This window comes from Rhinoderma darwinii, chromosome 5 (genome assembly GCF_050947455.1).
Source record: "Rhinoderma darwinii isolate aRhiDar2 chromosome 5, aRhiDar2.hap1, whole genome shotgun sequence".
NCBI classification, from domain to species: Eukaryota; Metazoa; Chordata; class Amphibia; order Anura; family Rhinodermatidae; genus Rhinoderma; species Rhinoderma darwinii.
Window position 1 is genome coordinate 311,841,837 of NC_134691.1, and position 111,014 is coordinate 311,952,850.

Below are 111,014 nucleotides of genomic sequence, written 5' to 3' on the forward strand. Positions count from 1 at the left end.
TATCCTGTAGAGAGGGGATAACATTTAATCTTGGGATAACCCCTTTAAGACCTGAACATGCAGTGAATTGTTTTCAGATTATATTACTGGCTCGATGATTACATTCATTCCTAGTCTGGTCTGTGCAGTTTCGGTTTACAAATATTACGGATTGGTAGTACAGATCCAACAGACGTGGACAGAAAAAGTGCAGCATGCGTTACTATACTGACTGTAAAGTACAGCGTGCGTTACTATACTGACTGTAAAGTGTAGCGTGCGTTACTATACTGACTGTAAAGTGCCGCATGTGTTACTATACTGACTGTAAAGTGCCGCATGTGTTACTATACTGACTCTAAAGTGCAGCGTGCGTTACTATACTGACTGTAAAGTGCAGCATGCGTTACTATACTGACTGTAAAGTGCAGCGTGCGTTACTATACTGACTGTAAAGTGCAGCGTGCGTTACTATACTGACTGTAAAGAGCAGCATGCGTTACTATACTGACTGTAAAGTGCCGCATGTCTTACTATACTGACTGTAAAGTGCCGCATGTCTTACTATACTGTAAAGTGCAGCGTGTGTTACTATACTGACTGTAAAGTGCCGCATGCGTTACTATACTGACTGTAAAGTGCAGCATGTGTTACTATACTGACTGTAAAGAGCAGCATGTGTTACTATACTGACTGTAAAGTGCAGCATGCGTTACTATACTGACTGTAAAGTGCAGCGTGCGTTACTATACTGACTGTAAAGAGCAGCATGTGTTACTATACTGACTGTAAAGTGCAGCAGGCGTTACTATACTGACTGTAAAGTGCAGCGTGTGTTACTATACTGACTGTAAAGAGCAGCATGTGTTACTATACTGACTGTAAAGAGCAGCGTGTGTTACTATACTGACTGTAAAGAGCCGCATGTGTTACTATACTGACTGTAAAGTGCAGCGTGTGTTACTATACTGACTGTAAAGAGCCGCATGTGTTACTATACTGACTGTAAAGTGCAGCAGGCGTTACTATACTGACTGTAAAGAGCAGCATGTGTTACTATACTGACTGTAAAGAGCAGCATGTGTTACTATACTGACTGTAAAGTGCCGCATGTGTTACTATACTGACTGTAAAGTGCCGCATGTGTTACTATACTGACTGTAAAGTGCCGCATGTGTTACTATACTGACTCTAAAGTGCAGCGTGCGTTACTATACTGACTGTAAAGTGCAGCATGCGTTACTATACTGACTGTAAAGTGCAGCGTGCGTTACTATACTGACTGTAAAGTGCAGCATGCGTTACTATACTGACTGTAAAGAGCAGCATGCGTTACTATACTGACTGTAAAGTGCCGCATGTCTTACTATACTGACTGTAAAGTGCCGCATGTGTTACTATACTGTAAAGTGCAGCGTGTGTTACTATACTGACTGTAAAGTGCCGCATGCGTTACTATACTGACTGTAAAGTGCAGCATGTGTTACTATACTGACTGTAAAGAGCAGCATGTGTTACTATACTGACTGTAAAGTGCAGCATGCGTTACTATACTGACTGTAAAGTGCAGCGTGCGTTACTATACTGACTGTAAAGAGCAGCATGTGTTACTATACTGACTGTAAAGTGCAGCAGGCGTTACTATACTGACTGTAAAGTGCAGCGTGTGTTACTATACTGACTGTAAAGAGCAGCATGTGTTACTATACTGACTGTAAAGAGCAGCGTGTGTTACTATACTGACTGTAAAGAGCCGCATGTGTTACTATACTGACTGTAAAGTGCAGCGTGTGTTACTATACTGACTGTAAAGAGCCGCATGTGTTACTATACTGACTGTAAAGTGCAGCAGGCGTTACTATACTGACTGTAAAGAGCAGCATGTGTTACTATACTGACTGTAAAGAGCAGCATGTGTTACTATACTGACTGTAAAGTGCAGCGTGCGTTACTATACTGACTGTAAAGTGCCGCGTGCGTTACTATACTGACTGTAAAGTGCCGCATGTGTTACTATACTGACTGTAAAGTGCAGCATGTGTTACTATACTGACTGTAAAGTGCCGCATGTGTTACTATACTGACTGTAAAGTGCCGCATGTGTTACTATACTGACTGTAAAGTGCAGCGTGCGTTACTATACTGACTGTAAAGAGCAGCATGTGTTACTATACTGACTGTAAAGTGCAGCGTGCGTTACTATACTGACTGTAAAGAGCAGCATGTGTTACTATACTGACTGTAAAGAGCAGCATGTGTTACTATACTGACTGTAAAGAGCAGCATGTGTTACTATACTGACTGTAAAGTGCAGCATGTGTTACTATACTGACTGTAAAGTGCCGCATGTGTTACTATACTGACTGTAAAGAGCCGCATGTGTTACTATACTGACTGTAAAGTGGCGCATGTGTTACTATACTGACTGTAAAGAGCCGCATGTGTTACTATACTGACTGTAAAGAGCCATTAAAGGAGCCCTGACACAAGTTTGAACACTGACATTGTTCTTTCATTTTTGTGTTTGAATTTTGGATACACGTTGCCCTGGTCATTTTACTAGTATTTATAGCTGGGGCAATATAGGGATATTTACTACACAATTGCCTGTAGCATTATGAGACCTTGCAGTTTATAACAATGATGTTCAATAAGGGCCTGTTCACATCACCGTTCGATTCCGTTCCGTAGTCGACTCCGCTATTGATTCCGTCGGAAAACCGGAAACCACTGGAATGGTGACGAACGGAAGCCATTAGCGATGTTTCCATCAACATTGAGATCAATGGTGACTGAAACGGAAGCTGTGCTGTCACTTTCACTTTCCGTTGCGGGGTTCACCCGACAGAACCTCGGAACGGAAGCGAACGGTGATGTAAACAGGCCCTAATGTATTTTTTTGTTCACACAGCTTTAATTTTTGTGTTTCGTTTTACAAGTTGTTTCTTACTTCCAATTTTTTTTTATTTATTTTTTTGTCTAGGGGGGGGGGGGGGGGGCGCCATTTCCATTTTCGCCTCAGGCAGCAGAAAAGCTAGAATCGGCCCTGCCGACCAAAGACAGATCTCTGTGGAATAGTTGATCTAGCGCGTTGTTTTTTGTTCGGTGGTTCTCAGATACAATTGTTGGAAAGTCAATAAAAAGTTACTATAGTAACTCGGGCCGCGGGACCCTGTTACTATAGTAACTGACAGTACTTACCTTCCTGGTTTCCGGAGCGCAGCAGAGGTCCTGACGTCACAACGCTGTGTGCAGCGCATGACATCACAACACTATTCGCAGCGCACAACATCGTGATCCCGGATAGAGTCAGGACGTCTGCTGCGGCTGAAAAGGATGTAAGATTAATATCCCTGTCTTCTGAAGCTGATTGGCAGGGTCCGACTCCCGGGAGCCGGCCAATCAGCTGTTTTGAAGGGGCCGCAGCACTCGTACGAGAGCTGCTTCCCCTTCATTCCGGTCACACTGTGAATCTGTGTCAGCGATTCACAGTGTGAGCGAGTAAGGGAAATGAAGGGGAAGCAGCTGTCGTACGAGTGCTGCGGCCCCTTCAAAACAGCTGATTGGTCGGCTCCCGGGAGACGGACCCCGACACATCAGCTATTAATGGCCTATCCCGAGGATGCACGCTCTGAGGAAGTCACGTGGTGACGAAACGCGTCAGCGTAGTGTCTGTGTCCTGACGTCACATGCTGGGAGTACGTGGAGTGATCCAGCACACTGCTTGAATACAAGCGCGGTCTGAGCGAGGCTGCATATGCTGTACCCTGCTATGCTCCATATGATCTAAGTCTGCTAGTCAGCTGGCTGTTGCTGGGGCTCCTATTACACTCCCTCTACAAGCTGGAGAAGGAGACATTGGACTAGGACGAATGACCCCTATTTCAACTATACAGCTGAACTTTGCCGGTGAAAAACGACACACTTGACAGCGATAAGTATATGCTGCCGTTAAAACTTCTCCACATACCATTGAAGTGATGAATATATGCTGCAACTTAATTTCTTCCACATGTTACTGAGGCTACACCACAACAACCAGTGCCTCTCTGTGGTTAATCTTTGATGTCTGTCAGTGTCGATCTGTCTGAGTGTTTACCGCCTGAGCTGTACGTACATTCACTATACAGCCATAGCCAATCTGTGCTTATGTGATATATGCCAGCTGGATCATTACCTTCTGCCTTTTCCCTTCTTTGTATGGGGATCATATTCAGTCCCACACTTGCATGAGTTATATGTGCTTAACTAATTTTTTACCAAGTATTTTTGCACGACTACACTTTGTGTTCTAAACTTGGTTGCAATTGCACTTTGAGCATAATCTATATGCTCCTATATGTGGGCTAATTTACTGGTGACCCGGCCGGGTATGTGACGTCCTTTATGTTTGTATATTTATGTATGTGTTTGTTTTTTGTGTTGTTTCATTTTTGCTGTTTATACAAGGAATTGCAATTTGTGCTCCCTTGTTTCTTTTAATTAATTTTGGTAATAAATTGATATTTTTTTCTATACTTGTGCTGAGCCGAGTGCCTGTTTCTCCCAGAGGTTATTCTCACCTTTTTCTTTCTGTCTTTCTTTTCTTTCATATTTATATCCTTTTTTCTTTTTTCTTGACTGTTTTTTTCATTTCTTGAATATATTAGTTTACTTCCCTGGTTGGCACCGTACTGACTGTACTGAGCTCATGCTTGTTTTATTTGGATCTGGAACTCCTCTTTATTCCATAGGCCATTAATGTTTAGGGACTGGACAACCCCTTTAAGCCTACGATGTAGCAGGCTTAGAGGGCCCATAAGACAGGATCACAGATTGTGTGATGCTGTCTGCTGGGCCCTGTATCTAAGCCAATCACATGGTAGGCTTAGATACATGGCCCATGTGTGATCCTGTGTGATGGGCCCTGTATTTAAGCCTACCACACAGTAGGTTTAGATACAGGGCCCCAGCACACAGTAATCTTATACTGTATAAGATTACTGTCTGCTGGACCCTGTATCTAAGCCTACCTTGTGGTAGGCTTAGATACAGGGTCCCACAGACAGTATCACACATGGGCCCTGTATCTAAGCCTAACACATGTGTTACTACTAATCGTTTTTTTGTGTTTTCTTACAGGTTCGGTCGTTGGACTACAGGACTACTTCGATGACGTTTTTTTTTATTATCAATAAAATGGATAACGAGGGTTGTGTGTTTTTTTTTTATTTCAATAAAATATTTTTTTATGTCTTTGTGTTTTTTTTAAACTATATTACTACCACCTTAGTAATGGCCGCCGGTGGATTGACAGCGTCCATTGCTAAGGCGGGGCTTAGTGGTATCCGGTGCAGAGGCTAACACTAACCCCCATTATTACCCCGATACCCACCGCCACCAGGGTTGCTGGGAAGAGCCGGGTACGATCCAGTACTTGACCATCTGTAGTGATGGTCGGGCAACGGGGCGGCCGCAGGCTGGTAGTATTAAGAAGGGAAAGGCCAGAAACAGTGGCCCTTCCCATCCTGGTAATGCTGCCTGCTGCTGCTTTATTGTATCTGGCTGGTTATGAAAAATGGGGGGGGACCCCACCTCATTTAAAAAAAATAATTGGAAAGAACGATGTGGGGTCCCCCCCCCATTTTCATAACCAGCCAGATACAACACAGCAGCAGCAGGCAGCATTACCAGGGTGGGAAGGGCCACTGGTTTTGGCCTATCCCAGCCTACTACTACCAGCCTGTGGCCGCCCCGGTGCCTGACCATCACTACAGATGGTCGGGTGCTGGTTCGTACCCGGAACTTCCCAGTACTCCTGGTGGCGGTGGGTGCCGGGGTAATAATGGGGGTTAGTGAATGCTTCTGCACCTGCTAACATTAAGCCCCGCCTTAGAAATGGAGGTTGTCAATCAGCCAGCGGCCATTACTAAGGCGGTAATAATAAAGTTTAAAAAAATACAAGCACTGTTAAGGATCTTCCAGGCACAGCTTCTGTATCCACTCCCATAGTTAATCAGTCTGCACCTATGTCTGTGAGACTGACTCCATCTTCCAGCACTCAGGATGGCAGGCTTAGGAGTGGGAGAGCCTATCACAGCCTGGCCAGACGGAGCTAGCTCCCACCCTCTGTCTATTTATACCTGCCTTTCCTGTTCCTCATTGCTTGTGATTCTTCTCTGTTGGTTTCCTGGCCCTGCTGCAGCTTCTTGAACTACTTGTCCCTGCTTCGTATTGACCCTGGCTTACTGACTACTCTTCTGCTCTGCGTTTGGTACCTCGTACACTCCTGGTTTGACTCGGCTTGTTCACTACTCTCCTGCTCTGCGTTTGGCACCTCGTACTCTCCTGGTTTGACTCGGCTCGTTTACTACTCTTGTTGCTCATGGTGTTGCCGTGGGCAACTGCCCAGTTTCCCTTTGTTCTGTGTTTCCTTGTCTGGTTGTCTGTCGTGCACTTACTGAGTGTAGGGACCGTCGCCCAGTTGTACCTCGTCGCCTAGGGCGGGTCGTTGCAAGTAGGCAGGGACTGAGTGGCGGGTAGATTAGGTGTGATGGCAGGAAGGAGGTGAAGGGAAAGTGAGCCCTAATCTACCCACCGCCCTGTCCCTGCCTACTTGCAACGACCCGCCCTAGGCGACGAGGTACAACTGGGCGGCGGTCCCTACGCTGTCTAAGTGCACAGGAAAACAAACAGGGAACACGCAAGGGAAGGGGCAGTAGCCACGGAACGCCACGAGGAAACGGAGCGGCGAACGAACAGTCAGGACCAGGACGAAGTGAGTAACCCGAGCGGGCACGGAGACAGAAGCAAGCCAGGGGCAAAGCAAAGCAAGACAAGGGGAACTGCAGCAAGGCAGAAGCACGGCAGAAGCAGGCTGGAGCAAGCAGCAGTGGGGCCAGGAATCCAAAAGAATAACAAGCAATGAGGAAGAGAAAACTGCAGGTATAAATGGACAGGGGGCGGAGCTAACTCTGACTGACCAGGCCGCGATAGGCTCTCCCACTCCTGAGCCTGCCACCCTGATTGGTGGGAGCCGGTGTCAGTCTAAGAGGTCTGGCCTCAGGTGTCGACTGATTAACCCTGGGAGTCTCCACAGACGTAGTGCCTGGCAGATCCATTACAGTACTCCCCCTTTTATGAGGGGCCACCGGACCCTTACTAAGAGGACCCGGTTTAGTGGGGAAGAGAAGGTGGAACCTCCTGACCAATACCCCAGCGTGAACATCTCGAGCAGGTACCCAAGTCCTCTCCTCCGGCCCGTATCCTCTCCAATGGACCAGGTACTGGAGGGAGCCCTGGATCATCCTACTGTCCACAATCTTGGCCACCTCGAATTCCACCCCCTCAGGGGTGAGAACGGGAACAGGAGGTTTCCTAGAGGGGGACCAGGACGGGGAGCAGCGTTTAAGGAGGGAGGCATGAAAGACGTCGTGTATGCGGAAGGATGGGGGCAGCTCCAGACGGAAGGATACAGGGTTGAGGACTTCAATGACCTTATAAGGCCCAATAAATCGGGGAGCAAACTTCCTGGACGAGACCTTAAGGCGCAAGTTCCTGGACGACAACCAGACCAAATCCCCGACGACAAACCGGGGGTTAGCAGAACGTCTACTATCTGCCTGAATCTTTTGTGCGCTCTGGGACGCCTCTAGGTTCTTCTGAACCTGGGCCCAGACAGTGCACAGTTCCCGATGAACATCCTCTACCTCAGGATTATTGGAACAACCAGGGGAGACGGAGGAGAACCTTGGGTTAAACCCGAAATTACAGAAAAACGGGGAGACCCCTGACGAGTTACTGACCCGGTTATTCAGGGAGAATTCAGCAAGGGGAAGGAATGAGACCCAATCGAATTGACAGTCAGAGATGAAACACCTTAAATATTGTTCCAGGGATTGGTTGGTCCTTTCCGTTTGGCCGTTAGTTTCGGGATGGAAGGCGGAGGAGAAGGACAGATCAATCTCCAACTTTTTACAAAAGGCTCTCCAAAATAAGGAAACAAATTGTACCCCTCTGTCCGAAACGATATTGACTGGGGCCCCATGGAGACGCAGGATGTGTTTCACAAACAAAGAAGCTAACGTCTTGGCGTTAGGTAGCTTCTTAAGGGGCACAAAGTGGCACATCTTGCTGAAGCGGTCGACTACCACCCACACCACCGACTTGCCCTGAGATGGAGGCAAATCGGTGATAAAATCCATGGAGATATGGGTCCAAGGTCTCTGGGGAATGGGCAAGGGACGTAGTAGGCCCGCAGGTCGGGACCTAGGGGTTTTGGACCTAGCGCAAACCTCACAAGCGGCGACGTAAGCCCTAACATCTTTAGGCAACCCAGGCCACCAATAGTTTCTGGTAATGAGGTGTTTGGTGCCCAAGATGCCAGGATGACCAGATAGAGCGGAGTCATGGTTTTCCCTGAGTACCCTCAGCCGGTATTGCAGGGGAACAAACAGTTTGTCCCCAGGGGCGTTCCCGGGAGCTGCACCCTGATCAGCCGCGATATCAGAAGCTAAATCAGAATCCGTGGCAGAGACGATTATACCAGGGGGTAAAATACAAGCGGGATCCTTCTCGGAAGGAGGATTGGCCATGAAACTACGTGACAGAGCATCAGCCTTAATATTCTTGGACCCAGCCCTATAGGTAACCAAGAAATTAAATCTGGTAAAGAATAGTGCCCACCGAGCTTGTCTAGGATTAAGCCTCCGGGCCGATTCTAGGAAAACCAGATTCTTGTGATCCGTAAGGACCGTTACCTGGTGTCTGGCCCCCTCCAGGAAGTGCCGCCACTCCTCAAAAGCCCATTTAATGGCTAGAAGTTCGCGGTTGCCAATATCATAGTTACTCTCCGTGGGCGAAAACTTCCTAGAGAAGTAAGCACAGGGGCGGAGATGGGTGAGGGAGCTGGTACCCTGGGACAAGACGGCCCCCACTCCCACCTCGGAAGCGTCAACCTCCACAATAAATGGCTCCTCTTGGTTGGGCTGAATCAGCACGGGGGCCGAGATAAAGCACTTCTTGAGAGTCTCAAAGGCCTGGACGGCCTCAGGGGGCCAATGGAGGACATCAGCACCCTTGCGGGTAAGGTCCGTAAGAGGCTTAGCGACGACCGAGAAGTTGGCAATAAATCTCCTGTAATAGTTGGCGAACCCTAAAAAACACTGTAACGCCTTAAGGGAGGCAGGTTGGACCCATTCCGCCACAGCTTGAACCTTGGCAGGGTCCATGCGGAATTCATGAGGAGTGAGGATTTGCCCTAAAAATGGTATCTCCTGTACCCCAAAGACACATTTTTCAGTCTTAGCAAACAGATTATTCTCCCGAAGGACCTGGAGCACCTTCCTGACATGCTCCACGTGAGAGGACCAGTCCTTGGAAAACACCAGTATGTCATCAAGGTACACAACAAGAAAATTACCCAGGTACTCTCTCAGGATTTCATTAATAAAATTCTGGAAGACAGCAGGGGCGTTACACAACCCAAAGGGCATGACCAGGTATTCGAAATGACCCTCGGGTGTGTTGAACGCAGTTTTCCACTCATCCCCCTCTTTGATGCGGATAAGGTTATATGCCCCCCGTAGATCGAACTTAGAAAACCATTGGGCTCCCTGAACCTGATTAAAAAGATCCGGAATCAAAGGAAGTGGGTACTGGTTCCTTACAGTGACCTTATTCAGGTTACGATAATCAATGCACGGCCTAAGACCACCATCCTTCTTCCCCACGAAGAAGAAGCCAGCACCTACAGGAGAAGTCGAGGGGCGAATGAAACCCTTGGCCAGGCATTCTTGGATATACACCCTCATGGCTTCACGTTCAGGACATGAAAGATTAAATATCCTACCCTTAGGAAGCTTGGCACCAGGCACCAAATCGATAGCGCAATCGTAATCTCTATGGGGGGGCAACACCTCGGAGGCCTCCTTAGAAAACACATCGGCGAAGTCCTGAACAAACTCAGGAAGCGTGTTTACCTCCTCCCGGGGAGAAATAGAGTTAACAGAGAGACATGACGTAAGACATTCATTACCCCATTTGGTGAGATCCCCAGTATTCCAATCAAACGTGGGATTATGCAACTGCAACCAGGGAAGACCTAATACCAGATCAGACGATAATCCCTGCATCACCAGTACAGAGCACTGCTCCAAATGCATGGAGCCAACAAGGAGTTCAAAAACAGGAGTATGCTGAGTAAAATAACCATTAGCAAGGGGAGTCGAGTCGATACCTACTACAGGGATAGGATAAGGTAAATCAATACAAGGCATCTTTAGAGACATAGCAAATTCCACAGACATGATATTAGCAGATGAACCAGAATCCACGAAAGCACTGCCCGTGGCAGACCGGCCAGCAAACGAGACCTGAAAGGGAAGCAAAATTTTATTGCGTTTCACATTAACGGGAAATACCTGTGCGCCCAAGTGACCTCCCCGATGATCACTTAGGCGCGGAAGGTTTTCCGGCTTCTTATTCTTGCGCCTGGGACAGGTGTTCAGTAGATGCTTGTCGTCCCCACAGTAGAAGCAGAGACCGTTCATTCTGCGAAACTCCCTACGTTGTCGAGGGGACATGGAGGCCCCGAGTTGCATGGGTACCTCCGAGTCCTCCGTGGAGGGGCGAGGAGGCGGGACCTCGGGGGGGATCGCAGAAAAGTCAGAGGGGAGCACACTGAAGCGTTCTAGCTGACGTTCCCTGAGACGTCGGTCAAGTCGTACTGCTAGGGCCATAACCTGGTCAAGGGAGTCAGACGAGGGGTAGCTAACCAGCAGATCCTTCAGGGCGTCAGATAATCCTAACCTAAACTGGCACCTTAGGGCCGGATCGTTCCACTGAGAAGCTACGCACCACTTCCTAAAATCAGAACAGTATTCCTCAACCGGTCTCCTACCCTGACGTAAGGTCACCAGCTGACTCTCGGCTAAAGCAGTCCTGTCAGTCTCGTCGTAAATGAGTCCGAGGGCAGAGAAAAAACGATCAACAGAGGAAAGTTCAGGGGCGTCAGGAGCCAAGGAGAAGGCCCACTCTTGGGGCCCTTCCTGGAGTCGGGATATGATGATACCCACCCGCTGGTTCTCGGAACCTGAGGAGTGGGGCTTAAGGCGGAAATATAGTCTGCAACTCTCCCGGAAGGAGAGAAACGTCTTACGGTCCCCTGAAAACCGGTCAGGTAACTTGAGGTCGGGTTCTAGAGGTGAGGTGGTGCGCCCAACCCCTTGGGCCAGGGCCTGGACCTGTAGGGAGAGGCCCTGCATCTGCTGGGTCAGGGTCTCAAGGGGGTCCATGATAGCGACAGCGTAGGAGAAATGGTAGACTAGGTAAGGGCTTGTTATTCTGTGATGGCAGGAAGGAGGTGAAGGGAAAGTGAGCCCTAATCTACCCACCGCCCTGTCCCTGCCTACTTGCAACGACCCGCCCTAGGCGACGAGGTACAACTGGGCGGCGGTCCCTACGCTGTCTAAGTGCACAGGAAAACAAACAGGGAACACGCAAGGGAAGGGGCAGTAGCCACGGAACGCCACGAGGAAACGGAGCGGCGAACGAACAGTCAGGACCAGGACGAAGTGAGTAACCCGAGCGGGCACGGAGACAGAAGCAAGCCAGGGGCAAAGCAAAGCAAGACAAGGGGAACTGCAGCAAGGCAGAAGCACGGCAGAAGCAGGCTGGAGCAAGCAGCAGTGGGGCCAGGAATCCAAAAGAATAACAAGCAATGAGGAAGAGAAAACTGCAGGTATAAATGGACAGGGGGCGGAGCTAACTCTGACTGACCAGGCCGCGATAGGCTCTCCCACTCCTGAGCCTGCCACCCTGATTGGTGGGAGCCGGTGTCAGTCTAAGAGGTCTGGCCTCAGGTGTCGACTGATTAACCCTGGGAGTCTCCACAGACGTAGTGCCTGGCAGATCCATTACATTAGGGCTCACTTGTCTGTTTCCCTATCCCTGTCATTACAAGCACATAGAAAAAATATTTTATTGAAATAAAAATACAACCCCCATTAACCATTTTATTGAGAATAAAAAAACGCTGTCATTGAAGTCCTCGAATCCGAAGTAGTCCAACAACCGAACTTGTAAAAAAACACAAACACACAAAAATAATTAGTAACACATAAAGAAGCAAAACAATTATTATTCTTATCTTTCCTGGGTCCAGCGCTGGAGCCACAATGTTAGCGAGCTGGGCCCTATATCTAATCCAATCATGTGTGATACTGCCTGCTGAGCCACTGTATCTAATCCTATCATGTGTGATACTCTATTGCTGAACCACTGTATCTAATCCTATCATGTGTGATACTGTCTGCTGAGCTGTGTATCTAATCCTATCATGTGTGATACGGTCTGCTGAGCCGCTGTATCTAATCCTATCCATAGTTTATAGGGTCGTAGTGCTATAGATAGGTTGTCTCCTATACACACATACATTTTTTTGGGCGGACACATATGTATTGGGGCTATTTCCCGACATTTTAAGTCCTTAGTGACGCCCCCGGCTGCTAGTGCTGCATTGTTGGGTCACTTAGGAGACCCAGCGATGCAGCTGAAAGCTGCGGGCCGTCGGCCATGAGAAGTTTGAGGTGGGGGGGGCAATAAGAACTTTTGCATCGGGGCCCGTGAGCCTTTAGCTACGCCCCTGGGCACTGCTGAGGTGTTCTGGAAGCCCAGGTTGCTTTGATAGTGGCCTTCAGCTCGTCTGCATTGTTGGGTCTGGTGTCTCATCTTCCTCTTGACAATACCCCATAGATTCTCTATGGGGTTTAGGTCAGGCGAGTTTGCTGGCCAATCAAGCTCAGTGATAGTGTGGTTATTACACCAGGTATTGGTACTTTTGGCAGTGTGGGCAGGTGCCAAGTCCTGCTGGAAAATGATATCAGCATCTCCATAAAGCTTGTCAGCAGAGGGAAGCATGAAGTGCCCTAAAATGTCCTGCTAGACGCTGCGCTGACTCTGGACTTGATATAACACAGTGGACCGACACCAGCAAGCAACTTGGATTGATGCCTCTCCACTCTTCCTCCAGACTCTGGGACCGAGATTTCCCAGTGAAATGCAAAATTTACTTTCATCAGAAAACAGGACTTTGGACACTGAGCAACAGTGTTGGGCCACTGTCCATATGTGCAGCACGTACGTAGACACACCACATAAATAAACACCACATATATACACATACAATCACATCAAATAGCACACACGCGCGCGCGCACACACACACACACACACATAGACCACATATATACATAAACCACATATATACATACGTTATACATACACCACATATATAAATGCAACATATATACACAAATCCCATAAATTCAAACAGTGCACATACTTATATACACAAACCACAGCTATACACACACACACCACAGATAAACAAACACTAACTCATATATATGTATATATATATATATATATATATATATATATATATTGGCTGCGTGAACGCATAATAAAATGATAGGTTGTCTTCCTACATGATATAACTGTACATATATGGGTTGATCATTGGGGGTAGTGGCACCTTTTGTTTAAAGTGTACACACTATACGAATATATTTTATGCCACATTCTTTCCTGCTGTATCTTTTTGGCTCTTTGCCGTCTTATATCTAACGATATGGATGGCGATCTCCTGTTTCCCACACCTAATATGGCGATTTTGACACAGTCAGTGCGACCGCGCATGCGCGGTCATGCGTAATGGGATGATACACTTCTGACATTTTATTTCCCGGACAAGCGCAGTAGCGCACGAGGGGTGCCGTGATTAGCGTGGCAGCATTTGAAACATTATGGCCGGTATCATTATGGTGAGTGTTTTCCTTATGTAATCATGTACTGTTTTCACAGGTGATGTTTGTAACTAATCATGTATAATCACGAAGATTCACTGAATACCACTGTGCTGTTTTTTAATCGAAATCTGCATATATGCAGGTCATAACATTACATGTGTCTTTTGTAACTCTTTTTTTATGGTAAATTACCATTTAATGCAAGCACCTCATTCTTAATTGCATTTCCCCTATATATATATGCTGTTGGAGTATGTGTTCACTATCTTGAGAAACGCTCTACTGAAGAGCTGAAACGTTTGCTATTTGGATTGATGGAATAAAGCACCTTTTCTATTTTTGCCATAACTTCTGGAGTGCTGCCTGTTTTTTTTTTAGAAAAAAAAAATAATTGTGTATATATATATATATATATATATATATATATATATACACATATATATATACACACACACACACACACTAGATATACCACACCACAGATACACACACACACACCTCCCAACTTTCACAATGTGGGACAACCGATGCGGCGCAAGTAGTAGCCAATTTTTTCCCTATTAAGCCATGCCTCTAACCCTGCCCAATCCCCACCCATACACACCCAGTTCAGCCGACACTGTATCATGCTCCAATAGTGCCTCTCACCGTATTATGCCCCCAGAGAACCCCCCACACAGTATAATGAGCCCATAGCTGCCCCCACACGGTATAATGCCCCAATAGTGCCCTCACACAGTATAATGCCCACCACACAGTATAATGAGCCCATAGTGCCCCCACACAGTATAATGTCCCATAATGCCCACCACACAGTATAATGCTCCTCCACTATGTGCTATGACTGGCCCAGAGCAGACACTCGTCACTGAATCGTGCCGGTCTGCCGAGCCGCTCACGGTCGGCTCTACATAGCAAATGGTGAAGCAGGGAGGTCTTCAGTTGTCCAGTAGTGGAAAACCCATTTAAGCGGAATGGAACGTATTTTCAGTCGCAGAAATATCTGCAGAGAAATGTGGCGCATGTTACTGTACCCTAAGGAAACGGTGGTGAAGAGACTAAAACAAAATTCGAACAAGACGTTTTATACATTCACAGTTCTCACAGGAAAAAAGTCTTGTCGCCTCCAGAGACTTTTCTTATAACTCAGATAGTCCATATGAAAGTGGTCACATATGGATAGGGGGGGCACCCCTTTAACTGAGCAACAGTATATTGTAAAATACATAGACGGCCATAGGTTCGTAAAATAAAAATTATTAAGTATTTCTAGATAAGAATTTGTAAAGAATAAAAGTCTGCTTACCCTGTCAAAAAAATCCCTACTGGTGCTACAGTTATTTTGTTGGCCCTACAAATTGTGACTATCCTATCGAATGTGGGCAACTGATGCTGTCCACTTTGCACATGTAGTACTTCACTACATCAGCAGATGGAGCTAGGACTATCAAGGAGAGACGGCAGTATTGAGCCATTGCTATATACATAGTTTACCTTCCCTCTGTAAACGAATCAGTGTGCCTGCAATGAGATCGCAGGGGGCCAATGGATTGCCATGGCAGTTGGGGGGATACAATGGCTTGCAGGACTGTCATGTCCGAGGCCATGCTGTGGGTTGTTACTTCCAGTGCTTATTTGACCATAAGCTTGTAGACCATTATATACTCCATAGCTTTAACAACAAATAGCCTGTTGCACACGCAAACTCCAATACAGAAACTCTGTAGAAGGTGGACCCCTTTTTATTTTTCTACATGTGTACCTTCTAGACACTGTTCTCAAAGGCTTAAAATGTTACATTTGTTTTTGTTTCTGATGGGAGTTATTAATGTTTCATATTTTCTATTAGGCTCTGTTCACATCTCCGTCGCAGATTCCTTCATTTTGCTGGATAAAATAGCACAGCATTTAAGTCAATGTGTTCAGTCGGGCACCTTTGGTTTCCGTCATGCAACGGTTTTGCCGCTACCGATATTCTCGTTGTTATGCTTCTATGACGAAGCGGAACGGAAAACGAAACACACATGTGAAAGGAACCTTAAAAGGGGTTTTCCAGGTTGTTAGAATTTGACAGCCTATCCTCAGGACAGGCTATCAATATTAAAATCGGTGGGTGTCCGACTGTCTGCACCAACGTTGATGAGCTGTTTGAAGGGGCCGCGGCGCTCGTGCGAGCGCATCAGCTTCTTCATTGTTTACATGGTTCCTCTTTCTGTTCATATTTGCAAGCGCCGATAAATTTGTAGCGGCCGTTCAAGGTATTGAACCAGTGTCCCATTCACTTGAATACACCGTGTTCCAAATTATTATGCACATTGGATTTAAGTGTCCTAAACATTTAATTATTCGTTTTTCAATTAAACTCATCGATGGTATTATGTCTAAGGCTGGGTTCACACGACCATGTTACGTCCGTAATGGACGGAACGTATTTCGGCCGGAAATCTCGGACCGAACATAGTGCAGGGAGCCGGGCTCCTAGCATCATAGTTATGTACGATGCTAGGAGTTCCTGCCTCTCCGTGGAACTACTGTCCCGTACTGAAAACATGATTACAGTACGGGACAGTTGTCCTGCAGCGAGGCAGGAACTCCTAGCATCGTACATAACTATGATGCTAGGAGCCCGGCTCCCTGCACTGTGTTCGGTCCGGGACTTGCGGCCGAAATACATTCCGTCCATTACGGACCGAACATGCTCGTGTGAACCCAGCCTTAGGGTTCTTTGGATCATTGTAATCAAGCTCAGACACCTGTGATAATTAGTTTGCCAGGTGTGCCCAATCAAAGGAAAACTACTTAAGAAGGACGTTCCACATTATTAAGCAGGCCACAGGTTTCAAGCAATATGGGAAAGAAAAAGGATCTCTCTGCTGCCGAAAAGCGTGAAATAGTGCAATACCTTGGACAAGGTATGAAAACATTGGATATTTCAAGAAAACTTAAGTGTGATCATCGTACTGTGAAAAGATTTGTGGCTGATTCAGAGCACAGACGGGTTAGTTCAGATAAAGGCATAATGAGGAAGGTTTCTGCCAGACAAATTAATGGGATTAGGAGAGCAGCTGCTAAAATGCCATTGCAAAGCAGAAAACAGGTATTTGAAGCCTCTGGAGTCCCGCGAACCTCAAGGTGTAGGATCCGCCAGAGGTTTGCAAGTGTGCATAAAGCTATTATTCGGCCACCCCTAAACAATGCTCACAAGCAGAAACGGTTGCAGTGGGCTCAGAAATACATGAAGACTAATTTTCAAACCGTGTTGTTTACTGATGAGTGCCGTGCAACCCTGGATGGTCCAGATGGATGGAGTAGTGGATGGTTGGTGAATGGCCACCATGTCCCAACAAGGCTGCGATGTCAGCAAGGAGGTGGCGGAGTCATGTTTTGGGCTGGAATCATGGGGAGAGAGCTGGTAGGCCCCTTTAGGGTCCCTGACGGTGTGAAAATGACCTCTGCAAAGTACGTAGAGTTTGACTGACCACTTTCTTCCGTGGTACAAAAAGAACCGTGCCTTCCGTAGCAAAATTATCTTCATGCATGACAATGTACCATCTCATGCTGCAAAGAATACCTCGGTGTCATTGGCTGCTATGGGCATAAAAGGAGAGAAACTCATGGTGTGGCCCCCATGTTCCCCTGACCTCAACCCTATTGAGAACCTTTGGAGCATCCTCAAGCAAATTATCTATGAGGGTGGGAGGCAGTTCACACCAAAACAGAAGCTCTGGAAGGCTATTCTGACATCCTGCAAAGATATTCAAGCAGAAACTGTCCAAATACTCACAAATTCAATGAATGCAAGAATTGTGAAGGTGATATCAAAGAAGGGGTCCTATGTTAACATGTAACTTGGCCTGCTAAGTTTTTTTCGATTGAAAGAGCTTTTGATTTCTGTAAATATGACCTCCTGATGCTGCAAATTCAACAAATTACCATTTTAGTTCTCTTTACAACCTTTAAAATGTTTTGATCTCTGTTGTGCATAATAATTTGAAACAGTGCATTTTGAGTTTTTTACTTCTAAAAAAAAATCTGTTATCATTAGGAGATTTGTTCAATAAAATTCACATTATACTCCAACGGTTGATGGCTTGAAGATTATACTGACTGTCATTTGCATCGACTATTTAGGAAAATCAGCGAAAAATAACATTTGCATAATAATTTGGAACACAATGTAGTCCTAAAATGTGAGAAAACTAATTTTGCCATATACGCTTCCTTACCATCCTACACCGGAGTATTGTGATGTGCCATCCAAACGGTACAAAAGAAAATGGCGACAGCACTCTGAGAACACCAATGCCACCTAAAACAGTATTTATAAATAAATATGCATTACTGCTGAATTTACTTACAATAGTGAGGTTCTTAGTGCACATTTTGATCAAATTGTGTGAGCCCATCTGCCACAACAAGACAACCTGTATAAGGTGGGTCCCTACGCTGCTCATACACCCAGAACTGGGACTAAGCCTACATATACTTGGGGATATTAGGAACCAGCAATAAACAAATTAAAATCACCCAGGGCAGAATGGGAGGAGTGCAAGATCAATTCAAGGTGGGCTCAGACAATTTGACCAAAATGTGCATTAAGAACCTCACTATTGTAAGTAGATTCAGCAGCAATGCATATTTATTTATATATATAGTGTTTTAGGTGGCATTGGTGTTCTCAGGGTGCTGTCACCATTTTCTTGTGTACTATATTGTTTTGCAGTCAGAAGACTTTCACCTGTATACACATTTTGTTTTATTTTGCTGGAATCTGCTGATCAAATTTTCTTGTCTCTTATGTGTCATCCAAACGGACGTCACTGCGTAGGGGAAAGAAGAGAAAATGGCAAAGTTTGTTATTTTTCTATTTTAGAATGTTAGATAATAATTTATGATCAAATCCCATCGGGAAAATTCACTAATGTTATATAACTGACAGATAATTAGATACATATCCATGCAGCTATTTGCATCTATTTGGCTCCACCTCCTGTTTGCTTTGTGTAATAACATTCCGTGAATAAATCTTACAATGTATTTGAACAACGAATACCAAGTTCACCGAACCAATAAAACAAACTCCTAACTCCTTTTCTTTTGAATCATAAAATATAAAAATCATTTGAAACTAAAAACGTGGAAAAAGGTAAAATATCAGAAGGTTGGGTGTCTGTGGCATTTTAAGAAAAATATCAAAACAAAATGTGTCCTCCCGGCCATCTTTATGCCCACTTCTATACACCCCACAAAAAACAACAACAACCCAATTACTTTTTTACTCTTCATAGAAGAAACATAGAAATAATGAAGATGTACTCTGTAATAAATAGTTCCCCTTTAACCCCTTAGGGACCAGCCTATTTTAGGCCCTAATGACCAAGCTATTCTTTCATTTTTCTATATTCGCATTAAAAGAGCTATAACTTTATTTTTCCGTTGACATAGCTGTATGAGGACTTTTATTTGTACTTTTTAATGGCACCATGGGAATAGAAAAAAACATGAAATTTCGTCATTGTTCTATGCGTTTTTAATGGACGCAGTTCACTGTGCAGCGTAAATAACACGTTACCTTTATTCTATGGGTCGTATTATTACGATAATACCACATATGTATACGTTTTTTATGTTTTATGACTTTTGCAGAATAAAAACACTTTTGAACTAAAATTATTTATTTTTGCATCGTCGCTTTCCAAGAGGCGTAATTTTTTTATTTTTCCATCAATGTAGTGATTTTTTGGGTTTGTTTTTTGCGGGACGAGACGTAGTTTTGATTGTTACTGTTTTGGGGTGCATGGGACTTATTGATTAACTTTTATTATGACTTTTTGGGGGCAATGGAAAAAAATAGCAATTTTGCCATTGTTTTTTGCCTTTTTTTGTACGGTGTTCACATTGCGGTTTAAATTACATATTAACTTTATTGTTTGAGTCATTACGGTCGCATTGATACCATATATGTGTACTTTTATTTTTTTTACACTTTTACTAAATAAAACCACTTTTTATGGGAAAAAAATGGATTTATTTTTTACTGTAATTTTTATTAATAATTTTTATTTCACATTAATTATTTATTTTATTAGTCCCACTAGGGGACTTTTCTTTGCGATATTTAGATCGATGCTATAATACTTTGGTATACTTAGTATACCAGAGCATTATTGCCTATAAGTGTAAATCTGATAGGCAATCTGCCTCTGGCACGTCCTAAAAGGCATATGCCGAGGGCAGACCTGGGGGCTTTTATCAGGCCCCCAGCTGCCATGGCACCCCATTGGAGGACCGCAATTGCATTTGCGGGCCGCCGATGGGTGAGAGGTAGCTCCCCCGTCTGTAAACAAGTTAAATGCTCGTTGGAGCAGGAGCCCGGCTGTCATCAGACAACCTAGCCCCGGCTCCAGCCTGCACGGGTAACCCGTGCAGGACTTAGACTGGGCCGCCGTGAAAAAGCGACGGCCTAGCCTAAGGCCTCTTAGTGACCTCCGTGAAAAGGCCTAATAGTGGTCACTAAGTGGTTACGTTTTGCACTGTATGTCTTCTGGAATTTCTTCACCTCACCTTTTTCTGGACACACTTGTCATTTGCGGGAGATATTTTGATGCTAGGAGAGTGCAGTGAACGTTGGGTGCATTCCTGGAAGGTTTCAACATCAGTAATGATTGTAATACACACATGAAAAAAAATTGTTACGCAATTTCCTCTTCTAAATGGGAGGGCTGGTCCACAAGCTTGGTTTTCTGTAAGAAAGTCTTTTGTCACATTTATAGAATAGTCAAAAGTTCTCCCAGGTCCCATAAATGACCTTATTAAAGACTATGTAAGCCTTTGAAATAGTTTTTGTGATTGGTGCAACTTTCAAAATACTTTTTATTAAAAATTATTTTTACTTTTTGAGATATAGGTGCTTTTGTATTTTGGATACAGAGCTCCTATATTCAAGCACTGAGACCTGAATCGGTCAGGTCAGCGGGACTGACGGGTTCAGTGTCAGCGGGTCCTGTGTGCCTCTGACACGCACGATCCAACTTTAATCGGTCACATCTAAGTTAAGAACTTAGATGTGGTCGATAACAGGTGTATCCTGCAGGACCTGCTGACACTGAACCCGTCAGTGTTGCTGACCTGACGAATACAGGATTCAGTGCCCCTAAGGCCTTATTCACACGAACGTGTCCGTTTTGTGCGCACAAAAAACGCTGCGTTTTGTGCGCGCAAAAGTTCAGTGTGACATGTGTATATGGTGCGTGGCTGCGTGATTTTCGCGCAGCCGGCATCATTATGACACTCCCTTTTTATGTGACGACACAGTAAAGAAGGAGGGGATTTTGTTTCCCTTCTCTTCTTTACCAGCTGTAGCGCGAATGACGCGCGTCACCCGGAAGTGCTTCCGTGTGCAGTGCGCGATTTGCACGATTTGACTTCAATGGGTCCGTGCAACGCGCGTGAAAATCACGTGCGTATCATGTATATAATTTCCCTTATGGTTCTACATCATTTTCTAAAAGAAAATAATACATTTAGTGCCATTAACTTACACGCGATATTGCGGCACAAACGCTCCCCTACTTCCGGGACTTTGTGATACAGCTTGCGCTGATAAACTACATATCCCATAATGCTTTTCTTACCTGACTGCAGCCTATTCCCCACCAATTCCTTGCCTCTGCTAGGCTGTGCATGCGGCTGGGACTAAGGAGGGGGCTGGCTTAAGGGTAGGAAGACACACAACGTAAACACTGCGGATTTTACGCAACGGATTAATTGCGGAAAATCCACAGCGTATTACAGTAGCAGCAGTGTGGGTGAGATTTCAACAAATCTCGTCCCCACACTGCGGTAAATATCCGCTGAAATGTCCGCACATAAATTGAACTGTGGTGCGGTTACTTCAACCGCAGCATGTCAATTAATTCTGCGGATACGCAACTCTTCTTTTGCGGGTTTACCCTTTGAATTCAATGGGCTGCTTAAACCTGCAACAAAGCAGTGTGTGTTGCAATATTTGCGGCGGAATCACTGCGAAGCGACGCAAAATTCACAAGTACGAGAAAAAAATAAATATAAATATATACTTACCCAGAGTTCCCTGCTTCTTCTCCAGTCCGGCCTCCCTGGATGATGTTGCGGGCCATGTGACCGCAGCAGCCAATCACAGGCTGCAGCGTCACATGGCCCACAACGTAATCCTAGGAGGCCGGACTATGTGCCGAGAAGAGGGAGGGGGTGAGTATGAACGTTTGCAGCGGAAATTCCGCATTTATGGATGGCATTCCCTGCGGTGTTTAGGGCTGATACGCTGCGCAGCTTAACGCAGTGAATCAGCACTTAATACGTTGTGTGTGTTCCTACCCTAAGAGAGCAGCAGTCACATTGCCAGCCCCTCTAGGTCACCTGATTGATGATGTGCCGACACCAACAATACGAGAAGAGAAGGCAGAAGTCACGTGGGGCTGTGTCAGCGCGTCATCGCGTAGAAGGAAACTACAGAGCTTCACATGACCGGGCTTTCAGGCGTTGTTTCTACACAGAATTGAAAATATTAGTATATTGGTTAAGTTACTTGGATTCCTATTCTAGAAATAACAGTGGGCAGTTTTAGGTCACCAAATAACCCCGTTAATGAATTTGACCTAATTCCTTGGAGACCACCAAGTTTTTTTGTTACTTTTCAAATTTGACAAGTGTACAGAAAAGTTCACAAAAAATTAGGCAAATTTGCTGTTTGTTCTGGCTGTCACTAGGTGATATAAACACAAAGTAGAGGAAAAAAAGAGGACCACAATGGCGCTGCTATTTAAAAGAAACTAAATGGTTAGTTTAATAATTAATATTTAAATAGATATAAAGGTCGACAGGCTAGGCGTTTCAACACCGGACTGGCGTCTTCATCAGGCTAAAATTATGACAAAAGACAGCATTTATATACACAACACGATACACTTAATTTCAGAAAAAAAGGGGGTGGAATCACCGCCAAAAAAGACGGGTCAAAGATCAGTGATTCAAATTTTTTTAATTACAATATAAAATGTTAGAAAAATTAAAACCTTCAAAAACTATGCAGATACAAATGATTAAAATGTTAAAAACAATAATACCGCACAGAACAGTACATAATAAAAGATTTTATATCTTAACCCCTTCCCTCTTTAGCCACTTTTGACCTTCCTGACAGAGCCTCATGTAATGTCCGTGGCTGCGGGCTGTCAGCTCCAACCTCCTGCTGACAGCCGCAGCCACGAGTCGGCAAGCGCTGGCCCCAGCCTCCTCCTCAGGAGACGCCAGCGCTCGCATCCACTCACCTCTGCCGGATCCCGTAGTGTGCGCGCGCACGCTCGTCCCCGCTCTTAAAGGGGACGACGACCGCTCCGGACCTCATGGGCGACCTTTGACCCGTGAGTACCCTGGACTATAAGAGGGGTCCAGCCCCCTAGTTCTATGCCTGAGCGTTGTTGTGTATACCTTAGTCTGTCAATGCAAATTGGTCCCCTTGTGTTTCCTGCTCCCAGTGTTTCCTGTATCCCGCTCTAGTGTCGTGCTTGCTATAGTCGTACTGTGCTGGATACCACGCTTGACTGACTACCCACGCCTGTCGTCCCCCTGCTGCCTAGTTCCTGCCAAGCTGCTGTCCGTGCTGCCACAGGTATCCTATATACCATAGACTCAGACCTGCGCCCTGTTGCCCAGCTGCCCTACCGCCAAGGCGGTACGGCCCAGTGGGTCCACAGACCCTTCGTGACACCTCATTTTTCAAATCTGACATGTTTCAATTTATGTGGTAATAACTTCGGAATGCTTTAACCTATCCAAGAGATTCTGAGATTCTTTTCTCGTGACACATTGGACTTTATGTTACTGGCAAAATTTGCTCGATACATTCAGTATTTAAATGTGAAAAACACCAACATTTAGCGAAAAATTGCAAAAATTTGCATTTTTCTCAATTTTAATTTATCTGCTTATACGACAGGCAGTTATACCACACAAAATAGTCGCTAATTAACATCCCCCATATGTCTACATTAGATTGACATCGTTATTTGAACACTCTTTTATTTTTCTATGATGTTACAAGGCTTAGAACTTTAGCAACAATTTCTCACATTTTCAAGAAAATTTCATAAGGCTATTTTTACAGGGGCCAGTTCAGTTGTGAAGTGGCTTTTAGGGCCTTATATATTGGAAACCCCCAATAAGTCACCCCATTTTAAAAACTTCACCTCTCAAAGTATTCAAAACAGCATTTAGAAAGTTTCTTAACCCTTTAGACGTTTCACAGGAATTAAACCAAAATAGAGGTGAAATTTACATATAAAATTTTTTTGTTGTTGCAGAAATTAATTTGTAACAAATTTTTTTAGAACACAAAGTTTTACCAGAGAAACACAACTCAATATTTATTGCCCAGGTTCTGCAGTTTTAGGAAATATCCCACATGGGGCTCTAGTGTGGTACTGGACTGAAGCACAGGCCTCAGAACCAAAGGAGCACCTAGTGGATTTTGGACACTCCTTTCTATTAGAATATATTTTAGGCACCATGTCAGCTTTGAAGAGGTCTTGCGGTACCAAAACCGTGGAAACCCCCCAAAAGTGACCCCATTTGGGAAACTACACCCCTCGAGGAATTTATTTAGGAGTATAGTAAGCATTTTGACCAGACAGTTTTTGCAGAAATTTTTGGAAGTAGGCCATGAAAATAAAAATCTACATTCTTTCAAATAAAATGTAGGTTTAGCTAATTTTTTTTAATTTCCAAAAGGACTAAAGGAAAAAAAAGCACCACAACATTTGTAGAGCAATTTCTCCCGAGTAAGGCCTCATGCACACGACCGTATTTTTTCCCACCCGTAAATACTGCCGTAAATACGGGTCCGGTGTCACACGTATTCGACCCGTTTTGCACCAGTATTTACGGACCCGTGCCCGTAAAAACGGTTTCCGGAATCACCCGTATTCCACCCGTATTTACAGGCACGTTTTCGATGCAAAATTGCACTGCACTAATCGGCAGCCCCTTCTCTCTATCAGTGCAGGATAGAGAGAAGGGGCAGCCCTTTCTGAGGTAAAAGTAAAAGAAATTCATACTTACCCGGCCGTTGTCTTGGTGACGCGTCCCTCTCTTCACATCCAGCCCGACATCCCTGGATGACGCGGCAGTCCATGTGACCGCTGCAACATGTGATTCGCCTGTGATTGGCTGCAGCGGTCAGTGGGCTGAAACGTCATCCAGGGATGTCGGGCCGGATGTTGAGAAGGACGCGTCACCAAGGCAACGGCCGGGAGACCGGACTGGAGGAAGCAGGAAGTTCTCGGTAAGTATGAACGTCTTTTTTTTTTTTTTTTTTTTTTTACAGGTTGCTCTATATTCTGATCGGAATTCACTGTTCAGGGTGCTGAAAGAGTTACTGCCGATCAGTTAACTCTTTCAGCACCCTGGACAGTGACTATTTACTGACGTCGCCTAGCAACGCTGCCGTAATGACGGGTGCACACACGTAGCGACCCGTCATTACGGGAGCTCCATAGACTTCTATGGGCTGTCCGTGCCGTTATTACGGCCTGAAATAGGACATGTTCTATCTTTTTCAACGCCACGGGCACCTTCCCGTAAGAAAACGGGAAGGTACCCGTGGCCAATAGAAGTCTATGAGCCCGTTATTATGGGTCGTAATTACGACCCGTAATAACGGAAGTTTTTACAGTCGTGTGCATGAGGCCCTAAACAATACCCCACATGTAGTCATAAATGGCTGTTTGGACACACGGCAGGGCTTAGAAGGGAAAGAGCGCCATTTGGCTTTTGGAGCTCAAATTTATCAGGAATGGTTTTCGGAGGCCATGTCACATTTGCAAAGCCCCTGAGGGACCAAAACAGTGGAAACCCCCCCACAAGTGGCCCCATTTTCAAAACTGCACCCCTTGAGGAAATTATCTAGGGGTATAGTTAGTATTTAGACGCCGCAGGTTTTTTGCAGAAATTATTGGAAGTAGGCCGTGAAAATGAAAATCTACATTGTTTCAAAGAAAATCTAGGTTTAGCTAAGTTTTTCTCATTTCCACAAGGACTAAAGGAGAAAAAGCACGTCAACATTTGTAAAGCAATTTCTCCTGAGTAAAATAGTACCCCATATGTGGTAATAAACGGCTGTTTGGGCACACGGCAGGGCTGAGAAGGGAAAGAGCGCTATTTGGATTTTGGATCTCAAATTTAGCAGGAATGGTTTGTGGATTTTTCAATAGATATGCCAATATGTGGTGCCCAGCATGTGCCACCATAACAAGACAGCTCTCTAATTATTATGCTGTGTTTCCCGGTTTTAGAATCACCCTACATGGGGCACTAATCTTTTGCCTGGACATTTGACTGGGCTCTGGAGTGAGAGAGTACCATGAGAAATTGAGGCCTAATTTGGCGATTTACACAGAATTGGTTCACAATTGCAGAGGCTCAGATGGGAAATAATAAAAGAAACCCCCAGAAGTGACCCCATTTTAGAAACTACACCCCTCAAGGCCTTTATTAAGGGGTGTAGTGAGCATTTTCACCCCACAGGTCTTTTCCATAAATAAATGCGCTGCATATGGTGAAAAGTAAAAATTAAAATGTTTCCCCAGAATTGCCAATTCAGTGGCAAGTATGTCGTGCCCAGCTTATGCCACTGTAGACACACTCCCCAAAAATTGTTAAAAGGGTTCTCCCGGGTATGACGGTGCCATATATGTGGAAGTAAACTGCTGTTTGGGCACACTGTAGGGCTCAGATGGGTGGGAGCGCCATTTGGCTTTTGAAGCGTAGATTTTGCATGGTAGTAGTTTTGTTTGAGTATTACTGGTGTTTCCGTTTATAATGTGGGGGTACATGTAAGCTGGGCAGAGTACATCAGGGGCATAGTCAGGGGGTATAATAATGGGGCAAACAATAAAATAATCCATAGATGTGTGAAAAAGGGCTATTATATATATATATATATATATATATATATATATATATATATATGCGCTACACACACACACGTGTGTAAAAGGGCTGGTAAAATGGTGGGTTTCACCTACTTGTGTCCCCCACTATTACTACCTCCTTTATAATCAGGGTCACTAGGGTTATGCCTAGTTCTCCTACCTTTTCCTTACACTAACGTCTACTTGCTTTGCTTCTACTCAACGGAATAAGACCGTACAATAAATACAATTGTATAGTAAATAAAGGGTAATATTTATTACTAACAATAATCACACTTACATATAAAATACACCAAACACAGAACACAGCAACCGATCACCGTATAGTATCAGTATACTCCAATACATATAACACGTTAGTATATACTGAGTATACTCACACTATACGAAGTACAGTATAAACACGGTATCACAATCCTAATTATACCGCCACCCACTTACCTGAACATACATATGAATACAGTTAAGTTACAATACAATACACGCTCACTATTTCTGTGCCACTCCTTCCTAGCACTAACTATCCCTGTACAGTAAGGGTTACCAGGGGATAGCAGGTAAATGGTGGGAAAGGGTTAACCAGGGGATAACAGGTAAATGGTGGGAAAGGGTTAAACAGGTATGCAGGTAAAGGGTTGAAGTAAGGAGGTGGAAGAGCATAATGTGTAGCTGCTGCTACACATGGATACTTAGCGGTCCATGTGGTAGTTGGTGTGTCTTCAGGTAGGCAGGAAAAGAGAGCAGACCATGAGGGAAGTGGAGCCCGTTGGGATCAGGGAAATAAGAGACAGAGTGCGAGGCCGTTGACCCTCTTATACCTTGTCCGTACACATCTGTGTGACATCACAGCTCATGAATGTGAAAAGGGGGGGCCTGGGCCTCATGGCTACCTCATGGAATACCATTATCTAGTAGGGGGATGGAAGGGTAGTTGGAACTTCCTGCTTCCTGGATTAGTTCACTGTTTATGGTTTCCATCCCCCAGGATGTCTGATTACCTGGTAGGGAGATGAATATACACCTTTCTGGATATAAAAACACTTCCCTTTACAATCCCCCTGTTGTCGGGAACACGACAATGAAATTTGTGGAAGTGTTTGTTCTGTATTACCCCCTCAACCTTGTTGCTGGTAATGGTCGTAGATGGAATGAAGTATACTATTGGACCTAGATACGTGACATCAGCTATCTCCTCAAGGAGACCTTGCCGCCAGTCCTCAGACTCTGGAGTCGTGTCGAAATAAAATGTGTGTTACGCTGTGAAGCAATCATTTCTGCACAGGCCGGTGTCGCACTGATAAACTGTGTCTTTACTTATCCCCTTTTTGGTCCACACTCCGCACCTTTGCAGTTTGTGGAATTTTGCTAGGAAGTGTTGTCCAGGTATAATACGGGCACCCTCGCTTCTAGCAGATATGTTTTGCCCCCGCCTTCCTGGTTCCCTAATTTTAGGGCCACGATAAATAGCCCCTTGAAACAGACAAAATGTTCCCATCTGATCTGCACAACCGCAAATTTTTTATTTCCTGACTTATGGAAGCCTTAACTAATTTTATTCTTTCATAGACTTAGTGGTACGAGGGCTGTTTTTTTTGCGGGACGACCTGTAGTTATTATTGGTACCATTTTGTGGTACATGCGACTTTTTGATCACTATTTATCCTATTTTTTGAGAGGCAAGGTGACCAAAAAACTGCAATTCTGCCATAGTTTTTTAGGGGTTTTTTAATACAGTGTTCACCACGCTTTATAAATTACATGTTAACTTTATTCTGCGGGTCCGTACGATTCCGGTGATCTCTAACTTATAGCACTTTTTTATGTTTTACAACTTTTTGCACAATAAAATTACTTTTGTAAAAAGAATGTATTTTTTCTGTTGCCATGTTGTGAGAACCATAACTTTTTAATTTTTTCGTCGACGGAGCTGTAGGACGGCTTGTTTTTTGTGAGACGAGCTATAGTTTTATAGGCACCATTTTTGGATACATGCGACTTTTTGATCACTTTTTATTTCAATTTTTGTAGGGCAAAGTGACCAAAAAACAGAAATTCGGGCATTATTTTTTACGTTTTTTTTACGCCGTTCAACGCGTGGAATAAATAACATAATATTTTTATCGTTTAGGCCGTTACGGTTGCCGCGATACCAAGTATGTATGGTTTATTTTTTTCAATAATAAAGGACTTTATAATGGAAAAAGGGCGATTGTGTTTTATTTTATTACTTAAAACTTTTATTAGATATTTTACAACTTTTTTTTCAAATTTTTTTTTCACACTTTACTTTAGTCCCACTAGGGGACTTGAAGGTCCAACTGTCAGGTAGTGCAATGTATTAGAAAAAAAATCTATGTAGTGCAATGTATTAGATCTGTCAGTCATTCACTGACAGCAAGCCGATTAGGCTTCGCCTCCGAGTGGGGCCTAATCGGCTTCCGTAATGGCAAACAGAAGGCCATTGTTAGGTCTCCTGGTGTCATAATAGCAGTTGGCAGTCGTGCGATTGCAGGGCACAGCTGCCGATCTGCTAGCAACCACAAAGATGCAGCGATCGCATCCAATCGCTGCATCTGAGGGATTAATGGCAGGGATCGGAGCTAGCTCCGGTTCCTGCCGTTACAAGTGGATGTCAGCTGTAACATACAGCTGATGTCCACCGCTGATGACGCCGGCTCATCTCCTGAGGCGGCGCCATCTTGCCGGCGGCTACGGAAGCCTTTAAGGCCCCGCCTCCGGGCCAGGGCTGGAAGTTTTCCATGCTAGGCACACCGGGAGGCCAGTATTGGGCCTCCGGTTGCCATTGCAGCCGACACCCCGGAGATTTCATTGCTGGGGTGTCGATGAGCTGCAAACACCTTAAATGTAGCGATCGCTTTTAACGGCTGCATTTAAGGGGTTAATGGCGGGGATCGAAGCTAACTTCGGTCCCCGCTGTCAGATACAGCTGACATCCGGGGATGATGGCACCGACTCAGCTTCTGAGCCGGTGCCAAGCATTTGGCGTAAGTATACAACATTTTGCGGGAAGCACTGGCTTTCCATGTCGTATACTTACGACAAATGACGCGAAGGGTTAAATTGCAGTGTAAACATTGCATTATAGATCAAATCAAAATGTGTAGACAAATAGTTTAATGTTCTAAACTCGCCCCTTGATGTGAGGAATAAGCGCTGTGCCGGAAAAAGGATATATGTGCAAGATCCAAAATGAAAAAGATAAAACACAGGCGGCGCTAACAAAGCGTCTCTGGCGTCTAGGCAACAGTGTGTCAACGTTGGCTGAGGAAGACCAAAAAGAGAACCATGGTCTTTTAGCCCACGATGTCTTCTTTCCCGTTAACCCATGCGAGTAATGTCCTTTGTACTATCCGTTTGCTTGCTGCTGTGTGGCTCTTGCAGGGCGCATTCCTTGTTCTCTCTTTTTGCATGTCGCGGTGCGGTTCATGGTACTCTTTTTGGTCTTCCTCGGTCACCGTGACACACGGTGGCCTAGACGCCAGGGACACTTTGTTAGCGCCGCCTGTGTTTTATCTTTTTCATTTTGGATCTTGCGCATATATCCTTTTTCCGGCACGACGCCTATTCCTCACATCAAGGGGTGAGTTTAGAAAATTTTATTATTCGTCTACACATTTTGATTTGATCTGTAATGTAATGTTTACACGCAATTTAAGATATAAAATCTTTTATTATTTACTGTTCTGTGCGGTATTATTGTTTTTAACATTTTAAACATTTGTATCTGCATAGTTTTGAAGGTTTTGATTTTTCAAACATTATCTATTGTAATTCAAAATTTTCTTTTGAAGTCAAGTGTTGATGTTTGTCTTTAGGTGATACGTTTGTGACGTAATCACTGATCTTTGACCCATCTTTTTTGGTGGTGATTCATCCCCCTTTTTTTTCTGAAATTAAGTTTATCGTGTTGTGTATGTAAATGCTGTCTTTTGTCATAATTTTTCAGCCTGATGAAGACGCCAGTCCGGCGTTGAAACGCGTAGCCTGTCGACCTGTATATCTATTTAAATATTAATTATTAAACAAAACATTTTGTTTCTTTTAAATAGCAGCTCCATTGTGTGTAAAGGATCTGCCAGACACAGCTCCTGTGTCGACGTCCGTGGTTAATCAGTCTGCATCTGCTCCTAGGTCTGATAGAGTGACTATCTGCTACCACTCAGGCTGGTAGGCTGAGGAGTGGGAGAACCTATCACAGCCTGGCCAGACGGTTCTAGCTCCCGCCCTCGGTCTATGTATACCTTCATTTGCTTCTTGTCTTTGCCTGGGATTCTCTCGTTTCCTGGCTCTGCTGTTCCAGCTGTTACTATTGACCTCAGCTTCATTTTGACCCTGGCTTTACTGACTACGCTCCTGCTCTGTGTTTGGTACCTCGTACACTCCTGGTTTGACTCGGCTCGTTCACTACTCTTGTTGCTCACGGTGTTGCAGTGGGCAACTGCCCCATTTCCCTTAGCTTCTGTGTACCCTTGTCTGTTTGTCTCTCGTGCACGTATTGAGCGTAGGGACAGTCGCCCAGTTGTATGCGGTTGCCTAGGACGGGTCGTGCATGTAGGCAGGGACTGAGTGGCGGGTAGATTAGGGCTCACCTGTCTGTCTCCTTACCCCGTCCTTACATAATCACAGGCCCATATACCTTTTCTACCCTGGTTCCTACTACAATGGACCCCCTTGAGACCCTGGCTCAGCAAATGCAGGGTCTCTCCCTACAGGTCCAAGCCCTGGCTCAGAGGTGCGACCAGCGTGACGCTAACCAGCTAGTGCCCTCCACCTCACCTCTTGAACCCCATCTCAAGTTGCCTGACCGGTTCTCAGGGGACCGGAAGACTTTTTTCTCCTTTGGGGAGAGTTGTAGACTCTATTTCCGTCTAAGGCCCCACTCCTCAGGTTCTGACAGCCTGCGAGTGGGTATAATTGTCTCCCGGCTCCAGGACGGCCCCCAAGAATGGGCCTTCTCCTTGGCTCCTGACGCCCCTGAACTTTCCTCTGTTGACCTTTTTTTTACGCTCTCGGGCTCATCTATGACGAGACTGACAAGACTGCCTTTGCCGAGAGTCAGCTGGTGACCTTACGTCAGGGTAAGAGACCTGTTGAGGAGTATTGCTCTGACTTTAGGAAGTGGTGTGTAGCTTCTCGCTGGAATGACCCTGCCTTGAGGTGCCAGATTACATTGGGTCTGTCAAACGCCCTGAAAGACCTGTTAGTTAGCTATCACTCTTCTGACTCTCTAGATCAGGTTATGGCTTTAGCGGTACGTCTTGACCAACGTCTCAGGGAACGACGACTTGAACGTTTTTGTGCCTTCTCCTCTGACTCCCCCATGATGGCTCCTGAGTTTCTGTTGCTTCGTTCTTCCACGGAAAACTCGGATGAATCAATGCAACTCGGGGCCTCCGTGTTTCCTCAACAACGTAGAGAGAGCTCCGCAGGAAGAATGGTCTCTGCTTCTACTGTGGGGATGACAAGCATCAAGTGAACAACTGTCCTAGGTGTAAGAATAAGCAGCCGGAAAACTTCCGCGCCTAAGTGACCATCGGGGAGGTCGCTTGGGCGCACAGGTATTTCCCGTAAATATGAAACATAATAAGATCTTGCTTCCCTTTCAGGTCTCTTTTGAGGGTACGTCTGCCACCGGCAGTGCCTTCGTGGATTCAGGGTCTTCTGCTAATATTATGTCTGTGGAATTTGCTATGTCTCTAGCTATGCCATTGATTGATTTTCCTAAACCTGTCCCGGTAGTGGGTATCGACTCCACTCCACTTGCTAATGGTTATTTAACGCAGCATACCCCTGTTTTTGAACTCATTGTTGGCTCCATTCATTTGGAGCAGTGTTCTGTACTGGTGATACAGGGATTATCGTCCGATTTGGTCTTATGCCTTCCCTGGTTGCAGATGCATAATCCCACGTTTAACAGGAGTACTGGGGATCTTACTAAATGGGGTAATGAATGCAGTACGTCCTGTTTTTCTGTTAATTTTATTTCTCTCCCTGAGGTGAACACTCTACCTAAGTTTATTCAGGACTTCGCTGATGTTTTTTCTAAAAAGGCTTCCGAAGTGTTACCTCCTCATAGAGAATACGATTGCGCAATCGATTTGGTACCAGGAGCTAAGCTCCCTAAGGGTAGGATATTTAATCGCTCTTGTCCCGAATGTGAGGCCATGAGAGAATATATCCAGGAAAGCCTGGCCAAGGGTTATATTCGCCCCTCTACTTCTCCGGTAGGTGCTGGCTTCTTCTTCGTAGGGAGGAAGGATGGTGGTCTTAGGCCGTCCATGGATTACCGAAACTTGAATAAGGTCACTGTAAGGAACCAGTATCCCCTTCCTTTGATTCCTGATCTCTTCAATCAGGTTCAGGGGGCCCAATGTTTCTCTAAGTTTGATCTTCGGGGGGCTTATAACCTTATCCAAGTCAGAGAAGGGGATGAGTGGAAGACTGCATTTAACACGACCGAAGGTCATTTCGAATACCTAGTCATGCCCTTTGGGTTGTGTAATGCTCCCGCGGTCTTCCAGAATTTCATAAATGAGATTTTAAGAGACTACCTGGGGGTATTTCTTGTAGTGTACCTTGATGACATACTTGTGTTTTCCAAGGACTGGTCCTCCCACATTGAGCATGTCAGGAATGTGCTCCAGGCCCTTCGGGAAAACAAACTCTTTGCTAAATCCGAAAAATGTGTGTTTGGGGTTCAGGAGATACAATTTTTGGGTCAAATCCTCACTCCTAATGAATTCCGCATGGACCCTGCCAAGGTTCAGGCTGTGGCTGAATGGGTCCAACCTGCCTCCTTGAAGGTGTTACAGTGCTTCCTGGGGTTTGCTAAATATTACAGGAGATTCATTGCTAACTTCTCGGTCATCGCTAAGCCTCTTACGGATCTTACTCGCAAAGGTGCTGATCTCCTCCACTGGCCTCCGGAGGCGGTCCAGGCTTTTGAGATCCTTAAGAAGTGCTTTATCTCTGCCCCAGTGCTGATTCAGCCTAACCAAATGGAGCCATTCATTGTGGAGGTTGACGCCTCCGAGGTGGGAGTGGGTGCTGTCTTGTCCCAGGGTACCAGGTCCCTCACCCATCTCCGTCCCTACTTCTCCAGGAAGTTCTCGCCCACTGAGAGTAACTATGACGTGGGCAACTGCAAACTCTTAGCCATTAAATGGGCATTTGAAGAGTGGCGCCACTTCTTGGAGGGGGCTAGGCACCAGGTAACGGACCTTACCGACCACAAGAATCTGGTCTTCCTAGAATCTGCCCGGAGGCTAAACCCGAGACAAGCTCAATGGGCGCTGTTTTTGACTAGATTCAACTTTGTGGTCACCTATAGGGCTGGTCGCGTAGCTTCATGGCCAGCCCTCCTTCAGAGGAAGATCCTGCTTGTGTTTTGCCCCCAGGTATAATAATATCCTCTGATTCTGACTTAGTCTCCGAAATTGTGGCTGATCAAGGTTCAGCTCCTGGGAACCTTCCTGAGAAGAAGCTGTTTGTTCCCCTGCAATTCCGGCTAAGGGTACTCAGGGAAAATCATGATTCTGCACTATCTGGCCATCCTGGCATCCTGGGTACCAAGCGCCTCATTGCTAGAAACTATTGGTGGCCTGGGTTGCCTAAAGACGTCAAGGCCTATGTTGCCGCTTTTGAAATTTGTGCTAGGTCCAAGACTCCCAGGTCCCGACCAGCGGGCTTACTATGTTCTTTGCCCATTCCCCAGAGAGCTTGGACCCATATCTCCATGGATTTTATCACCAATCTGCCTCCATCTCAAGGCAAGTCGGTGGTGTGGGTTGTAGTAGACCGCTTTAGTAAGATGTGCCACTTTGTGCCCCTCAAGAAACTACCCAATGCCAAGACGTTAGCTACCTTGTTTGTCAAACACATCCTGCGTCTCCATGGGCTTCCTGTCAATGTTGTTTCTGACAGAGGGGTACAATTTGTTTCATTGTTTTGGAGAGCTTTCTGTAAAAAGTTGTGATTGATCTGTCCTTCACCTCGGCCGTCCATCCTGAAACTAATGACCAAACTGAGAGGACTAATCAGTCTCTAGAACAATATTTAAGGTGTTTTATCTCTGACTGTCAATATGATTGGGTCTCCTTCATTCCCCTCGCCGAATTTTCCCTTACTAACCGGGTCAGTAACTCGTCAAGGGTCTCCCCCTTTATTTGTAATTTTGGGTTTAATCCACGGTTCTCCTCCATTTCACCTGGTGGTTCCAACAATCCCGAGGTAGATGTCGTTTATCGGGAACTGTGCACAGTCTGGGCCCAGGTTCAGAAGAACCTAGTGGCGTCCCAGAGCATACAAAAGACTCAGGCAGATAGAAGACATTCTGCTAACCCCTTGTTTGTGGTCGGGGATCTGGTGTGGCTGTCTTCTAAAAATTTGCGCCTTAAGGTTCCGTCCAAAAAATTTGCTCCCCGGTTTATAGGGCCGTACAAGGTCATTGAGGTCCTTAACCCTGTCTCCTTCCGGCTGGAGTTACCCCCGTCTTTTCAAATACACGACGTGTTTCATGCCTCCCTCCTAAAACGCTGCTCCCCGTCCTTGGTCACCTCGAGGAAACCTCCGGTCCCTGTTCTCACCCCTGAAGGGGTAGAATTCTAGGTGGCCAAGATTGTGGACAGCAGGATGGTCCAAGGTTCCCTCCAGTACCTGGTCCATTGGAGAGGATACGGGCCTGAGGAGAGGACTTGGGTACCTGCCCGGGAGGTTCACGCTGGGGTATTGCTCAGGAGGTTCCATCTTCGGTTCCCCAATAAGCCAGGTCCACCTAGGAAGGGTCCAGTGGCCCCTCATAAAAGGGGGGGGGTACTGTAAAGGATCTGCCAGACACAGCTTCTGTGTCGACGCCCGTGGTTAATCAGTCTGCATCTGCTCCTAGGTCTGATAGAGTGACTATCTGCTACCACTCAGGCTGGTAGGCTGAGGAGTGGGAGAACCTATCACAGCCTGGCCAGACGGTTCTAGCTCCCGCCCTCGGTCTATGTATACCTTCATTTGCTTCTTGTCTTTGCCTGGGATTCTCTCTTGTTTCCTGGCTCTGCTGTTCCAGCTATTACTATTGACCTCAGCTTCATTTTGACCCTGGCTTTACTCACTACGCTCCTGCTCTGCGTTTGGTACCTCGTACACTCCTGGTTTGACTTGGCTCGTTCACTACTCTTGTTGCTCACGGTGTTGCCGTGGGCAACTGCCCCATTTCCCTTAGCTTCTGTGTACCCTTGTCTGTTTGTCTCTCGTGCACGTATTAAGCGTAGGGACCGTCGCCCAGTTTTACACTGTCGCCTAGGACGGGTCATGCAAGTAGGCAGGGACTGAGTGGCGGGTAGATTAGGGCTCACTTGTCTGTCTCCTTACCCCGTCCTTACATTGTGGTCCTCTTGTTTCCTCTCCTTTGTGCCTATAATTGACAACATTCCTCTGGTGGTTGTGTTTTGGACCGGGCAGCAGCTTCATTTTACTGAGTGCAATTTTTTAGTGTTGTACCTGCCAGTATCAACACTCTTAGGTGAGCACCGTCTATTTCCAATTACTATTTCATATCCTTTAGGTAATATGCACCACGTGGTGCCGTATTTCTTTTTCTCTCTTTTAGCTAGGTGATATAAGGTGAACTGTTTTACTGACGTAAATAGCGATGTTTCCCTGATTCCAGCGCTGTATTTCTTTTTTTTCCTAGACCTCACCATTAGAGATATGGCCCACTGTTGTGTTGGCTCCGTATATGTTATTTGCTATAGTTAGCCAACAGGGCGTGAACTACCCTCAAGCTGCCTCATGCTGATTGGTCAGCATCAGAGGCACGGAAGATAGCTCCACCCCTTTCGCTAACTACAACAAATTAGCATAGGGAGCTAACACAGTGGGCCATATCTCTGGAATGAAGGGGTCCAGGGAAAATTCAACAGGTCATTTATACAGGTCTTTTATTATATATAGTCTTTGATTATGTTTTTTGCAACTTTTTCAAAGTCATATTTCATAAATGTTTTCAAATCCTGGGCAGGCGGTAATTGCTTCCTACTTTTTACTCTTTACAAACTTCCGTACATGGCGCAAAGGGTTAAAAAATATGTTGCACAGCAAATAAGACACTATTTTGGGGTAAAATGCTCCAAATAAAGGTTAAAATAAACAAAGGCCTGCTATGGCTGCAGGTCTTTGGCATGGCCAAATAAATTGCCTGTTCATTTATTGCTCAAGAGATCGCATTGTGAAGTCCCCTAGTGAGACTAAAAAAAATAATTTCCAGAAAAAGTGTTTTTGTTTTTCAAAATCTACCCCAAAATGCTTCTATTAAAATATCTGACTCATCCCCCAAAAAACAAGCCCACATACGTTTACATCAAAAGGAAATTTAAAAAAGTTCTTGATTTTGGAATACAGCAACATCATTTTTTTTAATGAAATTTGCCATTATTGTAAAAATAGTAACACTATACATATTTAGTACCATTGTAATCGTAGTCACCCATAGAATAAATGTAGATTTAAAATGCAAAATACAATGGCGGTATTGCTGTTATTTTCCCATCCACCCAAAAAAATAAGTTAAGTAAAGTTAAAGATGTTATCCCACGAAAAACATTTATCACCTATCCACAGGGTAGAGGATAAATGTATGATTGCTGGGGGTGCCCACTGCTGGAACCCCGCTGTAGATAGATCAATGCTTCCTGTGCTGATGGAGACAGCCGAGTATGGCGCTTGGCTGTTTCTGTCAGCCCCATAGACATGGAATGGAGTGGTAGGTCACATGCGTGACCACCGCTTTATTCAAACTCTTCCCCACTGTGGTCGTGTAATGAGGAGGAACGGGAGGCTAGGCCTCTCTTCTAGTAATCGGTACGGGCCACACCGCTTGGGCCCCCCACGATCATACATTTATCATCTATCCTATGGATAGGGGATAAAAAAAATTCGCGGGATAACCCCTTTAATCAATAATTTAAATGTGCCCAAAATTGTGCCATGGTAAAAAAATATACAACTTAGGCCGGATTCAGACGAACGTGAGCATTTTGCACACGCTAAAACCGTGGCGTTTTGCGTGCGCAAAAGGAACTTGACAGCTCCGTGTGCCCTGTTCATATGGATGCGCGGCTGCGTGCTTTTCGCGCAGCCGCCATCTTTATGACACTCCGTTTGGATGTTTGTAAACAGAAAAGTACGTGGTGCTTTTCTGTTTACATTCATTCTTTTACTGTTATTGCGCGAATAATGCTTGTCCCACGGAAGTGCTTCCGTGGGGAATGCGTGATTTTCACGCACCCATTGACTTCAATGGGTGCGTGATGCGCGAAAAACGCCTAAATATAGATCATGTCGTGAGTTTTTTTCAGCGGACTCACGCTGAGCAAAACTCACGGACTGTCTGCATGCCCCCATAGACTTGTATAGGTCCGTGCGAGCCTCGTGAAAACCACGCGGGCTGCACGGATGCAAATCACGTTCGTCTGAATCCGGCCTTATCCTGCAAAAAAACAGCACTCATACATCTACGTTGAGGAAAGAAAAGAAAGTTATTGCAGCGAGAGAAAGACATTTCTGTAGTCCTTAACGCCAAAGTAGGCTTGGTCCTTAGGGGTTAACTCAAATGAAAGCATTCCACATGTCTTTCTTCTACACATTGTAGTTACCATGCGAATGTTATTTTTACTAGAGCAGGTGGAGGTTCTCACTGGTGTGTTTTACTATAAATATTCCCGCTTTCTGCATCACTCGTTACTGTGTGATAGTCGACGTAACAATCTCAGAAGAATCTCCTTCCAGGAACAGGTTTCTCCACATTGTTTGTTGTGATGACGTGTGTGGCTATTACTATCTGCAGGTTAGGTCCTTGTTCACATCACGTTTTTGTCTATGTTTGACATATAAGTCAGGAACAATCTCCCGATGTATACATTACAGGTAAGCTGTGACAGATGTCTAACAGTGGCATCCATCACCATAGACGAAAACGGTATTCGCTAAACAGAGCTCATGACGTATCCGTTAAATGTATTCCATTATAGTCTATCGGATATTGGTATCCAGTTAACAAATATGTCATGAAAGGCTATTAAATAGGATGCTCTTTTGACCTCAGGCAGACGAATGAAGTCCTATGGACACAATTAGCATGTATGTGGGGAGCGCTGGTATAAAGGGATTTTCTTTATTAACCTTTTTTTTTTGTTACTTCGTAATATGTCATGCACCTGCCCTAGCAGCTAGCTATATTGAAGGGGTATCCCAATCACATATTTTGAACTAATTGCTCAATGTGTTGTACATGCGTTTTAAAAACGCTGAAAAAGTGTGTGTGTGTGTGTGTGTGTGTGTGTGTGTGTGTGTGTGTGTGTGTGAGAAAGAGGGCCTTTGGTCGAGTTCAGACAGCATTTTTGATGCATTTTCTATGGCGTTTTTTGCTATTTTTTTTGCTTTTGTTATAAATGCTGCAATGAGATGTTAGTTTAAAGTTTAAATTATGAGAACGCTTACATGCATAACCTTTTGCGTTTTGACGTTCAGTGGATTCTTTTTCAAACTGCAGCCTGCGCTAAGTATGACGTTTTTTTCGTATTTTTTTCCCAGGTCTTCTCTAAACTTCAGACACCCGGAAAACTGTACAAGATGTCACTTAATAAAAAAATGCCACAAAAAAAAACACCTCAGGCCATAACATTTTATTTTAAAATTTCTGGTGATTTTACAAATGTTTTTTCATGCAGTTTAAAAACGCCAGACGTAAACCCTGTGTGAAGAAAGCCTTAGGCCGGGTTCCCACGGGACGGATACGCTGCGTAAAAACCAGGCAGCGTATCAGACCTGGAACCCACATTGGTGTTTTTTGGGCAGAATTTCTGCTGTGGGAAGCAGCAGTAAAAAACGCTCATACTTACGTAGGCCATTGTTATGGCGACGCGTCCCTCCTGTGTCCCGGTCCGGACTCCCTAGATGATGCTGCAGCCCATGTGACCGCTATAGCCTGTGATTGGCTGCAGCTGTTACATGGGATGTAATGTCATCTCAGGAGGCCGGACAGGAGGAAGGAGGGGTTTCTGGGTAAGTATGTTTTTTTTTTTCTGTAGTTGCGATTTTTGCAGCGTAATCGCTGGGACTACACTGCAAAAGTCGCAACACTTTGCTTTCTGTTGCAGGTTTTACAGCCCCATTGAATTCAATGGGGAAAACCCACAACAGAAAAACGCAGCATAAATTTACATTCTTCGGAATTAAATTCCGCACCGCAGGTCAATTTATTAACGTTTACACTGCAGGTTTCTTTTCCGCAGCGTGGGCATGAGATTTTCTTAATCTCATCCACTTTGCTGCTATTGTAAATGCTGCGTAATTTCCGCACAGAATTCCATTGCGGAAATTTCACAACGTTTAAGCTTTGTGGGAACTCGGCCTGAGGGTATGTTCACACGCAGTAAGCAAAAACGGAGCTGTTTTCAGGCTAAAACAGCTCCTGATTTCCAGGCGTTTTTTTTTTAACAACTCGCGTTTTTCGCTGCGTCTTTTACGGCCATTTTTGGAGCTATTTTTCAATGGAGTCAATGAAAAACGCCTCCAAAAACGTCTCAAGAAGTGTCCTGCACTTCTTTTGACGAGCCGTCATTTTACGTGCCGTGTTTTGACAGCGACGAGTAAAATAATGGCTCGTGGGAACAGAAAATCGTAAAACCCATTGCAGGCAATTGGCAGATGTTTGTAGGCGTATTAGGGGCATTTTTTCAGGCGTAATTCGAGGTGTAAAATGCCTGAATTACGTCTGAAAATAGGCCGTGTGAACATACCCTTAGAGTATGTTCCCACGGGCTGGATATGCTGTGGATTTTCCAGAATACGCAGCATGTCAATCTATGTTGCGGAAAGGCTGCGCGTTAGATGCAGATTTTTCCCCATTGAGTTAAATGAGGAAGTCAAATTCTGCAACAAATGCGAATAGTTGCAGATTTTACTATGATTATAATGTGTATTCACAGCAAATTTCACAGGTTCCAAAACACAGCTAAAAAAGTTACTAATTTTCCCTGGTGTTCCCATAGCAAGCGGTGACTGTTCTTCGGGCTGCTCTATGTATAGCCAGCCTACTGTGATGACGTGTTATTACATGTGACCCCTGCAGCCTGGCTGCAACGGTCACATGTGATAAAACGAGAGCAGGGACACATTGCTATGGGAGTACTGGCTGTGGTGAGTATAGGTTTTTTTTCAGTCACCCTTTTTCCCACCGGTCAATGCGGTCGAATATCCACACCAATTGCTGCAAATATTCAGCCGGATATCCTTCGGGGACGTGGGAACATACTCTAAAGACAGCCCTAAGATCCTACAATGGAACGTTTACACAAACCAGAAACAAGGTTATGAAGTTGCTGAAATACTTTTCAAAAATACATTTAAGGCCGGATTTACACGAGCGTGTGCGTTTTGCGCGCGCAAAAGGTACTTAACAGCTCCGTGTGTCAGCAGCGTATGATGCGTGGCTGCGTGATATTCGCGCAGCCGCCATCATTATGACACTCTGTTTGTATGTTTGTAAACAGAAAAGCATGTGGTGCTTTTCTGTTCTCATTTATACTTTTAACTGCTGTTGCGTGAATCACGCGCATCACAAGGAAGTGCTTCCGTGTGGTGCGCGTGATTTTCACGCACCCATTGACTTCAATGGGTGCGTGATGCGCGAACAACGCACAAATATAGGACATGTTGTGAGTTTTACGCAGCAGACACACGCTGCGTAAAAATCACGGACAGTCTGCACGGCACAAATAGACTAACATAGGTCCGTGCGAGGCGCGTGAAAATCACGCGCGTTGCATGGACGTATTAGACGTTCGTCTAAATAAGCCCTTATGGTTATAGGGTATAGGTCAGTTCCCAAAAAAATAGTAAAAAAATTCAATGAAACCATTTTTTTCAGAGAAAGTGAATGGGGTATAATAATAAAAAAACAAAACACTGTTCTACTGTATATTGCTGGCGGCATTGCTGCAAAACCTGTCTGGATTTAAGTGCAGTATATCAGTAGTAGTTTAGTAATAATTTAGAACAGTTAGGGTATGTTCACACGGCCTATTTACGGACGTAATTCGGGCGTTTTAACCCCCGAATTACGTCCGAAATTACGGCTTGAAAGCGTTGACAATCATCTGCCCATTGAAAGCAATGGGCTGACGTTTGTCTGTTCACACGAGGCGTATATTTACGCGTCGCTGTCAAAAGACGGCGCGTAAATAGACGCCCGCGCCAAAGAAGTGTCATGTCACTTTTTCAGACGTAAATGGAGCCGTTTTCCATGGACAGCGTTCAAGCCGAAAAGCTGAAAACAGCCCCGTCATTTCAGCCGTTACGGACGCTGCCGTGTGAACCCTTACAGAGCCAAAAAATGTACTGCAAAAACGTGCAAGACTGAACCACATCCACTCTACTAACTCAGCCAATCCCGCAAATAAAAACATTCAATGCCCCCCCCCCCCCCCCCCCGACATGTTTCGACGTACAAATGTGTCAGGGGGGGGGGGGGGATTGAATGTTTTTAATTGCCGGATTGGCTCAGTTAGTAGAGTGGATGCGATCCGCAGACGTATCCACTAAATAATCCAAATACCTTGACTTTTTCATAGGCAATGGCCACTACATCTCGGGTCTCTGGGAAATCAAATCCAGGAACTTAGTTTAGCATTGAGCCCTCAGGCATACGTTTTTAAATGTTTTTTTTTTTTTTTTTATAAATAATGATTTGATTTTATATGTGATGATAGTTACTCTCTTTCAGTAGAGTGGGAAATAGGGTATGTTTTTGCGTTCGGGCAATCAGTTAATTCTATTATCCACAGTGATACCTGCCCCTACAAGGCTTCTCTTACACTTTTTTGTTCTAGGCCTAAAGATTCCACATGCCACTACTTTAAGGGAATTTATCACCTATATTTTTTTTTTCTAACTAATACCAGGTATACCAGGGTATTTTTTGATTGTAGATTTTTTTAATTCTATTTTTTGAACGTGATTATCTGGGCAGCCATCTTGCCTGAGCGGCTGTTCACAGCATTTAGAGATATGCTTTACAGCAGTCACATGGACCATAGGACCTGTAAACAGGAAGGAACCTATTGACTTCTATGGGAGTGTGCTAGGCACACCCGGTGACATGCGCAGAGGTCATTGTGCAGGGAGAGGGCGGAGGGGAGCGTCAATGGTGGATCCTGTGTTATCTATATATAATGTTACCTGTCAGTTTAATCCTGCCTGCGATGATAATGAGATGACTGCTGAGAAGTGATCTCTACAGAACAGGAAGGGTCAGTCTATTATGAATGGTGGATCCTCTGATATCTATATAGAGGTGTTACCTGTCCGTTCAATCCTGCCTGTGATGATAATGACACAATAGCTGAGAAGTGATGTCTACAGGATTAGGGTCAGTCCATTATGAATGGTGGAGCCTCTGCTATCTATATATAGATGTTACCTGTCAGTGAAATCCTGCCTGTGATGATAATAATGAGATGACTGCTGAGAAGTGATCTCTACAGAACAGGAGGGGTCAGTCTATTATGAATAGTAGATCCTGTATTATTTATATAGAGGTGTTACCTGTCATTGTAATCCTGCCTGTGAAGCTAATGAGATGACTGTTGAGAAGTGATCTCTACAGAACAGGAGGGGTCAGTCTATTATGAATAGTAGATCCTGTATTATTTATATAGAGGTGTTACCTGTCATTGTAATCCTTCCGGTGATGTTAATGGATGTCTGATAAGTGATCTCTACAGAACAGGAAGGGTCAGTCTATTATAAATGGTGGATCCTATGTTATCTATATATAGAGGTGTTACCTGTCATTGTAATCCTGCCTGTGATGCTAATGAGATGACTGTTGAGAAGTGATCTCTACAGAACAGGGAGGGTCAGTCTATTATGAATAACGGAGCCTGTGTTCTCTATATATAGGTTATATACAAATTTACAAGTTACTACATAGTCTTTAGGGTTAGTTGGGAAAAGGCTCTATTTTGGCAAAAGCAAATTTGTATATATGTTCTAAAGCCCGCCAACTATTATTGTCTCCCTTTCTTCTTTTTTGCATAACTCTATATATAGGTGTTACCTTTCATTGTAATCCTGACTAATGATAATTTGATGATTCCTGAGAACTTATCTCTACAGAACAGGAAGTGTCAGTCTATTATGAGGCTCAGTGGCCAGAGTTAAAAGTGCAAGATATCAGATTTTTCTTTAAATATATATAGATAATTAAAAAACAAAACACCAAAAATTCTTTAAAAAAAACATGTTTAACGTAAAAACTTGATATCGGTCATTTTCTGATTACACATTCCCATAGCCTTTGGTGTATATGTAATTCTGAGTGTAATAAAGTTAATATGTTAACAACCCCCCTTAATTAATTTCAGATTTAAACTCCGCTTTAACCTCTTAAACCGCCAGATGAACAGCGTCCAAAAAAAATAAAAAAAACAACGGCAAAATTCTCTCTTTTCTCCCATTCCCCCCATAAAAAATTAAATAAAAGTTAATCTATAAGTCCTATGTACCCCACAATAGTACTAATGAAAACTAAATATTGGCCCGCAAAAATCAAGCCCACATACGGCCACATTGACGGAAAAATAAAAAAATTACGCCTCTTTTAATGCGGCGATGCAAAAACAAGTAATTTTTTTCTAAAAGGGTTTTTATTGTGTAAACATAGGAAAACATATAAAACCTTTACATATTTGGTATCCCCGTAATCGTGCCGACCCATAGAATAAAGTTAACATGTTATTTACGCTGCATAGTAAATGGCGTAAATTTATAACGTGAAAATTAATGCTGGAATAGCTGCTTATTTTCAATTCTCTCCTAAAATAAAGTTAATAAAAGTTAATCAATATATTATAAGCATCTAAAAATGGTACAATTACAAAATACAACTCGTCCCGCAAAAAACAAGCCCTTATACAGCAATGTCGACGGAATAAAAAAAAAGTTACGACCGTGAAAAAACAAAAAATAAGCCTTGGTCTTTAACGTGCAAAATGGCCCGGTCATTAAGGGGTTAAATATTTAATACGCTTAAAACAAATAAATATATAAATAAATAAGCTTTATTTAGTGTTTAACTGAGCACAGGAGGATATTTGTCTCATCCCTGAGAGCAGATCCTGGAGAATAATTCTACAGGTGCTATGTGTCCAGCGATGTTCCCCCTAAGGCTAAGTTCACACGGAGTATTTTGCAGGCAGAATTTCTTCCTCAAAATTCAGTTTGGAAGTTTGAGGCAGAATTTCCTCTCCCTGCACGCCGATTTTCGCTGCGTTTTTCGCCCGTGGCCATTGGGCGCTGCGGGCATAAAACGCCACGAAATACGCTTTCTCTGCCTCCCATTGAAGTCAATGGGAGGTCAGAGGCAGAAACGACCGAAGATAGCGCATGTCGCTTCTTTCTCCCCCGCCTCCCATTGAAATCGACGAGAGGTATTTTCGGGCCGTTTTTGACGAGCTTCCGCGTCAAAAAACTTGTCAAAATACTCTGTGTGAACATAGCCTTAGGCTCCATGCACACGAACGTGCCCGTAATTACGACACGTAATTACGGGCACGGCCAGCAATGGACGGCCGCGGGCAGCCGGCCGTTTTTACGGGCCGTGCTCCCATTATAAAGTATAGGAGCACGGTCCGTAAAATAAGAAAATAGGACACGTCCTATTTTTTTCGGCCGGTTTCTACGGCATGGACACCTTCCCGTAGACATGCGGGAAGATGTCCGTGGGCCATAGAAATGAATGGGCCCGTAATTACAGTCGATTTTATGGTCGTGTGCATGGGGCCTAAGTCTTGGCAGCCCCTGAGCGGGACAGTTAGGGAGCAGGGCAACTCTCCATCAATGGTGGACGATCTAATGACCAAACGTAATACCTCAAATAAACGCTAACATAACGACTAAATAAGAGAATAAGAAAATTTATGTTAAATTAGTTTTAAATACTATTTTAAAAAAAACTCTTGCATTTCTGCCTCAAATAAACATAAGTAATCTTGAAGCAGATTTTTTTTGTGCGCACATACCCTTAGGCCCAGTTCACAGTTTTGTGGCGCTGATTTGGATGTGTTCTTGTTGCAGATCCATCTCTGACCTCCCATTGTAATCAATGGGAGGCAGAGAAAGCGTTTTTCAATTTTTTTTGTTGCGAAAAACGCCGCAAAAGCCATGGCACGAAAGTGCAGGCAGGTGAAAATCGGCCTCAAGATTCCTGAAGGAATTTTGAGGAAAATTTTTCTGCTTGCAAAAAAAGTCTGTGTGAACAGGACCTTCGATAGCAATTTTACCCTAAGGAAAAAGAAAAGGTAAGCAAGGTGTATGCTGGCTGGAGGTGCTGCTCCATCAAAGGCAGCGAGCAAGGTACATTCAGGGCTAGTGAGGGGTCATTAATACTGAAGGTCAGGCCCGCCAGGGAGGAGGTTCATGGCAGGTGAAAGGTCACCTTCTTGCCCACAAGGCACATCAGGGGCGCTGAAGGTGGTGTAATTACTGCCAGGTTAAGGACAGTTTTTTTTATACTGCCCATCGCTATGTGCCTTGCTGGCTCTGTCGCTGCCTTATTGCGAACCAGGCAGGGCCAACACTGCCAGCAAAGCACATGGCGACGGACGGCATGAGCAGTTCAGAGGACGAAAAATAAATTCCATTAAACAATTACAGCAAGGCATTGGGGTGCAGCAGGGAAGGTTGTGTGTTTCAAAAAAGTAAATAAATAAACATATGATCCATTATCCACCATTTTAAATTACCTGGGCCCTGAGAATCAGCACTTCTGCACACACAGAACGCAGCTCAGCTTGCAAAAAGGCGGAAAGGACTGACCCTCGCTACTAGATCCCTTAAATAGACATAGGCTAAGACTGCCCCTAACACTGCCCACCAATCCAAAATGAAATTATTCAATGAATCACCCGCCCCCACCTCCATCCCTTCCCTGCCTGTCTTCTATTGGCTGGCAGCTTATGACATGATAAGCTGCTAGCCAATAGAAAATTAACAGAGGCAGTGCTGGCAGATGCTGTGCCAGTACTCCGGAACAGTGGCCACAGTGGGAGGAGACAGAATGCATACATACAGCAGGCAGCAACCATAGTACTTATTTCAATCAGCGGCTGGTTGCCGCATACAACCAGGGCTGCCATAAGGAATTTCTGGGCCCCATACTGCCAATGAGTCTGGGCCCCCGCCCCTCTCGTTATTAGGAGGGGGGGGGGTGAAATGTAAAGGGGTGGGAGGTAGGGCACATTAAAAAGAAAACTCTTTGGAAGAGCAGGGCAGAGACAGGAGGTGGGTGTCTGAGGGCAAAGGGGAGAGACTAAGTGCCAGGGCTGGGAGAACTGAAAGTAGCAGTGGTAGCCAGGGGGGAGACGCAACCTCACAGGGGCTCTGTGGAGTGACAGGGAAGGTGTGTGTGTGTGTGTGTGTGTGTGTGTATATGTATGTATATATATATATATATATATATATATATATATATATATATATAAAATCTGTCAGGGTGTAGGAGGGCAATATAAACAAAAATCATTGCACTGAAGCCCTATACACAGGAGAGTCACTCACCAAAATGTAGTCCTTAAGATCTCCCACCGCCACGGGCATGTCTGGATGATGCTTTTGCATCCTCTTCACACGCTGCACACACGTTATCTGTGTAAAGACCACACAACAAAATTAATTCAGACACCAAACCAGAAAAAAATTCAGATCCTAGACCAGACCTGTTGGGTAATTCAGACACCTTTCCACCAGACCCCCTACCTGTGGCCAGAGTTTAGCATTTAGACTTTTATCTATAGGGGGGCTGTGTCTGGAGCGATCTACAGGGGGCAGTGTGTGGCACTATCTACAGGGGGGGGGTGGCACTATCTACAGGGGGGGGTGGCACTATCTACAGGGGGGGTGGCACTATCTACAGGGGGGGGTGGCACTATCTACAGGGGGGGGGTGGCACTATCTACAGGGGGGGGTGGCACTATCTACAGGGGGGGGTGGCACTATCTACAGGGGGGGGGTGGCACTATCTACAGGGGGGGGTGGCACTATCTACAGGGGGGGTGTGTGGCGCTATCTACAAGGGGCTGTGTGTAGCGCTATCTAAAGGGGGCTGTGTGTGGCGCTATCTGCAGGGGTGGGTGTGGCGCTATCTACAGGGGGGGGGTGTGGCGCTATCTACATGGGATTGTGTGGCGCTATCTACATGGGATTGTGTGGCGCTATCTACATGGGATTGTGTGGTGCTATCTACAGGGGGCAGTGTGTGGCACTATCTACAGGGGAGTGTGTGTGTGGCGCTATCTACAGGGGGTATGTTCGTCGCTAACTACAGGGGAGTGTGTGGCACTCTCTACAGGGGATTCCAGTCCAGGAGGAGACCCTGACCTCACGGTCCATATATGGACAGTGACCTCAGGGGCTACCTCTAGGAGAGGAATCCCCGGCCAGAGTGTCTGCAACTCTATGGCCGGGGATTCCGCTCCTGGATGGGTGAATGGCAGAGCAGGAAGCTGATACTTTCCTGCTCTGCCATAGTATTCAATTGTATCTGCATCCTGTGGACGCAGATACAATTGAATATGGCAGTGGCTGAGACACGTCTGGGACAGTAATTTGCCGGGACTGCCTCTGTAGATTCAAGACAGTCCCTGCAAATTCAGGACTGTTGCTAACTATGCCTCCGGTATAAGCTTTCTCCCCCTGCCCAGGTATACTCTCTCCTTCCTCCACCCCTCCCCATGTATAATTTCTCCCCTCCCTTCAGATATCATCACTTTTCACCCAATTATTACCCCCCCCCCCCCCATTGTATAATGTCTCCTCCAGTGGAGGGATGTCACGATACCAGAATTTGGACTTCGGTACCGATGCTTTGTGTAGTATTGCGATTTCGATAACAAAGCGATACTTTGCCAACAGTAATAAAAAAACAAAACAGTTCTTCCATTTTCTGATGTGAGGCGCGAGGTGTGATGGTAAATTTAACCTCCATGTGCCTCACATTAATAGTAATTAACCCCATCATGTTCCTCAATTATAATGGGTTAATGTGTAAGGTACATGATGGGGTTAATTACTATTAATGTGAGGCACATGGAGGTTAAATTCATCACACCTCGTGCCCCACATTATTAAGTGAAAGAAGTTTTTATTTTATTTTTTACAGCGTACACATCATAAATGACGCAAAAAAATTGTTGTGCAGGTTATTATGGCCGCGCCAATACTGAATGTGTATATTTTATGTATTGAGACTTATTTTAATGTGTTTTGTAAAAAAGGTGTATGTGTATATTGTTTTTTTTTAACATTACTTTGTTTTTACTTTATTTTTTAAACTTTAATGTACTGGTATATATCTATATACAGATAGTACACAGGCAGTTGTTAGGACAGACCTGAGTATGCCCTAACAGGAAATATGGTAGGACAGCCCTGGGGTCCTTCATTGGACCTTGGGCTGTCTGCACGTATATGGTATGTCCCGCGATCCAAGGGGCATCCCCCCTTCTTATTTTCTCCTGAATGCTGCAGTCAGCTTTGATCGCAGCATTCAGGGGAATAGCGGCGGAGATGAGAGGTTTCTTTGATCTCTGCCTTTATAGAGTGGGACTGCGGCTGTGTAATACAACCAGTGCCCCGCCCCACACGCGGTCAGCACGAGGTGATGCGGGCGGCGCTGCACTAATGAGCGGTGTTTCAGGCACTGAAGACAGAACATGTGGGGGTGTTTTGTAGTGCGCCCGCCATGTTCTGTTTTCAGTGCCGCCGCTCATTAGTGCAGCGCTGGCCGCATCACATAATCCTGGCGGCGCGCACATGTCAGGACTCCGGAGCGGGGCCATAACTGTATTACACAGCCGCAGCTCCGCTCTCATACATTCATGTATTACAATATTGAGCTGTGCGGCCGCACAGCTTAGTATTGAAATACATGAAATAACGGTATCGAACGGTTTGGGGGTGCACGGTATCGAAACCGTATCGAAGTTTGATGCATCGTGCATCCCTACTCAAGTGCCATCCTCCCTCCATTATTATCTCCTTCCCACTCTAGCATCATTTCCCTCCCTACCTAATTCCATCTCAGTGCCCCCATTAACATCTCCCTGCCCCCATTATCATCTCCCTGCCCCCGTTATCATCTCCCTGCCCCCGTTATCATCTCCCTGCCCCCGTTAACATCTCCCTGCCCCCATTATCATCTCCCTGCCCCCATTATCATCTCCCTGCCCCCATTAACATCTCCCTGCCCCCATTATCATCTCCCTGCCCCCATTATCATCTCCCTGCCCCCATTATCATCTCCCTGCCCCCATTATCAACTCCCTGCCTCCATTATCATCTCCCTGCCCCCATTAACATCTCCCTGCCCCCATTAACATCTCCCTGCCCCCATTAACATCTCCCTGCCCCCATTATCATCTCCCTGCCCCCATTAACATCTCCCTGCCCCTATTAACATCTCCCTGCCCCCATTAACATCTCCCTGCCCCCATTATCATCTCCCTGCCCCCATTAACATCTCCCTGCCCCCATTATCATCTAACTCTACCCCCTCCCCATAGAAAGCAAAAATCTTCCCCACGTCTGTATTAGTTTACACTGCAGCATAGGATTGTATCACTATCAGCTCTACAACGGCTCTTTTCTCCTGTCCTGTGTAAACAGAGGGAGAAGACAGGTTTATTGTCACATGTTACACAGGACGGGAGATAAGAGCCGTAGAGCTGATACAATCCTATGCTGCGGTGTTAACATAATACAGACGTGGGTAAGATATTTACTTTCTATGGGGGCAGGAGGAGATTTTCTCAGGAGGCTCCGGGCAGCAGCAGCCGGACACAGACATAAGTTAGTACTCACTGTGTCTGAAGAAGAAGAAGACGACGACGACTGCTGCTGCTGCTGGACGTATCCTCCGAGGCTGAGCTCATAACTCCCGGTGCTGTGATGTCTCCACCCCTTGTCTCCTCCCCACACGCTGTTGTGGAGGAGGAGGGGCGGGCATATCTCACTCTTCCGCGGGCCCTTACAGTTTTATTCTGATGTAATGAACGGGCCCCTGCTTCGTGATGGGACCTGTTCCTTTCACCGAAATGAAATCGTAAGAGCCACACTGCCGTGAGTATATTAATTCCAGCCGCAGAGTGCGGCCCCTTTTTTTAAAATTTATGCCCGGGCCCCTCACTGCAGTACCCCTAGTACCCCCCTGATGGCGGCCCTGCATACAACAGACGCCGTCTCTGATACTCCGGGCTATCTCCTCTCGCTCTCACCTTCAGGGACTTCTGATTGGGTGGCCGCTCTGTGATGGTGAGAGAGGGAGGAGATTGAGAAACTTTTTTTTCTCCAAAGATATTCGCCCGCCGCCCGTGACAGTGTGCGGCCTTTAAAGTTCAGGGAGCTGGGGAACCGTGGAAGGTGCACAGCTGCGTACCTTATAGGGAGGTCTGGGGTCCAGACTGTCCACACATTCAGTGCTCACTTCACAAAGCTTTATTTAACATTGTTCCAAAGAAAAAAAACCTTAAAGGGGTTTTCTCACGAGAGACATTTATAACAACCACAGGATATGTCATAAATGTCAGATAGATGCGGGTCCCACACCTATCTCCAGAACGGGGCCCCCTGAACCCCGTTCAGCCGCTCTGTGTTGCGGCTGAATGAGGTGAATTCCAACCATGAAAAAGATTTTATGGTCGTGAGTTACGTAAACAGAATGGTAGTTATGGAAACAGTGTAGCTCACATGCTACGCTGCTTCTGTAACCGCCATTCACTACTATGAGAGTTACGGAAACAGCGTAGCTCGCTGCTACGCTGTTTCCGTAACTCACGGCCATATAACTAGGAAGTGGTCGGGAGGCAGCGAGATCAGACAAAGCTACAACAGGGGTTTAGGGGGCACCGTTCTGGAGATAGGTGCGGGTTCCAGAGCTGGGGCCCGCATCTATCTGAAATTTATGATATATCCTGTGTACGTAACGTAACTGCTGTGGATTTTCTGTCTGGATTTGTTGGCAGATAATCAGCAGTGTATTACAGTAGCAGCTATGTGGGTTACATTTACCAAATATCACACTGCATTAAATTTTCATGAAAATTACCTGCGGTGCAGATTTTTAATTCAGAATGTCAATTTATGCTGTGGAATGATTGCACAATTGTTGCAGATCTACCCCATTGAATTCGATGGGGAAGTGAAAATCATCAAAAATTCATACTTTTTTTTTGCTGCAAAATGGCTACTAGAAAAAATACAAAAACGGTTTTCCACTTTAAGGGTATGTGCACATGTAGTGTTTTCAGCCGTTTTTCAGGGCGTAAGCGACCCAAAAAACGGCATAAAAATCGGAAGCAGAACGCATCCAAACATCTGCCCATTGATTTCAATGGGAAAAACGGCGTTCTGTTCTGACAGGGCGTTTTTTACGAGACCGTTTTTCAGAACGGCTGCGTAAAAAAACAGCCGCGAAAGAGAAGTGCATGTCACTTCTGCAGACGTTTTTGGAGCAGTTTTTCATAGGCTCTATAGAAAACAGCCGTTAAAAACGCTGTGAAAAACGCGACTTTGAATAAAAAACGTCTGAAATTCAGAAGCTGTTTTCCCTTGAAAACAGCTCTGTATTTTCAGATGGTTTTGACTTTGTGTGTGCACATACCCTAAGATAGAAAAAAAGGCCATATTCCCTTCACTGGCGCTCCCGTAGTGATGCGTTCCTCTCTCTGCAGGCGGCTTCCAGGGATGACAATTTGTCCCATATGACCACTGCAGCATCACATGGGACGAGACGTCATTCCAGGAGGCCAGCTCAGCAGAGACCAGCCGATGGAAGCAGGGACATGTCGCCGAGGAGAGTATGGTCTTTTTTTTCCCCCTTCTCTGCAATGGCAAATACAGCCAAAAATCTAGGAATTTTTCCGCTGTGTGGGGGATGAGATTTGTTGAAATCTCACCCACACTGCTGCTATTGTAATACGCTGCGGATTTTCCGCAATGATTTTCTATTGACACAATGAAAAACGGCTCAAGAAGTGATATGCACTTCTTTTTACGAAACCGCCACATAAAAAACACCATCGGAACGAAACACCGTTTTTCCCATTGAAACCCACAGGTAGATGTTTGGAGGCGTTCAGCCTCGGTTTTTCAGCCGTATTTCGGGTTGTTTACGGCCCGAAAAACGGCTGAACATTAGCTGTGTGAACCTACACTTAACAGTCAAAGAACCACGTTTATCAAAAGTGCCGTCATATTTATGTCTATGGTAAAATTCCGAACATCTTTTACATATGTTATGAGCGATTTATGGCAGCATGTAACATGTTTGATAGATCTGTCACAACATACATCGCTGCCATTAACACTCACACTGGCTAAAAAGATAGCCCTTCTTCTACGCCAGGATCCCTGTGAAGTAAAGATGCACATTTTCTTCTCAATTGTGACTTTTTTTCAAAAAATTTTTGCATTTCATAAATGTATCTAGATCCTGACCATCAGTAAGCCACACTTACTGTAACGTCTATGGCCGCAGTCCGTTGTTCTAACTTAACCCTTGACGACCCCGGCCATGGACATCCTGCTACTGTGCTGCGTTGTCCCCGTGAGGCGCTGGCACTCCCGGGTGTCGAGACTGTCTTCCGGAGGGTGCGTGCGCCCGTGCCCACTCTTAAAGGGCCAGCGCGCATGAAATCATCATCAACTCACATGATTTCCTGGACTATTAGAAGGCCCCGCCCTTCTGATCCTTGCCTGAGCGTTGTTGTCGTTTCCCAGTCTGTCTTGCAAATGGTTTCCTAAGGGTCTTCCAGCTTCCCAGTGTTCCCCGTACCTGTATCCTCTTTCCCGTAATATCTAGTACTATCCTGATCTACTGCCGTACTGAACTGTTGCCGTGCTGCATTTCCACGCCTGCTCTGCTACTCCACGCCTGACGTCTTAACTGCCGCCTGGTCCCAGCCGAGCCTGTCTTGCTACTGTCTACATTGCCTTAGGTAACCTTTTTGGACTATCGACTCTGTACCATGCCTGTTTGGCCAGCTGCCATCAAACTACGCGGTACGGCCCAGTGGGTCCACACCCCGCATCGTGACACTTTCCACTAGGCACTAAATTCTGGCACTATTTTAAGTAGAAGGCATCTAAAAAGGCGCAAATACATTGATCAATCTGAGCCAAAATGTTGAACGCACATACATAGTAACACAAAGTGACACAAACTGGCCGACTGCTCCTGTATTGTTTATTGACACCCTAAAACCAGCATTTTAGTGATGTATCTTGGAATTCATGGTAAAAGGCCATCACATCAGAAAATTGACATTTTTCCATAGATGGAGCATAGATCGGTGAAAAAATATTATTTTGATAAATTTAGAGTTTTCTCACAGCTTCCAACGGACAATATGAACCAGTATGTGACTTCAGAGTCTTCATGTGGGGGTTGCCCCTCAGACAGCAGCTTATTTCCCGGAGAAACAAAGGACCTGGCCTGTTGAAATTCAACATACATGATCCTTCTCTCCCACAGGCAGATGTCGGGGGGACAGGCGAGCTGCCCTCATACACATTCTAACGTCAGCTGATCCTGCCGAAATCCGCAAGTTTAGCCAACATTGAACTAAGGTGTATGATCATCTTAATGGAACGTCCATCCTTTTGCAGTTGCCTGAGAATCCATTACTTTCAGAATTTGCTTCTGCCATAGGGGACTATAAACCAAAGTTACAGAAAGTTGAATCGGCTCCAGTCAGTAGCCATGATGGTGACGACAGTCACACTTGTAGAAAGTAGCAGTGAAGCTGTGACATGAAAGTTAACCTTGTAGATACAGATTAGTTTAGGATGATATATGGATATTCTGGTTCCAGTTAAGAAAATAAAACCTAGGAAAGGGTCTAGTAAGTACTACCGAGGGTCGAGTCAGTGCCATGTGATGGCAAATATGTGATGGCAAATTAAATTGTTTGCTATTTATCTTGCCAGAATATGCATAAAGGGGCTGCCCAAATGTACATACTTAAAGCTTAATCATTGTAGATGAAACATTATACAGTTTTCTAATATACAAGTTTTATGCTGTCAGCGAATAGAGATTTATTTTTCCATTAAAGAGGTATTCCGATGAACGGCCACCTAACAGGAGATTGGGGGGGTCTCATGACCATTGTAGCAATAGAAACCAGATAGGACAGCAGCATAGAGGGGTAGAAGTACGATAAAGGTGACAGCAGCAGCTCTCGATTGTAGGCTATGGCACGTAAAATACAATTTTCCTTTCTTTTACCTGTTTTGTATGAATTCATCTTGAAGCTGCATGATTTCTTATGCAATGTAATCATGCTTTCTGTTACCTGATAGGAATGACCTAAAAGAAACCTGTGCAGATAAGAGAGGCAGTGTATTGTATAGCAACTAGAACTTCACCCAATGATAACAATATACCTAAAACAATCTTGTGTATAAATATTTTTCTCACCTTAAACATCCTTGAAAGCATGTTTGAAGTGCTACAAATATTTTTTCCTTTTAATGCGTAAGAATACGAAAAGCATTTTGGGTAGTGTCACATTTTAAAAAAAACATATAAAACAATAAAACAGAAAGAGGCATAGAAAATATAAAAAAAATAAAATGAGGTGCGCAGACATGGATCCCAAGAACATATTTTGAGGACATGGTTCCAAATATAAAAATAAACCAATGGTAGTAATGACAAGAATACAATAACTGGTCCATTAGTTACACATTTTCTGCAAGGTTATGGACCAACATACATGAAAAATGAGAAGTAACCTTATTATACATAGGCTTGTTCCTGAGGTACACTGTGGATTGCCAATACTTTCTGCAGTTTTAAGAAATTACTTTAAAAGTTCCTAAAAAAATAAAAATATATAATAAATTGACCATGTCACCATTCATGTTACATTATGTAAAACGTGTGGAAAAAGCTATTCATCTATATAATAACACAATATATACATATAGGCTTTACTTTTTTTTTGGGATTTTCCTATTTACTATAAAAGATATACAATAGGCCAATTTGTGACAAACTAGAGATATATTTTAGGAATGTCAGAGTAGCTGCATGAGGTTGTTCTATTCTGCGCTTTGAGAATACATATTTCTATAAGCTTCCAGCTCTTGCATCAGCTGCTTGATATGCATTTCGAGCATGGCATTATGGCTCTCCAGGCATCTTATGTACTCTTTCCTCCTGAGTCGACACGCCTTTGCTGCTTCCCTGCAAGCGGTGAAAGGCAAAATACTAAAAAAATGGTGCGTGCAATTAATTATATAAAATACAATATCTTACAAAGAAATAAAATAATTCATATTGTGATTTACACTCCTGATTTGCTGGAAACCCAAATGAATAGGACTTCTTCCCAGACTCATTACAGTCCACCCCGGAGTCCAAAATGTAACCCATATGGTCACTTCCTCTAACCAAGTCCAAAGAGTCCAAAGCCCAAAAAGTTATTCCGCTTTATGACAATATAGATCTTTGAGGGCCTTGAGTTCCTCAATCAGAGTCTTGTTTTGGTTCTCAAGTACAGCCACACGATTTTCAAGACATTTCACATATTCTTTCTTCTTTTTACGACACTCCCGAGCCGCTTCCCTAGGACCAACATAAAATACATAACTAAGGCAACAGCCACACTGGTAAATATGAGTAGCGGGCTCCAGCTTCACACTGGCCATGCAATAATATACCCATGTTATACCACGTAAACACAGTGTCAAGGACACAAGCAACGAGAGAGCACAGCATGATGAGAGCACAGCATGATGGGAGTACAACTACAGGAACATGATGACAAATAATGGCTGAAATTATATAAGAAAAATAATAAAGATATAAACGTAATAAAGATTTCCAGCCCTAGAGCACAAATGTCAGCACGAATGATCGCAACAGAGGCAAAAGGAACAGCGCAGGACAAACTGCATGCAAAGCCGAGAAGAACAAGAACGCAGGTATGAAAGGAGGTCAAGTCTAAGAAGTCACACAGGAGATTAAATAAAACCAACAAAAGAGCTCTGATGATTAAAAAAAACACCCAAGATGCCTGCAAAATAACATGCCATATAATAAAGTGAGAAGAACAAAGCCAAGATATTGTAAAAGCCGTTTCTGATAACCCGAGTCATGTTTCAAGACTTTTAAAAAAGTGTCAGACATTGCTTTACAGGATAGCCACTTTGTAAGGAAAGCTATTTTGCATACTTTTGCCAAGGAGCAGTGCCCTAAATACTCCATACCAGCTGGATTTCCACAAGGAGAATCAGAACCCTTTCACTACCTACTGGTAGGGTTGTCTCAGAATTGGCAATTGTTACCTATCCACAGGATAGGTGATAATTGTCTGATCGCTGGGAGCCCCACCGCTGAGCCTGCAACCGATCATGAGAACGGGGGTCCCAAACCCCCTGTTTCGCCTCACTGCACCCCCTGCATTGAGGAGGACATTGAATGGAGCAACAATCAAGCATGCGCGGTACTGCTCTATTCAAAGTTACTAATAATGACGGATACAGCCGAGTACAGCGCTCAGCTGTTTCCATCAGTCCCATAGACATTGAATGGAGCAGTGGGCACATACCCGACTGCCCCTTTATTTAAGCTCCTCCTCACTGCGGTCGAGCAGTGAGGCGTAACAGAGGATCGGGATACCTGTCCTTGCGATCAGTGGGGGTCCCAGCGATCAGACAATTATGACCTATCCTGTGGATAGGTGATAATAGTCAATTCTGGGACAACCCCTTTGAGCACCAGGGTTATAAAGCTCTGCAGACCACAACATTTCATCTGCCCGAACCGTGCGGGAGTGTAGATCATCTACGGTCCTCTACTAGGCCGAAGCACATGCTGGAAATGACAACCACACGATACCCCAACAGTATTTCTTATACAAACTCCTGGGTGGCTCATAATGGCACTACTCAGTCTTGATGATGTCATCGTCAGTACAGGCACAGCACAGGTAAGTAAAACTTTGGGGGCATGTAGAGCTCCACGACTCTGAACAAAAGGCATCCAACGTGTGGTTTTTCATTGTGAACGTGATGTTCATGTACATATCAATCCTAATTACCTGTTTTTCATTAGTCGCATCTCTCTCTTCCGCGTTACTTCTTCTGCAATCTGCTGAGGGATATGCAAACTCGTGGATGAAGCTGCCATAACTATTCCATGAGGCAATCCAGAGCCCGGTGTATGTATCTGGTGCGCTGGCATCTCTCCCGAGGCAGCTGCAATGTTAAAAATAAAGAAATGAATAGAGTTTGGTCATGTCTCATGTGTGGTGTGGAGCTGTCCTTCCAGAGGTCACCTTCAACCCGGTCATTATTTTATGTGTGTAAGGCCTCATTTAGACAAGCGTGTCCGTTGTGTGTCTGCAAAAAACGGGCCGTGTTTCACGCATGTGACTGTCCGTATGGTGTCAGTGCGGTTTCTGTGTGTCATCCGTTTTTCTCGTCTGTAAGCGCTTCCTGGATTTACTTTTTTTTTCTCTGCATTTCTTTAGCAACTGATGTGTGAAGTCGTCCGCGTGCTGTCTGTTGCTTTCACGCACCCATTGACTTCAGTGGGCGATGAGGTCCGCGAAAACGGACAAGAATAGCACATGCAGTGAGTTTCATGCAACGGACAGACGTTCTGTGAAAAACACGCATGTTTGAATAGCCTCATTGAATTGCATTGCTCAGTATGCTGTCCGTTATTTCAACAGACAGCGCACGGACGTGAAACACACTCGTCTTGTAAGATTTTTATCTTTTACCTATTAGTCTCTCAAATCAATATCTAGATTTAGAAAAGTGACACCAGTTGGTAGCAACCAAATACTACATAGCTATGTAATACAGCCCATCCCCCACACCCCCTGATGATGTCATATGCTGCCTACAGCCTCACGATGCAGCTGTAACAACGCTCACTCATCGGCATCAGCAGTAAATATGTGATATCATCTGTCAGGAATCGAAAAAGGACAAAACACAATAGAAAGAAAAAAAAAGAAGAGACTTAGAAGTAAAAGAATGAATGGGTTTCATCAAATAAATATTAGTTCTTATATAATGAAAAGTTCTACAATTATCCAATTTACCAATTCCTCATAGTTTTCAGGATCTCTGCTTGCAGTCATTCAATGTTTACTTCCCAAGAATGAAAATCTGTGGCTTGTCACAAGACACTGTACTGTAAAAACTGTACTGTTAGACTGAATACACGTTGCGTATTTTGCTGTGGAAGATACATAGCAAAGCCGCAGGAAACCGCAAGAAATGCCCAACAAAAAAACGCACCCTAAGGTTCGTTTTTTGATGCGGTTTTCGCTGCGTTTTTTCCGTTATGCTGTGTATATCGCTGCATTTTCATGGTGCATATTTTTCCAGAACTAGGTAGATAGATTTCGCAAGCAGAATCGCAGGATAAATCAACGCGCCCCGGTTTCGAAAATACGCACCGTTGTTCACTTTACGTCCAGAAAAATACCAAAGTGTGGACATGAGATTCCCTCAAATCTCATTGCCTATGCTGGTACTGTATTACGCTGCGGTTTGGATGCACGCAACTCAGTGCGGCAAAACCGCACGTAATACGCAACGTGTACATTCAGCCTTAGGGTGGATTAATTACGCCACGGATTTGTCTGCAGCAAGTTTGGATACGGATTTGTCACGGAATTGCTGCAGTTTTCACCCTTCACATGGCAAAGGATCAAATCCGCAGCACTCCACAACAAATCTACATGTAAAAAAAAAAAAAAAATGTGGATTTTGCGGCGGTCAAATCTGAATACACCCTTACTGTAATCAGTGCTGCACCTGGGTGGTCATCACATGACCAGCACGGATTTTCATTCATCCTAAGTAAATAATAAAGGGATTGCATGAGATCTTGAAAACCGGAAGTCATTTATACACAAAGTAAATTAGAAAACGGTATAACATTATTGTGCAATGAATAACTTTTATTTGCGGAAACCGTAAGGCTGGGTTCACACACCCTATTTACGGACGTAATTCGGGCGTTTTAGCCTCGAATTACGTCCGAAAATACGGCTTCAAAGTGTCGGCAAACATCTGCCCATTCATCTGAATGGGCTTTACGATGTTCTGTGCCGACGGTCATTTTTTTTACGCGCCACTGTCAAAAGTGCATGTCACTTCTTGAGACGTAATTGGAGCCGTTTTCCATTGACTCCTTGGAAAAACAGGTCCAATTACGTCTGTAATGGATGCAGCGAAAAACGCCTGCACTTGCCATTACGTCTGAAATTCCGGAGCCGTTTTCTCCTGAAAACAGCGCCGTAATTTCAGCCGTAATGGAGGCTGCCGTGTGAACATACCCTGTGAGTAATACAAATGATGTTATCAGAGCTCTGTTAACACCTGAGCTGTGGCTTCTGTTTACAATGGAAGTAACGACACAGTGTCGGATCTGTCGTATGACCGGTACCACCATTGTCCGATGGACGCAATTAACTTACAATGGGGTCGTTTGGTGTTCCATCGTGGTGTCCCTGTTTTGACGGGAATAATAGCCCTGCATACCAAGATACACTTAGGCCTCATGCACATGTCCTCCCATTATAAAGTATTGGAGCACGGTCCATAAATTAGCATATACAATTTTTTGTGGGTAATTTCTACGGCTCGGACACCCTCCCGTAAATATACAGGAAGGTGTCCATGGGCCATAGAAATTAATGTATCCGTATTTTTATCCGCAATTATGGATCCGTAATTGCAGATAAAAATTACGGTCGCGTTTATGGGGCCTAATGCCTTATTGACACGACAGGGTCCCGCCCGAGCCCGAGTGTCGGCCGATAAAATCGGCCGTCTTTCCCGGCCGGTTTGCATTAGTTTTGCATCCGTTCTGGGCCGGGCATATCTGGACAGTGACATCAGGGGCAACTCTTGAAGGGGAATCCCAATGTGTTCGGGGATTCCGCTTCAGGAGTTTCCCCTGATGTCACTGCCCAGATATGGACAGAGACATCAAGCGCTCTGTCCAGGAGTGGAATCCCCGAACACACAGGGATTCCACTCCTTCAGGGAGCTAAAGTGGGGCTAGCACATAGCAGAGCGGGGAGATACCTCCCCGCTCTGCTATAGTGGCGTCGCTACAGCAGTAGCAGCCGCAGCAGCGCCATCGAAGGTGTCACCGGGCCAGGGCGCTTTTAAAACAAGCAGGGGAAGGGAGCCAGCGCAGCGCTCCCTTCCACCTGCTGTACACCCCGGCCCTGCCACAGTGTATCTCTAGCGTGCAGCCATTCGTCCGAATGGCATCAACTCCTCCTCACATGCACTCTGCGCTGTGAGGAGGGAGCGAGCGACGGAATACATGGCCATCACTCGGGACACATTCCGGTGATGGCCGTGTATTACCCGGCCCCATAGACTTCTATGGGAGCTGGGCGGCCGGGTAAACGGCCGAAAATAGGACATGTCCCCTTTTTTGACGGCCAGGTTTCCCGGCCCGTCAAAAAAATCGGTCATGTGAATAGCCCCATTAGGGGTCTATTGTTCCTACTGCAGCCGGGTGACGGACGTTTTATGAACGGCCGTCACCCGGCCGGGAAACCCTGTCGTGTGAATGAGGGCTAACAGTGTAGGATAATACAATTGACGGGATATGCTGAAATTATTTTTTTTACATATACACACACACACACACACACACACACACATACATACATACATACATACATACATATATATATAGCAAACAAGAAAGCAGCAGCACTCACACGGAATCAATCGATCAGGTGCCCAGCAAAACGTCCCGATCCTCGGACGTGTATTGGTATATAAAGAAAGAAGATTTGCAGCATTCCAATGTGAAAAAAGTGGTGGTTTATTCAATCCAAGAACAACAGCAACGTTTCAATCCTACAATAGGATCTTTGATAAAGATCCTATTGTAGGATTGAAACGTTGCTGTTGTTCTTGGATTGAATAAACCACCACTTTTTTCACATTGGAGTGCTGCAAATCTTCTTTCTTTATATATATATATATATATATATATATATATAATCTCATTATGTTTTAGTGTGCGTGTGTATATGTATTGGTTTATGAATGAGGTCTTAGGCTTCATTCACAACTGATTTGGGACTCCGTTAATGGGTTCCGTCTGAGCTTTCCGTCAGGGGAACTCATAAACAGAAACCATAGGTTTCCATTTATATCACCATTGATTTCAATGGTGACGGATCCGGTGCAAATGGTTTCCATCGGTCACCGTAAGGGTTCCATCGTTTTGACGGAATCAATACAGTATTCGACTGCGCTACTCATTCCGTCAAAACGACGGAACCCTTAATCAACGGCGACAAACGGAAACCATTTGCACCGGATCCGTCACCATTGAAATTAATGGTGATGCAAACGGAAAACGATGGTTTCCGTTTGTTTCAGTTTGGATTCCGTTCATAGGTTTCCCTGACGGAAAGCTCCGACGGAACCCATGAACGGAGCTCCGACGCAGATGTGAATGAAGCCTTAGGCCTCATGCACACTTCCATCACCGTTTTCTCTGCCGTTTTTGACGGATCCGTGTGTCCGTTTTGGTATCTGTGTGGTTTCCGTGTGTACTCAGTGTCCGTTCCGTGTTTCCGTTTTATACGGAAGTTGTGCTTCCGTTTGGCTTCCGTGTTTCTGTTAAGAAAACAGAAGGTATTGAACTTGTCACATGTCCCACTCTGTGAACTTTGGCACGCCCTGCCGTTGCTAGGGCAACGGATCCGTCAAAAATGGACGGCACACGGAAGCTTTCCGTGTGCCGCCCGTTTTTTTGACTGACCCATTGACTTCTATGGGCCCCACGGTCACGGAATCACTGACCAAATTAGGACATGCTCTACTTTTGACGGAACGGAACAACGGATCAGTTAAAATAACGGAAGTGTGCATGGGCCCTTTGACGTGAATGGGTTCAGGGTGCTACCAGGGACAAAAACGGATCTCACCCTGAAGGAAAAAACTGAAGTGGGCATGAGGCGATGTCTGGAAGGAGAAAAACAAAATCTAAACAAGTCTAGGTTCTTATTATGTATTAACATAACTACATACAGATTATATATATATATATATATATATATATATATATATACACACACACACACACACACACATACACACACACACACATATATATATGTACACACACACGCATACATGTATGTACACACACACACACACATATATATGTATGTACACACACACACATGTATGTACACACACACACATATATATATGTACGTACACACACACACACACACACGTATGTACACACACACACACACACACATGTATGTACACACACACACACACGTATGTACACACACACACACATGTATGTACACACACACACACACATATGTATGTACACACACACATATGTACACACACATATATATATATATGTGTGTATGTACACACACACACACATCTCAACACTTGTTCTGTCACTTATGCGCACAATATATGTAGTAATGTGACATCCACACGTGTTATATACGCTTACTATACACGTACATTCATGCTGTATACACATATCTCTACACACACATCTTACAATATATTTGACCACTCATTTTTAGTTTAGAAGTTTCTCAGCAGAACCCACATGATCCCCGGGCGCTCCAGACAGAGCAGTCACATAGTATTCAGCGTCCAGCACTCACCCCACATGTTGTCCGGCACAGAGCGGTCTAGCAGCGGGAAGTGTACATGGGAGGCTCGGGGTGTCAGGCTGGAAGCAGCAGCATGATGACGAAGATGATGATGACGCTCCCTGTGCTGACGTCAATGTGCATCTTGTTTAGAGTGTAACATTTCCATTTCCCCGGCTGTAACCAGATTCCAGGAAATCACATGACGTCAGCGGCTCCGTCAGAGTAGGAGGGGCAGAGCAGCAGCGGACACCCCGGACTTCTCCCCCTCCGCTAACCTGGAAGTCTCCTATAGTTTATTCAGTGCCCCGTCACCTGTGCCCCGTCACCTGTGCCCCCCCCCCCCCCCACCTCTTGAGTAACTACATGACATGCTGGGAGTTGTAGTACCCAGAGACAATGGGTTACATCAAGGTGACGCTTATTTACTCTGCGCACTAGTGACGTGGACATCGGTCACTGTAGGCAGAGCATACGGAGCTCTCACGTGGCAGGACAACTACAGGAGGCGACATGCTGGGAGTTGTAGTTTATATGAAGTATATGAATGTTAATCAGAGCTCTCTTACCGTAGTCGTCTCTGGTGACTGCCATGTCCTCAGTGTGAAGCTCTGTCCGTGCTACAAGTGCTGACACCGCCTATTAATGTGTGCGGCGGATGACATCATCGTGACGTCATTGCCCTTGTACACTCATTCTTCTGAATAATGCTGGGCTGAGGTAACCCTTCCCATCACTGCTAATGTACAGACCATTGTAATCCTGATGGGAGGGTACACGAAGTACCAACGTTGTGACAGTAACAACACAGGAGCCATTGTCACACTCCAGATTACATATAATGCACATGTATAGCTGGAAACAGCCACTAGAGTACCAACGTTTGTCACAGCGACAGAAATGATGTCACTCTATTATATGACATCCATATGAATGCAGATGTTTACATCAAAATCTGTCATCCCGACCCACAAGCTACTTATATACCAATATACATCATACAGACCACTGGTCTGACCCAACACCAACATCAAGATGCATGGAGTACCAACGTTTGACACATCATCATCACCATCATCATCATCATCAATCATGTCACAGCTATTCCCCTCAAAGTAAATAAAAAGTCACTTTATCCCAACATTACTCATTAAACAGAAAACCTATAACCTGACATTACATCAGCAGCAAGAAGCATGGAGTACAGCGTGTGAGATCACACTACAGGGACAATCACAGGATCGCTGCTACCCCAACACCTATACAGGTAATATAGGGGAGTTAGATGCATGGAGTACCAACATTGACATTGTGATGAAGGAGACATAAGAGGGGCCATGACCCCTCAAGAAAAGGACGAGGGGGTAGTATAGAAGCAGGCTAAGTAGGTGGTTTTAAATGGCACTGGTCGCATGGCTGGCGGCGCCAGGCAGTCTGGAGGGGGTTGAAGGTAAAACAATAGGAATCTCACAGCAGGATGAAGCTAGGAAAGATGATTGGGAGAGGGGATTAAGCAGGTAGCAGGTTAGGGTCTAAAGGTGGTTTTACACGGCCTGACGTGGGCCGTGCATACGAGCGCCGATTAGCAAGACAGCTCGTTGATCGGCGCTCGTTCGCTCCTTTCACAAGGAACTAGTATGGGGACGAGTTCTCGTTATTCCGATCGCTTGTCCCCATACTTTTCTATCATGTCGGCAGCGCAGCTCCCTGTTTATACTGGGACATATGCTGCTGACAACCATAATATTTTCGGCATTTAAAATGATCAATCAGCTGATCATTGCCCCGGGCAATTCTCGGGAATGAGGATTCTGTGAACGCTCGTTTGCCCGATAATTGGCATGTGTAGAAGGGCCCTGAGGTTCCTATTAGAGGGGCAGATATACTTTCATAAACTAGCAATGAGCGTGTCATTTACGTTTTAAAAATGGTCTACTACACGTGAGCGCATTACACACAAAGATATTGAGCTCGTAGGAGGGTGGCAAAGGACCGATCTGATAACGACTGGAAGATTTTGGATTACACGAGGGGATGCGGCAGCGACAAACGATAATCTTTCACCCAGGTAGATGGGGCCGATCCACAGAAACCTTACGATTTATCACTCGTCGTTCGATCTTTGCACGCTATTACACATGACAATTATCTCTTACATTTGAACGATTATGGGAAAATTCATACGATAATTGCTTTGTCTAATAGGGCCTTAAGACCACACGCACACATTGTGTATTACGTACGAATTTGCTGTGCAGATTTTCCGGCCGCAAATCCGCAGTGTACTACAGTACCAGAAAACGAAATGAGATTCCAAGTAATCTCATCTACATGTTTCAAAAAATTTCTGCACGTAAATTGATCTGCGGTGCGTATTTTAAAATGTGCAGCATGTCAAGTTATCCTGTGTTTCTGTGTCACAATTGTGATTGACAAGTTTATAAAAAAAACACACCAAAATCAGCACCTGTTTCCACATCAAAAAATGTAAAATCTGCACCTAAAACTGCATAAAAAATTCAATATTAAGTGTGGATTTTATCTACGGAATTACCTGCGTTTATCTGCGTCTTTTATTCAGATTTTCAACATTAAATTCCGCAATGTGAGCATTTAACCTTAGGCCCCATGCACACGGCCGTGCACGTAATCACAGGCCGCGAATGCGGGCACGGCCAGCCCCCTACGGCCGCGGACATCCGCCTGCATTTTCGGCCCCTTCTCCCATACAAAGTATGGGAGCACGGTCCGTAAAAAGCAAAAGATAGGATATGTCCTATCTTTTGCGGTACTCTTCTATGGCCTGGACACCTTCCCGTAAATAAACGAGAAAATGTCCGTGGACAATAGAAGTTAATGGGTCTGTAATTGCGGACCGTAATTGCGGTCCTGAATTATGGACGATTTTTACGGTCGCGTGCATGGGGCCTTAGGGTTCATTCACACGTTGCAGTTGATGTGCGTTGTTTTTTTTCTGAATATGGTGCGTTTTGTTTTTTTAAACATTCTTTATTTTCGAGTATTTTTCAACACAAAGAAATCATAACATGCCAGAAATAAACAGCAATACAGAAAATATACGCATCCATCTTACATTGCAGGCCAGAAAAAACACAACGAGAGCAAAAAAAAAACAAAAAACAGGTCAAAAGAAAATAAACAGACCATATTATGCATATGACACATCCAGACGATGCAGCACAGTCCTCTGTACCGGTATTGGTTCAGAGTGCACAAGACCTATAGGAGGTGCACGAATAGGGTTGGCGTGGCTCGTTTTTGGCGCCAAAAACAAGCGGTAAGCCGCGATATGAACAGCAGCGCTCATCAGCAGGATACATCCATGCGAACAGGGTTTTAGTGCCTGACGAAGGTCTTCTTGGACCGAAACGTTGCACTCCGCCCATGGCATTTGAATACAATACAAATAAAACGAAAGAAGTTTTGAATCATATTTGTCTGTGTGCCGAATACTTCTCTACAGTCCTCTGTACCAGCAGAGGTTAGAGTAATATGATGAACAGGATACATGGGCATCGAGGAAACATAGTAATACATTACAAACGATACTGAAACTGCATCCAGGACAGTGGGCACCACGGCAGGTGGTACCAGTATCACGACATGTGATAAGGCATCAATTTCATACTCCACATCGGATAGAGGTGAAAGAAAGCAGACAGAACCAGAGGACCCGGACTCCCACTTTCAACGTCAAGGCGGATCAAGCCCAAACCCTCCCCTGCTATGTCCTATGAGGCCTACGCATAATGTAAATATTCGTCCGTCACAGAACTCTTGCCACACCTGCCAGACCAATCTCCCCACTCTCGGATTTACTTGTTGGGCCTGTGTTGCCTCCTCCATTCTCTGTAGATGTAAAATCTCCTGGAACTATTCAGTGATGGTTGGCACGATACTGGTCTTCCACAACCGTGGAATAACTGTGCGGGCTGCGATCAACAGAAAACTGATCAGGGTTTTCGAATATTTTTGATCGTCCCAGGGAGCATGGACAGAAGCAACACTTCCGGAGTATTGGGAAGTACTTGGCCCGTGATTTTCTGTATAAGGTCCACCACCGACACCCAGAATGAGTGGAGTAACGGGCACTCCCACCAAATGTGCAGCATCGTACCACCAGTTCTGCCACACCTCCAACATGTATCTGGAACCTCCGGGTAGAAGGAGTGCAGCGCGACAAGATCTTATAGTTGGTCTCCTGGGCCTTGCAGGAGATGGAAAAGCTATGACACAGGGCAAAAGCTTTAGACCAATCCACCGACAATGGAGGCGACGTAAGCTCTCTCTCCAACCCTTTCACATAGGACGGTGGAACCTTGTTATGTAACTACTGCAAACACTTATAGAGAAGGGAGATAGTCCTCTCCGGAGGGGAAGCAGCAACACATAGCTGTTCTATCGGTGTTAGATCTCTGTTCAAAGACAGCCTCACCCTACTAGCAGTATAGAAATGTTGTAACCATAAAAAATCCCAGCGCCCTACCGATGATGTCTCTGGTTCCGGGACAAGTGCCTCAAAGGACTTCAAACCCTGACCCGTCAGAACATGATGAAACGTCAGTGGCGAAGGTCTGGACGCAAAGGTCAAGAAGGAAGGCTGCTTCCCAGGCGGAAAGTCCACATTATGAGAAATCGCCACCATGGGACCATCGGGAGGAATCCCTACAGCCAGAATTCGATAACGTTTATACGTGAGTACAACCTGTCCCGAAACCAAAGGGAGCAGAGCGTTCTCCTGCCCCTTAAAGTATCTCCCCCGTAACCATGGAAGGACAGTGAGAGGGACCGGTGCCAAAATATTTTCCAGCCTCACCCACAATTTAGAGTCCGCATGATGGAACCAATCCAAGATCCTAGCACTAACCGCCGCAAAATAATAGGTCAGACAAACAGGCAATCCTAGCCCCCCTCTCCGCTTACTCTTGAACAAGGTAGTTTTCGCTATTCGCAGCAGGTCTGCCCCGTCAAACAAACCTAGGCATAAATTTGTTTAGTTGAAGGAAAAACCCCCTGGGCAAGACACACGGGACCAGCTGAAAAATATACATGAGACGCGGAGGGACATTCATCTTTATCACGTTTATACTACCCAACCACGAAAAGTCCTTGGTATCCCATTTGTCTAGGTCAGCTCTAAGACTCTGAAGAATGGGCAGAAAATTAAGAGAGTAGGAGTTCGCAAGCGTCACAGGTATCTGCACCCCTAAATATTTCAACGAGCCCGTCTGCCACAAAAAAGGATAGTTACTACGCACCTGCTGGGCTTCCTCCCCTGACAAAGATATATTCATAGCCTCGCTCTTGGACATATTCATCTTGTAGTTACTATAATAGCTATACGTTCGAATGGCTTTCATCAGAGGCGGCAATGTGAGGTGTGGACTCGTAATATAAAACAATAAATCGTCAGCAAACGCCGACACCTTAAAATGCATTTCCCCAACCTGTGCCCCCCGAATGTCAGCATTATTCCGAACTGCTATCAAAAGGTGTTCCATCACCACCGCGAACAGCAGGGGAGACAGTGGGCAGCCCTGTCTAGTCCCATTACCAATCCTAAATGGAGCAGATAGAGATCCATTAACCCTGATACGTGCCTGGGGATGATTGTAAAGGGACATTATACGCGTCAACATTAGGCGACCTACTTCCATCTGTCTCAGAGCCACCTCCAGAAACCCCCAATCCACCCGGTGAAAGGCCTTCTCCGCATCCAGCGACAACAGCATACAAGGAACGCTACTCGGCGTCACATGATGAATCAGAGAAAAGGTCTTCAGCGTGTTATCTCTGGCTTCGCGCCTTGGGACAAACCCCACTTGATCCGGGTGAATCAGGGACCCCAGAAACACGGCCAGTCTATTCGCTATCAACTTAGCATACATCTTAGCGTCTGTGTTAATGAGAGAGATTGGCCTATAGTTCGCACAATGTTGCGGATCCCTACCCCCCTTCGGGATGACCGTGATATGAGCCTGCAAAAACGAATCAGGGAACTTCACCTGTTCCGAAATGGAATTAAACGACTCTTGCAGAGGCGTCACCAATTCCTCTGCTAGGGATTTTCTTTCAAGCTCATACATTACACATTATGATCAGAGAAGTCAGCCTGGGAGAGATTCGAAAGGAGGATTCAGTAGTAGCATGCTTCTGGTTTTAATGAAGAGGGCATAGCTTGAATTAAGTGGCACAGTACAACACTGCTCTTATGGAGTTTTAAAATAGTACCAGCATACAATGGCCAAATAAGTGTGCCATACCATACCAAAATAATACTGCCATACAGTGATCTAATTAAAGTGCAACGTAGTATGAAGATAATAGCATCATATCTCCATATACACACACCATGAGTGCCCGTAGCCTTACAATTACACACAGCATATGCCTACCAAGCAGGGCTTCTATGCCATGATCTCAGAGTCTATTTAAAGGGGCTGTCTCATGAAGACAACCTGTTCTCTAAAGGCAGCACTCCCAGTGATCAGCTGATGCATACAAGTCTGGCTCCGGGACGCAGCGATCAGCTGTTATCTCCGGGGAAGCTTTGTTTGGCTATACAGGTCCCCTGCAGTGGAGTAAACATCCAACCAGAGGTCACACTTAATATTTTTCATAATATATTATATAGATTCATTATACACTGCGTGATCTATTTCCAGCATTTTTTTCTTTTAATGTTAATGATTATGGTAACAGTTCATGAAAACCCAAAATTTAGTGTCTCAGAAAATTAGAATATTAAATAAGCCCAATTTAAAAAATTATTTTTAATACCGAAATGTTGTCCTACTGAAAAGTATGTAGGGCATATGCCCTCGATACTTGGTTGGGGCTTCTTTTGCATGAATTACTGCATCAATGCGGCGTGGCATGGAGGTGATCAGCCTGTAGCACTGCTGAGGTGTTATCAATGCAGCGTGGCATGGAGGTGATCAGCCTGTAGCACTGCTGAGGTGTTATCAATGCAGCGTGGCATGGAGGCGATCAGCCTGTGGCACTGCTGAGGTGTTATCAATGCGGCGTGGCATGGAGGTGATCAGCATGTGGCACTGCTGAGGTGTTATCAATGCGGCGTGGCATGGAGGTGATCAGCCTGTAGCACTGCTGAGGTGTTATCAATGCAGCGTGGCATGGAGGTGATCAGCCTGTAGCACTGCTGAGGTGTTATCAATGCAGCGTGGCATGGAGGCGATCAGCCTGTGGCACTGCTGAGGTGTTATCAATGCGGCGTGGCATGGAGGCGATCAGCCTGTGGCACTGCTGAGGTGTTATCAATGCGGCGTGGCATGGTAGGCGATCAGCATGTAGCACTGCTGAGGTGTTATCAATGCAGCGTGGCATGGAGGCGATCAGCCTGTGGCACTGCTGAGGTGTTATCAATGTGGCGTGGCATGGAGGTGATCAGCCTGTGGCACTGCTGAGGTGTTATCAATGCAGCGTGGCATGGAGGCGATCAGCCTGTGGCACTGCTGAGGTGTTATCAATGTGGCGTGGCATGGAGGTGATCAGCCTGTGGCACTGCTGAGGTGTTATCAATGCAGCGTGGCATGGAGGCGATCAGCCTGTGGCACTGCTGAGGTGTTATCAATGCGGCGTGGCATGGGGGCAATCAGCCTGTGGCACTGCTGAGGTATTATGGAAGCCCAGGTTGCTTTGATAGTGGCCTTCAGCACGTCTGCATTGTTGGGTCTGGTGTCTCTCATCTTCCTCTTGACAATACCCCATAGATTCTCTATGGGGTTTAGGTCAGGCGAGTTTGCTGACCAATCAAGCGCAGTGATACTGTGATTATTACACCAGGTATTGGTACTTTTGGCAGTGTGGGCAGGTGCCAAGTCCTGCTGGAAAATGAAATCAGCGTCTCCATAAAGCTTGTCAGCAGAGGGAAGCATGAAGTGCTGGAGAAATTCCTGCTAGACGCTGCGCTGACTCTGGACTTGATATAACAAAGTGACCAACACCAGCAGATGACATGGCCCCCAAACCATCACTGACTGGAAACTTTACACTGGACCGCAAGACACTTGGATTGACGCCTCTCCACTCTTCCTCCAGACTCTGGGACCGAGATTCCCAAATGAAATGCAAGATTTACTTTCATCTGAAAACAGGACTTTGGCCACTAAGCAACAGTGTTGGTGCTCTGTGTTATATCAAGTCCAGAGTCAGCGCAGCGTCTAGCAGGAAATTTTCGAGCACTTCATGCTTCCCTCTGCTGACAAGCTTTACGGAGATGCTGATTTCATGCTTATATAATATTCAAATTTTCTGAGACACTAAATTTTGGGTTCTCATTAACTGTTAGACAATCATCAACAATAAAAGAAAACAATGCTGGAAATAGATCACCCTGTGTGTAATGAATAATGTATGAGTTTAACTTTTTAAATTAAATTACTGAAATAAATTAACTTTTTGATGATATTCTAATTCATTGAGGACTAGTATGTGTGTGTGTGTGTGTGTGTGTGTGTGCGCGCGTATGCAGGATGTGCCTCTGCTGTAAACACTGCGGTCGGTCCACAGTAGAGTGCACACACTGAGGTCAAACTATGGATTACGTGACCAAAGTATTTACAGAATTTTGCACATATAGTCACTAACCCCGGCACGGGAACGCTAAGTGAATTCTCTGCATGTCACACAGGCACACACATAGCACCTGACTGGCTCAATGTCGTTATATGGAGCCACGTAGCGTTTTTTTGTGCGGTTTTGTTAGCAAAAAATGCTTCATCCAGATGTTAGCTGGAAGTCGAAATATTGAACGCACTACAAACGAAGTGGGTTTTTTTATAGCGTTATTTTTCATTTTGTATTGTTGCTTTAGGGTTGGCTTGGTTTCTTTTTTTTGGTGTTTTTCTATAGGCTTCTCATCAAAAATGTGCGACAACAGAAAATGCCACCCAAGAAAAGCTTGTAAAAAACGCTTGATATTTATGGTGTTTTTTCCAACATGCCTGATCATTTGTTTACTGGGAAGGTAAGGGTATGTGCACACGGCCTATTTTCAGATGTAATTCAGGCGTTTTACGCCTCGAATTATGCCTCACAAACTACAGAAGATACTAACTAAATGATAGCACGCTGAAATCAGCATGTCCGCCACTTCTTTATGCTGCGTTCAGGCAGATCAGCAAAAATATGTGACAGATCGGCTGTAAGGAGATGATGATGGTGATGATGATTATGATGATGATAATGACGTGAGAGCTGTAGATTGTATGCGGTGATCTCAGTTGCACACGCACTAGCAAAAAGTAAAGACCCCTACAGGACGAAGCTGTGTACTGCCCAGTCTCTCTACCCAAGGAAGGGCATAGGCACCTCCACTGGTTACCAGTTGTTTACATCTCCACCGCAGTGAAGAAACTTTTCAGATTTGGAACTCATTAAGCCTCTTTTATTCTAACTTTTTAACAGAGCCCAAAGTAATAAATCACAGTGCAGCTTTCATTTTTCAAGAGCAGTTTTAACGGGTTGTCCGGGATTCGTTTTTCACTTTCCTTTTATATTTAGAGCTCTTATTTATATGCAATTATGTGTCTTAAAAAAATATCCCCATTCCTTACCTAAGGCGTCTGCTGAGGTGTATGTAAACATTGCAGCGGCGTTCAGGTCTGCACATGGGTTACCCCCAGTCCTCACTGCCTGTGCAATGTATGAGACACCATACACAGAAAAGGTGTCCCCACTCCAGACATGTCACAAACTGCTAGCATGTAACTTGGCCGCAGCAGGGGGACACTCTCTGTGTAATACAGGGCAGACATGATTTTCTGATATGATATGATATGACATATGATTTTAAGAAAAAAAAAACAAAAAACAAAAAACATAATTGCAAAGCCCTATTATTCATAAAGGCTATGTAAACCTATGTATTTTTTTTTTTTTATAAAAAGGTCAGTCAGTGTGATTAATGCAACTTTATAAATAGTTTTTATAAAAATTATTTTTACTTTTTGAGATCCAGCCGCTCTGTATTCTCTATACAGAGCAGCTGTATCATTTGCTAAATCCTGTTCCCGTCAGGTCACGGGTTCAGTGAAAGTGGGTCCTGCGTGTTTCTGCGGGTACTGTAATCTATCGACTCTAAATTCATAACTTAGATGTGATGGATTACAGGTGGATCCTGCTTGTAAGAGACACGCAGGACCCGCCAACACTAAGCCCGTCAGGTCCGCGGGACTGACGGATTCAGGTCATATCAAACGATACAGCTGCTGTGTATAAAGAATACAGAGCGGCTGTATCTCAAAAAGTAAAAATAATTTTTAATAAAAACTATTTATAAAGTTGCACTAATCACACTAACTGACCTTTTTATTAAAAAAATTGCCTTTCAGAGGTTTACATAGCCTTCAATAATGTGTCAGAGTACTGAATATAAAAAAAAGTACTTTGTTTTTATCAATGTAGACACAAAACATATCATCGATAAGGTCTAATACGTTATTTGAGAATTAGCCCATTATCGCGTCCGAGCTTGTGCCCATTGGAGATTTCTCTGGTACTCTCGTGGGACAGTCTTACCCTGAATCAGTCCCTCTACTGCCCTCTTCTATACTGTAGTAGCTTATTATAATCTTTATCATTGCTTTCTATTAAACGTTATTTTTTAGAATTTGGACAACCTGCCTTTTATTTGTTTATAGTACCAGGGTTGGCAGTCCACCAAAAAAAACGTCCAGGATTTTTTTCTCATTCTCCCGGAACGTTGCACTGCGCATGTGCCAAAATGTGCATGCCCAGTGCAAAGGGAACAGTACGCCACGGGGATATTTTCAGATTCCACTTGACTTCTGCGGAATCTGAAAATATGTAGGCCGCTGCCAAGTGACATAAGGTCAGGTGACTCAGGTCAGGTGACTGGACTGGTCCACTCCCGGGCCGGCACCGACCACACTCAGACCGCCGCCGCATGACCTGCTCCTAATTGTGAGTCACGTCATGAGCGGAGAGTAGTAGCAGTAGGCTACTGCAACCGCTCTCCGCTTTGGGGGCTGTGTAGCACTAGGTACAAGGGGGGGCTGTGAGGCACTAGGTACAAGGAGGGCTGTGTGGCGCTATCTACAGGGAGCTGTGTGTGGCGCTATCTACAGGGGGCTCAACTGGGACATTATTACTGTGTGGGGGCACGGTTACTGAGGGAGCGCTTTTATTGTTTTGAGCACTGAGGGATAATTATCATCATCTGGGGCACTGTTGATTATGAGTTTGTTTAGAGGATGGGGTATAGGTGTGGAGGATGCTGGAAAAGCGAGAAACCAACATGCCTGTGTGTCAAATTCGGCAGAGACGTGTCGTGCCTGGAATAAGTCGTCACAGTGGTCTGGGCCGGATGGAGATAAAAAGGGAAAGTGAACGTTTCTAATTAGAGTAAACATCACCTAAGGCCTCATGCACGCGACCGTAGATTTGCGGCACGGACGACCGCAGAGTGTCACCCACAGAGTGCCAGGCACATGGCCGTGTACATTAATTTCAATGAGCCTGGACCGCAAAAAGCGGCCGTAATAAGACATGTCATATGTTTTTGCGGTCCAGGCTCCCGGGCAATACACGTGGAAACCTGGGAGCCTGGAGCGCAAAAAGATAGGACATGTCTGACTACGGTCGTGTGCATGGGGCCTAGGTTAGCGGGGGAATGCTACAAGTGGAGCTGTGATTGGTGAGTCACTCCTAGCACTTTGCACAGTTCACAGGCAATCATATTGTAATGTGTCCGTAAAAATTTTGGTCTGTCCGTGATTTTTAGCTCAGTCGTCAAGAAATGACTGAAGTGGAGGTTGGCAACCCTCTATAGCACTTATAGGCAAATGCTAACCAGAAAACAGACCGTAAAAGGATCTACATTACCTGGGACAAGAACTCCATTGCCTGGAATATAAAATGTTGTACCATCTCCTGCTAGGCCTACATACGGCACCATGTCTCCGGGCTTAGGACCTCCTGGATTGGACATAGCAAAAGCTGGTAATCCCTGCATTCCATTTGGTCCTGACATGCAAGTTGGAATTACTGAAAAAGAGAAGAACAAGAATAAGTACTCACAAAACCAAAAATCAAATACTAATAGACCTGAGTGCTGTTACAGGTGCATTCTGGGTAGGTCTTCACTTTCTATATCTTCTCTTGGGCTTCACGACTTTTAGGCTTGACAGTCAGCATCAGGACAGTTTTCTTTTTTCATTCCTTCAGCAATGACCATTAATAGAGAAGTTATTTTGACTGCCTGCCAGAACGATGACCAGTGAGAGATCGCCATAAAATTTGTTGTCACCCCTTAAAGCCTGAAATAGTACTGCTGTAATTTATTCCCAGGACACCCAGCAGGTCTTCTCACCGCCCACTTCATTCTCAGATGTCAGTGAGTATGACTCAACCTATGGTATCAGCAGTATTCCTATTATCAATGATGAGCAAAGTACCGTGAATACCTTACCTCATACTCCAGTGATGTCACACGCTACTAATACATTTAAAGGCTAAATTCAGATTGCACAAAATTACTACCTGCAAGTTCACATCTAGATCTGCAGTAATAATTAAAGGCCCGGTCACACATAGCAATTACTGTAACAATTCTAACTATTCCGATCATTTGTATCAATAATTGGCCACTGTACAAAATGTTCACTGATTAAAATATAGAACTAATGATAAAAATTATCACTTTCATTTTTTTGTGACAAGAGTTGATCTACTGTACTGTATTACTAGTTTAATGTAAAAAAAATAAATGGAGGCTGTAAAAATGTACATACAACTGCAATGTTTCTGCCGGGGTTATGTGCCTTTTTGTCCCTATGGACGACTCTTTGTCACATTACATCATAAACAAGGATCGACGTGAACTGTGAAGACCGATGGTGCAGAAGCAAGTGGGAATCAATGAAGTAAGTAAAAATGTAAAGTATTATTTTTCTATTTTGGGGACATAAAAAGCTTTATTTATTTTTTGGGAAACCCCTTTAAAACAGGATATATTCTAGTTTCTTTCACATCATGTCCTGGAATTTCCCATTCATTAATTGGTCTTTGATCCAAAGTTTGTGATCCTCTAGGGCTAGATGACAACTTATGGTATTTCGAGGCTCAAGAACTGAAGCTGAACTTAGACATCAGATTTCTCTAAGCAGATCCCACTGATAATCTTATGACTCCATGTGCTGGCCGATGAAACCAGTATAGCATTAGGGGGTTTTACACATATAACGTAATAGCACGCAGCGTATCCACCCTGTGCGTCGCAGGGAATTCCGGGCAAACCCCTTGGTGGTGCAATATTTTGCCCGGAATGTTCGCTGCAGAAACTTGCCGGCCTGATAGCAGGGGAAATCACATAGGATGAAGAGTCCCCCCAGGAGGCCGGCCCTCTGACGTCATCCAGGCCGGCCTCCTGGGATGATGTTTCATTCCATGTGACCGCTGCAGCCAGTCACAGGCTGTAGCGGTCACATGGGATGAAAGATCATCCCAGGATGCCAAGGTGGAGGGAGGAACACAGACTTCTGGGTAAGTATGAGGTGTTTTTTTTTTCTTGAGTTGCGTTTTTTGTGGTGGAATCGCTGCGAACCCGCCGCAAAAAACGCAACAACTGTTATTTGCTGCCGGAAAACCTGCAACAAATAAGAAGCGTTTACGCAAATACAATTGACATGCCTCGGAATAAAATTCCGCACCGCAGGTACATTTCTGAGCGTTTTTTCCGCTTGTTATTTACGCAGCGTGTGGATGAGATTTGTTTTATCTCATCCACTTTGCTGCTACTTTATTTGCTGCGGATTTTCTGCAACTAATTCCATTGCGGAAAAACCACAGTATTTACGCAACGTGTGAACTGACCCTTTGACTCTTAACTCATATCCAATGAAGGCTTAAACATCGTATTAAAAACCACGAAGACCGGTCTCATTGACTCCACATCCGTCTAGTGAGATTTCTACCTGTTGTCAGAGGATGCCATTGTGTAGGACATGTCATCGTAGTGAGAGGGGATTGAATCCTATTCTCCTCCGTATGTTGCTGGATACTTTCTGGGAATGCAGAATCTTCAGTGGACAGTTCTTTCAATATGCTCCTGAATGACATACAGGTAGGAAGGTATTACATATTATACATAGCATCCTAACAAACTACTCATTCATGGGGCACATGTCCATGTACAGAGCTCTCAGAATGACAGGTGTACACTTATTTCTGTTACATACACAGAAGCGGGATCACGGTCCCCATGGTCACCTCATCGATCAGAACTTCTCATTCAGAAATGTCATTGTTTACTCTAGAGTGCTGGTGACATGTATGCATTAAGTACGAATAAGCGTCAGTTCACACAGAAAACGCGCCAAAAAACGGATGAAAATGCCTCCCATTGATTTCAATGGGAGGCGGAGGTGTTTTTTCCCCGCGAGCAAAAAAAATGGCTCGCGGGAAAAAGAAGGGACATGCCCTATCTTCGGGCGTCTACATCTCTTTATGACCAACCGCTACACCAACGCCTCTAATCTGTGCCAGTCACTGCACTGGTTGCCCATCCCCTTCCGAATAAAATTCAAACTTATTACTCTCACCCACAAAGCTCTCCACAGTGCTGCACCTCCTTACATCTCCTCCCTCATCTATGTCTACCACCCTACTCGGGCTCTACGTTCTGCCAACGACCTTAGATTAAAATCCTCCATAATCCGAACCTCCCACTCCCGTCTCCAGGATTTTTCTCGTGCTGCACCCGTCCTCTGGAATGTGATACCCCAGACAATCAGATTAATTCCCAATATCCACAGTTTTAAACGTGCCCTGAAAACACATCTATTTAGACAAGCCTATAACATTCCCTAATCTGACTCCTTTCCATGGCCCTCCTTTTAGATTAGTCATCAGAATAAGATTCCCTCACACTCCTTCTCTTCATGTCCATCATACACGGATACTGGCTGGTGACCGGCTCATGCAGCTTTATGTGTACCACCCCGTGTATAAAAAATGGCTGGACTATTGTACAGAACAAACACTGTTACACTTTGTGTCTCCCTTATGTCCTCATAGATTGTAAGCTCTTGCGAGCAGGGTCCTCACTCCTCCTGTCTGAATTGTAAATTAACTTTGTCACTATGTAATGTCTGATATTGTTTGTTTCATGTCCCCTCTAAATTGTAAAGTGCTGCGTAATATGTTGGCGCCATATAAATAAAGATTATTATTATTATTATTATCTCTGACCACCCATTGACATAAATGGGTGGCAGACAAAGCGTATTTCGCTGCGTTTTTTGCCCGCGGCGCTCAATGGCCGCGGGCGAAAAACTCTGCGAAAATCGGCGTGCAGCCAGAGCAAAATCTGCCTCAAAATTCCAAACTGAATTTTGAGGCAGATTTTCTGCCTGCAAAAAACTCAGTGTGAATCCAGCCTTAAAGGGGTTGTCCGAGATACCATCATATTTTTAAAAACCCCTTTAATGCATGTAATTTATAAATGTAAATACATTTGTAATATACTTACATTTTCCGAAGTGGCCCCGTTTCCAGATCCTGCCGTGGGGAACTTGACTGGTGACGTCACTCTCTGCACTGGCTCTGCCGCTTTGTTGATCTTGAATTCTTTGCCAAAAATGTGATCGGTCATGTTGGATATTTTTTGTCTGGTTGTCAGCTGAAACTATGTGTGTATGGTGTGACTGGCCACATACAGCCTACACTTTACTCTATTCCTGATCTACCAGTTCAATGTGTCATGTTCATGGTCAGATCCTACATACCATTGATTGGCCGCAATCTGTTCAATGCTAATCTTATGTGTATGGCCACCTTTAGTCAGATTCCAACAGCCCCCATGGGAGTTATAATGTCAGCTATTTTGGCTGTCGCCAGTATTTCAGAAAAAGCTATAACTAGAAAAACTCAATGGGGAGGATTTATCAACTTTTCTTCGTGTAGAAAATTTGCAAACAACTGAAAAGTCAAAAAATTTTGTCTTTTGTGCTATTTCCGCCAATGACGCCATTTTTGTCAAGTGGATGATGCTTGGCAGAATGGGGCGGGGCCATCTTCGGCCTAAAACATTTATCAAAATTTATGCCAGAAACACCAGTAAATTAAAGCGGAAATCTACGCCAGATCCTACCCAATTTAAATTTCACTCTGTAGTGCACAGACAGCCAAAGATTCAATAGATTTATTAGGAGGCGTGCATCTCTTAATAATTTGTTGCATCTTATCTCTGCGGGCTTTAAGCTAAGACTGGCTTATGAAATCTGCCAAAATTAATTAAATTTTATCGGAGATTTTTAGGAAATGCTCTTGAATGAAGAATGAAGAAAGTGTGTAGATAAACTTTCACGTGAGGTGCAAGCTAAGTTTTGAATAGTGTTTTGCACAGGGCAAATTAGATCCAATTTCCCAATTACTTTTGGCTAATAAAAATAATATACAAGTACGACAATGTCACATGACAGCTGATGAGATGGTCTCTTGCTTTTATTAGAAGACTCCTCTATATAGCTTCTGTCACTGTGGTGAATGTGGCATAGAAATCCTAATTATTAAAAAAAACAAAAAAAACCTTTGCCAAGAGATTGCAAAAACAATGACGTGAGATGAATTATTTATTTCCTTAGTTATTTATTGGGATATATCCACATATGTGTTGGGGGCTCCATCGCAGTTTGTCATACAGGACAAGAAAAAAATCCCGCCATAACGTCGGATACCACGATGGAACCCGACGGACCCCAATGTAAGTCAATGTGGTCCGTTGGGCGACAATCGTATCGGTTGTACGACAGGTCTGCCACTGCGCGCTTGTTTCCGTTATAAATAGAAACCAGGATGCCGATTGGAACAGAGCCTTAGGGTCCTATTAGACGGGCAGATATTCTTTCATGAACTAGCGACGAGCTATGATTTAGCAAGTCATTTGCTTTCGAAAGACGGTCTTTTACACGTGATAATATTTGCTAAAGATTTTCTATATTCAGTCGTTACTCTGATCGCCCATACAGCAATTATACACAAAGAGCTTGTAAGTGGAGCGCAAAGGACTGATCTGAAAACGACTGGAAGATTTCTGATTAGTAAAGAGGATGGGGCAGCGACATTTGATAATATATCACTCAGGTAAATATGGTCAACAATTTATCATTCGTTGTTCAATCGTTGCATGCTATTACGTGTGGCGATTATCTCTTACAATTGAACAAATATACGAAAATTTGTACTATAATCGCTCTGTCGAAAAGAGCCTTTAGTCCTGTATTCTGACTGATTTCGTTTTTTGTGTTCCTACTGTGTGCTGAAGAAGTTGATGTCGGTGGGTTAAGGAGAGAATTGAGAGATTGATGTATTACCAGCCATACAAGGATGTAATCTGCTTTCATGTGTGAATACGAGGACAATTATAACAAAGAAAGTTATGTTCATTACATTTGGCAAAACACCATATTCAATCAGTTCCTGGCTGACTGGTCCTCTATCCTATTCACTCCTATGTGAGAAAGAGAAGTGACAACCCTTATGGGCATCGATAATGAATGCTTACAACCATTTTCAACTTTTAGTCACCTACACATGATCCCATTATAAGGGTACAGGGACCGTACCCCAGTCATGAGGTTGCGGATGGATCCCATCACGTCTACAACTAGAAAGTTAGAAACCTAATGCAACACTGAAGCTGAAAAGGTTTGTTAATGAATTTCTGGAATTTTATTAAAAATGCGCACTAAAACAAGAAGAGGTAGCAAAAAGGTAATTAATCCAAATTCTACAAATATTCTAATTTATGTGTCATAAAATGAACTAAAAAAAAATGAAAAGTCAAGTGAAAGCGGAGCTTCACTATAAATATCATAATTCATGCTGGTGCTGTGCATTTGTACTTACTTATACGGATGACATCGTCTCTTACTTTCACCTGCCTCAGGTAATTGTAAATACTCCCAAGGTTCCACTATTTTTACCTAAAAAAAAAAAAAGGAATGTACAAATCTATGACTTTTTTTCAAGGTGTCTGTTATTAATGCGAATATGTTGTACATTTATTTACAAGGGATTTCCATCCATTGGGCCGCATCCTATCTGAATCCTCACTGCAATTACGTGTTATCCACAACACGTACCCACGACAGCCCATTGCAGACGTACATTGTGATGTTACTGCTATAGGCTACCGCGGTCACATATAGGGGACGACATGTCATGCTGATGATGTAAAGAAGTAGTGACAAAGAATCATAGGCACTGACAGTGCGGGAACAGCAGGTGTGTAAGCAGTAAGTATATTACTTTTTGTCATTTTTACCGGTTTGGAGCCTGTTGCACATGGCAGCACCGCCGCACACATCCTTACTATAGAGCCAAAGGCACACTATGTGGCACCGTATTTCTGAGTTATTCTCCCCTAGAAATACACAACTTGGAGCTTGTACTGACTGAGCCATAAAACAAGTGTTTGCATGAGCCCTGAACTGTATTCCGAAAAGATTTGAGCTGTAGTGGCATAACATTAGTACTTAAAGTATACTTGCCATCTGGGGCAGCATTTGATCAATGAAGGGATTGCTAAGACAAACATTATTTAATTTATTCCAAATTGTGGCAGTATGAATTTGCATTTACTTATGTAAATCTTCGCTAGCATCCCTGCCCACACACAGTGATTGATAGCTGTATGAGAGTGTATACAGAGGATAACGTCAGTCACTGTGGGTGGGTAGGGCATCCTGCCCTCCAGATTACCTAGTGATAAAATGCAAGTACAAGGTGCAAGTTTTGATGTACCGTGTAGAATAAGTTACATACCACATATCACATTAGGCTCTCAAAAAAAGCAGCATGAAGGGAAAATCCAGTGAAAATTATCTTCTCATGTTATAGATACATGTGAGAATACTGTGATCTTGTACCACTACTGATATCGACAATTCACTGATTGTGACTAATGAGTAAAATTTGTAAATTTGTATTAAATAACTCGCTAAAATCAAGGGTACAATTGTCAGGGATCATTACCATGTATATTGTTTGCAAACATATTATCCTTACATATATATGTATGTATATATCAGTATATTACACAAAGAGATTGGATCTATGGAACACAAAGGAGTATGCATGACGGACACGCCTATGGAGACACCGCCCCTGGAATGCAAGAGGAGTGTACAGAAGAACTTACAGCTGAATAGAGCCAATGGGGCTTAAGCACATCCCACATCTCTAGGGAGGAGTTTTGTGTTTCTTTCTTTGTTCAATAAAAAAGTTCAGTTCACTTCCTATTTGACTGAGGGAGGACGTGTACCAACTTGTCTGTCTGGTGTACTTTTTCCATGCATGCATGCTCTCAGTTTTAAATTTACAGAGGTGGTTATTCGGTGTGGAATAACAGGGAGAAGGAAGTTTTGCCCTGACACAATCACCACCGTGACAAAAGCCCACCGTGCTAAATTAATGAAAAAATATCATTCATTATTGATTCAATTGCGAACCCTACTGAATGAATATATTAATATGATATATGGGATCAAAAAATGTTTAGACATTGGTGTTACAGCGGATAGAACCCATAACAACACCGGAGTCTGCAGTTACCGCTCCTAAGAACCCCAGTGTCAGGGTAAAATATCAATGACGCTGTCACCTACGGCAATATATCCCTTCTCATGTCTGACCCTACGCATTTCTGTATAATTATGTCATCAGGGGTCTGTTCATTATAAAACTGGCTACTGCGCCAGCAATATTGAATTGTGTACAGATATTCTGTTTCAGCTACACACACGGAAGCGTGCTCGCATTGATATCAGCGGCACGCTTCACTCAGGACTCGGAGTATATATAAGTTATATTCCGCCCCTTAGGCTGAGGCCAAGCCCTTATGCTAGCCAATCAGTATCACAAGCGTAATTCGTGACGTGTGGTCATGTGACACCCGGCGCGTCAGGTGACATGCCTGGAAATTACAGCCATCGCCTAACCAAACGCGAATGCGCAGAGAGAGGCAGCGAAGTGCATGTCATTATAGCCTCTAGCTCTTTCCGTCTGGGGGAGGAGTAACCTATTGTCATGGGAAACAAGAACGCTGTCCAGCTCAAGACTGCAACCTGGCAACCAATAGTCTAACATGCCCTCCGGTCCCACACTATAGGAAGTAGATTAACGAAGCATTAATGTACAATGTAGTACAAGGTGACCCACAATACATATATAAGTGGGACACCAGTACCATTTTGGAGAATTACATTTTGTATATGACTGGACCTTAATAGATTGATATTTAAATAAAGCACGTATAATTTATCTGCTCATTCAAGCCATCATGCCAACCTATAGATCCACTGGGCCTCTTTTTCCTCAGGATCAAATTGTCCCAGTCCCCTCCTCGTTTTGGTGGACGGACCAGTTCAATCGCCTGGAAACGTAAACATTCCGCTCTTCCTTGAAGTATCTCATGTATATGTTTTGATATGGGAGTATCCCTTACATTTGTCACATCCCCTACATGTTCTCTAATTCGGCGACGAAATTGCCGGATAGTCTTACCCACATAGTTCAGTGGGCATGGACATGTAATCAGGTAAACCACCCCTGCTGTTCTGCAGTTCGCAAAATCTCGAATATCATATTCGATTTCGGTGGTGACACTTTTGAATTTCCTCCCATTCTGGGTAAAGTTGGAAGCTCTGCAACTGTTATATTTGTATGTACCCGGAATCTTCCTATCCAGCCATGTTCCCTTTTGCAGTATTGGATCAAAATAGCTGTGCATCACTCTGTCCCTTATATTCTTTCCCCTTCGGAATGTGACAGATAGTTGGTTAGTGATTCTATCCGCTAAATCCATATCTGCACTGAGAATACGCCAATATCTATTAAGTATTTTCATTACTTCTGGTTATTTAGAGTCGAAAGTGCCTATAAGTCTTGTGATCTCTTCTTTTCACTCTCTTGGGACCAAAATGAGTCTCTCGCCAACTGATAAGCCTTCTTCACTACCTCTTTGGGGAAACCTCTCTCCCTCAATTTATTTCTGATATCCAAAACTAAGGCCCCATGCACACGACAGCAAAAAACCTCAGTTTTTGCGGACCGCAATCGCGGTCCGCAAAAACGGAGCTATTCACTTTCATTGAACACTGACACCTTTCCGTAGAACTATGGAAGGGTGTCAGTGCCGTGGAAATGTTCCGGGAATTATGGAACATGTCCGTTCTTTCGCATTTTCCGGGCCGGGCCATTTTCCACTTTGTATGGGAGCACGGCCCGAAAATGTGGCTGTCAGTCAGCGGCCGGCCGTGCCCGCAATCGCGGGCCATGATTGTGGGCACGGTCGTGTGCATGGAGCCTAAGGCCTCATGCACATGACCGTATCCGCAAATACAGACCGTATATACGGTTCCGTATTGCTTTATAGTCATCAGCAAATCATCAGCAACGTACCCATTTCTGCTGAATGGTATGCGCAAATGCACACGACCGTAAAAAACCTCAGTTTTTGCGGACCATAATTGCGGTCCGCAAAAACTGACCCATTCACTTCCATTGAACGCGGACACCTTTCCGTATCGCTACGGATGAGTGTCCGTTCCGAAGAACTGTGCCGGGAATTATGGAGCATGTCCGTTCTTGGTCCGCAATTGCGGCATGGACTCCTCCATAGAAGTATATGGGGGAAGACAAAATTGCGGATGGCTACGGAGGTGCGTCCGCAAATAAGGATAGCCATCCGCAAATACAGAAGTGTTGCTAATCGACACAAAGGGGATTTCCCATCAACGAGGCCTCTTTATTTTGCGGATCCGTATATACGGATGTAATACGGATGCACTACGGACCGTATTTGCGGATACCATTCAGCAGAAATGGGTACGTTGCTGATGATTTGCTGATGACTATAAAGCAATATGGAACCGTATTTGTGGGCCGTATTTGCGGATACGGTCGTGTGCATGAGGCCTTAAAGAGGCTCTGTCACCACATTATAAGTGCCATATCTCCTACATAAGGAGATCGGCGCTATAATGTAGGGGACAGCAGTGCTTTTTATTTAAAAAAACAATCTATTTTTACCACTTTATTAGCGATTTTAGATTTATGCTAATGAGTTTCTTAATGCCCAAGTGGGCATGTTTTTTGCGCTAGACCAAGTGGGCGTTGTACAGAGGAGTGTATGACGCTGACCAATCAGCATCATGCACTCCTCTCCATTCATTTAGTCAGCACATAGGGATCCTTTTAGATCACTATGTGCTGTCTTATACTAACACATTAACAATACTGAAGTGTTTAGACAGTGAATAGACATTCCACGGGATGTCTATTCACAATCCCTGCACTTTGTTACTCTGTCTGTGGTAGTTACAGCAGAGCAAGCGTAATCTCGTTGTAACCTGTCATCTACAGTGTACTCTCACGAGATTACGCTTGCTCTGCTGTAAGTACCACAGAAACAGTAACGAAGTGCAGAGATTGTGAATAGACATCCCGTCCTGGCTGGAAGGAATGTCTATTCACTGTCTAAACACTTCAGTATCGTTAATGTGTCAGTATAAGACAGCACATAGTGAACAACTTTTCTCCCTCCCCCTCCTAATTTTTCACTCACACTGAATTTACAGCTAAATCTGTCTTGAGAGACTGATTCTGAGCTCACTGAAGGATCAGGTTACTTGCTGACCATAGTAGTCTTTGGATAGAGGAGGGTGAGGCAGGAGCAGAATGACAGAGAGAAAATCTCCTCCATGTTGCTGCTGCTTCTTATAATAATAATAATAATAATCTTTATTTATATAGCGCCAACATATTACGCAGCACTTTACAATTTAGAGGGAACATAAACAGACAATATCAGACATTACATAGTGACAAAACTAATTTACAATTCAGACACGAGTATTCAGAACCCTGCTTGCAAGAGTTTAAAATCTATGAAATTAGGGTGTGCAACAAAGATATTGGGGAGCAGGATGGTCTCTTCTCTATGTGTGCTGTGTATGGGAGACATGATAGCAGTTATGCTCCACCCACTAGATCAGAGAAAACTGTGAATTAGAAATGGAGGCTGCAGAGGGGAAAACTTCTAAAAACAAAATGCAGAATAGGAAGTCATATAATGGCTAGAAATAGTGTCACTTCTCATGTACACACATATGATGGCTGATTCTGAAAAGTCACCTGAAAAAGTTAGGTGCGCTTTTACCGGTTCTCGACCGCTGGCTGTGTATTTACGGCCAGCGGTCAGGGTCCCTACAATCCGTGCCGTAAATATAAATGGCGCGGGTTTTAGCTTGCTGCCAGAGCAATCGGGCAGCTGAATGTCGGGTCTCCGGCTTTCGCTGCTTCTATCTTCTCTGATCACTTCTATACAGCGCTCAATGAGCGCTGTGTATAAGAATAGAGACAGCGGCAAGGTCCCGGTGATTGGTCCCGGTGATTGGTCCCGGTGATCATGTGACTGGTCACATGATCGCTGGGATGCCGTTAGTGGCAGACTGCAGCTGGGTCTAACTAGACCCAGCACAGCCCTATTAGTGACAATAGTCACTATGAGAGGGCTGATTTCCCCAGTTACAGTGGAAAAACGTGGTGTAAAAGAAGTAAAAAAAAATAAAGTCCCCAAAAGGACTTTTCTGAACTTTGAGGGACAGACCATAATAATAAAAAAATAAAAGTAAAATAAAGTGTAAAAAAATTAGTAATAAATACACATAAAATACCCACCCCCAAACCCCCCCCCCCCCCCCCCGCCAATCATTGTCATATGCTAGCCCTGAGCCAATTACCCTAAAATAGACATGTAATATATTAAAATTTGCGGTAGACAATGATGATCACAAATAAAAGGTCTATTTTAGGGTGAATCTGTTATTACCAGAAAAAAATAGCTAAAAAGTAAAAATAGCTTATGTTTTTACTATTATTTTCAAACTCTAAGCCTAAGAATTCTAAAATACTAAAAAGGTTTTGAATAAAAATGATAAAAAAAATAAACCTACATTGTCTAAGGAACAACATCGCAAAAAATCACGTCGCTAGCCGAACAAATAAAACAGTTATAGCTGTTTAACTAATGCATGATAAAAATGGCTAAACGGTGTCTAGTCCTGAAGGCGCAAAATAGCCCGATCCTGAAGCGGTTAAGGGAATTGTTGGTGCAATGTGCTGGGACATACCTTATTAAGATATATACATTATGAAATGATCTGCAGATACATGGATGTAGATTTACCTTTTTCTTACTGCCAACAGGAGTCCTACTAACCACATCAATGGAATCACATTCAGAAACAGCATAAAGTTCTCCGTGTTGCTGTGAATCAGGAGATTCCATGGTCATCTGCCTGGTACAAAAAGAAACAATACAATAAAGCTATATCATAGAGTATCGTGAAGACAACCCCTTTTTAAACATCGCCTTGAGTCCAGATTCTCTAAACCGTGGAAATCATCTGTGTCTGAGTGTCTCTCCGCTGGCTCATAGCGAGGGCCGCCATTATGACAGCCATATGCTCTAAAAGGAGTTGTCATTATGAGTTGCCCGCAGACCCATTAGCATATGCAGGTTGTTTTATGGTTGTTTTATAAATGTCCTCTGGAGTCCATGGCAGATTTATTGTCTGAATGTTTGGGAGGCAACTGGCAAGGATTCTTATAACTATATTATAATAACAAATTGCTATGTATGTAATTGCCAAATAGTTATTTAAAACTGCTACTCTGAACCTTCACTTAGAGGCAATGTGTCTCCTTTTTTTATTATTATTATTATTATTATTATTATTATTAATAATTGAAAACATTACCTAAAAAAAAACCTCTTTTTTAGGCTGGGTTCACACTGAGTTTTGTGCAGGCAGAAAATCCGCCTCAAAATTCTGTTTGAAACGCCGCAAAATACGCTTTCTCTGCCTCCCATTGATGTCAATGGGACGTCAGAGGCATAAATGCCCAAAGATAGGGCATGTCCCTTCTTTTTCCCGGGAGCTGGTATCTCCGCTCGTGGGAAAAAAACGCCTCCGCCTCCCAGTGAAAGCAATGGGAGGCATTTTCGACGATTTTTGGCGCGTTTTTCGACGCGTTTCTGCGTAAAAAAACTCTGTGTGAACTGGCCCTTAATCTGTTTTTATTTTGGGCTTGTATATTTTTTATTCTGTTTCCTGTACATGATTATGGGGCAGCCATCTTTCCTGAGCTCTTTCTTTGAGCTGTGAACAGCAGTTCAGAGATTTGCTTTACAGCAGCCACATGTAACCTCAATCAGAAAATGACTTAAAGGGAATGTGTCGCTAGAAAAAAATTTTTTTTTTTTTAGTTAAACAGTTAGTGTATAGGTGATTAAACATTGTTCTAATTTTTTTAATCTTTTCACGAGTCAGGAAATATTATAAATTAGATTCTAATTTATAATATTTCCCAGCGCTGGTCACTAGATGGAGCAATTCCCAAAATTGCAGCATTGCATGTGGTAAAGCAACCACATTGCTTTATGCTGCAAAATTTGAGAAAACTCACTCGCTCTAGTGAGCTCTCAGAATCCCCCCCTCCTTTATCCTGGCTAGTGCCGGGAGAAACGAGGGGATTGAACCGTCAAACCTCCTACACTGTGTGTCGCCATTTTTTGAGCTAACACACAGTGTAGTAGGTTAACATACAGTAGTAAACACAGTAAAACACGTACATACACAGACCTAACTTACTTGCTCCTGCCGCCGCCGCTCCCTCCGGTCCGTCTGCTACCTCCGCTCCAAGTGCACAAGTCCGGAAGCCGTGACCGTAAGTAGTAATCTTACTGTCCGGCCGCGACTTCCGGTCCACAAGAAAATGGCGCCGGACGTCGCACAGTTCAATTTCCCGTCGCGCCGTTCCCACACAGACGGAGTACAGCATAGTGGATGGAACGGGCCCCGTTCGCATTCACTATGGGACTGTATGTGCCGTATTCCATGTCTGTATGTGTCGTTAATCGACACATACAGAGATGGGAAAAAAAATGGCAGCCCCCATAGGGAAGAAAAAGTGAAAAAATTAAAAAAATTAAACACACAAATAAATAAAAACATTTTTAATAAAACACTAAAAGCAAATTGATCTAAAAAAATTTTTTTTCGTGACACTGGTCCTTTAATGGCCTACATTTATTAGTATTCAATTTTAGCAGAAATTGCAAAGGTTAAAAAGTCATTTCTAAAAAATTGCAACATTTGTCTTCTCACTCTAAAAAAGAAAAAAAGCAAGTAAAGTGATCATAATAAAGCTGTAAATAAACATTTAGACTTTCCCGCTGCAGCCGATTTTCGTTTTTTTATTTTTCTCTTTTCATCCCTGCCTTTAGGCTAAGTTCACACAGAGTTTTTTTACTAGTTTTTTGACGCGGAAACCGCGCCAAAAAGCTCGTCAAAAACGGCCCGAAAATGCCTCCCGTCGATTTCAATGGGAGACGGGGGCGGTTTTCTCCCGTGAGCAGTAAAACCGGCTCGCGGGAGAAAGAAGCGACATGCCCTATCTTCGGGCGTTTCCGCCTCTCACCTCCCATTGACTTCAATGGGAGGCAGAGAAAGCGTATTTCGCGTCGTTTTATGCCCGCAGCGCCCAATGGCCGTGGGCGAAAAACACAGCGAAAATCGCAGCGAAAATCGGCGTGCAGGGAGAGGAAAATCTGCCTCAAACTTCCAAACTGAATTTTGAGGCAGAAATTCTGCCTGCAAAATACTCCGTGTGAACATAGCCTTAAAAAGCCATGCCTTTTTTTATTTTTTTGTCAATTTAGCCATATGAGGGGTTATTTTTCTCGGACGAGTTGTAGTTTTTGAAGGCACCATTTATTGTACCATAAAATGTACTGGGAAACTGAGGACAAAACATTTTGTGGGGTCAAATAGGTAAAAAACAGAGATTGTACCATTTTTTGGGGTGTTTAGTTTTTATGGCGTTCATTGTGCGGTAAAACTACCTGTTCAATTTATCCTATGGGTTGATATGATTATGGCGATACCAAATTTCTATGTTTTTTTATGTTTTCCGACTTTTATAAGTCGGAAAACAATTCAGACTTTTACGGACGTGACGATAGCAGTTATGTTAACTTTTATAATATTTTTTTTACACTTTTTAATAGTCCCCCTAGGGGACTCGAACCAGCAATCATCAGATTGCTGGTACAATACACTGCAATACTAATATATTCCAGTATATTGTCAGCTTTACAGTCTCCTGTTAAGCCATGGTTGAGCGCGTGAGCTTGCTCCATACATCACCCCCCTGCACCGTGACGTACCTGACACGTGATTTTGCAGGAAAGGATTAAAGGCAAAGGTTAAAAAAGGTGCAAATTAATGGTGCAAATGTATGACTGGTCATAGCAGGTATAAAAAGAAATTCAAACTGTCAGACAATTCCAAATGCACAGATTAATTAAGAGCCGCCTTTTAATAAATTAGGTACAATTCTCGCCAACTTCCTTTTCTAATTACACTGGCGTAAAATATGCCATTATTAAAAAATGTGGACTGTTGACTTTTATGGGGGAGTGTTCTGTGCATTAAGGTGCTCTTGCATGGCCTGATACTGGCCAGAAAAACGAGTGCTAATCAAAAATACAGCACATCGATCGCCGCTCATTAACTCCATTCACAAGGAGCAACGATCGTTAATGTATGGGGACGAACGATCATTACAGTATGGGGACGAACGATCATTGATGTATGGGGGCGAACGATCGTTGATGAATGGGGACGAACGATCATTACAGTATGGGGACGAACTATCGTTGATGTATGGGGACGAACGATCATTACAGTATGGGGACGAACGATCGTTGATGTATGGGGGCGAACGATCGTTGATGAATGGGGACGAACGATCATTACAGTATGGGGACGAACGATCGTTGATGTATGGGGACGAACGATCGTTAAAGTATGGGGATGAAGGTTTTGTTAAAATAATCATTCGTACCAATGCTGTTGCATCATGTCGGCAGCCCATCCCCTCTTTATGCAGTGAGATGTGCTGCCGACTAGTGCCCATTTTTTGGGCTGTATAAAAGATCTGATGATCCGATGAACGAGCCTTTGCTTGTTGATCTGCTGATTTTTGCCCTGTTTACACAGGGCAATTATCAGGAACGAGCATTTGTATGAACGCATGTTTGCCTGATCTTTGGCCTTTGTAACAGATCACGCTGTGCAGCGATTAAGTCCCGCAGAAACTTTACCGAAGTGTCGGGAGTGTGAATAGACATCGCGTCCTGGGTGGAGGTGATGTCTATTCACTCTCAAGACACTTCGGTAAAGTTACTGTGGGTGTATGTTACAGCACAGCGTGATCTCGCGAGATCACGCTCTGCTGTGAATATAGATGGACATGAATGGGGAGTATTGTATGACGCTGATTGGTCAGCGTCATACACTTCTCTTTACAACGCCCACTTGGTCAAAAGTAAAAAAACGCCCAGCTGGGCATTAAAGAGGCTCTGTCACCACATTATAAGTGGCCTATCTTGTACATGATGTGATCGGCGCTGTAATGTAGATTGCAGCAGTGTTTTTTATTTAGAAAAACGATCATTTTTAGTTATGACCTATTTTAGCTTTATGCTAATGACTTTCTTAATGGACAACTGGGCGTGTTTTACTTTTTGGCCAAGTGGGTGTTGTGGAGAGAAGTGTATATATTCTGTACAAGATAGGCCACTTATAATGTGGTGACAGAGCCTCTTTAAGAAACGAATTAGCATAAATCAAAAATTGCTTATAACTTGCTAAAAAATTATCGTTTTTCAAAATACAAACCACTGCTGTTCTCTACATTCCAGCGCCGATCAGATTATGTAGGAGACAGGGCACTTATAATCTGCGGACAGAGCCTCTTTAAAGAGGCTCTGTCACCAGATTTTGCAACCCCTATCTGCTATTGCAGCAGATTGGCGCTGCAATGTAGATTACAGTAACGTTTTTATTTTTAAAAAACGAGCATTTTTGGCCAAGTTATGACCATTTTTGTAGTTATGCAAATGAGGTTTGCAAAAGTCCAAGTGGGTGTGTTTAAAAGTAAAAGTCCAAGTGGGCGTGTATTATGTGCGTACATCGGGGCGTTTTTAATACTTTTACTAGCTGGGCGTTCTGATGAGAAGTATCATCCACTTCTCTTCAGAACGCCCAGCTTCTGGCAGATCACGCTGTGACGTCACTTACAGGTCCTGCATCGTGTCAGACGAGCGAGGACACATCGGCACCAGAGGCTTCAGTTGATTCTGCAGCAGCATCGGCGTTAGCAGGTAAGTCGATGTAGCTACTTACCTGCAAACGCTGATGCTGCTGCAGAATCAACTGTAGCCTCTGGTGCCGATGTGTCCTCGCTCGTCTGACACGATGCAGGACCTGTGAGTGACGTCACAGCGTGATCTGGCAGAAGCTGGGCGTTCTGAAGAGAAGTGGATGATACTTCTCATCAGAACGGCCAGCTAGTAAAAGTATTAAAAACGCCCCGATGTACGCACATAATACACGCCCAGTTGTACTTTTACTTTTCAACACGCCCAGTTGTACTTTTGCAAGCCTCATTTGCATAAATACAAAAATGGCCATAACTTGGCCAAAAATGCTCGTTTTTTAAAAATAAAAACGTTACTCTTATCTACATCGCAGCGCCGATCTGCTGCAATAGCAGATAGGGGTTGCAAAATCTGGTGACAGAGCCTCTTTAAACAATAGACCATTTTCTGATGAGAGATTCTCTTTACAGAGGACCTGTCACCTCTCCTGCATGTCTGTTTTTAGCAAATAATTGTATTCCCCATTAAATAAGAATCCTGGCGCATCTTTTCTTAGATCTGTTTATTAATAATTTGACAGCTGGGTGTTACCAGTTGGGGGTGTGTCTCTACACCGACTGATACAGTCCAATCAGTGCTGACGGAGTGAGACAGTGTAGGCACACGCCCCTTTTGACCAGAGGTATAGTAACACCGAGTAGTCAATTTATACATACATTTCAAGGAGGAATAACAGAGGAATGGCATAACGCAAAATCCTGAGAAATTATGTTCCAGAATTCTCTTTTCATGGGAAATACAATTATTTTCTAAAATAGACATGTCAGGAGAGGTGACGGGTCCTCTTTAAGAATTTGTATCACTGAGTTTACATCTTTGCATTAGGGGCCAAAAAGATGCATGCTGCTACTATGACCAAATGTAATCCAAAGAATCATAAATCAGCGCTCATCATAGTTCTAATGCAGTTCTTGCTGGGCAGATCATGAGAGTTTTATACGTTGGAGAGAGAATCAATTCTGTGCTGTGTGTGCTGCCTGGCACACAAGAATACAATCACTGTTACCATAGGAATCACAGATTTCTGGCATAAATGTATTGTAAGTATTCATTTTTACACTAGATGTACTTGTAGCATGCCAGGATACATTTATTAATATGGATCATAATAGAAGCAGGGCATTTTAAACATTCTTCTGTGTTACATGATACTTAGGCCTTATACACATGGACTTGAAATACGTCCATGTAACGGCCGTTAAAGCAACGGCCGTCACACGGACACATGTTTTTCAATGGGGCCGTTCACACGGCACCGTGTGAAGGGTCCGTTGAAAAATAGAACCTGTCCTATTTTGTTCCATTTTCACAGATTCCTCCATAGTCTCAAGTCTATGGGGACCTGTGAAAATGGGACGGAGGCACCTCGGATGTGAAAAACATCATGTTTTTCACATCCAAGTGTCCCCACGTTCGTGTCAATCTAGCCTTACAGAAATAATTTTCAGCTTCTATAGATTGTTACAAATGTATGGGAGTTAAAGAAAGTGCCGTGCAGCGCTTACGCGACTGTTTCCGTAACTTCCATTGAGCAGAATGAAGAGAGCCGTGCACATGCACGGCCCCTTCTCCACTAGCCCTACCTGGAATCGGCAGCCTGCGACGGGCGAAGCAGGGGTCAGGTGACCCTCGTTCGCGATACAGGTGCAGGTCCCAGAGCAAGAATCTGCATCTATCAGACACCCTGCGGATATGCCATAAATGTCTAAGTTGGAACTACCCCTTCAATTTTTTTTTTAATAAAAAGGTCAATCAGTGTGATTGCTGCAACTTTATAATCAGTTTTCATTAAAAAATATTTTTACTTTTTGAGATGCAGCTGTTCTGCATCCTGTAGACAGAGCAGCTGCATCGTTCGCTAAATCCTGTTCCCTTCAGGTACGCAGGACTGACGGATTCAGTGTCAGCGGGTTCTGCATGTCTCTGACACGCATGATCCACCTGTAATCCATCACATCTAAATTCATAACAGGGACACACAGGACCTGCTGACGCTGAACACCTCAGGTCCACGGGACTAAAGGATTCAAGTCTTAGCAAACGATACAGCTGCTCTGTAGATACAGCTGCTCTGTATGCAGAATACAAAGCAGCTGTATCTCAAAAAGTTAAAATAATTTTTAATAAAAACGAATTATAAAGTTGCACCAAAATCACTGACCTTTTTTTCTTAAATCTCTTTCAAAGGTTTACATAGCCTTTAAAATAATTTTTTTTTTTTCATGCGTAACGACCTTATGAAACCTGAAACAAAAGCAATTTTGTCAGAGAAAGAGGAACATTACTCATTAAAGAGATAGGAACTTCTAAAATTTGTTTTATTGCAAATATTGTGCCTGAACAGTTCTAAAATGATATGAAGAGAACCATGTTATGTGAGATCTATAAATGCTTAACGGAGGTTTTCTGTTGTTTTTGTAAATAAATCTTATCGAAAAAGTTTTGCTGCATTATAATATACTTTGGGGGGAATTTATTAACCTTTCTACGCCAGTTTTGGGGTACCTTGTCAGTGAGAGCCTGAGAAGACCCAGCAAGCCGAACTTTGCAACACATTTATTAAGATTAGTTCGCTTCTTAAAAATGTGTTGCATCTTAATCCAGCGAACTGTTTATTAAGACTGGCATATGAAACGCCAGTCTTAATAAATCTCCTCCTTTGTGTTTCAAATCAGTACTAATTTCAAGACCTCTGTTTGAATGTTACTATTCACTGACAGCAAGCAGAGTTCTTAAAAAGTATATTCAGTAAATGTAAAATAAAATACATAACACAAAGAGTAAGTTTTTAAACCAGAAAACCCCTTTAAAGGACATTCACTTGAGGATTTAATAATACTGTGACTGATTTTTAGTAGCCGTCAACTCTGCAGTCGGGTAAACTGTCATTGATTAACTACAATTGCCCTTGATATCTATGATGATTCATACACAAATATGATGTCCATGCATGTTATATATGTACACATACTATAAATAAGTATATATATAGGTGGATTACATGGTTTTACATGATTTGCGTATACAGCAGCTCACGTATTTTTTTATTAGTTTCCCTAAAAAAATGCTGCAGGTGTCAGATAGAAGCGGCTCCCCCTAGTGGAGCACAGTTGACACTGCAGCTGCCTTCTCTCCCAGTGTATGAGAAACTTACTATATACGTAACTGACTCGTCAGAGACGTCGGGCGGACCAGTCAGGGTGGACGCCCATATACGTATTCGGTCACGTTAGCAGGTGGGAGGATTTAGTAGAGAGCTTTGTGAAGCTGGTGTTGCCTTGCCGGCCCCTCAGCTCTCTAGGGCGGATGGGGATTTTCGCAGGGACAGCGGTTTCTGTTCCTTCCCTTAGGACTGACCGGTTGGGACTGGCCAAGTAACGGCCCCTGTCTGGGCATGGCGTCAGTCATTGCCATGGTTACCGGCGGGCGCGCGCATTATACGATTGCTGCTATACACATGTTTAGTGCTTGCTTTGTGACACTGCTGCGGCTGTTGGAATATAATGGGAGTTGTAGTTTCACTGAAAAGGCTGCAGTCCATTGTAATGCATAACTGCATGTGTATAGGTGCTGTAGTCCATTATTTTCTAAGGTCCGTTTGTATCATTTTGGCAAATGCCTTTTGTTTAATGAGTAACAGTAAATTTTTGATGTCATAGAGGCCTTTCAGAAGTTTTAATTGGTGGTGGTCCGGGTGGTGAGACCCTCACTGTCGCTGAAACGATGGTGCAGAAGAACACAGTGATTGGCGCTTCTTGCCAGGCTGAAAACGGCTGACATTCAACATCTACGAACCAGTCCTCAGCCTAAGGCCTTATTCACATGAACGTATTTCAGGTCCGCGTGCTGTCACCAACAGGGCACTGACCAATGCAATTCAATGGGTCTACTCGTACATCCGTGTTTTTTCTCCGAGCACGTGTTCATTGCGTGAAACTCACCACGTGTCCATTTCTGCGGATCAGACTAGCCCATTGAAGTCTGCCATGATGGATGACATCTATGTGCTGTCTGTTTATGCATCAGTCGCTTAAGAAATGCAGAGACAAAAAAAAAAAAGTAAAACCAGGAAGTGCTCGGAGAGGAGAAACATGGACGAGAAAAACGACCCACGGAAACCACGCTGACGCAATACGGACGATCGTATGCATGGAAAACGGCCCATTTTTTTGCTGATGCAAATCGGACACGCTGGTGTGACTAAGGCCTAATGAGCTCCGATCACGGCCAAAGATGCAGGACGCTCAGCTGAGTACTTCTGCACCTCCATATGAGCGGCGGTGGGGTTTCAGCCACAGGGACACCCACTGATCAAAATTTATGATCTATGTGACATATCAAAAGGTTTTTGAAAGGACAGTCACTCGTTAATACATCAAGGAAACCTTTTTGTTTATTTTTAGGCCGGATTTATGTATAGCAGTTGTGTCTGGCCAGTTGTTTTATGCCTGACCTGGACACAACTGATGACATTTTGTGCATCGCTCCGGCGTTCATAACAGGAAAAAATCAATGTCTGCGCAGAGACATGTCTGGTGTCGCAACTGATGCCAAAACGGCTGCCATAGGAAAGCATGGGATCAGTTTCCCACGCAAAACTTCGTTAATGTTCGTTAATAGTTGCATACTTTTTTTTTTGCGGTGGGCACCCGACAGACAAGAGAGGATGAAGGAGTGGTGAGTAAAGGTTTTTTGTTTTTTTGTATATGCCTGATTTTGGAGGGGGGTGATACCTGGCTCTCCACTCCGATTACGCCCCGGCATTGATGATGTATACTAGGCAACATGTACGTGTACTGGCAGAGCCAATGAGTACACAGTATGCAACTACAGTATATTTCCCCAAAACTGCACACATTCATTGAGGAGTATGGTGCAGATACTTTTGTAAATTGTATACAGTATGACTTGAAAGCTACTTCTCTTTTTTTTTTTAGGCAAAAACAAAATTTTTGGAGGTGTCGGAAAAAGTGTCGGGAGCTTGAAAATATGTTCAATATAAATTTTCCACTTTTATCAATGTCATTATGCCATGAAATAGCTTCATTGCTTTTCTAAATGTACCCCATTATCTTGACAGATGAATTATACTATGCATGCATTGGAGTATGTCATGTTTTTTTCTCACAAAGAAGAAAGCCTTTGTGTTAAATCAGAGGCACAGTATGGACTCAAAAAAGTCTATGAGTAACATCAGCCTTTACTGTTCTTGCGCTGTTGGAAAATGTTTTTGTGATCAATCAGGATCAGAACCTACCACACTGGCAAGCCACAAGAGGAGCGTCTGAATACAGGACATAGGCAGTGAGTGGCATGGTGGAGCTATCGGAGAATGAGGAATTGCCTGGTGGTGGTGAAAGAATCCGGCCTTTGCAGACATGTGGGGCTCGATGAACAGGAGTGCTAAAGGCAAAGCGGGATGGGACCTCCACTGTCAGCTCATCGTCTGGGGAACTCTGACATGGCCAGTTGTTCTAAATGGATCAATAACTGCAGCTTCTGTGCAATACTCTCATATAAATAATCTAATGAGAAGACAGGGACCTCACTGTCCTCAGATTGATCTCTGATAGTTATGATATAAAGCTTCTTTCCAGTTGAAGAGGGAACAGAACTGGCAGAAAAATAGCAGAGTGTCCACTACACACCACACACTAGACATGAAAGCACTGGAAATCCAGGATTGAACAAATGAGTCCTTGACATTTGGGTCACTATGAACATGACACTCTCCCACATAGACACCAGGGTAGGACTAATGCAGATTAAAGGGGTTGTCCACTATCGGACAACTGATGACCTATCCACCGAATAGGTCATCAGTATATAATCTATGGGGGTCCGACACCCGAACCCTGCACCAATCAGCTGCTCCGGTGGCCTTTGTGAACCGGATGTCATTGCACAGTATGCAATGTACGGAGACAGAAGCAGTTGGCTCCGTACATTACATAGCGGCCGTGTTGCAGAACTGCAGCTCTGCCGCTATTCTGTGACCGGAGCCAACTGCTTTCCTCATAGACGTCCGGCGGCCACCGGAACAGCTGATCGGTGTGGGGTCCGGGTGTCGGACCCCCACAGATCATATACTGATGACCTATCCTGTGGATAGGTCATCAGTTGTCCGGTAGTGGACAACCCCTTTAAGTTAACTGAAATTATTCCACTGAGTAACCAAGAGAGTCTACTATGTCGCTGGGCCACCAGGTATAGAATGCTATTTTACTTGCTTACCCCATGCAGTCTAAAGCCCTAACAGTCCATGAAGACTAAATCCTTTTGCTCTATCACCAAAGACTTTATTAAATTAATAGTGAATTCAAAGGGGCTTTCTGTGATTTTACATTGAAAGAGGCTCTGTCACCAGATTTTGCAACCCCTATCTCCTATTGCAGCAGATCGGCGCTGCAATGTAGATAAGAGTCACGTTGTTTTTTTTTTAAAAACGAGCATTTTTGCCCAAGTTATGACCATTTTTATATTTATCGACTTACCTGCAAACGCCGATGCTGCTGCAGAATCAACTGTAGCCTCTGGTGCCGATGTGTCCTCGCTCGTCTGACACGATGCAGGACCTGGGGCAGGAAGTGAGTGACGTCACAGCGTGATCTCTCGAGAACACGCTGTGTCTGTGCACTGCCAGAAGCTGGGCGTTCTGAAGAGAAGTGGATGATGCTGATTCGTCAGCATCATACACTTCCATTCACAACGCCCAGCTAGTAAAAGAAGTAAAAACGCCCAGATGTACACACACAATTCACGCCCAGTTGTACTTTAACTTTAAACACGCCCAGTTGTACTTTAGAAAGCCTCATTTGCATAAATATAAAAATGGTCATAACTTGGCCAAAAATGCTCGTTTAAAAAAACAAAAAAAACGTTACTCTTATCTACATTGCAGCGCCGATCTGCTTCAATACGAGATAGGGGTTGCAAAATCTGGTGACAGAGCCTCTTTAAGGGGTTTACTCATAGTGGGGGTTTACCGCTGGGACCCCCACCGATCACAAGAACGGGCTTACCTTTCCCGTTCCTGGGAGCCCCATAGGAATGGAGCAGTAGTGAGCGTGCGCACTACTGTTTTATTCACATCGGGCTCCCAGGAATGCCAAGGTAAGTCCGTTCTCATGATCGGTGGAGTCCCAGTGGTCGGACACCCAGCAATCAGACATTTATCACCTATCCTGTGGATAAGTGATAAATAATGATTATGGGAAAACCCCTTTAATGGCCTGTCCTTAGGAAAGGCTATCAATGTGTGATAAGGATAGGATAGGCTATCAATGCAAAATCCCAGAAAACTTCTTTTATCCCCTTCCTGCTGCAGCCATCCAAGAACCATACTTTTTTTTTATGTTTACTTTGACATTGAAGTATTAAAGAAGAGTTGTAGTTTTTAATCAAAAATAGATATTGGGATGCACTCCTCAATCTATTGGCGTGGTGCTAGTAAGGTAGGGACCAGAATCCCACAATTTTGGAAATATATAACCCCAGCACACACAAGAGATCCAGATGCAAACAAATTTAAGTTTTATTGCAACAAAAGTTGGTAAAGTTGAGGTAGTAAGCGACTTGGTAAAGACGTTTCGGCCGAACCTCTGCCTTTGTCACTGTCGCTAAAATGGTAAAGAATAAAATGCTTTTACAAAGGTGGCAATAAAATTTACAAAAATACAGTATGAACAAATGTAAAATAATATGAAAACATATATAGATGAGTTATCTCTGTTTACATAAAATTATATAGAGCTGTCACCTCAGATATATACAGAGAACAATTATTATACATCATAAGGAAAAAAATATTTTAATACTGAACCGTATAAAGAAAATTGCGTGATCAATTAGTGGAACCCGTAACACAGGATGATACAAGAATTAAGGAAATCATAATCATCTATGAAAGAATAAGTCATAATGATCTATAAAAACAAGTAGTTTTTAATGGCACCATATATCATACTGAGAAACTGAAAAATCAGCTGTTCCGCCATTGTTTTTAGAGTGCTCACCGTGCGGTAAAAGTGACATGTTAACTTTATTCTGCAGGTCAATACAATTATGGCGATACCAAAAGGTGTTTTTTTTTTTTATGGTTTCTTACTTTTGCAAAATAAAATCAATTTGTTACATTGACATTGTTTTGTGTCAACATATTCTGAAAACCCATAACTGTTTTATTTTTCCGTCGATGGAGGGCTTGATTTTTGCGGGGCAAGTTGACGTTTTTATTGGCCCCATTTTAGGGTACATATGACTTTTTGAACTCTTTTTATTTGATTTTTTGGAAAGAGACGTGACCAAAAATTTTTTTTTTTTACGGTGCTTACCATGCAAGATAAATAACGTTATATTGTAATAGTTCGGATTGTTGCGGTTGCAGCGATATTAATTATGTAGTGGCGATGGGGTGACAAAGGGAGACTGCTCCATACTCGCCCTCTTCTCCCAACTATGTCGTATATGTATGTCAAATATCGGGAAGGAGTTAATAGTAATTCTCCAATAGAGTCTTATTACTGGCAGCAATGGTCAACCAGTTCACCACGAGTTGAAGGACAAAGGTGTCTCCAAGGAACCTAAGTATCCAGACTAAAGCATACTACTTAAATGTGTTATCAGGACAGCTAAAATTGATGGCCTATCCTCAGGATAGGGCATAAACATCAAAACGGAGTGTCTGTCTCTCGGCACCCCTGCCGATCAGCTGTTTGGAAGGGATGCGGCGCTCGTGCAGTCATTGATTCCACCTTTCAGTGCTCCATACTGCCAACACACTTGTAGCAACGTCTCACAGTATTAAAGCCTTCTCCCATTTACTTGTAAAGTCACCATGTAGCCCCAGCTGTTGGTATTTCACCAAATCCGTTGCGGCACTCTATCTGTCTGGGTGCTCTTAGGCTCGTCCAGCATTTCTGAACCTGAAGTTGTCTACTTGTTTCCAACCTACATCCATTTGACCACGACATTAATTATACCCACCATCTGCAACCCAACTGTCTATTGAGAACTATGCTACGTTAGCCGGGGATCCAGGTACGCTCTTTGGCTATAGTCCAGTATGGAGCGTTACACCAGTCTTGAGTGATTTCAGGTGATGAGGCCTGGAGCATTCCAGTCCAACCCAAAGGTCACAGTTCTATGCTTCAGTACTCGGCAGTCCTGTCCTGTGAGCTTTAAGTTTCACTGCTTAGCTGTTTTACCTGGATGTTTCGGAAATCGTTTTTTACTGACTATGCTGTGGAAAGCAACCACTGGGAATTTGAAACCTAATCCAAGGTATGTGCAAAGATTTATAAAGTAGCCCATCAATCTTTAGCGTATGTTCACATGGCCTATTTTCAGCCGTTTTTTTGGGCCATAAACGCCCGAAAAAATGGCTAAAAATACGGGGGCTGAACACCTCCAAACATCTGTCCGTTGATTTCAATGGGAAAAACGGCGGTTCGTTCCGACGGGGCGTTTTTTTATGCGGCCGTTTTAAAAAATGCCTCATAAAAAAAAGTGCATGTCACTTCTTGAGCCGTTTTTGGAGCCGTTTTTCATTGGGTCAATAGAAAAACATCTCCAAAAACGGCCGTAAAAAAATGCTTGATGCTTTCAAATCAACTGAAAATCAGGGGCTGTTTTCCCTTGAAAACAGCTCTGTTTTTTGCTTGCCGTGTGAACATACCCTTATGGTGTGTTCACATGGCAAACAAAAAACGGCTGTAAAAGACGGAGTGGTTTTCAGCCATTGTTTATGCATCAGGCGTTTTTTGCCGGCCGTTTTGGAGCTTTTCGTTGGAGCGAACCGCCGTTTTTCCCATTGAAATCAATGGCCAGATGTTTGGAGGCGTTCGGCCTCCGTATTTTTAGCTGTTTTTCGGTGCGTTTACGGGCGAAAAAACTTCTGAAAATAGGCCGTGTGAACATACCCTTATGGATCCATATAATACATTTGTGTAGAGTTTGTTCACATTTAACCCCTTAGTGACTAGCCTATTTTAGGCTATTTACTACATTTTTCCATCGTCTCATTCAAAGAGCTATAACGTTTTTAATTTTTGCATCGACATAGATGTATAAGGTCTTGTTTTTTGTAGGACAAGTTGTATTTTGTAATAGCACTATTTGGGTTACACATAATTTATTGATTACATTTTATTAACTTTTTTTGGGGGGGGAATAGAAAAACAACCCAGCAATTTCGCCACACTTTTTTGCGTCCTAAATTTAACGCCGTTTACCGAGAGATATAAATAACACAATAAATTTACTCAGCGGGTTGCTATGATTGCAACTATACCAAATTTATATAGTTTTCTTATGTTTTAGTGAAAACACTTTTTTATCAAAATTATTTGTTTTTGCGTCTCCATATTTGAAGAGCCAAAACTTTTTTATTTTTACGCCGATGCAGTGGTATGAGGGCTTTTTTTGGGCGGGACAACTTGTCGTTTTTATTGGTACCATTTTGGAGTACATGCGACTTTTTAATCACTTTTTATCAAAAATTTTTAAGGCTGGATGAACAGAAAACTGCATTTCTTGCATTGTTGTTTTTTGTTTTTTTATAATTCTTTTATTTTCATTTTTGTAACACAAAGTATACACAACACAATTGGAGTAAGCCAGTGCAATACAGTCAACAGGCCACAGGTCAACTACCTGTATTACATAAGTGCATAGGATCACAAGAACAATAGTACATCGCTCAAATCAAGAATGAAAGAATCTCCGATATGCACCCTGAACCCGCTGCTGTGCATAATACTCCGTGGGCAAACAGAAAAACAGTAAAAGAAAGGAAGACAAGCAGAGACACTAAGGGAAGACAGAAAAGGAAAGAAACTAACCTGACACACTAGACCTAGGTGATAAGTCAAGAGGCCATGATTGCCTTATATTCCGCAGAGGATTGAAATCTGATCCATTCACGCCATGTTCTGATGAAGGAAGCATGGGACCCTTTCATTGATGCCGTGAGGTCCTCCATTCTCATAATCTCCTGAATCCTACCGAACCACATGCCCACTGGCGGGGGACAGGTTTGTCTCCAAAGTGCAGGGACACACGCCCTGGCCGCGTTCACCAAATGGCGAACCAATGAGCGTCTATACGTAGACAGGGGTACCTCACACAGATGGAGCAGGAAAAGGCCCGGTGAGCGTGGGAGGGGTAAATCTGTAAATTTCGAGGAAATGCACCACACCTCTCACCAGAAATCTGTCAGGAGTGGGCAGTCCCAAAAAACATGCATGATTGTACCCTCTTGCATTGTTTTTATGGCGTTCGTCGAGTGGGTAAAATAATGTGTTAGCTTTATAGATTTTTTTTCATAATAAAGCATTTTGTAAGGAGAAAAAGTGGGTTTTTAATTATTTTTTTACTTTGGATTTTTATTTGTTTATTTATTATAAACTTTTATAATACACTGCCTGTCAGTGTAAAACGGACAGGCACCTGCTAGGCCATGCCTCTGGCATTAAGTAGGCATTAACTAGAGGCAGACCTGGGGGCCTTTATTAGGCCACCGGCTGCCATAGAAGACACTGGCACCCTGCAATCCTATAGCATGGCGCCGGTGGGGTGAGAGAGGAAGCCCCCTCCCTCCCTCCAAAACCACTCAGATGCAGCGCTCGCTATTGAGCGCTGCATCTGAGGGGTTAAATGAGCAAGATCGATACTGATATTGATCTCGCCCCCGTTCTTTACGTTGGATACCTTTTTTATTCACAGAACTGAATAGCATAGACTACTTCACTTTTTAGAACTACTAAAAATGTCCACTTTAAGATACATTATACCATACTATTTTTATGTTTTTTACTATAAAAGTCAAAAGGCAGATGTTTGCAACCATTATTATTTTTTTAGCTCCATCACTTAGGGTCAGTTCACACAGCGGACTTTGCTTGGCGGGTCCTGCTGCAAAATCAGCCGCGGAATTATTCATGCCTTCGGCAGGAAGATTCCTCCTCCCATTCACTTCAATGGGAGGTTGGGGCGGACTCCACCCGAAGATTGGGCAGGATGCTTCTTTTGTCCGCTAGCTTAAAAAATAAGCTAGCAAGACTGGATTGATCCACTTCCGGTACCGACCTCACTTGGCAGTGGCCGGCCTGCATATTTTCAGATTCCGCAAAATCTGAAATCACAGATCACAGAATCATACTCACCGATGCTGCGCTGTCGTCTATAGCTGAACAGAGTATGGAGAAGATTTTAAGCAACTTAAAGCTGTTAGATCTAGATGAGCTACGAGCAGAAATATTAAAGGCAGGATTAAAGTGTGGACCTATCACATCGACAACTAGATTTCTATTTGAGAAGAAACTAGCTCGTACTTTACTGGAACAGCAAGGTGTTGATGACCTTCAGCTCATGTGTTGGGATAGCGACATCTGAGAAGTAACAAAATGCTCCTTGTGGTCACCAGGCCAAATACTCTGAAGACAGGGACTTTGGATACAATGTGGGTTTAAACCCTTCTACAGAGCAGGCCATATCCAGAAGAAACTTTGCAGCCAGTGGCAGTTCAGTAGCTGCTCACTTCTCCACAAATTCCCATTCTAATGACACCCCTGTGTTCTATGCTGTCTGCCCTGTGTATGATGACACGTCAGCGAGGAGTGAAAAGGTCCACATTTACACTGACATAAGGAAGCTCTTCAGATTGTTAAAACTTTGAAAGGTTCCAGGTTGAAAGCGTTCCAGGCAAGAGAAGATGCCGAAAAGTTTGCTATAGGCATTTGTGACTACTATCCATCACCCAGTAAATCATCCATGTCCTTATCACCTGTGACACTTGCTTCTGGTCTTCTTAGAGATGAGTTGTCTGCTCCGAATGTTGAAAGCCTGAACAAGGAGAAAGCAAACAGCTTCAAGAGTCCTAGGACCCAAGATTTGACAGCAAAACTAAGGAAGGCTGTAGAAAAAGGAGATCTAGCGACGTTTTCAGATCTGATATGGAGCAATCCTCGTTATCTTATAGGGTCTGGTGACAACCCAACTGTTGTTCAGGAAGGATGTAGATACAATGTCATGCATGTAGCTGCCAAGGAAAACCAGGCTGGTATCAGCCACCTTTTACTGTATACTTTGGAAAACCCAGAATTCATGAGACTTATGTATCCTGATGACAATGAGATCATGCTTCAGAAAATAATTCAATATATTGTTGATCTATATCTCAACACCCCTGATAAAATGGGATTTGACACTTCACTTCATTTTGCTTGCAAATTTAACATCAGCCCAATGGGTGGCTTTGAGAGAATTACAATCGTATGACGATGTGGTCTATAAAGCTGCAGACAAGTGTGGGAATGTCGTGATCTGGCCAATCGAGAAATACGAAAAAGAAGCCTTCCGTCAATTAAGGGATAAACAGACATATGCTAAATTACCATACAATCCCATAAAAACTTTTTCAGGTAAATTAGGTAAAATTCAGAATTTGTCATATGATAAGGGGATAATCCCCAAAAAAATCCTTGAAGGTCTCATGGTTAAGTGCCCAGAAATTCTAACATTATACTTCCTATCTAAAGTCTACAAAAATCCAATAGAGCCACCAGGGCGCCCCATAGTATTAGGAATTGGAGGATTATGTGACCCAGTCTGCAAGTATAATGACTACTATTTAAAACCAATGGTGGAAAGCCTCCCTTCTTTTGTCAAAGACACGACAGACGTGTTAAGACGAATTGAAGGTATCTCTCTTGATCCTGACATGATTCTCGTTAAGGCGGATGTTGAATCCCTTTACACCAGTATTAGGCATGAGGAAGGTATCAACGCAGTTCAAGTATGTGGACTCATACTAGAATTATTACAATATATACTGAGTCACAACCTTTTTGTTTTTAAAAATGTGTTCTACCTACAAACACAAGGCACTGCCATGAGGGCGGCGTGCGGGCCGTTGTATGCGAACCTGTTTCTCGGTTCTTGGGAGAGACAGGTTTTTCATGGCTCCCGCACTGTCGATCATGTGCAGTGCTGGCTAAGATACATTGATGACTTATTCATTATTTGGCAGGGTAGTGAGGTTGATCTGTTACAATTTATGCGACTTAATGGGACAATTTACGGCGGAATTTTCTTAGCGGGTCACGCTGCAAAATCAGCCACGGAATTATTCATGCCGTCGGCAGGAAGATTAATCCTCCCATTCACTTCAATGGGAGGTTGGGGCGGACTCCACCCGAAGATTGGTCAGGATGCTTCTTTTGTCCGCTAGCTTAAAAAATAAGCTAGCAAGACTGGATTGATCCACTCCCGATACCGACCTCACTTGGCAGTGGCCGGCCTGCATATTTTCAGATTCTGGAGAATCTGAAATCACCGATGACAGAATCATACTCACGGATGCTGCGCTGTCGTCTATAGTTGAACAGAGTATGGAGAAAATTTTAAGCAATTTAAAGCTGTTAGATCTAGATGAGCTACGAGCAGAAATATTAAAGGCCGGATTAAAGTGTGGACCTATCACATCGACAACTAGATTTCTATTTGAGAAGAAACTAGCTCGTACTTTACTGGAACAGCAAGGTGTTGATGACCTTCAGCTCATGTGTTGGGATAGCTACATCTGAGAAGCAACAAAATGCTCCTTGTGATCACCAGGCCAAATACTCTGAAGACAGGGACTTTGGATACAATGTGTGTTTAAAGCCTCCTACAGAGGAGGCCATATCCAGAAGAAACTTTGCAGCTAGTGGCAGTTGAGTAGCTGCTCACTTCTCCACAAATTCCCATTCTAATGACCCCCCTGTGTTCTATGCTGTCTGCCCTGTGTATGATGGCACGTCAGCGAGGAGTGAAAAGGTCCACATTTACACTGACAAAAAGGAAGCTCTTCAGATTGTTAAAACTTTGAAAGGTTCCAGGTTTAAAGCGTTCCAGGCAAGAGAAGATGCCGAAAAGTTTGCTATAGGCATATGTGACTACTATCCATCACCCAGTAAATCATCCATGTCCTTATCACCTGTGACACTTGCTTCTAGTCTTAGAGATGGGTTGTCGATCATGTGCAGTGCTGGCTAAGATACATTGATGACATTCATTATTTGGCAGGGTAGTGAGGTTGATCTGTTACAATTTATGCAACAGCTTTACATCAATGACCTAAACATTAACCTTACCTATACGGTGGACACATCTAGGATTGATTTTTTGGATATTTCTATTTTTGTGGATGAGGAGAGATACTTACAAACAAATGTTTTTCGATAGAAAACATCGGTTAACTCCCTCCTACATGCCACTTCGGCACATACATTTTCAACAGTTAAGGCTGTCCCAGTTGGTCAGTTCCTCAGGATTTTTTGAGGAACAGTCTAGGGATCTGTGGGAAAGATTCCTAGAGAGAGGTAACAGTAAGCGTTGTATCAAATAGGGATATAGACGCGCTAAGATCACAAAGCGTAAAACCATATTACATCCCCCAGGAAATATCAAGGAGAATAATAAAAAAATCACAGACAATAAGATACGTTTTATTTCCATGTTTAACAATCAATGGCAACACATGAGATCTGTGTTAAATAAATATTGGCCTATACTCCAGACTGAACCCACACTAAGTACTGTTCTTCCTCAGTCCCCCTCAATGACAGCCAAAAGAGGCAGAAATTTGAAAGACATGTTGGTAAAAAGCCATTACATCGCCAAACTGCGTAATCCATTTTCAAGAAGAGGCCCAAATTGGGGCTGTTATCCGTGCGGTGATTGCATGGCCTGTGCGAACATCATACGCACAAAGGTATTTCACTCCATGCGAGATGGACGACAGTTCCAAATTCAGCACTACATATCCTGCATCTGTTATATATTATGCAGTTTGTGGTTGCTCAAAAGTCTATGTGGGACTAACTTCGAGACAGTTGCTCATCAGAATTAGGGAACACGTAAGAGACATCATTGCTGCTAAAGAAATTGATGACATCACCCTTTTGAAAACAATCCCTAAACATTTTAAAATACATCATGGATGTGACCCATAAAACATTCAGGGCATGGGGGATTGATAGGATACAATGCGGAATCAGAGGTGGTGATGTAATGAAATTATTATCCCAGATGGAATGTAAGTGGATTATAACCCTAGGAACCATGGCCCCCACCGGTCTTTATGAAAAATTGAGCTTCGCTTCATTTCTATAGCTGTTCTCTACGCTTAGTTTTTTAAAATATATTTTTAACCGTGTCTGTACTAATTTGATTTTGTGTTTCGTTTATTTTAGACATTATTCTTGTTCCATTATGCCGTTATTCTACGTTGTGTAGAAATCTTGGATTCTGAAGCACTGGATGACCTATGGACTGTTATTCTCTTCATAGAATATGGGGAGAGGTATTCGTTCATACATTGCCTGAGATAAAACACCTACGTGATGATGGATATATGAAGATATTTCGTTGCACTTATTTTTTTGTTATGTTATTTTTCAATTTTGTGTTTCTCTTTTTTTACTTTTTTTTATTTCATTTTGCAAGATTGAGTTATCCTGCACCATCACTGATAAATATTGGGGTATTTCCCCATATAGATTATTTACCTAATATACGATATATGTCTGGGAACTAAGTTGATTTAATACTATTTATTATATTTTCAGATATTTGGATTATGTCCTATTCACACAACACACAATATATATTTAGAGATGTTATCACATTTACTATGCATTAGTGGATGTTATGTTTTCTGTTAATTGATGATTTTTTTCACTTATTACTAAAGGTAGCCAGGCCTCCTACTATTCTTTCTTGTCCATCTCATGTACATGAAGGAAAGAGGTATGGTAGTCCCAAGTTCCTCCTTATTGTCTCCTAATAGATTGTATTCTGCATGATCGATCTTTCACTTACCTGCTTTGTTATGATCTTCCATCATCTGCACATGGTCCTGTGAGTGCGCATGCTCGGTACCCTGACTTGCAGAGTTTGTGGCCCGGCTGGCGCTGTGCGCGTTCACTGCTTCCCCCGTACGCACTCAATTTGGATGCCATTGGGCATGAAATTCAAATCCTCAAAATCAGATATCCGCCTTGTCACCTCTATTCCCAAGTACCGCATTTGTGTAACACATTGGACCGAGCTCCCTATTGTATCCACAGACTCAACCAGTGGGTCTATCGGAAGTAAAGCTGATTTCTGCCAATTAATAGTAATCCAGATAGACGTCCAAACTCATCCACTAAAGACATAGCCGCAGTTAAAGAGGGTCACGTATCTCCCAAAAAGAACAATGCATCATCCTCGTACAGGGCAATTTTGTTCTCATAATTCCCATATGCAAATCCGCAAATCGCTGGGGAAAGCCTAACTGCTGCCGCCAAAGGCTCAATAGCAATTGCATACAAAAGGGGCGAAAGTGGACACCCTTGCCGTGTACCCCTATAGAGCTGAAACCCCTCCGATAAAGCTCCATTAGCCCTAATTCTGGCCTTGGGACTGGAGTACAAAACTTTAACCCAGGAAATGAAAACCGACCTACCCCCATACTTTCCAGCGTGTGCCACAAATAGGGCCATTCAACGCTGTCAAACACATTAGCGGCATCTAACGACAAGATGGCTCTGCCACCAACATTATCAGGTGGGATCTGTAAACTAAGAAACAGACGCAGAATATTAACAGATGTCGCCTTATCCCGCATAAAGCCTGTTTGATCACAATGAATAATAGAGGAAATTACCTTATTTAACCTGTTGGTCAGGGCTTTTGCAAGAATTTTGACGTCAGTAGACAACAAAGGAATAGGGCGGTAGAACCCAGGAAGCAATTGGTCTTTACCCTCTTTAGGAAGCACTACAATGGTGGCCTCTCGCATAGATTTCCGGCAAATATCCCACCTCCAAGGCCTCCTGAAACACCTCTAGCAGCCTAGGCAACAACACATCCCCATAGTTTTTACATACCTCTGTGGGCAGGCCGTCCACACTCGGGGCTTTCTCATTGGCCATTCCTTGCACAGCCTCCTGCAATTCCTCCAGGCTAAGAGGGACATCCAGCAGGGCCCTATCCTCACTATTCAGACTCGGGAGATTAGCATTCCCCAGGAAACCCCTAACATCCGCCGCAGTAGGGGACACCTTTGATGAATACAAGGAAGCATAGAAGGACTGTAATATTCCCAGGAACCCTGGGATGTCAA

At 43.9% G+C, this 111,014-nt stretch overlaps 1 protein-coding gene and 1 pseudogene across 4 annotated transcripts; one reads left to right on the plus strand and one right to left on the minus strand.

The window, feature by feature from the left end:
• Positions 1-55,849: 55,849 nt before the first annotated feature.
• Positions 55,850-96,278, minus strand: CREM (cAMP responsive element modulator). 4 transcript variants are annotated; one of them, XM_075827448.1, is made up of 7 exons: positions 96,018-96,278; positions 87,761-87,872; positions 81,418-81,494; positions 77,484-77,617; positions 75,394-75,555; positions 57,910-58,066; positions 55,850-56,432 (listed from the first exon to the last, which is right to left on the minus strand). In XM_075827448.1, exons 2-7 carry the CDS (start codon positions 87,866-87,868, stop codon positions 56,288-56,290), a joined length of 783 nt encoding a protein of 260 aa, XP_075683563.1. In that variant the 5' UTR covers positions 87,869-87,872; positions 96,018-96,278; the 3' UTR covers positions 55,850-56,287. The 4 variants fall into 4 exon arrangements, with proteins under 4 accessions (XP_075683563.1, XP_075683562.1, XP_075683564.1 ...); XM_075827447.1 differs by having other exon boundaries at positions 55,850-56,051; positions 96,018-96,277; XM_075827449.1 differs by lacking the exons at positions 75,394-75,555; positions 77,484-77,617; positions 81,418-81,494; positions 87,761-87,872; positions 96,018-96,278 and adding an exon at positions 64,074-64,138.
• Positions 96,279-101,320: 5,042 nt separating this feature from the next.
• On the plus strand, positions 101,321-107,448 carry LOC142652609 (ankyrin repeat and LEM domain-containing protein 2-like; annotated as a pseudogene).
• The last annotated feature ends 3,566 nt before the right edge of the window (positions 107,449-111,014 follow it).

Excerpts from the sequence above, each read along its gene's own strand:
- CREM (XM_075827448.1), bottom strand. The coding sequence starts at position 87,868 with ATGACCATGGAATCTCCTGATTCACAGCAACACGGAGAACTTTATGCT. Across the intron at positions 81,495-87,760 it reads CTGTTGGCAGTAAGAAAAAG|GTAAAAATAGTGGAACCTTG; the intron begins GTAAATCTACAT and ends TTTTTTTTTTAG. Across the intron at positions 75,556-77,483 it reads ATGGCATCCTCTGACAACAG|TAATTCCAACTTGCATGTCA; the intron begins GTAGAAATCTCA and ends TCTCTTTTTCAG.